Below are 140,662 nucleotides of genomic sequence, written 5' to 3'. Positions count from 1 at the left end.
CCCCAAAACATTAGGATGTTTGGCGCCGAATTTTTCGAGTCGGTAAGATCCACAAAGACGAGGAGGGTTTTAAATCTGTAGAAACGTGGGATAGTGGTAACGGCTGGATGGTTTAATGGACCGATTAGTTTTGGCGAGTAATTGTTTTGGCAGGTCAGCACTTCGTATAGGGCGAGGAAAATTTGAGATTGATTATTAGTTGTGACGAAGTGAAGATCACAATCAAGAAATATGTTGCCAAACTGCCCCAGAGCTTGGATCCATTGGTTGAAAAGGGTAAACATGAGAATAAAGTGATAATTCATTTTGCTGAGATTTTTGATAGTATGGTTACACTCCTGTTTCCTCAGATGTAGAATTGGAATAAATTTCGAAATGAATTCAAATGGAATTATTTATTTAGCTTGGTGTGTAAAAATTATTTTACGTAGGAGTACCAGGGGTTAGGAACACGATCAATAATTAAGTTTACATATATTTATATGTAATACCCACATAAACTTTCTGTGTTTCTACCTCCATACTTTAGCTTAAATACTTAGGCGTTATATTAACTAAATTGGACCACCCCCATCGAGGTCAGGGGATATGTTCACAAAATCTTGGGGGGGGATTTGTAGTGTCATCAAAATCGCGAATGTATACTGGAGATATGTATTGGTGCGTGTCACCTAATTTGAATAAATTTAAATATTCTACTAATGACTTCACTTTACACACAGAATATATTGTCTTTATTTGTTAAGCGTATGAATTGTATCGTAGAGTAAATATGTATTATTATGTTCAAATATTAGAATAAGTTCTTTTGAAATGTTTAAAGTTTTACTGCATATGTACGATACATGTGTACATACATACATATCTAATCCGCACATCTTACAAAACTCGTAGCAAAATATGTATTTATATTGACTTGATTGTGAGGCTAATCGCACTATCGTTCTTTACATCCTTAAAATTCGGAATAAACTAAACCAATTACAATAAAGTTTAAATTTGAACCTAGGCAATCCTACGACCGATATTCACTCTCAAATCTTTAACCACTTTACGAAAACCTTCCACTCCCCTGGTCATAAAATCGCCCACAATTTCCTTCACCCTGCCAGAAATCTTGGCAATTTTCCCGCTGCACTCGAGCATAAAACTGACCACACCCACCAACAAAACTGCCCCACACAAGGCAAACGCGTACTTCAAAGCCTCCAAGGAGACCAGGGCGAACTCATCAAATTCTGGCAGAAACTTAACACCACTATTAATTTGGGCATAGTACTTTTTAAACGTTTCAGTCCCACGATTCCCCATTTTTTTAAGTTGACTTGATGACCTGACTAAATGATGCCATGTCTCAACCAACCCCGACTCCACAAGTCTTATGTAGGTCGAATAAAACGGGGGAAATATGAAATTTCTATATCCATTCATTACAGTGGTCGTTCGAAACCCTAACCCACCACCACGACCATCGATGACAAACCGCTTACCCAAAAATCTTATCGGCTCCATAAAATATCCTAAATCATCCGCAGAATTCATTATTACAAAGGTTTCACTAGTTTTGAAATGTTTCCGGAGAGATTTCGAATCTGAAATATTTCGAATTATTTCTTCAGCCGAGTTTTTTATGTGGCTGACATAGGCAATTCTCTTATCCAAGGAGTCGAGTGACCTTCGATAAGCAGGACTTGCCTCAATCTTCAACTGTGGGATTATAATTCCCTTCAGGGTGGAGTCATATGTGGTTAGCACCGATCCGTTCTTGCCAGCGCTATAAAATCCGAACGGACTAGTCGTTGAAACAGGAAGTTTGGAGGACATGAGCTCTTCCATGGTTCGGGGGACCTTGGGAAATTCAGGAACCGCCAGAAATGAAAACATGGCCCCCTGATACAAATTTTCCATAAGAATATAACATGCAAACAACCAAATTGTCGATATAATCATAGCTACACGTCTATTCGCAAATATCTTTGCATCATCCCCATTCTCATTTTGCCCCAAGAGCATGGCGGAAACCTTGAAAAGGGCGTTTGTAACATATTCTTTCCAACTAATAACTGAATAACTGAATCCAGAAGGAGAAACCGAAATGGGAACTAAACTTGAAATTGTGGGACACGAAGCTACCAAAAGAATCCACGTCGTTGTGTCAAAGGGCGACAGAAATTTGCCAAAGTCGTTGGTCACAGAAGGAAATACGGTTACGACGGAAAATTCGAATTTCTCAAAATGCACTCCATACAGACCATAATTCTGTTTTAGAATGTGGTCCAGCGTTCCATTGGAAAGAAGCGAATTGAAGCTTATAGTCCCGATCATGTCTCTGGCCTCAACCTTGTTAGGTACTCTCCAATGGGAATAAGTGAAGTTAAATTTTTCTCGGAGAATGAACAGCGGACAAAACTCGTATGAGTAAATGGTAAGGAAATGTCTTAACACTGGGGTGCAGTCACCCTCCTGTTGGAGAAGTTTTGAACTCCGGTATTTCACTATGTTCCCCTGAAAATTTAAATTTTGCGCGTCCCATGCTACATCAACTTGATGAAGAGTGAACTCCTGGGTTAGTTTTTCTTGAATGAACGTACCTCCCTCTGAAGGACGGAGTAAGCATGGTATAAACACCGATTCGGGGTAGTTGGGGCTGAAAAGGACTAATTTTGAAGGGCTTCGTCCTACAAAGTATTGCTTGTAAATAATTTTGGGGTTGTGAGGATTGTCGACATGTGCGAATATGTAGTCAGGGGCGGGAGAACGTTGTAATACGGCCCATAGGAAATACATAGTTTTCACCATATTTGCCAATTCGGTAAGATCCACGAAGACGAGGAGGGTTCGAAATCTGTAGAAATGTGGGATAGTAGTATTAACAGGATGATTTATCGCACCGACTAGTTTTGGCGAGTAATTGGTATGGCGGGTGAGCACTTCTTGTAGCGATGGGGAGATTTGACATTTATTATTAGTTGTGACGAAGTGAAGATCACAACAATGAAATATGTTACCAATTTGTAGAATAGCTTGGATCGATTGGTTAAATAGGGCAAGTATGAGAATAAGTTGATATTTCATTTTTCAGAGGTATGGAAGAGGGGTTTTTGTTAATCTGTTTGCCCAGACTATAGATTTGTTATACATACATTTCGAAATGTAGCCAAATGAAAGTTAGCTGAGTGTAAAAATTATTTTACGTAGGAGTACCATGAATATGACCAATAATTAAGTCTACATAATTCCGACATATTTAAATTTCCTCTACGTTTCTAACTCCTACTTAGATAAATACTTAATCACGGGTTTCAAACTTGTCTATTGGAGAAGACTATTGTGTGCAGGAAATAAAAAACTTTACTTTGTTATTGACAAGACAAGCCTATCTAGAAATACTCAAGTGGCGTTTAAGAAAATTGGGGAATTAAAACCGCTATAATGTAACATTTTGGTCAATTTCTTATAGGGTGAAATCCGATTAAGCCAAGACTTTGTCCATCTGTCTACGTGATAAGGCGAGAACGTATCGAGATAATCGACATCAGTTTTCGTCACCATAACTCCAGGATGACGAAATGATTATTAAACAGTATTATTTGCATGTTAACTTTCCCCTACTTTGTACGTATGCCTACTTTCTCAATTGATTATTCAAGATTTTATGACTTATCCCGTTCACTGAATTCCGTCAATGAGTAGATAGTACATGCGTTCACATGTACTCACTCTGCATTCACTGATACATTCAATATTCAATATTCAATATTCAATTTATTAGCATTTGATATGGCCATGAGCCCTCATCAATAGAAATTACAGAGCTAGATATGTAAATGTAAATAAAGTAAAGTAGTCAGAGGAATAGTGGGAAAACCTGGCTATGGTGTAGAGCCAGGAAAACCACTATCACCTCTGGGAATGTGGCCCAGAGGTCCATTCGGCTCTGACTACATCACCCAGGCAGGACAAATGAGTGATAGGGATCATAGGCAGATTCCGCGAGGAACTGCTGATATCCAAATGAGGACGGCGTCGTGACGGCGGAAGCAAGGTGAGTGAAGGTTGTTGGGCGGGGCGTCCATGGACCACGAAATACCTTAGCGCCCTCACGGGCACGGGCTACGTGTCCCCTTCACGGTCACACAGTGTGACCAGGGCCGAGCGACACTACCCACTTGCCCCTTCACCCCTCACAGCACAACCGGGCCATGGGACCCCCGTAGGCCCGACTACACTGCCCACCGCCATGCACGACCCCGTCCCCACTCTTCTACCAACCGCCCCCACGGTCACCACCCCGATATACCAAACAATGACCTACCTGGCGTAGATCCTCCCATGCACTTGGTCCGGCGAATCCATCTTCGCCTGATGGCTCAGCTTGTCGTTGCTGGGACGGGTGTGGCAGGGGGTGTCACCAGGCACGCAGGTGGGGGGTGTGAGTGGACGAGGCTCACAGGGCGAAAAGCCTGGGACACACTTCACTTGCCCTGGCACACCCGCGACCCAGATGGAAGAGAGAGAATCCAGTTGCAGAGCGAGAGAGAGACACGTCGTGCACGGTTGAAAGCCAAAGAGGATCCCCGCATTCACTGATACATATGTGCCTGTTTAAATCTGCAGATACAGAGCGTCGCTTTTTTATCTGATAAAGAATTTGACCTTGAATAACCCCAGAATGATTGTCGTAGCGGGTCAAAATTTTGAACAGAGGATCATGTTATCCTCAGGTAGTTGTGTGCAAAATTTCAACTCTCTACTTTCAAAAATGCCTCCCCCACAGCCCCCAGAACTTGAAACACTCAAAAAACATCTTTCCAAGCTCCGTCTAAAAAATTCGGTCTCCGCAGAAAAATTTTTCTTTTCAAGTATCCGACCCCAAATAAGTCCATTTGACTTAATCGGGGGATTGTACAGGTATTTCACTATTCGAACTGATTTTTATCCCCAATATACCCTCAAGGTCCTTTGCATAATCTTGGGTCAACTTTGCCGTCTGGGAAGACGCTCCGTCATGATGAAAAATTACCTTAATTATTTTTTTACCGTGCAATTTAGTAAAATTTTATTCTAAAAGTGGTTTCAATACACGGTCCACATAATGCTTCGAAGATTCCTTCACTTTTTGGGGGACTTTGATAAGTGGGAGGACACCACGACCCGACATTGCACTCACGACCATGAACTTGTTACAAAAGTTCTCCTCACGGGAAAGCACCAACTTGCGTGAATTGTTTTCGGCATTTGTCGTGTAGTAAGCTCTTCGAACCCAATTAGTATTTTGTAGAGAAATTAGTGCTTCGTCAAATGTCACCACAACCTTCCTCTTATTCCTTGCCAGAAAATTTGAATAAATTTTTTTGCAAAGGCGGGCGCGATTTTTTTCTTGTTTTTCGGTCAGCTGATGCACACGAGGTTTCCGATGAAGTCGTGTTTTCAAAATCTTAATTTCTTTTTTCACTCAACGCTTAGACACCCCAACCTTAAGGGAAATTTCCTTTTGGATCGGTCGATTGTCTTTGGAGGTCAATAGGTAAATTTTTCTAAGCACGGTCGGAATTAACACTTTTTTTGCCTTCTTGGAGGGGGTGGTGGTTGCCCTTAGCTCAAAATTTCTCGCATTTCACCTAAATTTTTAAATACCTTATTAATTATAGATTTTTGAAAGTAGAGAGTTGAAATTTTGCACACAACTACCTGAGGATAACATGCTCCTCTGTTCAAAATTTTGACCCGCTACGACAAACCGTTCCGGGGTTATTCAAGGTCAAATTCTATATCAGATAAAAAAGCGACGCTCTTTATGTTAGTATGTATGTATCTGCCGATGATTAAATTAATTTAATTGTTGGTTAATGCCAATAATATGTATATACCATGTGGCTTCGTTCAATATGAATCTATTATTGTTTTTTCTTTCTATCAAATTTTTCGCTGTGCATGCAAAGTTTGATAGTTTTTTTGCAAATTCTGACCCACTGTCTACTCATGGTCCCTTAAATTTATATTTATGGACTGGTCACTGATTGAAAGGGTCAAGTTATTTTACCTGCAAAAAATGAATGCATGAACCAAATGTAATGAAACTTTTGTGCAAAACTAACGATGACCAGACGGAAGTATTTAAATCCTTCATTGGTACAAATACACCTTCCCTACCGGTGGAGAGAAGGCTTTGTCGAGCACCTCTCATGAGCGCTTTGCCACTCGTCTCGTCAACTTCTATGATGATTTTCTATGATGATTTTCTCCATAACCCGCCGAAATTTTTCAAAATTGTTGGGTCACATTTTTTTCCGAGCATAATGTTTCTAAATTAATGGTCAAAATCATCTTTCCATGGACGGCAACTGAGGTACGTTTGGACCGTTGTACTTTTTCTTGACGAAATCAGTTTTTCCCCTCGATGGTACCCTGTCGCTATTTTGGCAAGTACCCATGTTAAAACAAAATAAAACGCGTTTGTTTCTGATCGAGAGGGTCAACCTTTTGATGATAGATTTTTTCAAATAAAGTTCAAAGTTCATATTTTTCGTGGAAGCGAATGGATTTGAGACACTCCCATTTTTGTCGTTCGTCAGCCATTATATGTATTTCCTTGGAAATTTTCCTTGATTTTGAATTTGTATTTCGAACGAACGTCATTTTTACTTCTACATGAGCAGAACTTTATACGATCGACGCTTCGTGGTCAATAGGCAGTAGTTTTCATGGTCACGACGGGAAACTTTTGGGAGTCGATTTTAACATTTTCTCGTCAAGTTTTCCACAAATTGTTGTAGCCCCGGATTTTTTTATCTTCATTGCATTTTAGCGCGGCTATGTATAATGTTGCAAGTTTTGAAGCCAAACTTATTGGCTATGATCTTGCGAAGAAAGGTTTTTGAAATTTTTAGTTGTCTGGGTGCAACCCTCACGGATTTGTTGTGGTTTTCTGTAAACGTTTTTTCATGTTTCTCCTCAGTTTTTTGGTCTTGTGGCGGGCAGGTCGACAGGGCCAATTTTATGTTTTGCATTTTCACGATCCTTATATCTGTATAGTGCATGATTAATTTTGTCCGGTACATCCCTTGACGGATAAAGTGGTCACGAACCTTTTTCCGATTCGAGAAAATCACTTTTTCACATAAATGGCAAACTATTAACTAATTTTCCCACTTCCTCTAAATTTTGAGCTGTCATTTTTTTAACGAAAAGAGATAATCAAATTCTGTATCCAGTTTTAGAATGCTTATTAAATTTACCACCTTTTATGCTCGTTTACATTTCCAAAATTAGTTTTTAAGTGCTTGAAAAAGCAGGGGGAATCTTGACACTTTCAATCCGTGACCAGTCCATAAGAATGGATTCCAGCGAGTCAAAATTATGCATTTGACGTATAAATATGACGTATAAATAAACCCATCAAATGCATTCAACTCCAATCTCAAAGTCCTGTCAAATTGTTAGTCCTCGTTAGTCACGTCCACAAAATAACAAATAATACTGGAAGCAGGTACGATCTAGTACGAAAACAGAGAATCCATTTTCATTCTCATCTCTAGTCCCATCTCCTCCTCTCGCTGTTTTTTCCCAAAAATGAAGATGCTCATTGCAATATCTGTATTCATCATGGGTGTGAAATGTTGCACCCACCTCCAATGTGTAACATGTATCAAGAATACTGATTGCGCCTTTGTCATCACTCGAAACAACAGTTAAATTTGTATCCATAAGGACGAAATCCGGAAGATAAGGCTGCCTACAGCCACGTCCAGCTACACACCTATCGCCACGACTTCGCCCGGCGAGGAGGTCGTTTCCTCACCTCCTATTTTTAGACCACTTGCAAAAGGGCCACTTTCTGCTTTCTGACGTAGCTGTTTTTTACAGGTATGCCTCTGGAATTTGAGAAATTTGTCGGCAAGCATGATTAATTTAGGTTACATTTTAGAAAGTTTATTAACATGTGAACAACGACCCGTTAGTTATTTGATGAACTCAGCGCTCCCTCCAAGCCATTGTTCACACTTCTGGAGGATTTAACGCTGGTCAGCTAATAGCCAATAATACCGTTACGTAACCGCTTTGGTGTTCAATCAGAATTAAGTTAAGAATTTGTTAAACGCATATTATTAGAATCATACCCTGTATGATGTGTGTGAATAAATACACCCTTTTCGGGTCAATAAATAATCATTAATATTCTGCACTTTTGTCAGCTTACTACTGAAGTTTATTCTCAACTTGCACTAAGATTCGTTACATCTAACAAAATTTACATCCGTGTTCATGTCCATTCATTGGGTTTTCATTGATCCACGTTTGAAGCTCACATATATTATTATGTATTGCGTTAAAACAATCGTAATTGTCAGGGGGCAATTGAGTCTAGTCGATCGTTTCATTCTCAATTAAGCGGCCATTAATAAAGGTACAATTAAACTCACTTCAGGTATCAGTGGCTGGCATACTAATTGACAGTTTGATGGTAATCTGACAAATGAACTATGGCTCATCTATAAAAAATGAGCCATTTTACTTCCGAATTCCCTGTCAATAGTGCTGTTCCCTGTCAGAGGTATCAAGTTTCCAAGACATTAACTTTGAAAATCGGAGAAAAATTGCAAAAATAGTTCACTCTAAGTTCCACAGAATTGCAGCGTGCACCGCATAATCCACCTGCAAAAAACAATTACTCGTTTCTAATAGATGAAACATAGCAGGGGCCTCTGGTGCAACTAAACTCAACTCTCTCCAACGAGAAATGTTTGTAAATCCGTTCAAATCTGCGTGGTGTACAAAATTGTATACATGCACATTAGGCCAGCGGAACCAAAATAAAAGCCATCTAGATCATCAATTTTCATGAGCGAAAATTTTTTAATATTAAGATTGTTTCATTATTTGCCCTGCAGTATGCGTTTGATGTTGGAAATCTCCTGATGTTCTTGTTTACACACCAAATGCCATGAAGCGCAAATAGTATCAACCCTCCAATCCAGATGACATCTTTGAAATTTTAGGTTTATACTAAATAATACATACATGTTAAAAGTAGAATGCATGAAAGACTTACGGATCCATTGCGAATTGTCGGTCTCCAGTGGAGGAGTAGGAACGAAAGTAGTTTCATGACTCGGAGAAAGTGTTGTCAAATTCTCTGCTGGGAGTGTGCTTGGTCTGGTGGGAGGCGAAGTTGTGAAAATTTCTTATGTTGTAAAGAACAGACGTATACCAAATTGTGAATGAATGAAGCAAATTATCTGAAAAATTGCTTGTCGCTGAAAAGCAGCCTGTTTTTCACATAATTTAGATTACTATCTCATTCAAAACTAATACTAATGAATCCACACGTCCGCACTTTGTGAAGAGATACATTTGGATTTCAAAAAGCCCGTCAATGCTCAATTTCATACAGTATCAACACTATCAACAAAGATGATTGGGTTTAAAATTTTGCATGCTTTTTAAATGAGTGGAGAAAGTCACTGCATTTAACCCGCGGAAATCGGAAATTGGTAATATCAGGTAAATATTAACTAAGTTCGTAACCTTGAGATCATTTATATCATTATATATGAAATATGCCTGATGATTGTGTTATTTATTATAAAGAATGGATACCGCTGAAAATCAGGGCACCGGGGAAGGGACTATTTCGACACAGGTTGGGAAAATAGCAGCAAAATTGAACAGACATTCAAAATCAAAAAACAAAAATGGGATGGATCAAGGTGAAACGTCATCCAAGAAGGTGAAACGCCCCGGGTTCGAAAATGCAATAAATTATAAGGTGATGTTCGAAAAACTGTACCAATATGAAGGCCACATAGTTGGTTCCGAAAGTTTTTACGCAATATGTAAGGCTTGCGCTGAAGCTGGTCCACAGAATATAGATTCCAACAGAAGAATCGATCTTATGTATTCGAGTGCCGCTTATGGAGGAACAGGGAGAGCCAACCAAATAACTCGGTGTACATTCGGGGTGGGCCAAATGCATCATCATCGCCACATATCCTTGCATCAAAAAGATGATGCAATCACAGTGGTGGTGGTGGATCCGCCATTTGTGCGCCAGCACACATCAGCTTGATGGTGCATACTCTCTCCAATTTCTTGGTCACGAGTTCGAACCCTACTCGAGGCAGTGACTTTTTGCATCTTTGCATTTTGATCGTTTGATACTATTATTAATACTGAATTTAAATGTTGAGAGGACTTCAAAATTCACAAACCACCACACAAGTAGAATGTATCAGGAAGCTGTTAAAGTGAAATTGAAACACATTTCAGGCCACACCCCCAGTAAATCTCCATATATGAATACGTTATGTTGTACAACTTTCACCACTCATGCTACCAAATCCGTTAGCTAGTCTGGGAAATAGTTGGAAATGGATCCTTCTAAAGTGTTCCATATTGAAGCCTATAAACTAAAGGCTTCATTGGTGACAAACAAGAAAATCCCCAATCATCTCAATTATCAAGAAAAATCAACTAAAACTGGTTTCGTAAAATTGAACAGTAAATGCTTGGAGAAATTTACAGTCATTGATGACGAAAACTGCTCACATCTGAACCATCTCCATATAAAGGAACCAAGTTATCCCATACATTAGGTCATAGTAAAGTGCATCATGAAATCGAGAAAATAAAGAAAATAACAAAATCTCCCAAAACTATTGAATTTTTCCGGAAAAGGATGAGTTTGGGAAAATTTTGGAACCTTTCAAATTAACGACACAAATCCATCCATCCCGACCTCCTCCCACCAAGAGGTTGGTGGTGGTGTCGTTGGCATTTGTGCGACAGTAGTCGACATCTGCGCAACGACGCCAACCACTTCCTTTCCAACAGCATGTCGTTTCTTTTTGGATAAATGTTTATTAGTATGTGCCGATTTCCTCTTCTTAGCATTATCTACGAATCTTTGCACTATCTTCAACTCGTCGTGGGGGGTGCATCTAATTAAAATCTTTAGTAAATTTAGCCTGGAGTCACGGTCAGTTGAACACGTCCAGTTCACCACTTCCTAGTATTTGTATACAACAAAATTATAAGGAATTAATTTTCATTCATTTAATATTGAATTAATTACTTGAATATTAAATTCGTCCATTTCGAATGTCGCTTGTCGTTTTATCGCCAACTGTGGAATATTTTATTATACATATGTAAATATCAACTATTAATTAATTGTTAGTTATTAAACCTTACCCTCAAATAATCGAGTCCAAAACAATTAACTCCTCTTGGTCTAGACCAGCTTAACAATATGAATTGGAGAGGAAATAAAGATTCTCTTTTTAATTCAACTTTCGCTCTTATTTTGTTCAGCGGGGGCCTCATTTGAGACAGAGCGAATGTTTTTATATTAAATCTCATATTTCTCATATTTCTCACCTCAGGTCCAAGTGAGATGATTGATATAAATCACTAAATCTCACTAAATCTCATCTGGTGATATATATCACTTGTACCCTACGTACATACATAAGCATCAGAAAACAGAAGATATCTTATTTTAGTCGGGCTTATCAGCGTATCAGTATGCAATATATTGTAACCCGCTACTTGGAGGAAAAAAACTTTGAAAATGCTCTCAAAACTGAAGTCACCAAATGTACCGTAACCTCTTATGATTGGAAAGTTTTGGTTTGCCTGCAAATAACAATACTATAATCAAGGTCATGACACAAAAAATGTACAAAGTTTCAAAGTAATTCGAATGAAATTTTGAAAATTATTAGCAGAGAACAGATATGTATGTAAATTTCGCAAAATATGTATGTGACATGTGCTTAAAAAATCTGTTAATATGCACATAAACAATGTTTTTCAACTTCAATTTTGTACATATTTATGAAATATAATTTTGAGCCAAGTTCAATTTCAAAATGAAGAAAAATATTTTTACATAAAAATCTCGAGGGATTTACTAAAATTATTTATATTTAGAAAAATACTCGAAATACACAGGAAAATATGTATATGTACGAAAAATCCTCAACATATGTACTAAAATACGTATATGTACGAAAACTAAAATATGGAAAATATTGTAAACTATGTTTGAATTTTTGCGATCGTGCTTAGATGGGTTGTCAGTATACGAAGTTTTAGTACGATCCGATTTGGTATGACAAAAATACAGACATATCCGCCGTCTGATTATTACACAGAAAGTAGGAGAAAAGAGTTTGTCAAATTATTCCAAAATAATTCACTCAATCGGATGCAAACGGGTCTGACAAGCCATGAGTAGCATTTCGAACTGGTGGAAGCATTAAGGGTTCTGAATAAATTTTGGATTTTATGTAGTTTGTTCCAAGTAGTTTTAACACTAAATATACGAATTTCAAAACTTAATGAACTTCTGGCACATACTATTTATATATACATATTTACGGACAAATCCATGCATGCACCTGTCCTGATACATGTACATACATATATCCATGCGTATGTATGTACATATGTATGCATACATCCATATATTTTTGTATACATATGTACATAATTCAATTTTAAGTTTTTATTTTTTAAATAGCTGTCTTTTCAATACTCCTAGATGGATTTTCTACATTTTTGTTGAAAGATAATCTGAACGATTTTTGCTATTTGCGGGTCAATTTCTTCCATCAATTATCTCTCGTCAATATGAATGCATTTTGTCTGGTTCAGCCGCTATAAAAATCAGGAAAACTTCTATTTCCTTCTTTCTTCGTCCTCCTTATACAAGGTGCGAATTCAAAAGTTATGCAAATAATTAAATAAAATGTATATGCAAGGAATACTCGCAACGACATTAAAGACTGGCATTATTTGTATATTTATATTTTATTTAGATTATAGTATTATAGGTTAAGTGACTATAATTATTGATCACGAAGTTGACGCCGGGTTTGGCTAAAGCTTTTAGGCATAACATAAGTTAATTGATTTTTATGTTTTAATAATTGAAATATTTTTGCTCTAATAAATAAATTAATCATCTCAATTCTATGTAGCCGACATTCTAAAATTTCATTTGCCCATGTATCGATAGCTTAGTCCCTCATTAGCCAAATCATCACATTTTTTGATATATTTTCCCCTTGCGGATTCATATAGAACTTCATGGCACTCCTAAAATTTTCATTTATTTTAATGAAAACTTTTTTCACTTGCTCTTTAACTAGGTGGCCATAAAGTATTTGTGGAATTTGTCCACTTAAGGTTGAGAAATCTCCAAACCGAGCTTTATTTTTAGTTAGTTGTTCAGTCATGTCAAGTTCATTAGATTGTCTGTCCGATAATGTTTCTAAAAGTTCCCTACAACTGCTGCATGATTTACTATTTTTTAACTTCATTAATTTTTTAATAACCCTTTTAACACACCAATTAGCCATGTACACAGTAACGTTGTCATCCTTTAGGTCAATTTCATGAGAATCAGTTAAGTCGAAAAAATCAAAACCTTGGTAATTTTGAATTTGTAAATCATTTTCATACTCGTCATCGGAACACTCAAATTCACTACTGGACGATGCTGAAGTTTGCTGAGTGGTACGTACTGATGTACCTGGCTGTGTCACACTTTTTCGCCTAAACTGCAATATTTTCTTAAACCTGTGGCAATTTTGACTTACTAAATCTGTCTTTTCGCTTTTCTCGCAGTTTGTACCTGACGAGCTACCTAAGAGGTCACAAATTAACAAATACTTGAAACTTTCCGCAAATTGTTTAGCCGTAGGATTTTTACAAAAACCATTTCTTCCTCTATGATATGAAAAATAATGCTCCAAAATATCTTGTTGTATTCGTCTCGTAAAAACGTAACCGTATCCGTCATTGTGCAAATCACTTAATAAAAGTTCAAGCGAATGTAAAGTTAATTGTAAACCTTTGACACTATCAACAATTTTGGTACCATCCGACATCAACCATTCTGATACCCACTTACGATATGATCTTAATTTCTCTAGATTTTTGTAATAGTTATTTGCAGATTTTAACGGTTTTCCCGGTACATGTCTACTAGAAGTATTTAATAAATCAAAGATACTGTCCATTTCAAGTAAAAAGTCAGAGGTTGGTCTTGCGTCTTCCGTCATTTTTCTATCATTCCCTTCTGGCAAGTCAATTAAAGTTTTAATTCCAGACGCAACCAACTTGCTAAGTAGCTGGGTCGCTAATTTCACTTTCATTTTTGAAAGGTCGGGAATTTCTATATGAAATTTACTAAGTTTCGGTGCCAGTCTTTGTTCGCTACTAATGTCTTTGGAGTAAAAATCAACTATATGCTGCCACAAAACATGATTACCTTCTATAAAGTAACCATGTTTTTTAAGGTGGTTTCTAATATTTTTAATAACGTGTGGAGAATCAAAAGAAAAGTAAATTTTGCGACTGTTTCTATGTATGTAAGGTTCCTCAATCGTTACACCTAGCATGCGATATAGGCCCTGATTAGTAAACGATTGATCACAAATTACAATTCTTACTTTTAAGCCTATCTTACATAAACGGTCAATATTATCTAATAATATACTACGCAGGTCTTGAGATTTGGTTGAAGCTTGACTGAAGTAGAATGAGTAGGGTTGAATCCAATTTGTGTTCAGGCCTCGCACCATGAAAACTAGAGCTTCAGACGCTGGGACAAGAATTCTTTCACCTTCGCCGTGATCCTGAATCCCAAGTAAATTATCCATATTTTTATCGTAAACTATGTATTTCTTGATGGCCATCTCGTCAAACATCAAGACACAGTCGCGTTCGTAATCGTTCATATTCGTAACTCGATCAAGCAAAATCTACTCGATGCTATTGTTGATTCCGGGGGAGATCGTGAAGCTACGAAGCCAGCGATTGATTGTCGAAATCGAAGGAAGTCGTAGACCCAACTTTTGCAGCGTCCTAAGTTTTTAAACATTTCGTTAATGATAAGCATACTTCAATCGAATTTGAATTACAGATCCGATTAACGATTGGGATTAACGATTGGGATTATGGACTACTAATCCCTAATAAAAAATTTAACAAATAATGTAACCAGGATAATTTAATCAGGATAATTTAATCAGGATTAAGTAACCCTTAATCTTTAATCAAGAATTAATCAGGAATAATTGATACTTAAATTCCAAGAGTATTGTAAATTAAGCTTTAATCTTTAATCCCAGGAACTTGAGTTATTTAATTAAGCTTGGATTAGTCTAATCCCGGAATAACAGTAATCCCTAATCTCACAAAAAATTACTTATGTAATAACGGATCTTTGATTAGAATGGATAAAATTAATTAATTTGTTATTTGTTCACCTATAGCCACGTTTAGTTGATGAATAGTAAATCGTCAATGCTGTCACCTTCTCTTCCTGACTAAATCGTTTCTTCTTTTTCCTAGATGTCAATCGGTGTAGCTGAGATTTGATGATACTCTTTAATGAGTCTTCGTCGCCAGTCAATTCGTCTAATTTTTGCAAAATATTCCCACCTCCAGTTCGTGCTTTTGCTCGTCGAACTTTTTGTTGTAATTGGCGAATTCTTTTTTTATCGGCTGCTGTAGAGTTTGGAAAAGAATCAGAGGTTATTGGAGAAGGGGCAGGAGGAAGCTCTGACTGAGTAACGCCGAAAGATGGTTGTGACACAGGGCTGGATGAGGTTGATAATTTGGGTAATATTTGAACTAGAGGTCTTCGATTATTTGATGTCGGTGGAGTTGGGGACACAATCATTGGTGGTGGTGCATTTATTTCTAATGGAACCGCAGCATTGTTAAGTCGAATCCGCTTCCGGTTACAAAAATCTTTTTCGGAAAAATGTTCGCTGCAGATTAAGGCATCAGGCGGAACGTTTTGAGTGTCCAAGTCCATGGAACTGCACCACATCTGGAACCTTAATGATCCATATAAAAATATTGTAAATACTATGTAGCAAAAAAATTATCGCGACTTTTTACAAAAAAATCGTATTTAAATAAACCAATTAAGCAGTTTGGAACTGTGTATCACTCATAATTTTGAAGCATAGGTAAATTTTCTAAAACCTCGTCTTAATACGAGATGGAGGAAAAAAAGTTTAAAAAAATGAGACAAACGGAGCCAGTAAATAAACTAATAACCCAATTTGTCGTCCACCATTGGCGAAAATAGAATATAGGCAAGGTTGGCAAAAAATAAGGGCTCCTTGGCATCGGGAACAACGAATATACAGATTTTTGGAATAGCTATTTTGTTAGTTGATAAACTTTGTGATGAACGGAGGAATTTAATTTAGCATTTTTTTCTAGACTTGTATTTTTACAAAATAAATGTTTTTTTATTTGAAAAATTTCGCCCGATTAAAAAAATCAATAATTATACAAACAAATACTTCAATTATTTTAAAACTTATCCGCAGTGCTAAAATCCAGGTCAAACTTACAAATGCAATTTTTCATTTGATTTTTTTATCTTTTGGCTAAGTGCCCCCAAAATTTAGTTGAACCACTGATGATTTCTATACAGAAAGTCAGTGAACATTCATAATTTTTCCATAACCGAAAATCCATCCAATCCAATCCAGATTTCCGATTATCCAATCCAATCCATATCCATGGATTGGATTGGATTCCAAATGGATTGGATAAAATGGATATCCATTTCACCTCTATCGTCCATTAAAGATTTTGGGCCCTCACATTAAGCACTAGATTAAGAATATGCTTGAACACAATGTCTACAAAAAGAAAAGCTGTAAAGAAAACTAAAATTTCATGAGACTGTTTGCCCATAAAAGATGCATGAAAACCAGAACCAAGAAACTTACACATATGGAATAATGAAGCCCATTCAAAAAAATCGGATCAAAGAATGCCTGTCGAAGTATGTAAGAGTGACCATCGTGGATAATTAGTCATTCATAACCATAGCATAAGCTCCCTTTGACCCATCAAATATTTCAGCAACACATTTTTATTAGTGCATGTACCCTGGAGAAGCAAAAGAAAGCAGTGGGATGTTAAATGCGAAAGTTTAATAAAGGGACTAAGGAAGGTAAAGGTACTAAGAAATTGAATTTAAGTAATTTTATAGAAATTAATTAGAAATTACTGATAAAAAACAATTACTAATTAAAATTACTGCATAAGAAATCAAGCTTTTGACCTGAGCGTGCCCTAGAAACGGTGTCAATTAATCGTGGTCGTAACCTAGTAAAGTGATAATGATCTTGTGTCCCTAGCAATTATTGTTGCTAACTAAAAACCAATTTTCGAAAACTAAATCTTCCCCCGGGCCCTTAAGTGTTAATTAAATTATGAAGCTAAATAGTCGACAATTCATATATGCAAAAGTTTGATAAGGTATTGATGGTTTTACAGGTTTTTGTTCAAAATACAGATAATCCATATGATTTTTTGGTACTCTTTGTTTCCTACTCTTAATTTTTCGGACATCGAATGCCTCAAAATCCGGATATCATTCATTCATGTAAAGACCCATCTTCATTTACGACCAAAACATACAAATCGTTGAGAAAAGTGAATTTTTTAAAACTTTGCGATTGTTTTCGATGACATTCATCTAATATTCTTGCTTTACCATTTTACCATATCCGAACCCAAATTCAATTTTTCTAAAAGTTCACATTTTTACGTTGCACCAACTGAAAAATATGTAAGGAAATTACGTACATACTCAGAAAATTTTGGAAAATATTCAAAGCCTCAAAAAAGCTGGCATTTCATTTGAATATGATAATGCAACTATTTGACATCTACCTGAGTTGTTTAAATATCAAGGAAATTGATAATAGCAATAAATAATTCAAATCAAGATTTAAGTCAAGATGAAAACGCATAAAGCGAAATCCGGATTTGACAATTTGGGACGGATTTGGCAGCCCTGGGTGCAATTACTTAATTGTGAATACAAACTATCTTAATTATCACACCTGTTTGGCGGAGTAGGGAATTTGTAAAATCCAAGATCTGGGTTCTTTCTCCTTGTATTCCCACAATTTGGATAGTTGCACATGCTGGTCTTCATTTTGATTCAGTGTATGACCTTTAATTCCCCGTGCATCAAGGGCTGGGACCATTAAAATGAAGGCTCCGACGATGACACCTGCAATTAAATTACAATTGAAAATAAAATATTACGACATTGTATAAATTTACACAATTTCTAACTCAATTCCAACTGAAGCTAATGTCACTTACCAATAAAATATTCGCCTGTATTGTAAAATAATTAATTAATTAGTTAATTCACTTATAAATTAAAATTAAATGGAATTGAAATCTTGAAATGTATAGAAAATACGACGTTCTTTGTTTGGCTCCACCAAGCTGATGTGTGCTGGCGCACAAATGGCGGATCCACCACCACCACTGTGATTGCATCATCTTTTTGATGCAAGGATATGTGGCGATGATGATGCATTTGGCCCACCCCGAATGTACACCGAGTTATTTGGTTGGCTCTCCCGTTCCTCCATAAGCGGCACCATGGATGAAGAGATTCCCCTACTTTAGTAACGGATAGACCGATATAACGTATTCGAGTGCCGCTTATGGAGGAACGGGAGAGCCAACCAAATAACTCGGTGTACATTCGGGGTGGGCCAAATGCATCATCATCGCCACATATCCTTGCATCAAAAAGATGATGCAATCACAGTGGTGGTGGTGGATCCGCCATTTGTGCGCCAGCACACATCAGCTTGGTGGAGCCAAACAAAGAACGTCGTATTTTCTATACATTTCAAGATTTCAATTCCATTTAATTTTAATTTATAAGTGAATTAACTAATTAATTAATTATTTTACAATACAGGCGAATATTTTATTGGTAAGTGACATTAGCTTCAGTTGGAATTGAGTTAGAAATTGTGTAAATTTATACAATGTCGTAATATTTTATTTTCAATTGTAATTTAATTGCAGGTGTCATCGTCGGAGCCTTCATTTTAATGGTCCCAGCCCTTGATGCACGGGGAATTAAAGGTCATACACTGAATCAAAATGAAGACCAGCATGTGCAACTATCCAAATTGTGGGAATACAAGGAGAAAGAACCCAGATCTTGGATTTTACAAATTCCCTACTCCGCCAAACAGGTGTGATAATTAAGATAGTTTGTATTCACAATTAAGTAATTGCACCCAGGGCTGCCAAATCCGTCCCAAATTGTCAAATCCGGATTTCGCTTTATGCGTTTTCATCTTGACTTAAATCTTGATTTGAATTATTTATTGCTATTATCAATTTCCTTGATATTTAAACAACTCAGGTAGATGTCAAATAGTTGCATTATCATATTCAAATGAAATGCCAGCTTTTTTGAGGCTTTGAATATTTTCCAAAATTTTCTGAGTATGTACGTAATTTCCTTACATATTTTTCAGTTGGTGCAACGTAAAAATGTGAACTTTTAGAAAAATTGAATTTGGGTTCGGATATGGTAAAATGGTAAAGCAAGAATATTAGATGAATGTCATCGAAAACAATCGCAAAGTTTTAAAAAATTCACTTTTCTCAACGATTTGTATGTTTTGGTCGTAAATGAAGATGGGTCTTTACATGAATGAATGATATCCGGATTTTGAGGCATTCGATGTCCGAAAAATTAAGAGTAGGAAACAAAGAGTACCAAAAAATCATATGGATTATCTGTATTTTGAACAAAAACCTGTAAAACCATCAATACCTTATCAAACTTTTGCATATATGAATTGTCGACTATTTAGCTTCATAATTTAATTAACACTTAAGGGCCCGGGGGAAGATTTAGTTTTCGAAAATTGGTTTTTAGTTAGCAACAATAATTGCTAGGGACACAAGATCATTATCACTTTACTAGGTTACGACCACGATTAATTGACACCGTTTCTAGGGCACGCTCAGGTCAAAAGCTTGATTTCTTATGCAGTAATTTTAATTAGTAATTGTTTTTTATCAGTAATTTCTAATTAATTTCTATAAAATTACTTAAATTCAATTTCTTAGTACCTTTACCTTCCTTAGTCCCTTTATTAAACTTTCGCATTTAACATCCCACTGCTTTCTTTTGCTTCTCCAGGGTACATGCACTAATAAAAATGTGTTGCTGAAATATTTGATGGGTCAAAGGGAGCTTATGCTATGGTTATGAATGACTAATTATCCACGATGGTCACTCTTACATACTTCGACAGGCATTCTTTGATCCGATTTTTTTGAATGGGCTTCATTATTCCATATGTGTAAGTTTCTTGGTTCTGGTTTTCATGCATCTTTTATGGGCAAACAGTCTCATGAAATTTTAGTTTTCTTTACAGCTTTTCTTTTTGTAGACATTGTGTTCAAGCATATTCTTAATCTAGTGCTTAATGTGAGGGCCCAAAATCTTTAATGGACGATAGAGGTGAAATGGATATCCATTTTATCCAATCCATTTGGAATCCAATCCAATCCATGGATATGGATTGGATTGGATAATCGGAAATCTGGATTGGATTGGATGGATTTTCGGTTATGGAAAAATTATGAATGTTCACTGACTTTCTGTATAGAAATCATCAGTGGTTCAACTAAATTTTGGGGGCACTTAGCCAAAAGATAAAAAAATCAAATGAAAAATTGCATTTGTAAGTTTGACCTGGATTTTAGCACTGCGGATAAGTTTTAAAATAATTGAAGTATTTGTTTGTATAATTATTGATTTTTTTAATCGGGCGAAATTTTTCAAATAAAAAAACATTTATTTTGTAAAAATACAAGTCTAGAAAAAAATGCTAAATTAAATTCCTCCGTTCATCACAAAGTTTATCAACTAACAAAATAGCTATTCCAAAAATCTGTATATTCGTTGTTCCCGATGCCAAGGAGCCCTTATTTTTTGCCAACCTTGCCTATATTCTATTTTCGCCAATGGTGGACGACAAATTGGGTTATTAGTTTATTTACTGGCTCCGTTTGTCTCATTTTTTTAAACTTTTTTTCCTCCATCTCGTATTAAGACGAGGTTTTAGAAAATTTACCTATGCTTCAAAATTATGAGTGATACACAGTTCCAAACTGCTTAATTGGTTTATTTAAATACGATTTTTTTGTAAAAAGTCGCGATAATTTTTTTGCTACATAGTATTTACAATATTTTTATATGGATCATTAAGGTTCCAGATGTGGTGCAGTTCCATGGACTTGGACACTCAAAACGTTCCGCCTGATGCCTTAATCTGCAGCGAACATTTTTCCGAAAAAGATTTTTGTAACCGGAAGCGGATTCGACTTAACAATGCTGCGGTTCCATTAGAAATAAATGCACCACCACCAATGATTGTGTCCCCAACTCCACCGACATCAAATAATCGAAGACCTCTAGTTCAAATATTACCCAAATTATCAACCTCATCCAGCCCTGTGTCACAACCATCTTTCGGCGTTACTCAGTCAGAGCTTCCTCCTGCCCCTTCTCCAATAACCTCTGATTCTTTTCCAAACTCTACAGCAGCCGATAAAAAAAGAATTCGCCAATTACAACAAAAAGTTCGACGAGCAAAAGCACGAACTGGAGGTGGGAATATTTTGCAAAAATTAGACGAATTGACTGGCGACGAAGACTCATTAAAGAGTATCATCAAATCTCAGCTACACCGATTGACATCTAGGAAAAAGAAGAAACGATTTAGTCAGGAAGAGAAGGTGACAGCATTGACGATTTACTATTCATCAACTAAACGTGGCTATAGGTGAACAAATAACAAATTAATTAATTTTATCCATTCTAATCAAAGATCCGTTATTACATAAGTAATTTTTTGTGAGATTAGGGATTACTGTTATTCCGGGATTAGACTAATCCAAGCTTAATTAAATAACTCAAGTTCCTGGGATTAAAGATTAAAGCTTAATTTACAATACTCTTGGAATTTAAGTATCAATTATTCCTGATTAATTCTTGATTAAAGATTAAGGGTTACTTAATCCTGATTAAATTATCCTGATTAAATTATCCTGGTTACATTATTTGTTAAATTTTTTATTAGGGATTAGTAGTCCATAATCCCAATCGTTAATCCCAATCGTTAATCGGATCTGTAATTCAAATTCGATTGAAGTATGCTTATCATTAACGAAATGTTTAAAAACTTAGGACGCTGCAAAAGTTGGGTCTACGACTTCCTTCGATTTCGACAATCAATCGCTGGCTTCGTAGCTTCACGATCTCCCCCGGAATCAACAATAGCATCGAGTAGATTTTGCTTGATCGAGTTACGAATATGAACGATTACGAACGCGACTGTGTCTTGATGTTTGACGAGATGGCCATCAAGAAATACATAGTTTACGATAAAAATATGGATAATTTACTTGGGATTCAGGATCACGGCGAAGGTGAAAGAATTCTTGTCCCAGCGTCTGAAGCTCTAGTTTTCATGGTGCGAGGCCTGAACACAAATTGGATTCAACCCTACTCATTCTACTTCAGTCAAGCTTCAACCAAATCTCAAGACCTGCGTAGTATATTATTAGATAATATTGACCGTTTATGTAAGATAGGCTTAAAAGTAAGAATTGTAATTTGTGATCAATCGTTTACTAATCAGGGCCTATATCGCATGCTAGGTGTAACGATTGAGGAACCTTACATACATAGAAACAGTCGCAAAATTTACTTTTCTTTTGATTCTCCACACGTTATTAAAAATATTAGAAACCACCTTAAAAAACATGGTTACTTTATAGAAGGTAATCATGTTTTGTGGCAGCATATAGTTGATTTTTACTCCAAAGACATTAGTAGCGAACAAAGACTGGCACCGAAACTTAGTAAATTTCATATAGAAATTCCCGACCTTTCAAAAATGAAAGTGAAATTAGCGACCCAGCTACTTAGCAAGTTGGTTGCGTCTGGAATTAAAACTTTAATTGACTTGCCAGAAGGGAATGATAGAAAAATGACGGAAGACGCAAGACCAACCTCTGACTTTTTACTTGAAATGGACAGTATCTTTGATTTATTAAATACTTCTAGTAGACATGTACCGGGAAAACCGTTAAAATCTGCAAATAACTATTACAAAAATCTAGAGAAATTAAGATCATATCGTAAGTGGGTATCAGAATGGTTGATGTCGGATGGTACCAAAATTGTTGATAGTGTCAAAGGTTTACAATTAACTTTACATTCGCTTGAACTTTTATTAAGTGATTTGCACAATGACGGATACGGTTACGTTTTTACGAGACGAATACAACAAGATATTTTGGAGCATTATTTTTCATATCATAGAGGAAGAAATGGTTTTTGTAAAAATCCTACGGCTAAACAATTTGCGGAAAGTTTCAAGTATTTGTTAATTTGTGACCTCTTAGGTAGCTCGTCAGGTACAAACTGCGAGAAAAGCGAAAAGACAGATTTAGTAAGTCAAAATTGCCACAGGTTTAAGAAAATATTGCAGTTTAGGCGAAAAAGTGTGACACAGCCAGGTACATCAGTACGTACCACTCAGCAAACTTCAGCATCGTCCAGTAGTGAATTTGAGTGTTCCGATGACGAGTATGAAAATGATTTACAAATTCAAAATTACCAAGGTTTTGATTTTTTCGACTTAACTGATTCTCATGAAATTGACCTAAAGGATGACAACGTTACTGTGTACATGGCTAATTGGTGTGTTAAAAGGGTTATTAAAAAATTAATGAAGTTAAAAAATAGTAAATCATGCAGCAGTTGTAGGGAACTTTTAGAAACATTATCGGACAGACAATCTAATGAACTTGACATGACTGAACAACTAACTAAAAATAAAGCTCGGTTTGGAGATTTCTCAACCTTAAGTGGACAAATTCCACAAATACTTTATGGCCACCTAGTTAAAGAGCAAGTGAAAAAAGTTTTCATTAAAATAAATGAAAATTTTAGGAGTGCCATGAAGTTCTATATGAATCCGCAAGGGGAAAATATATCAAAAAATGTGATGATTTGGCTAATGAGGGACTAAGCTATCGATACATGGGCAAATGAAATTTTAGAATGTCGGCTACATAGAATTGAGATGATTAATTTATTTATTAGAGCAAAAATATTTCAATTATTAAAACATAAAAATCAATTAACTTATGTTATGCCTAAAAGCTTTAGCCAAACCCGGCGTCAACTTCGTGATCAATAATTATAGTCACTTAACCTATAATACTATAATCTAAATAAAATATAAATATACAAATAATGCCAGTCTTTAATGTCGTTGCGAGTATTCCTTGCATATACATTTTATTTAATTATTTGCATAACTTTTGAATTCGCACCTTGTATAAGGAGGACGAAGAAAGAAGGAAATAGAAGTTTTCCTGATTTTTATAGCGGCTGAACCAGACAAAATGCATTCATATTGACGAGAGATAATTGATGGAAGAAATTGACCCGCAAATAGCAAAAATCGTTCAGATTATCTTTCAACAAAAATGTAGAAAATCCATCTAGGAGTATTGAAAAGACAGCTATTTAAAAAATAAAAACTTAAAATTGAATTATGTACATATGTATACAAAAATATATGGATGTATGCATACATATGTACATACATACGCATGGATATATGTATGTACATGTATCAGGACAGGTGCATGCATGGATTTGTCCGTAAATATGTATATATAAATAGTATGTGCCAGAAGTTCATTAAGTTTTGAAATTCGTATATTTAGTGTTAAAACTACTTGGAACAAACTACATAAAATCCAAAATTTATTCAGAACCCTTAATGCTTCCACCAGTTCGAAATGCTACTCATGGCTTGTCAGACCCGTTTGCATCCGATTGAGTGAATTATTTTGGAATAATTTGACAAACTCTTTTCTCCTACTTTCTGTGTAATAATCAGACGGCGGATATGTCTGTATTTTTGTCATACCAAATCGGATCGTACTAAAACTTCGTATACTGACAACCCATCTAAGCACGATCGCAAAAATTCAAACATAGTTTACAATATTTTCCATATTTTAGTTTTCGTACATATACGTATTTTAGTACATATGTTGAGGATTTTTCGTACATATACATATTTTCCTGTGTATTTCGAGTATTTTTCTAAATATAAATAATTTTAGTAAATCCCTCGAGATTTTTATGTAAAAATATTTTTCTTCATTTTGAAATTGAACTTGGCTCAAAATTATATTTCATAAATATGTACAAAATTGAAGTTGAAAAACATTGTTTATGTGCATATTAACAGATTTTTTAAGCACATGTCACATACATATTTTGCGAAATTTACATACATATCTGTTCTCTGCTAATAATTTTCAAAATTTCATTCGAATTACTTTGAAACTTTGTACATTTTTTGTGTCATGACCTTGATTATAGTATTGTTATTTGCAGGCAAACCAAAACTTTCCAATCATAAGAGGTTACGGTACATTTGGTGACTTCAGTTTTGAGAGCATTTTCAAAGTTTTTTTCCTCCAAGTAGCGGGTTACAATATATTGCATACTGATACGCTGATAAGCCCGACTAAAATAAGATATCTTCTGTTTTCTGATGCTTATGTATGTACGTAGGGTACAAGTGATATATATCACCAGATGAGATTTAGTGAGATTTAGTGATTTATATCAATCATCTCACTTGGACCTGAGGTGAGAAATATGAGAAATATGAGATTTAATATAAAAACATTCGCTCTGTCTCAAATGAGGCCCCCGCTGAACAAAATAAGAGCGAAAGTTGAATTAAAAAGAGAATCTTTATTTCCTCTCCAATTCATATTGTTAAGCTGGTCTAGACCAAGAGGAGTTAATTGTTTTGGACTCGATTATTTGAGGGTAAGGTTTAATAACTAACAATTAATTAATAGTTGATATTTACATATGTATAATAAAATATTCCACAGTTGGCGATAAAACGACAAGCGACATTCGAAATGGACGAATTTAATATTCAAGTAATTAATTCAATATTAAATGAATGAAAATTAATTCCTTATAATTTTGTTGTATACAAATACTAGGAAGTGGTGAACTGGACGTGTTCAACTGACCGTGACTCCAGGCTAAATTTACTAAAGATTTTAATTAGATGCACCCCCCACGACGAGTTGAAGATAGTGCAAAGATTCGTAGATAATGCTAAGAAGAGGAAATCGGCACATACTAATAAACATTTATCCAAAAAGAAACGACATGCTGTTGGAAAGGAAGTGGTTGGCGTCGTTGCGCAGATGTCGACTACTGTCGCACAAATGCCAACGACACCACCACCAACCTCTTGGTGGGAGGAGGTCGGGATGGATGGATTTGTGTCACTGGACTGTGAAATGGTGACCCTAAATCAAAAAAATTCACATGGAAAATTCATCCAAAAAGCTGCCACCGTAGGAATTGTTGATTGGAAGAAAGATACAATTTTAAATGTGAGTAAATATTATAGAAATCGATATTGTTTAAAGATAATGAGAGAAAACCTAAGAATATTTATTTATAGGAGACGGTGTATCACAAGGCAGGAAGTTATAAAGTCAACTCATACGCAAAGAAGATTAATGGTTTCGAAGGCTCTGTTTTGGAAAAAGGGAGAGAACTCTCAGCAGTTAAAGAACAAACGGAATCGATTATAGAGGGAAAAGTTGTTGTAACAGCCGGGGGTGCATCAGATTTGTTAAGTCTTGGACTGGTACCGTCAGATTATGAACTATTTGATATTCAAACGGTGTTTCGAAAATGGTCAGGGCAATTTACAAAAGCAGGGGACAAAGTTTACCAGCCGATAAATCTAAGATCGTTGTATTTCCACTATTTCGGCGAAGATATTCAATCAGGGATTCACTCCGCTTTAACAGATGCTCGTGCCACTATGAGATTATTCCAAGAAATTTATCTACCATTAGCACTAGCAAAAAATCCATTTTCTCGGTCATATGAAATTGAGGACGGCGAGTTTGATAATATTAAAAAAATATGAATCGCCTTTCAGAAATAAAGAATACATGATAAATGAGTAATTCAACGTCTTGTAATTTATTTTTAAGTTTATTGTAACAAAAAATCTCGGAATAGCTTTTGTGCACAAGAGTGACATTTGCATATTCATTCTACTTGACTAAAATTTCGTTTTTTTGGTTGTCGTTTCCTGCTAATTCGTTTTGCATTTTATAATGGTTATTTATTGCACACAGTTTACTGGCCGTTTCAACAGAGATTTGGTTCCTTTGGTCAGACATAATCTGACCCAAGGTCGAAAAATTTCTTTCGATCGCACCTGTACTAGCTGGTAGAGCAAACAATTTCATCACCATGTCAAGCATCTCCTTTGGGACAGAGTCCTTTGATGCAGCCTTCCACCATGATATTGCCGTCATTTGTGCAGAAATTGATTCATTTTGGTATTGCTTGTAAAAGAATTCAGATGCTTCTTCGTTTAAGGCGGCGGTTGGGACTAAAAATTTGGATTTTTATCAGATATGCAATACAGTCCTGATTCTCTTTGCTCCGATGTCAAACGTGAGCCTAAAAATAAATTTGAAATAAGATATATATATATATATTATATACTGTGGTATAAATGAACAGATATCATTTAACAATTAACTTATTTTTACATTAAAAGACATACCTTTGTACTTAGGATGCAAGATATGCGCCGCGATTGCGGTCTGTGTAAGACCAAGTTTCTTTTGCTTCAAAAAATACTCGTTAGTTGTGATTCTTCGCGGAAGACTGCAGCAAAGCGTAATTCACATTTCAGCCGCATCTGCGAGCGTGGAATGTTCTTTCTGCATCTGAAAAGAAATAGGAAGAACTCTGAAATGGAAAGTGGTCTGCACAAACGTCATAAATTGCACATATGTCAGACCTCGTCAAGTGCTACACAAATAGGCTGCAACAGTTCTACCATATCTTCTACATTGTTATAAACCGAGTTATCTTCAACGACCTCTTTCAATTTTTGGAAGCTTTCTTTCCCACGATGATCTTTATCCTTGCATAACTCACGAACAATGCCTAAATATTTACTGTGGTTTTCCAGATAATTTAAAAAAGAGTCAATTTGGGAGTTCCAGCGGGTAGTTCCGGGAAGAACCGGTCGTTTACCTCCCATCTCGTCCAATCGGCCACTCGTAAAGTGATGGTTTCGAATGTAGGTCTGAACATGTCGTATTTTCTCAGCAAGATCTTTGTCCGTAAATTTCTCTCCGATAAGATTGAAAAGGTGCGCGTGGCATCCATAAACTTATTCATCCATATGTGGATAATCTTTACGAATTAACGTCTGCATTGCCGTCATTGTAGAACAATTATCAGTTACAATTCCAACGATTGAGCAATTAAGTGATTATGTGCAATAATCAATAGCCTTCTGGAGATACTTGAAACATGTTTCACTGTCTTTTTTCGGCTCCAGTACTTTCGGCGGATAGGAAGTACGATCCCGATGGCGTGGCAAGGCAGTGTGAGAGTACAGGCTTATTTTGATTCGTGGACCAGCCGCCTTGCAATAAAACACCAACCTTATGTTCAATTTCGGATTTCCGCAAATCCAGAACTCGTTGATAGTGAGTATCCAAAATCGTCGTTCGAACTGTTTCCCTGGACGGAATATTATACGCTGGGTTTAGCGACGCAACAAATTCTTTAAATTGTGGATGAGAGACCACGTTAAAGGGTAAATTTGAGACGAAAATAAAACTTCCGAGCTTGAAGTCGAGCTTATTCTTCTCAGTTGCATTAACGGATTTGAAATATTTGCGCAAGTTTGATTGTGCTCCCCCTTTGGACTCAGGCATTTGATCGCTTAAAAACGGCATTTGCGCTGAGGTCCCGGCTTTGTTTTGTCGTAATGCTTTACAGGAAGATAAATGTTTATTTAATCGGTCGGCTTGAGAGCTCACTTTCTGACCACACTTTTTGCATGTCGACATTGAACTTCGATCAGGCTTTCCATTAGCATCGAACACACTATCGAAGTTTTCCCAAACATTGCTTCGAGGCTTCCCTGGTAGTTTCTGCTGATTTGCTGATTTCGTCTGACCTTGAGTGCTAGCCACGACCGGAATTTGTCGCTCGGGCGCCCCGGTATCCAACTGCTCTAGTGTCCATTCGCCTAGAATCTCATCGTCTTCTGTGATCATTCTGCCTAGTTTTTAATTATTTAATAGAGACTTAGCAATAATTCAAAAATTCGATTTAATATTTGATAAATACCAGGGCTCATGCAGGGCAAGAATTGAGCTATTTGAGCAGGATTAACAGCGACAGTAACTTGATCAATAAGGTTTCCTTTAAGATCGCTTGGTGCTGGTCATAGAAAAAAATATATTATACCTCGAGCTGTACATATGTCACAAGGTGCACAAAAGTCAGCTTTGCTCATCACAAATAGTAATTAGCCAAAATAATCCTCACCATTTTGCAAACCTTCAATTTGATTACTGTTTTTCTCGATGTTTTCATGTGTGATCTGGCTTCCGCCTGCTGATTCTTCTTCCTCTGCTTTAATTAAAAAGGTCAGTATATTAACGAACGCATTAATTATAAATAATATATTACCATACCTAAAATATCCAAAATTTCTTGCTCCTGGGATGCAGTCATTTTCTCCACCGTCCCGAATTTAAAAACTACAGAATTGTTTCTTTTTCGTCTAGCCATGCTGTTTGGCTCGAATTAACTTGTTTTAATAGCTTGTTTCGATATTCTTTAGCTATTGTATTACCAAATAAATTTTTATTTTAAAAGTATTGATGACCTGTGCAGAGAGAATTTTGATTATATGCTCTTTTCCTTAGCCGTGGTTTTGTCCGTAAGATGGAGGTGGAATAAATCTCATAAATCTCATATTTCTAATAAATCTCACTATTTCTCATAAATCTCACTATTTCTCACTGAGATGAGATTTGTGGACGACTAGTGAGATTTCTGCAACCCTGGTAGGGTAATAACCGTTTTTTTCCACACTCCTGCAGGAACACGTTGTGTTCATAGACCTCCTTAATTTGAAAGGTTCCAAAATTTTCCCAAACTCATCCTTTTCCGGAAAAATTCAATAGTTTTGGGAGATTTTGTTATTTTCTTTATTTTCTCGATTTCATGATGCACTTTACTATGACCTAATGTATGGGATAACTTGGTTCCTTTATATGGAGATGGTTCAGATGTGAGCAGTTTTCGTCATCAATGACTGTAAATTTCTCCAAGCATTTACTGTTCAATTTTACGAAACCAGTTTTAGTTGATTTTTCTTGATAATTGAGATGATTGGGGATTTTCTTGTTTGTCACCAATGAAGCCTTTAGTTTATAGGCTTCAATATGGAACACTTTAGAAGGATCCATTTCCAACTATTTCCCAGACTAGCTAACGGATTTGGTAGCATGAGTGGTGAAAGTTGTACAACATAACGTATTCATATAGGGAGATTTACTGGGGGTGTGGCCTGAAATGTGTTTCAATTTCACTTTAACAGCTTCCTGATACATTCTACTTGTGTGGTGGTTTGTGAATTTTGAAGTCCTCTCAACATTTAAATTCAGTATTAATAATAGTATCAAACGATCAAAATGCAAAGATGCAAAAAGTCACTGCCTCGAGTAGGGTTCGAACTCGTGACCAAGAAATTGGAGAGAGTATGCACCATCAAGCTGATGTGTGCTGGCGCACAAATGGCGGATCCACCACCACCACTGTGATTGCATCATCTTTTTGATGCAAGGATATGTGGCGATGATGATGCATTTGGCCCACCCCGAATGTACACCGAGTTATTTGGTTGGCTCTCCCTGTTCCTCCATAAGCGGCACTCGAATACATAAGATCGATTCTTCTGTTGGAATCTATATTCTGTGAAGCGGCACTCGAATACATTATGTCGGTCTATCCGCTACTAAAGTAGGGGAATCTCTTCATCCATGAAGCTGGTCAAGAAAAACAATTCAGCTTCAACACCAACACTTTCAAAAATAACGGGAACCGTCATTATATAGTAATCTTACATAACATTTAAGAATAGCATTTATTGATTGTTGTGAGGATGTTGTTGAAATGGTTCATTTAAGTTATTAAATGTTTTTAGAATTGCCATCGCGACGTCAGTCTTGAACAGAAATCAAATGTCGAGAGCCACAGTTTATCGGAATTCTTTAATAATCCCAGTTACAGTGACACTGATCCATTGCAGAAGAAATTCGTCACAAATTTGCAAGATTTGGTTTCTGTAGATGGGTTTCCTTTATCCTTTGTGTCTGGGCTCGGATTCAGTAATTTAATTCATGAAATAAACCCGCGGCTAAATATACCATCACGATGGACAGTTTCTAGAAACCTGCAACAGACGGTGAAAAAAATTGTGCGTAAAAATCGCAGACTTAGAACTTTGTCAATTTTAAATCACTAAATATTGTTTCTTGTATGACAAGGTTATCCCTGCTCTAATCATGGAAATTAAGGCCGTCGAAAACTATAATCTACATCTATCGACGGACATTTGGACAAGCAAAAGAGGTGATGGAATCATGGGATTAAAGGCACACTATATAAAAGAAATTGATGGAAGGTGGGAAATTGTCACGTCAACTTTATCAGTTCGCCAATTCAACGATCGACATACTGCGGAGAATGTGAAACTCAAATTAATGGAGTGTTTGGCATACTTGGATATTAGTACAGAAAAGGTGACAATCACGGAAACTTTAAAAAATTTGTGAATGACTATATCAAGAAAAATTATTTCAGATTGGATATCTCGTCACTGATGGTGCTCACAACATGGTGTCTGCATTTCGGGACTGGTTGGATGACGATGAGCTTCTTACTTCTCATGAAGACGATGAGGGCAATTTAGCAACCCCGGATCTATCAACACTGGATGACGATTACGTTATGGAAACAGACGACAGATATGATATCGAGAATGATCCCGGTGATGAACAAATACTGGACGTTCCATTGGGGCTTGTATTCCGAATTTCTTGTTATGCACATAAGCTTCAATTGGTTGCTAAGGATGCGATAAATCAGAATCCCAAAAGTCAAAAAATACTCAAAGGCGTTCATGGAATTGTGAGTTTTTTAAGAAGTCTAATTATTGGAGGGCTCGACTACTTAATGTGATGGGGAAGGAGTTGATCAAGCCGGCTCCAACGCGCTGGAATTCTAATTTTTACGTGCTTAAAAGATTAACAGAGGTACCTTATTACGTGGTTCATATTATTGAATATTTGCATTAACAACCAATTACTTCAAAGTAAAATACTTTTGAATAGGAGACTGTCTATGAAACGGTGTCGAATTTGATTCTGGAAGCCTGGATATCTCCGAGGAGACCGAAAAATGTTCCTGAGATTCCAACAATGCAAGACATGGAAATTTTGGTAGAGCTACGAAATCTCTTGTCCCCCATTACAGAGGCTACCAACGCTTTACAAGCTGATGGAATAACTTCTTGCTTAATTTATTATCAAGTAGTATCAACATTTGATGGTATGTACAGGGTGGTTAAAATGTCACGCCACAATGGAAAATTTTTCAATGGGAAAAGTCCCTAAATCTCCATTAGTTACAAAATTTGGGATTTAGATTTTTATAAATTATTATCAAAACTGATCACAAAATTCTTAAAATGTTGCATTTTAGAGACAAAATTTCGGTAACTAATGGAAATTTATGGATTTTTCCCATCGAAAAATTTTCCATTGTAGCGTGACATTTTAACCACCCTGTATTTGATAAACTTGAATACGTATGTATTTGAAATGTTCCTACCTTTACTAAATGATTGGTCATTCGCCTTTTAAGAGATTGCAAAAATCAAAACGAAGCATTTTACCCCTTTAAAGTCCCAACTCCTTCAGCAACTAATTCGTCGATTTGGTGAGAAAATCAGGCTGGAGAATCATATAATAATTAGTGCCATACTTGATCCAAGACAGAAGTTGGACGTATGTCGAAGTAATGTTTTATATTTTTTAACAAGCTTGTTCATGGGTAACTTAGTATCATTTTTTGAAAATCTAGTGAATGTTGCTTGCAATGGAGTTACCAAATTGGAAACACCCACTGCAGACACAGCTACAAATTTCCTCCGGATGCTAATTTATCCAAATGGGCCACCTGAAAATACTTGTTCTATACCAGCCCCTAATGTGAATGATCCGTTCTCGAAGTTGGCATCCATTACATACGAACCAGGATTCTCCTCTGACGAAGTGGACCGTTATTTGGCTCTTCCACGAATTCCGTCATCTTCAAACCCGCTTGAATTCTGGGCCCAAAATAAAGTATCTTTCCCTAAGCTTAGCAAACTTGCACAACAATTTCTAGCCATTCCGGCATCGACAGGCGGCGCTGAACGGTTGTTTTCATCGACTGGGTCTTTAGGAAGAGCTCGACGATCAAGTTTACTTCCTATAACTTTAGAAAACATGGTTTTACATAAACAACACCGCCTATCAACTTTGGCCAAGAAAACTAACGATCGCCAAAAATCAAGGAAAAGAAAAATTGCCACAGGAAGCAGCCCAAGCAAAAACATGAGGAACGAGAAAGAGGACGAAATTGTTTTTAAATGATTTTTTGGCTGATTTATTCTATTAGCATTCTGTATTGTCTTAACTTTAATTACAAGGTCGATTGCACATGTACCTAAATTTTAAAAATTTGAAGCAATAGTACATCAATTTTGGTAATTGTTATTATTCAATATAGCTGCTAAATAAAATATTGTTCGAATTTTTACTCGTTCTCAAACATACAAAGTTGACGTATTGCAAAATGAATTATATATTGTAATTTTGTAGCAGTAAAACTTTGCGATTAGTTTTGACAACTTAGCGACTCGTTAAGAAAGATTAAATAATTTTCTGAGAAGAATGTGAGAGCACTATGTATGTATGTCATATACAATCGAGTCATGTGTGGCTCAGACAAGGAAGAAAAACAAGTGAATGAGTGAGGGTAATGAGGGAATGATTCATCAGAACGGAGGAATGAGTGAAGAGAAGAGAACGAAGGAGTGAGTGAGGAGTGAAGGGAGTGAAGGAGTTTTGCCATAAAATAACGATGAATGAGGCTTCACGCTGCCTCCCTTCCCCGAGTGAGGGGAATGAAGGATGGTTTCACACGGGGTAAAAAAGAATGAAGCTGAGTGAAGCGAGGCTAACTTGCACAGGTATGGTTGCCACAAGCCCATAGGTGGGGTAGGGAAATATGCTATCCTATCCATGGTCTTGCACACCTTACGTTAGGCGCTTAGCACCACACTCCATGAGGGTATGGTTTTTAAATTTTGAACCTTCTTGCATTACTAGCCGACGGGGGCCAATAAATTCAAATTTCCTTTGACAGGACAATTTTGAACAACTAATTACTCTTTATAATTTTGAAATTCCACTTACGTGTTTTTACATAAAATCAAGCTTCGAGCGTCCTAACGTCATTTTAAAACTTAGCATCGAGGGCACTAACGTCGTTTTAGAATTAGTGCGACGACATGCATGTGCATATTTAAACTAACGTATTATGTATGTATGCATATGTATGTATGTATGTATTTATAATGTGAATTTATGATTTATATAAAACTAAAATCATCTGCAGATAAATAAACAGATGAATAACTGAACACCTTCAACGGGTAATTGCTAAGTAATATATACGTTCACATGTATGTACATACATTATGCATTCACGGATATGCGCATATCTAAATATGTAGATATCTATGTAAGTATGTACTTAGCTCTCGTTAATTAAATTAATTTATTGGTTAATTAATGCCAACAAAATGTACGATGTGGCTTCGTTGAACATTTGCAAGTATTTCAGGATTACTGCCGGACTTTAAATATTGGCTAACTTTATATTTTTTTACGCTTTAGATTTTTAATCTTTGTAAACTCGTGAGTAACCAAGAGATGCATTTCTCTGTCTGGTTAGATACATATGTATGTGCAAATAAATACTCATAAAAGTCAAGCCCATATTTAACGATTAAATTTGAAAATGTGTACAAAATTTCTACACTTAAACGCATTCACAGTTATATTTCTCTGTATCGGAGTTGGATACTCAATGGCACAACGAATTTCAATTCGTGTCAAAAAGACGTCTAAACGTAAGTAAATAAATAAGGTTTACGTATCTGAAAGAAAAATATAAAATTTTGTTTTTGATTAAAAAATGAATGTAAACTAAATTATTGTGCATCCAAAACCAATTTTTCCCGTTTTGTAATACCGGTTTTAAATTTTACTAAAAACGGCTCTAAAAAAAATTTTATGTACCACACTCGAAACTCGTTTTTTGTAATAAAAATGGTTTTTGAGCAACAATCAATCACTTCTTGTTATTTTTCATATATTTTTCCCTTAAATTTTGACACAGTTTAAATTTTACTATATTGCACTCTTAAAAATATGATTACAAAATTAAACCCTTAAATCGGTTCTATACAAATTTCAAACTCTGGAAAAATCAAAATCGGGTTTTTTAACTTGTTCCGATTTTGAATGCCCTACATATACACATAAGTAATTTAATGAAGTTTTCTTTTCTGAATATTTATCTAGCCCAAATTTACACCTTGGCCGGTTGTATATTTGACCTACCCAAGTCAGAATCTGGCCACGTGTATAAAATTGGAACAAACAGGAACTGTGTTAATATATATTTGCAAGAAAACTGCACCGGAGAATTCATCCGATATCAAGAAGCTCCTCCGTCCATGGTCATTCGATTTGCATCTAAATGGGAAGACGACATTTCTCTTGACGATGAAATGGTTGCTGTTTCCTCTATCGGGCCCTGCTTTGACAAATGTGATCCCCGGAATTGGGTCGGAATGAGGAGAGACGTCCCAGCTAAGGGTACTTTATTTAACGGCGCCGCCTATACGACAGGTATAATAAATACGTTTCAAGTTTTTGCAATTTATTTCAAAAAAGTATTTGCAAAGTAGATATTCGCATAATGGCGAACAAGCCTTTGATGCATTTTTCAGCATAAGACTTTTTGGTAATCATGTAATACTCGAAATATTTAGAAATACTACTCAATCTGATTATTTGTACCAGAGTTAGGACTTTTTTATCAGTCACTCGCCCTCCTCTACGCTCGCTAGTTCGTCAAATATTTACTCCCTTTCTTTACCCCTCCCCCTCGCTCCAAAATGAGGAAGAGGGCCGACATCGACTTAATTATATTTTAGGGCTCAAGTTCTATTTTTGGGGATAAACCTTCTTTAAGCAATCTTTAAGCAAAAAACTCGGGAATTTCTTTTAAAAAAACTCGCAACGCAGAAACCTATAAAACGCGTCTTTGCAATTTCAGGTCCTAAAAGAAATTTCGAACTTTCGGGAAAGGAATGTAAAACCTTCACCCCTAACATACTTACGTGGGAATCAATCCGAATTTCGGGAACGTCTGCATCCACGTGCGTCGAATTACATGAGTCCCCCACATGCAGTGGTGGAAACTCGTTCCAATTGCGCCCAGGATACCCGTACTTGAGTGACTTGAATAAGTGGGGTTTCTCGGGTGGGCGAAAGACTGCAATTTTTCTCAAATCAGTCTCACTGTGCGGAAATGGTTGTCCCGAACTTGAATTAGCGACGGAGACTAGGGTTCCAAATACTAAACCCCCCACGACAACAGGCGCCACAAACTTGACCATGACAGCCACCAATACAAGTACGTATTAAAAACGTTAGGACATCCAAAACCGAAATATTTTGACCAACTTTTCTAAAACCCATTTTCGATTTTTCCACCTTTTAAATTTTTTAACACCAGTTTTACACCAAATTGAAATAAAATTGAAATATAGTGTGCTAAAAAATAAAATTTAGGTAATAAATTCAGAAAAAAATCTTTTTTTCGGAACAATTAATTCTTAAATGAGAGACTACAAATGGTAATTATTCAGTAGCCCGAAAACAAGTTTAAGATATTATACAAAATCCAAAACTGGTTTTGACCAGGGATAAAATTTTGTTTCACAAAATTTTTTTCGAAAATTTAAACCTGATCTTTGGTTACATGGAAAACCGGTTTTACATAATCGGGAAAACCGATTTTGGATACCTTACTAACTGTTTTGATGGAATTCCTGGTTTAGAAGAAGCTTCGAGCAACTTTGAGCACGCGGAAGGATCTCCGGTCTGGGTCGATATGTTAACCGTCTTCGTGGTCTTGTTTGCTTTCGGATTGGGTGGCGTTTATTTTATTCGACGTTATCGAAAAGTACATTTGATAGAGTCGTATAAACCTTGTAACATTACGTACAACGCGAGGACTCAAAATATTTAGGTGATGAACCAATTCATGTTGCAATAAATATGTACACTATGAATAAAATATTTTAACGTATTGATACCCAAACATAAACATGCGTGCACAATTAGAAAATTACATGTTTGCGTAAGAAAAGAACGCACTTACAACAATATCGCAACTCACAATGAAGAGCTCCGAACGTATGCTCACAGATTTGTATCAAAGTGGTGCCAATCTGTAGTGTCTGCAAAAAGTTTAAAGTAAATTATGTTTCTTGAGAGGTTGTCAACAAATTTCAGCATAAAGCTAGGTATTCACCTCTTGTTTATCGGGTGAATTTACATAACCTGCTTACATACATTCGAATACAAAAGCACGAGATGTATCTTGTATTTCAATTAATATGCCACTGCTGATGATTCAAGAGATGGATCGTGAGGTCTTTTTTAGAATTTGTAAATTCTACAGTTTATAATCGAAGTTCATAAATAAACTCTAAAGTACTAATTGCCTCAGTGTTTGTAACAAGGTTGAGAAAATTACGAGTCTCTGACTTTGAACAAAAGAACGCAAAACTATTCGACTTACGTAATTATTGTTACCATGCACATAAATACATGTAAATTTAAAGGTCATCCGTAGGAAGTACAAGTACACTAAAAATATTTTGTCACACATTTTGGCATATGTATGTATGTACGTATTAGCTGATATGAGTACATATTATGCATCTAAATGTCTCTGGACAAAATAAAACAAATAACTACAATAATTGCGTAACGGAGTATTATTAAGTTATTTTAAATTTGTAACCAACGTAAATTACTGAGCATGTCGACTTCAACCCTCCCATATAAATATATCTCGAAAATTGAGCGTATCAACATACCCTACCTTGTGAAGGATAGAGGAGTTTGCTAGATTTCGGAAAACTTTTCAACTTTCGTACTTCTAAATTTACTTCGCAGTTGGGTGTATTTCTATTTCGTAAACTTATCATTTGAATTAAATTCCTTAGAAATCGCAAGACGACAGAACTTTTTCACTGATATACGAAATTTGAAAACTAATATTCTTCCAATCCCTACCAAGACATATGTTTTTAACTTCGCAAGTTAGCTAAATGAATGTGAAATAATAGTCGTATCATATCCGAATAATATTTGCAGTATAAAATTACATAATACAACAAATCAGGATCATCTACAGGCAAACACACCAATCGCACTTTCCACCGAAACCATGCAGTTCTCCAACTTAAAAAAATTATAAATGTTCTCAGACTTTTGAAATACTCCAACCTCCAGAAACTTAATAGACCTGCATTTGGTATTTTGGAGGGAATGCAGAGGTTCACCATGCTAACGGAATATTTATACCCGCCATATATCACGTGGGACAGAGTCAAATGGAAGCCAAAACGTACTCCCGCCGTTAAGCTCGGTCCGTGGTGGGCGTTATCCATTTTGACAATTTTTACGACATCGCACTTCTTGCTTGTCGGCCTTCACGAGCTAACAACATATCAGAAGGAGATCTCATTTCGACAAGTCTTACTGCTGGTTATTTACCTGTGTTTAAGCGCGTTATCAATTACTTGTATTGTCACCTGTGTGCACGAAGTGGACGAAATTTGCTTCATGCTTGGTAACATTGGGACCATTATTCACGATGAGAAGGGTATGCATATATGCAGAACAAGAATATTTCATAATTGTGATTTTAATCAGTATTGTAGACAGTGTTTCGTTTCTTGCGGGTTTTTTCTCATTTTTTGCACTGCAAAGCAAGAAATGCAAGAAATGCAAGAAAGTGCAAGAAACACAGCGCCATCTAGCGACGCGCCTACAGAACTATGGCGGCGGGAAGGTGTTTCTTGCACTTTGCATTTCTTGCGGGTAAAAACAGCTGAAAGAAACCAATTGCTTGCGGTTATTTCTTGCAGGTGGTTACTTGCACCCGAAACACTGATTGTAGATAAACTACTTCAAAATCAAAATCATAATCAAAATGTTAATCCCAATATGGACAATTTTTCTATCATATATGTCACACATTTTTAAAAAGTCAGTCGTTCAAGCAATTTCTAATTTTCAGATACCACTCGCGGACTCGGATTAATTCTAAATTTCATGATTCCCGCTCCCCTAACTATAGCATTTCTTGCCGCCACAATACCCATCTTACTCGATGACATAGACCCAACGTACTTTTTCTTCAGAAACGTTACCTGGCTTCCATCTTTATGCAAAATCTTAATGAGAGTAATTATCACTTTATTTTTTGCATTACACGGGCTAATCTTAATTTTTGGATTTATGGTATTCCTACCTTACTACTCCTTACTACCAATTTATAACTGTTTGAAATTTATCACGAATCCCAGACTAGCTCAACAGCAAACTAGCGCATGGCACGACAAAACCTCAAATTTAACTCTGGACTTGGAAACTACCCATAGAAACATTGCCAAATTCCGTAAGTGTTTCAGGAAATACCAAGAACTACAAATTCTCAACGTTGTTTTAAACCAAGTGCTCTACCTCATTCTTCCAGTCGCTCTGCAGGTTGGGATCTGTGTTTATTCCGTGTTTGGCTATCTGCTCATTAAATGGATTTGGTCGGTCCCTTTGCCCTTGTCGTTTATAGCGGTGACCGTGATGCTGGTGACAACGGTCTCTACGCACGTTCTGTTTCCTGTCAGCACAAATTTGACGCTTGGGTCAGAAAAGTTTCTAAACTTTTGGAAATTACAACAAATGTCGGCTTATAGGCGAAAGTTGTTGAAAAGTTGTAGATCTCTGAAAATCAGGGTGGGCCCATTTTACAGTATTGAAAAAGAATCCAGAGCTAGGTACACTCACTCACAAAATATGTTGTCTGCTTTTAGAGCAATCTGAGTTGAAAATTTTTTGAAGGCAACGGCAGAATATTGCTGATGACGCCAAGCAAGAGTGTGACAGATGTTTTTGAAATTTTTTGTATTATTTGCTAACTGTGCAAAATAGTTGTGCTTTCCCTCAAATCTCATCGTCCAAAGAGAAATTAATGGACCACTTTGCCTGACAACGAAAGAATAATGACACATGAAATGATGTTTTGGGATTAAGCGACAATCAGGGAACAGTTCCTTAAATTTGCAATGATGCTGTACAATTAATGATTCTAATCTAATCAGAATAGCCTCAGAAAACTCACGACAAAAAACAATACTCATCACATCTAAAAGCAAAAGGATTAATTCCCACTGTTTTATCGCTTCGTCTGTGAAAATTAGATCCCCAATTATAATTGGCAAATGCCTAATAAGGCACCACGCTTGAGCTGCTTTTGACCGATCCTATTCCCAGTATTATCTAACCTTATCGGGCTTGGTTTATTTTTGGAGTCTAGATATCCAAAATCATACGAGATAAGCCTTTGATTAATAGTGTCCAAATCAAAACACTTTAAAGAAATTAACTTTTGAAGTACTAACTTGATCTCGTATTGCACGACGCCTTCCAATAGGTCATGCATGATATCCACAGAAGGTGAATCAAGAAATTTGAAATATTTCAAGTCGTTAAAAATACAAGGTCTCTGTACCCCATTTGTTTTTCTTTGTAGATCAAGAGAATAATTTTCTGCGTTTCTGATTTTCATTTTCTCGTGCTGGAAAATAGTTTGAGCCTCTTCTTTGCTTGTGCAACAAATTCAATTAATTTGCAGTAATTACTGGCATTGAATGACTCATGAAATCCCAAAATTGCATTGCCTCCTAAATTATCAAAAACGATGGTACTAACTGTTCCAAATAGTTTTTCCATCCCTAATGTTTTAATACCCTCATTTTCAAGAATTTTAATGTCTGAAATAATTAAGCTAAGAATTGAATTAAGGCCGTATTTTTTCGCATCCTCGGAGTAAAATAAAGCTAATAAGTGTTGTTCTTAGTTGAGAATTGACAAAGTCAGGAGAATCTCGTAGCACAAAATATAGAGCCCCAATTTTATGAACTCCCCGTTTAGACCCAAGCGGATTAACCGTTTCAAAATCGTCATAAAACAATTGTAATTGTAAAGAGTCTGGAAATTTCGAAAATAATTCGTTGGATTTAAATGACTTTGAATGAGAATAACACGCGTAAGTTTTTGAAGTATGTTCATGAAAGTTTAAATACCTGGAATATTCCGGAAGTTTTACAATTTTTTCTAATGTTTTTAGCAGAGGTACATACATAAATGTGTCCTCAACCAATACTTGCTGCCTTTTGTTATTATTAACCCTTAATTCCACCCTGCTTCCTAATGTTAGTTCCCTTGGCGAGACAAATTGATCTTCCTTCAGCAAAAGCTTTTGTCTACGATATCCTGATTTTATTTCATCAAACGATTTAAGTAGGCTAATTGTCTGTGAATAAAATTTCTCAAATTCATTTGGGCAGAAAGGTTTCCCTAATTTGAGAATAATATTGAAGATATCATTCATTGAATATCTAAGTTCTCTCACAACGTAATCTACTGTAGAATTTGTTACACCTGTAGCAAGTAAAGAGGAACAAAAGTTAGACAACAATTCAGTAATTAATTTAATTCCTAGATCCACTGACATATTTTCCAGAGCAGAAGGGCATTGCTCTGCTTTATCGGCGTCAAAAGTTTTAGATATCCCCTCAATATTTTCTACGCTTACAGTATAATCAGATTTTGACTGCGAAATATTTTGCAAACTATTGCACTGATAAATTAAATTAACTACTGAATTATCATGAGATTTGATATGACGCAAGAATCCACTCCATGAGCTTAGCCCGGCACAACATGTTTGAAAAGGACAATTAATCTTTTTAAAATGTACATGACTATAAGAATGAATATACTTCACGTGACTTATTAGCTCATCGCTACCTATGACCAACCTCAAACATTCCGGACAGTTAAACATTTATTTGCGATTGATTGATTCCCCGGTTGAGCTGGTTGAAGACTTGCTTAACTTTCATGGGGAGATTTGGTTCTTCAGGGTCCAACTTAAAGATGTACACTTGAATAAACTTCCACAATCCCCGCAAGCTCACGTCATATTCAGTTCCAAATACATAGTGCGATTTGAACAAGGAATCGATGGCTTCGGTGGAGTTCCTTGCGGCAAGTGGAAGGAGTAGGCGGTCACAGATAATAAAAAAATTGTCCAAGCTGTTTTTGTCACTTCCGAGACATAGGAGATTTGGCTGTTTTACATCCCCTTTCCACGTGTCCAAAATAGATTGCAGCGGCGTGCCTTCCTGCAAGAGAAAATGTGCAATATGAAAATACAGATTTATGAAAATAACAAAATGTATGACATAACTGATTATTGCCTTGTAATAAGTTACGAGTCTTATTTTGGCATCCTCCATATTGCACCGGTTCCCCTTTGCCTTTCCCTGTGCGGTAGGGGGAATTAAATGAAGCAGCGTAAACAGAGCCCCGATTGCTTCATCCCATTCGCCTGAATAAAATTAATTTAATCAACTTACACAATTTTAATTAATATTATGTAATCATGAATTTATTTTGTACCGCAATTTTCAGTAAGAAATTTTAAGAGAGCCGGAGATTTGTTAATATACTTTGCCTCCTGGAGGATTTGTTTCGTCCAAATTTGCCACGAATTCAGAAAATTATTCTCCTCTTCCGGGTACAACTGTGAGAATTCGAAGTTAATCTAAGAAAAAAATGTCAGTATATTTGATTAGTTGAGTTGGTTTAAAAATTAGTTTTATGTATTATAAATATCACCATTAAATTCTATTCCTGAAATTTCCTATATAACCTTAAAATGGATGGGTCACTCGTCCGTCTCAAATAGTTGCGATGAGAAAATGTTTCGAGGGTCAGGCGTTTCAATTCGCCTTCGTCCTTCAGAGTGGTGGAATTTAATTGGGCAATCAAATCCACATTTTCATCGCTGGATTCCTCGAGGCTTGGCTTAGGAAATTTCGGCTTTGGTCCAGTATTCGACGTTGGCTGAACGCGTTTGGGTGGCTTGGTCCCTTTTAAATTTCGATGAATTGACCGTAGGCGTGATTGGATCAGTCCGGACCGGTTTATCTCGTCATAAAGTATGTCCTATGAAAAAAGTTAACATTAAGTTTGTAAATTAAAAAAAATGTATAATTTTCCCATACAATTCCATTCTCTGAGGCCGAATATTTCCAACAAGGGATTATGGAAATTATTCCGAGTTCAAGTAATTTTTGATCAGCAGTAGACGGCGACTCACTGAAATTTAATGAAGAAACTACATGTAATATGTGTAATAAGAGCAGCCTGATGAGCCTTATGCATACATATATAAACGACTATCTAATGTTAAAGAACATATTGTAATTAACCTAGTAATGCCTTAAAATTTGCCTAACCCTTTCAGTTAAATTAACTTTGCGACAAAGGACTTAATCAGAACGGAAGAAGTTGCGCTGTCGACAAATCCTTTATCGTTGCAATCGCGGACCAATCGGTTTAGCTCGAGGTCGTTTTGCACCATAGACTCCAAGATCTAAGAAAAACTTATATAAAATAGTACTTAATTTATTGAAACTTATAATCGCATTCTTTACCTGGGTAAATTGGGGACTTTGTGGCACTGCTTTAATAGGTGACAGCACTGGCAATGAATTCCCGTGTTTAGTTGAGTTTTCAGCTGGAAATGTAGAAAGTTTTTAATGCCAAGGATCTAATTAAGGCTATAGGTAAATATGTAGCTGCAGAAAAATTAAAGATGACAATTACAATATACTAATGATGAGCTCGGCGCAAATGAATAATCCAAGGACAATTCAGCTTGCTCCTCCCCTTTGATGATGAACTCTATATTAGGGGTGGCCGGCTGTTCCAATAAAATTGGGAAGACTTGTTCATCAATCTCGGCTCCCTCGTGATCTTGAAGACAGATCTCGGCGTCAGGTCCAATATCGAATTTTATTTTCACTGAAACGAATAAATTTAGTATAAAAATGCACGGAGTAAAATAATTTTAACCTTATACATAAATTAATATAATATTAACCTGTTATATACCTGATTCAATAAATTGATAATAGTCCCCACTACAAACAATTAATTTTTTTCCCCGCAGTGAATTAGAGACACGGGTCAATTTATCCATTTTTGTTAATCTTTTTTGTCAAGAAAGAAAATAATAACGGCCAAACCGAACCGTGCGTTGCGAAGAAAGACTGACACAATCCAGTGTTGATTTAGAATTTTAGCTCCCGCGTTAACATTGGGCTGTGTCCATTCTTTACCGGATTTTTACTCGGTCTCACCATTGAAGAAACAGCGCTGTTACTTGTACGGTGTCAGCACATATTTTTTTTCAGTGTCATTTTTCAACAACATTCTGACACCATTTAATGGATTTGACGTTGACACCGACGGTTGGTGTCAACGAAATCTGGAGTTTTGTTACCAAGTTGCTAAGAGTATACATATCGTTATTGTTGTATTATAAGGTTACCTTGGTCATATCTGTATAAATAAGTGAACAACTTTATTTACAGTATTTCATTTTACTGTAGATACAATGCATGCATGCATGTCAAAAAAAATATTTATTCATTCAAAGCCTTGAAAACAATATTTAATCCTTATTCACTCATTTATAATTTGTAAAAAAAATATTCAATAATTTGGTATTCAACATTTATTCATTATTCACTTTTCCTTCATTATGCATTTTATTCAAAATTCACAGTATTAGATGAATTCCTAAACTTTCCCTATGTATTAAGCATTGAGTTAAAAATGAATGATGAAAAAAGTATTCATTCATTATTCATTCACACTAATTGAATAGATATTCACTCAATATTCATTTATTCAAAATCAGAATATAATATTCGTTCAATATTAATTCAAATTTTGAATATTGAATAATTTATTCATTCATCACCAAATACTTAACGGCTAAAGGTTATTTAATAAGTGCGCTCAAATTATATTTATCTAGTTACATAGTTGTTTAATTTACTGCAACGAATATAAATATATGTCATTTACATATTTAAATATTTGTATTAATTTTTTCTCAATTTAAACAATAGTTTGTGTGGTTTGGGCGGATTTATAATGTTTGCGGAGACTTGTTCAGTCGTTAAGGGTTCCGGGCTGGAGGGGTCTTCGTGGACGCCGAATTCCTGGAGAAGCGTGGTCACGAAGAGGAAAAGTTCGTCCTTGGCCAACTGCTCGCCGAGGCAGAGGCGTTTTCCCCACGAAAACGGCATCAAAGCGTCGTTCTTCACGACCTGAGTGGCGTCAGGGGAGAGGAACCGTTCCGGGCGGAAATTGGCGGGGTCACCCCAGATTTCGGGGGAGTGATGGACATTGTACAGGTTCGCGGTGAGAAAGGTGTTCTAGAAAATGAAAGTATTAAAATCAGATGTCATAAGATTTCCAAAAAGAATTTTACCCACTTTCGGAATTAAGAAACCCGCCAGTTCGGTGTCTTCCATGGCGCGATGAATCAGTCCTAACGGAACCATAGATGAAAACCGCAAGGTTTCCATAATTGTCGCCTCCGTGTATGGCATTCTACAGAAAGAAACGGATACATTTTTGTAATCGTTTTGTAGTTTTTAAGAGGAAATGTGTCATGTGATTGTGGTACACTATTTAAAAATATATTAACCTTTTATAAAACTGACACTTTGAATTCTATATTTAGTAAGCTATCCAGATTAAACTTTAATCTTTATCAGGTTAATGGTACTCTATATCTAGTATAGTTTAGTTAATTTAAAATTCAGAGTGTATTTAGCTTTCAAATGGGTAAAAATATTTTTAAGAGTGTCGATTGATTTGATATTGACTCATAAATACATTATTAGCAAGTGACTCATACCTAGTCCGATCTTCTAAAGTGGGATGTCTAGTTCCCACCACTGCATCAATCTCTTTCTGAAGCTTTTCTTGTTTTTCCGGAAATAACGCCATGTAGAGGAAGAAATAAGTCAGCGTGGTACTCGTCGTTTCGGCCCCAGCGACAAATAAGTCTAGCAACGTGGCCATCAAGGTCTCCTCTGACACAATTATTCAAAAAAGTAAAAAATAAATTGTTAATTGAAATAATTAATTTATGAAAAACTAATACCTCCACGATTTTGATAAAAACTCGACTCCTTATCAGTCGTTTCTTTAATTTCTTTAATGTACACATCCGTAAAGTCTTCGGCTTCTTGGGAATCAGTAACGGTCGGGTTTTTGAGCCGCTTTGTGACAAATTTTCGAATGAAATTGGTCGCCTCGAGCATTTCTTTTAAGTATTCGTTCCATCCGGAGAGATTTGGTGCTATGGTTTTTATTATCGGAAAGAGGAATACGAAGCTGAGACCGGCCTGGAAATTGTGGAAAAAATGAATATATGTATAAAAATGAGTTACTGATGAGTTACTTATTTGTTTATCTTGAAATAAAAAAAAATTGAAATTTCGAATTTTACAAGTATTGGATATGCAGAACACGTTTGAAGAAAAATAGTTAAAAAAATTCTCAAAGACTTATACACATATATATATGCAAAATTCCAGGAATTTTTAAATCATGCTTATCCACAAATTATTGCCACGCGACTTTTAATATAATTACCCAATACCCGCGATATCATAAATTTTAGAACGCATCCAGAATTTTTAAACACAATTCGTGACAATTTGCATATCTGCACTTTTTTAAAACACGCACATGAAACGATCTCTGGACAATTATTCTTGTGAATACTAAACGCCGTTCGGGAAGGGTGTGCTCTGAATTTATAAAATTTAAAAAAACATTGTATGTCCCCCGTCTTACCGGAGCTGTCAAAGATTTCTGAATTGAATCCAAAATTCTGTCCAGTTCCTTATCGTCGTGCGAAAATCTTTGCCCGGTCATTATCCTCCAGAGAGAATTTAGCACGGCGGCGTTGAACATTTTCTGCGTGGAAACCGCAACCCCGGCGGTGGCGTCCTTTCTCAACGTGTCAGCCAATTCGGTGACCTCATCCATGACGAGGTGCTCCATGGAACGCTTCCCAAAACCGAAGGATCGTAACTGACGGATCGTGAAGCGACGCTGTTCCATCCACTCGGAACCGTCTTGGAATAAAATTCCTGGCAGAATTCACACTCTTAAAAATAATGTTACTCTTTTGAAAAGGAAATGCATTCATAATTCTCTATTTAATAAACTGTAATAAATCTAGAGCAAATTTTACTCTTTATCAAGTTCACGTTAGTCTGGATTTAGGAAGGTTTATATAATTAGAGGATTTGAATTTAGATTTTGTTTTAGGAGAACATTATTGTTAAGAGTGTACAAATTACTTAAAATTTTTATAAACCTATCAAATTTTTTGTTTTACTTTCTATCAAATTTAGAATGCAAATTCGTAAAAATGAGAAATGGGTCGCCATGCATGCAGAATTTGGCCGTTTTTCTACAAATCCTGACACATTATTTATGCATAGACCCGTTGATGCATTGCATACAATCGTAATTTTTTTTTTGGTTTTGCGTGACCAATTTTTTATGTAGGTATATTGTTTTTTATGAAATTTTGCATACCTCGAATCGTTCCACCGGTACGAGCCGCAGTTCCGTGCAGTTTTGGTCGACCACATAACTCGAATTTATTCCAAGCTTCCTTTATAACTTTTGGGTCGTTTAATATCACAGAGCTGTAACACGACATGTATATTTTATTTGTGTAATAATATGCAAAATTATTGCAAAATATTTGCAGTAACAAAAATTAAATCTATGCAAAAAAATCTCGTATTTTTATGAAATTGTAAAATTGACGTACTTTATAGTTGGACCAAACTTTGTGGAAAAGACGGGTCCATAGATTTTTGAATATTCCTGATATATTTCCTGCCTCTGTTTCTTGTCCACTACGCGACCCCACAATAATTGAGGAATGTTTCCGAGGAGAGGAAATCTAAGGGGACCTAGGAATTTTAATGTGTTTCATCAATTAATTAAGTCGTGTATGTACATTTTGGAAGTATATATAATTAAGAGGAGTAATTAGATCTTCATGCTGTTGACAAATTAAAAAAACAAAATTTGGCTTAAAATCCATACTATTTTTACGTTTTTTCGTAGATATTAAGAAAAAATTGTGTATACAGTACAAATAAGCTAATTTTACATAGATATGCATTACCTTTTGGGTACCGACTGTTTCTCGGTTTGTTTGCCAGGTAGAATAAAATCAGGATAACTCCCACAAATAGCGTTACCGTCACTAGGAAGGGGTCCATTTTTGTGTAACGACGTAAATTATGTGCCCTAAATAAGTTATATTTCACTCCACATTTGTAAACTTGACAAGATGACTGAGCGTTTAATATTTGTTACACACAGTTTTATACGGATCATGACGAGTGACTGAATGATTCTGCAGTTTTAACATTATAAATAAATACATGGTAGATAAATATTATGTAATACGTGGCTGGAGCTGAAAAGTGGACGTGTATGTGCATCACAAGGAATACAACATTACCAAGCATCATATGATTTATAAGTATGTACGTAGCATCGCGATTGTGAATACATACATATTTACATACATCCTTATGTACATTATTTACTCGGAATGACTGGACAAAAAACGACTGGAAAGTGATCCAGTGGGTTTACTTCGAATGTACAATAATTACATAGTTAACTGGGTAGTGATGATGCTAAATAATCAGTGCAATTATGTGCATATGTGGTCGCATACATACATACGTATGTAAGTATACCACGGATTTATGTATGTATGCACAAGTTAACTTGTCCTGTAAATAAACCTCTTTTGTACACTTGAATACAAGTATATACAGCGTATTATTTATCGCCAAATAAATATAAAATGATGCAACTTTGTTGTAGAATTTATGCATGTAAAAAAAGGATACATTTAATATTTTAAATTTTACACCATCGCACGTTACCTGAACAGTTATGCATGTGTGAAACACTGCAAGTTTTCTGGTTAAAAATTGTCTCAGATTTGAAAAAATAGGACATATGAAAAGATACATGCATGGAAATCAGAATGTTTCGGGAGGAAATTTTCTGGAGTCATAATCCTCCATATTTTAGTCTGTACATACATATGTATTGATTTACAAATTTATAAACTTTTTGAAGTTCTAATACAAAGATCTGCACGTCTCTTTGGCAAACAAGGTGACAAGAAAACCTCTTATAATAATAATAAAAAATACCATATCAAAAAATATATAAAACCTTAATCAACCCTAAATACATAAGTAGGAAGACACATTTTACATACATGGCCACCACATGCAAATTATAAACTAATGGGTGATTGATTTAATTCTTTCCGATTTTTTTAGAACCCGATACAATTTTTTGAAAATTAGCACAAAGTCAAAAGAACAGAGTTAAAGACAAGATTAAAATAAATTGTCGAATGACTAATTATTTAGCAAAGCATACATATGTATCTGATAAAAAAATTGACATCGAAACTTTCACGGTTTTTGAGGTGCAAGTTTTCAAATATTGAGAGGAGAGATCGGGGCGAATTAAATCTATACCCTTTACAATATATCAAACATAAAGTACTAAACAGAATGCACCACATTTATGTATATATGTAAATATTTACTATTTTACTTCTCGAGACAATGAACTCGGCTACAATGTTTAACCAAGCCTGGGAAGGTGACATACTTCTTCTTGCAAAAATAGCACTCTCTCCAATTCGCGACATCGTGACTTTTCACGTGGTTAGCTAAATTGACTTTCGAGTAACTCCTGTACTCGCACTTGTCGCAGGAATGGGGTAGCTCTCTATTCGCCGCATGTTTCGCCTCGATGTGACGCTTTAAGCTTGATGAGGTGGATAATATTGTGCCGCATAAGTGGCACGGAAACTTCCTCTGATTTCCATGTTGGACTTGGATGTGATTTTGTAGACCGTGTCTACTTAAGAAGGTCCGACAACAGACGTGGCACTGTAACACGTCTCGCGTGGATTTTTCCAAATGGGTCTCCTGCAATGTGGATACATGTTCATGTTGGTTAGAGTGTAGTTAATGATTATGACTATTATGATTATGTAAGTGATTATTATGTAGTGATAATGAATGCCTTTAATTGTCACTACAAAGTTGAATATTTAAGCATTTTTGGACTCCAAGGTACATAAATTTGGGATGACTAGGTACATACATCCACTTTTCAAATAAATACACCAATAAATGCGGTGTTGCAAAATTAATATTTTAATTTTTAATTTTGGTATCAAACTGCAAATTAGCCAGAAATCAGGCATAACAAGCTGACCCCCAAAATTACTTACAATTTGTAAGTGAAAATTCTAATGTCTCCCAAAGTATGCTCACCGATTTGGAGCAAACAGAGGTCAATAGATCACAAATTTAATTAGTATAAGATTTCAAAATCGCATTATCTGGCAATGCTCAGGTTTAGCGGAGATATTTGCATAAATTCAATTCAGCAAAAGTTGGTGACTACTACATTTAATGCCAACTCCCCCATCTTACGATTTCATAGATTCATCGGCCACACTAAAGGTTGGTATTTTTCACCTACATAGATTTCCCCACAATATGCTTACATAAGTATTTACATACCGCGTGTACTTTCATGTCTCCCATTCGGGCGAACCCCTTCCCACAAGTGGCACAATTGTGTGGCTTCTCCGTCGTGTGGGTGGAAATTTGTGGCACAAGTTCAGTCCTCGTTTTAAATTCTTTTCCACAGAGTGTGCACGGAAATCGAACCGGATTTTCGGCATGCTTAGTTTGCACGTGCTTCACCACGTGGCCTTTGTACAAATAAGATTTCTCACAGCCGGGAAACGTGCATGGAAAGCGGGGTCGCTCCTTCTTCCTGTGGGCGATCTCAGTATGGGCACGCATGGCTCTAACGCTGGAAAATACCTGATCACATGTGGCACACCTAGGACGTTCCCGGTCGGAGTGAACGCTCCACATGTGAGCGGCTAAGCTGGCTGGAGTTTTTGAAATTTTCCCGCAAATCTGAGCAACACAGGGTCAAATTGACATATGTACATATGTACATGGTCCAAATTGTTAAACAAGGTTTAATTTTATAAATAGTATTTCGGGTTAAACGCTTGGACGAGGTCCATAAGTTATTGCAGTGCAGAAATATTTAGAAAACCGTTTAGAAATTTGGAGGCTTACCTGACATTTCACTTTCGCATCGGGATCGTGCGTGGCGAGATGAGTGGTAAGGATCGCCTTTGTTGCCAGCGTTTTCGAGCACTTGGGACATTCCCACTTATTCACTGGCTTCATATCCACCTATCAAGATCCAGTTTTTAAATTGAAAGGTTTTCTAAGCGTTGACAATTTAATTAATAGGTACTTGGAATCTGCAAATACAAATTACCAGTTTAGCTAACTGTCCAAACTTATTTATGCATGTATAATACACCTTTAGCAAGGGGACGGTCACAAATTACGTAACGGGTGAGGGGGGTCTACCTAAAGCTCCAATGATATTTAGCCCCTTTTAAAAGGAGTAGGAAGGGTATAGAAAATTGTGTTTTTTTGCATCACGTAATTTGTGAACGTCCGCCAATACTTTTTTTGGCTTACCTATGTGTCGAAACGTGTCGAAATTATCCTCACATGTGCACCGTGGTGTTTAGGGTCGTGGAAGTATTAAAGTTTTAAGATAAATGCATTGCCAAGTGACTTAAGTAAGTATGTTGTCAGAAAAAGGTTGCATATTTTCAACCAGACGCAAGGGAACGTCCATAAATTATTTCACGATAAAGGGGGTTGCGAGGTAAATGTTTTGCGTGAAATCTCGATATGTTAAAGGAGGTTGCAACGTAATACAAGGAAGAGGGAAGGTATGGACAATTCGGAATTTTTATGTTACGTAATTTATGGACCTTCCACAGGAGACAAACTACTCGCGCAGAAATTTTCATTTAACTTTAATGCATAAAAATATCCTGGGCTGATTGTCAGTTTATAAACACTCATGAAGCTTGTGATCGATTTTCTGGACCCCTAACAGTACAAAAATGATATGTGAAAAGCGATTGTAACTCGTAACAAGGAAGGAATGAGGGTATGCATTATCGACGTTTCCCCCGCCACACCAACTCATGGCACCCCAAACACGAAAATACTTAGAAAGCCCGTTTTTGTTCGTTGAAATTCTCGCAAGAAATTAAATTTCACCCGAATTTTCAAAATTTTGCACCGTTGTTGTACTCCCAGATGGTATTTTTGTCAATGTATGTGTGAATATATTTTTGGCCCTGGGGTGATCAATATCTCCAGAAATTCAATTTCTGGTTGTCAGGGGCATTTTTTGATCTTTTTATAACAGCATAAGGTTGATATACTTTTTTGGACAATTTTCACTTATACGTAAATATCTTCTCGCATTCTCATCTACATACATACATACACTGTAAAGCATCCGGTAGAGTCACATATGTACCCCGTACTGGTATTGATTTTGTAATAATTCCTTACCGAATAGGTTATAGTTTGATTCTGGGTGGTAACGATTTCATTACCACCACATTACTGCGCCGTAACGATCGATATTACCGATGCCGGTAGAGTCATATATGTACTCCGTCCGGTAATGATTCGCAAAAATTCAATACCATTTGCCTAAGAGTGTACATACATTAGATTCAAAGCAAAACTAAATATGTCACCTTGTTAAACCTTGTAATACAGATTTTTTATTTGTGGGAAAGGTGATAAATTTATTCACAGGTTATGAAATTTACTAACAGTACATACTCCTGTAAGAAATTGTTATTAGCTCCGATTTCAATTAGGCCTGTGTCAACCACCCTGACATTGGTTAACTGCATCCGTCTCACCATACTTTTTACCGCACCCACCTTCAGTTTTGCATGTCCAGACACACATTCCAAAAAGAAAACAACAGTTGCCACCGCTACCACAACTGAACATAAAGCTAACACGTACCACAAGACCCAACAGTCTCGTCGTCATTTAAAAAAAATCTTTCATGAAACATCGTGACCCGCTTAAAGTTAGAATTCAATTTCGCAACAAACCTCGAGTACACCTCTGACCCTAATTGTTTGATAAATCTCAATTTGTTTTTAGCTTTGTCAAGGGCTTCGAACCGCCCCAAAATACATGTGTCGGCCAAACGCAACAGAAACGCTCCAATTTTAGGAGATATGAAGTTCCGACGATCAAATGTGACCATACTGAAGCTAAAAGAGACATCCGGCCTTGTCTGAATGACCAACCTTTTATCGAGGGTATTTAACGATTCGATGTATAATTCCAAGTCCTGGAGCATATCAATAATTGCAAAGGTCTTTTTTGGCGGTATCCATTTCGAAGTTTTGTTCGACCAAATTTTCAATGAGTTTTAAATATTTTTAACGACTGATATATCATCGGCGCTATCATGGATATAGTCGATTTGTGAGTTCATCTTCTTCATAAATTTGTTGACTTTTTTACTGAAATTCTTTTTCAAAATTTCTGGGATTATGGACTGCTTCAAGATGGAGGTTCGTTCAAGGGCATTCGATGTTTTGGAGGTTATGTACATTTGTGAAGTTGTGATAATTGTCATATTGGAGGCGACAAGTTCTCGAACTGTTTTGGGAACGTTTGGTGGATGTACGACGGTCAAATCGGAATAGATACTTCCCTGATAGAGATTCTCCATGAGAAGGTAGCACACGAAGAACCAAATTGCCAAAAGAGGGCGTGCTACTTGCTTGTTCTTAACGCTTTTGATAATCTCGTCCGCAATGGCTTGTCCGAAGAGGAGTGACTGGACCATAATAAAGTCCCGTATGGATCTCAACCCACTAAAGTTATTAGGCAATCCTTTGCCTTGAAATTGCAGAATTAAACTTATTCCTATACAAGAAAACAAAATCGACCACCAGATAGCACCCTCAAACGGGGTAAAGACGCCCAAAATGCTGTTCTCCGCGTGAGGGAATTGGGTAACGATGGCGAAATCAATTGTGGCCAGTTCTCCGTCGTAAATTAATAATTGTTCTGTTTCGATTTGAGCGAGGAATTGTTCATCTAAAACACTTCTAAAATCCATTTTTCCAATGATGCCCTTTACACGATTAATTTCCTCAACAGCCACTCCCATTGTTTTAGCAAACGTGAAATTATAGCGTTCACTTAAAAGGTTTAAGGTACACCGGATCGAGTTATCGTTTACGTCATACCGGCTTAGACTGACCAAGTGCGGTGGGATTCTTGTCTCTTATCATCGTTAGCATGATACCTCCATGTAGATCTTTAGTATTTATTGTTTCCCACGGATAGGAAATATCACCCAGTGATGAAATATGGATTACTCGTATCAAGGAAAGCGTAATACAGACAATGCATGGCATCACAACCTCTATAGGATTTAAGAGGTTAAAAAATACCAGGATTGCGGCTGACGACGACTCTGCTGCATAATTGAAGTAATATTCCCTCTGAATAGGAAAGATTACGGAGGTGAAAAGATAATCGGGATTAGTTTGTCGTGTTGTGGTCAATAATTGGTTGTGAGCACCTTGTTTGGAATTGTTAATCGATATCACCAAATTCAAGAATTTTATCTTAATCCTAGCAGATTTTCGAGCCGAGCCAAAAAGTTGTCTCAGATTATGGGAATTATTATGCTTCCCATTTTCAATGTACCTGACTTGTATGGTCAATGGCGTACACTGTTAGAAATCCATACTTTATATGACGTAAAATATAACCCGATATAACTTCCAAAGTGCCACTACCCCACTTATAGCGAATCGCTCTCTCTCGGCCACAAAGTAAGCCATTTTACCCTGTAACAATATTCACAGGGTAACTGAGCGCCCAATAGGGTAACGACCGTAACCCTAAATCGCGTTGATTATGACTTTACTTTCTTGCTTTGATGACCCCAGGAAAAGTTACTTAAGCGTAGTCGCAGTATTTAGTACTTTAATAATATATTTTATTTCACATTCAACATTGCATTACAAATTACCCTTATTATGAACCACTAGTGAGGATATTTGTAAACGCTGGACCCTGTTAACTTAAGATAATTTTTTTCATGTTATACTAAAGGTTTAAAATTAGTTTTGCACTTAAAACAAAGATATACCAAGTTCTCACAAATTGTACAATGCATTCCAAAGCCGACCTAAAATGACCTAGAAAACCTGACAATTTTCTCCTGAAATTATTAACAGAGTCTCGTCCGTAATATCATCATCTGTTTAAAGACAATTAAAATAAAAATTAAACGCAATGTAAATTAAATTTGTGTATAAATTATGCAAATTTCTTACCCTTCAGCGTCCCCGTCCAAATTGTTGCAATAACCTCCTCGTTTCCTCCATTATTTGCTTATAAGTTAATAACTAACTAATTAATTAATTATCAATTTAACTAACCAGCACTGACTGGATGAGCTGCGAGTTGTAATGAGAGCGAGGGAAAAGTCAGCGTCTGGTTTGACCAAGAATATCCTAAATGGGGTTTGCTTACTCTAAGGAGGGGAGCTTGCGAGGTTGATAATAACAGATATTGGTGCCCTTTGGATATGTGGTAGGGACCCATGAGTGTACTAAAACCCTGAAGTAGTTTGACTCCATGGCCACATTTGCGCCCGCCACACCCACTCAAAAATGTCCAAAAAACGCTTTCACCCCACTTTTCACTCACTCAAATCCACGCCAAAAATCCAATTTTACTCGGATTTTGAAATTTCTTTCACCATTATACTCCCAGATAGTTGCTTTCTTCAATCCAATATCAAACTCAATTTTTTCGAAATTTTTAGTATTTTTAAAATTTAAAATTCTGAATGAGCATTGTTGTAGTCATCAACAAAACAAATTATGTTTGCGAAATAATCATCAATAAAATTGAGTTTGATATTGGATTGAAGAAAGCAACTATCTGGGAGTATAATGGTGAAAGAAATTTCAAAATCCGAGTAAAATAGGATTTTTGACGTGGATTTGAGTGAGTGAAAACTCGAGTGAAAGCGTTTTTTGGGCATTTTTGAGTGGGTGTGGCGGGCGCAAATGTGGCCATGGAGTCAAACTACTTCAGGGTTTTAGTACACTCATGGGTCCCTACCACATATCCAAAGGGCACCAAGATCTGTTATTATCAACCTCGCAAGCTCCCCTCCTAAATGGTATAATAGCTTACTTTATGGTTTAGAAAATAGTGGTTTTACTTCACATTTGGTGACTTTTGTCATTACTTCGAATGAAGTTAACCATTTTACTTCGAATCAAGTGAGGTTTACTTTAAAGCGCATAACGTTCCATTTTACTTCATGAAAAGATATTGAATTTTCTAAGAGTGTATGGATATTGTTCTTTCGTGTTGTATCAAAGTATTTATTCACAGGAGAAAAATTATATCCAATAAACCTTTGGTGAATAAAGGAAATTTCGCAGTTTTCAAAAAAGTTTGAAATCTGCAGGACGGGCGTGTCAGGTGGCGAGCTAAGAACGGTAAATACTGGAGGATGAAAACTGAACAAATAAAGACAAGATAAAAAGAAACTGAAAAGAGTAATCATTATATTTTCAGATTTTAAAAACCTGTCCGAAGTTATTGTCACAATCACAACTGAACCAACTTCCCCGTGCGCGACCCTTGCCTTTGTCGCAATTTAGTTGCCAGTTCAATTCTTAACAGGAAGTCTGTTCATTATTTCGATCAAACTTATTCATAAGTACGTATGTAAGTATGTATGCTGTTTATACGTATTAATGTTGTACTTTATTTTGTATGTGTACATATTGCGTCCAGCACTTAATTACAAAAAGGTTGCATAAGAAAATTGATGACAAGAGGTTGCGTGCAGCATGTTGAAAGCTAATTAATGAAGGGATTAGATGTTCCAAGGCAATTATGGGGGTAGGAAATGTTTAGATTTTAGTATGGGTATTTTCCAAAGCTTGAAAAAATAGAAAATGTAAAGTTTCTATTTGAAAAGTATTCTACATCTTTTTAATTTCATACATATATATTTATTCGAGTTAATTCGGGTGTACAGTATTGACCAAATTTTAAATTTTGAAATAAATTTTGAAATAAATTTAACATCTAAATTGTCGTATATTTATACTGTTTGATTTGTTTGGACTGCACAAAACGAGGATAGAGTTTTACAAGGGAATTGGCCAAGGTGTACAGCTGCTCCTCCCCAACTGGACAAAGCCGCGACTACATGTTAGCCGATTCAGCCGAATTATTATATTGCTTAACACATTTTTATTTTGGCGTAAAAATCATACTACATAAATAGAATAACTTCTACGCCAAACCAAAAATAACTGGTGTTAAATAATAAAGTAATTCGGCTGATTCGGCTAATGTAATCACGGATTTATCCATTAGGGGAGCTGTACACCTTGGCTATTCCCCTTGTAAAACTCTATCCTCGTTTTAAGGAGTCCGAACAAATCAAACAGTATATATCACTTCAAAATTTTAACTACTAATCTGAAAACATAATTCTACTTTTCCAAGGTATGCGTGCGCCTGCAATGTTGCACCAAATCTTGAAACAAGACATATTTCTTCCCACAAAAGTAACATTCCTTACTTGCAGCCTTGTGGCGTCTCTTGTGCGAGGCCAAATTTTCTTTCGAGTGGCTCTTGTACTCGCACTTGTCGCAGGAATGGATCTTGAGCTCTTTATTCGTGGCATGCTTCGTCTCCACGTGGCGCTGCAAATTCCCCAGCCAGAAGAATTTCGCGTCACAAAATGCGCACGAAAAGTTCCTCTGATTTTCATGCCCAACTCGGATGTGACGTTGTAGGCAGCGTTTACCCAGGAAGGCATGAGGACAAATGTGACAATGCAACACGTGTCGGGCAGATTTGTCCAAATGCGTCACCTGTAAAATGAATATTCATCTTGGTAGTGTTGCCGCTGATGGAGTTAGTCTTGAATACTTGTGAAAATTGAATTTCTGAGCATTCCGGGACTACTAGATAAATTTGGGATAAAATTAAGTAAATAAAATTGTCATTGTCTTATTCCGGCTGATTTATGGCTAATTAATATGTATATAACATAGTTTGAACTATTAATAAGAATAGGTTAATTTTTTTTAACCTACTTGCTTACAAGCAGCTAATTTTCCCGAAATATGCTAATCTATTTACCTCGTGATCTTTTATGTCTCCCTTCGAGCGAATCGCATGCCACAAGTGGCACACTTGTATGGCTTCTCGGTCGTGTGGGTAGAAATGTGTCGCTCAAGAACAGGCCTCATTTTGAACTCCTTTCCGCAAAATGTGCACCGATATCGGACCGGATTTTCGGCATGTTCAGTTTTCACGTGTTGCAAAAGACTACGCTTGTTTTGATAGGTCTTTCCACAGCCGGGAAACGTACACGAAATACGGGGCCGTTTCCTCATCGTACCATGCATGGCTTTAACATGTTCCTTTAAGTTGTGGGAATTGGCACCTGGGTCGTTCCCGGTTGGTGTGAGCACTCCACATGTGAACGGTTAAGGTGGGTGGATTTTTTAAAATTTTCCGACAAATCTGAACAAAGGGTTAAATTCTGACATATAGATATGCAAGGTGGTTTAAATGTCTCGGTGTAAGGGACAATTTTACAAAATTTTGGAGAAGGAAAAATAAATTGAAATTTTGGAAAGTGAAAATCACATGTAACGGCGAATAGGGCTTAGATTGCAATCAATTATTTAACTCTAATTTGCTTCAAATCTGTGGAACACACATTCTCAAAATTCTTAAGGTGTTGAATTTCGTAGGAAAAATTTCGGTACCAGCTTACGAATTTTTACAATGGAAAAATTTTTCATTGTACCAGGACATTTTTACCACCCTTTATATTTAACGTTGGAGATGGTTTTGATATTGAAAGTCTAAACGCTCACCTGGCATTTCACTTTCGCATCGGGATCGTGCGTGGCAAGATGATTAGCCAGGTTCGACTTTCTTGTTATCGTTTTCGGGCACTTGGGACATTGCCACTTTTTCAATCCTTTCTTATCCATCTATCGGGATCCAATTGCGCGGAAGTTTTTAAGTATACGTACAGGTTTTCTAATCGTTGAAAATTAAAATAGAAATCTGCAAACACAAATTACCAGTTCAGCTAACTGTAATAAGCAATTTATTTTTAATACAACTTTAGCAAGGAGACGGTCACAAATTGCGTAACTGGAGGGGGACCGGTGGTCTAAGGCTCAAATTATATTTTGCCTATTTGGCATATGTAACAAATCACGTTTTTTTGCAGTGCGTAATTTATGAACGTCCCCACTACTTCTTTTTAGTTTATTTTATTTATTACAACGTTACCACGTTATGGTCGCAGATGCATCGTGGAGCTTAGTAAGTGTTAAAGTATGAAGAGAAGTGCATGGCCAAGTGACTCGTGGTTCTAAAATGAGTAAGAAAAAGGTTGCATTTGTTCAACCAGGCCTTAGGGAACGTCCATAAATTATGTCAACGTAGAGGGCTTGGGAAGGTAAAAGTTTTACGTGACACGCCGATATTTAAAAAGGAGGTGCAACGTGTAACAAGGGAGGAGAGAGGGTATGCAAAATGAGCACTTTGATGTGACATAATTTATGAATCTTCCCCAAGAGGCATGCAACTCAAGCAGGGATGGTTGAGACAAACTCATTTCACCATGTGTAAAAATAACCAGGATTTATTCTCGGAATTTTTATTTATGTATACACACTGAGGGTCGATTTTCTGAAATCCTAACTGTTGTATATGAATCATATACATGCAATAGTTAGGATTATGAATTATGCAAAGTATCCATACTTAAATGCGTGTAGAATTGTCTAAATAATATGTGTTCATATTGCGCGACAAGATTTCTACGACCGAATGATCTATTTTTCTTGTGTATTTTTTTGTGTTGGATTTATTTTCACGAATTCATGTTTTTTGGAATGCATTTTACTTGGAAGAACATCAAACTATGCTGAATACTGTTTGTGCAGTAAGTAAGTCAATATGATTAATGCAAAAAAGTGATAATTAGTTTTCATGATCATGAGATTTTTATTTATGAATTTGTTAATTAGCAACGACAATTTATTTCTGGGCATTTTTGATTTATTCGTATCAATAAGTACGACATATTTTTATAATATACATACGACGTGAATAAATATCTGCATATACCAACTACGCAAAATTATTAATCACCAGTATTTTACGATAAAAATTATCATATTTAATGTCATCTAAATAATCTAAATAAAAATGTTACAATATTACAATCATTGTAATCATTTTGGAAATAAATTAATGCTTATTTAACTTAATTTATTGAGTACAATGAGAAAGAGGTTTGTTGAAAGACGAAGAGGAAAATTTATGCAAGGCATGACTACCTTCATGCGTCACAGGATGAAGAAAGAAGTAATTTAAAAATTGTATTACCAATACAAGAACAAATTTAGTCCTTCAACAAAGCATAAAAGTTGAAGGATATGAAATACACAATTCGATTATGTATCGAACACGATAATTAAACTGTGAATAGAATATGATAATATGAAATTATTAGTTCAATTTAAGGTGGATAAATTACAAAAGCTAGGAACATAGTGGAACCGGAGTCCTCCTCTTGTACTAGCCGAATTATTTCAAATTTTCCCCGTTGTACTTTATGCATTTGTCGCTGAGCGAATTACTAGGCAAAGCATTAATTAACAGTTTAGACGGACAAAAGCGACTAGAAGAATTTTATGAATTTTGTGAGCGCAGAGCTAGGATGAAATACTGGTTGGAATACCTACATGCGTCACGAAACCCACGCTGCTACTGTGTGGGATTTGCATAAAGAGGAACCTAATCTTCAAGTCGCCAATTACCATCTTGATGACCCTAATATAATATTAATTATCCGCCGAGTAACGGCATTCTCCGAGGACAACGGGCAACATTATGAAACCAGAACGTTTCGTAACGTTGAACTTATGAAAATGTGTATAAATAAATACTCTTTCTGTGTACGTTTTGTACGTACTTATTGGAAAATGATTATGCGTGATGGAATTTAAAATCAAATCCATTACGATTAATCATTTCCCAATCAATGGGTACATACACATAACTATAAGTACATATGTATATCTGAATCTTAAAAGTGTCTCTGTTAATAAGTAATTATGTATGTATCTGCACTATAAAAATTTAAATTTAGGTAAAAGGGTAAAGTTAACTTTACTCTTTTGCCAGGTTAAAGATACTCTTGATTTAATTCATTCTAAGAAACCCGGTAACTAGTTATTACCAGGCGGCGTATCTATCTGACAATGCCGCATGGAATGAATTTATTATTGCGTGGCAGACATTTTGCTACCATACCGGGAATATCCCCAGTCGAGAAATTTGAAAATATTACCAGTTGGTAACTATGTAATTTTCTACCACTCAATGATAAATTAATTACCATGCGGTAGAGTCACATAGATACTCCGCCTGGTAACAACTTAGTTACCGTGTTTCTTAGGGTGTATAGTTTGCTTAATTTAGAAATGAGACAGCATTAACTATTCAAAGCGTAAAGTTACATATCTATTTCTTGGAGTTTAGATTTGTTTAAAAAAAGTACCTATTCCTTGAAAAAAGTTAGGTAACGGTAGCCTTTGTTACTTGTGTGATGGGAGAGTTTTATGTGGAAAACATATTTCCTGTTGGTATACATAAAGTGAACGAGTTATGTACTGTGCGGGTGGAGCTTAAACCTACGGCCTCCTGAAGTACCTTGTGCTGAGACTAGGGTTTCTCGTGAGTTTAGCTCCATTCGCACAGCACATAACTAACTCACTTCAAGTATAGTATATACATAAGTGTGGTCAATTTCGTGTATGAACAGTGAGGATGATTCTGTCCAAGATATTCAAAATTAGGTGTGACTCAAGTCCTGGAGATGGGTTAGAGGCTGATAAATTTTGTGACCTTGAATTAAGAAAATTACGAATTAAATAGACCGTCCGAGTGGTAAATAGCATGCCCAGATTTGTGAAACATTAATAATCATTCGATTCGATTTAATTGGTCCATTGATCATTCAGTGAAATGATGAATGATTATTAAAAATTGATTCGTACATATGTAAATATGTAGCTACAGATGCAATTTAGAAAACAACTTGGTTCAAGATAATGATAAATTGACTCACCACTTTTAAATTATATGGTTCACATTTTTGCAGTGCATGGGTTTATGTGTTGCTGGGATTTTGAATTCTGAAAAAATATATTGCTTCACTTATTTCTCATTCCATTGAATAATAATGTGAAATACGTAGACAAGCAGCAAATACAAAATTATTTAGGTACGTATGTACATACTGTATTAAAAATATTTGCTTACATATTTAGACGAGAATTTCAGATCCGCTGCTACATACTCGTAATTTAAATGACACTAATTTATTTACCCTACTAAGAAGTAGTTGAGATGCTTAGAACTTTATGTAAATTTATGAAACACTGAAATGAAATGTAAAATGTCCGGGGAAATAAAAAATCAAACCCTTCCTCCCTTCCGAGGGAGAAGGTGAAATAACAGTGCGGGATAAAACGGACAAAGGGGGGAACTCGTTGAGTCTGGAAAATGATATCGTTGCCATGGTGACGAACAAAGGGTGACAGATGCCCATTCACGACTTGCTGATTTGAACCAAGTATCCTTGCCTGGCAGGAGCAAGCATGTACACAAGTATGTACATACATAAGGGACTGTTCATAAAATAAGTGCCACAAATTTTCCAATTTTTGCATCCCTCCACCCTTCCTCCCTACACCTCCTTGTTGCACAAGGTATCCTGTAACCCAACGATGCGTTACGTATTTTATGATCGTGCCAGTAAGCATAAACTTTTTTGCTATCCGTGGTTTCTTCTAAGGGGAAACCAAGCGCCATAAAAAAATTGTGCTTCCTGGATCGGACCCTAATTACATAATAAATACATACATACGTAAAAGGGGAAATCTGACCGAATTATAGATATGTACATACATCGTACATATGTGTCTTTGTGTGTGTGTGTGTGTGTGTGATTAGGATGAGTTGGGTTAATTTTATACGTGCGATTGTTATCATCTCAAGAACTTCCTGGTCCAGGTTTGAGGATACCAATGTTATGTTCCCATATATTTATTCTTGGGTGAAAACCCCCTTATGGAAGTGTTTTGTCCGTCTGTCCGTCTCCACGATAACTTTAGAAAGGATTCGAATTTCGACATGTGGTTTTAGCCAACGTGTTTTTAATTTTTCAGGTACGGAGGATGAGTTTGAAGATGGGCGTCGCAAGTCACGGCGCCACGGTGATGAGGATAACAGGCAGAGATGTCGAATTTTTTGTTTTGACCGTTTTAGATTGATTAGATTAGACGTAGTTTTGGATGAGGATTTAAAAAATCGACATAGTTTTGACATGCCGTGACCATGTCACTTCACCAGTTTGCTAAATACATTTCGTTTGCTACGGGTTATTACATATGTCTAATAATAAAATACATTGAGCAACAAAGGAGCTCGAGGGATGCAAATAATTTCTTTCGCTAAAAATACCAAGGTGCATTAGATACGCTGCCACACTTATGTACTTGTGATGCTTAAATTGCATAAATATATTTCATAATTAATCATTAAAATTAATTAATGCATGCATGAATGCTTGAAATTGAAAATAAGGAGATAATTATTCAACTATGACAATTTTATTCGATATCTCAATCGTCCTACTAAATTCGCATAATTTGGCTCCATTATCTACAATAAGCTAACGAAGCATCAAGTTACATAAGTTAGATATTATTTAGAACATGAAAATAAAACTAAAAAACTTCCTACAAAATCCTAAAAAATTAAACCTCGTGAGATTTACTTATTCGACCATAAATACACCCATGCTAACTTTCATAAATGTTATAAACGACCTTACAAGTATTAAAAACCTTAATAACGCATTTATAACATTTAAAAAAAAATTTACAAGGTATGATTGCGACTCGAATGTTGCACTAAATCTTGAAAAGTGATGGATTTCTCTCCGCAAAAATAACATGCATGCCTCGCAGGCTTGTGCCGTCTTGCGTGAGCGGCCAAATAGTATCTCGAGTGGCTCCTATACTTGCATTTGTCGCAGGAATGGATCTGTTCTCTATTCGGGGCATGCTTCGCCTCCACGTGACGTTTCAAGTCTATTAAGTAGGAAAATCTCGTGTCACATGATTCGCACGGATAATTTCTCTGATTTTCATGCACAACTCGGATGTGGGGATGTAGATCACGTTTATTTAAGAACGCCTGGGTACACAAGTGACACTCGAACACGGTTCGGGCAGATCTTTCCAAATGCGTATTCTGTAAAATTATGTATTTAATACACACGTTTTGAAATTTTTCGCTTGGCTTTTCCCACAAACATGGCTAGCAATAAAACCGTTTTTTTTTTCAAGCTACATCGAGATTCTGTAACGATGAAAAAAACTAGCAAAAAATTGCGAATAAGATGGCGCATATCTTTCCGTTGAATGGCCCCTTTCAAGAAAAATATTGGGGTGCAAAGTTCACTCGATCGCCTTGGTTTTCTCTCTGTGGAGAAAAAGCGAGAGAAAATTTACTAAGAAATAGAACTTTGCCGTAAATATTTATCTGTAAAGAGGCCATTCAATGGAAAGATAAGTGTGATGTTATTCCTAATTTTTAGCTTGATTTTCTTAAATATAAGTAACTCTCTAAACAATACAGGTATAGATTGACAAAAGGTTCCATTGTAATTATTTACCTCGTGACTTTTCATGTCCCTTCTGCGGGCGAAACTCCTCCCACAAGTGGCGCAATTGTGTGTCTTCTCTGTCGTGTGGGTGGCAATGTGATTGTCAAGATCATGCCTCCTTTTGAAATCTTTGCCACAAAGTGTGCACGGAAATTGGATCGGATTCTCGGCATGATCCGTTTGCACGTGCCTCACCACGTGGCCTTTATTCAGGAAGGTTTTCCCACAGCTGGGAAACGTACATGGGAAACGGGGTCGTTCCCTCGTGCTGTGGACCATGTTAATATGGAGTCGTAAAGTGTTCGAATCGAAAAACACCCGGTGACACGTGTCACAACTTGGTCGATTCCGTTGGGTATGAAGCCTCCACTTGTGTAAATTTAAGGCACGTCTATTTTTGGAAACTTTACCGCAAACCTGGGAAAGATAGATGCGGATTTAAAGAATTTGTAAATATTTTTAAAATTATGTATGTACACGCTCACCTCACACTTCACCTTGGCATCGGGATCGTGTGTGATCATGTGTCGCGTCAACCCATTTTTAGTTTTAAACGTTTCGGAACACTTTGAGCAATCCCATTTCTTTCCTGGTTTCAGATCCATGTGGATTGGAGGAGTTTGAGGGCTTAAATATTTTCCCAAAAAAATAATGTGCTTAATCAAATGTAATATGGTACCTGTAAAGGAAAAAAATACTCTAATAAATATTTAATCTTTCCATAATTTTTGCTAACTATACACATTTCAAAAAGATTCATGAACATGACGCACATTCGAAGCAATTGTTACCGAAAATATTAACGGTCAGAACAGCAAGCAAATTTTGTTTTGTTAATACTTTTAGTAACACACAGCGATAACTGCAACATGTTAAATCTGTGTAGTGTGCAGGATTGCTTACGTTACGTGCATATGTATGCAGATCTTGGTTAAGAGTGAGTGAGCACGTAAATTTGATTGTGGCTCGCGTGATGAAAAAAGGGTTGCATCTTTGTAACCTTAGCAATTATAAATAGAAAACTGGACAAATTCCTGGATAGCAATAACTAACCCTTCACCCTATGGGACCAAGGACCAAGCATATTTACATAGGTGTGTACACATACAAATATGTAAATAGATGAAGCCACATACTAATGGTACACTTAAAAGTCTGTAAGAGCCAACTATCGTCTCGATAAATCCATAATGTTAAAAGGTAGTTTTGGACTGGGATTTCAACAATCGACATGGTGCTGATGACAGTATGACCGTGTCTTTTCACCCCTTTGCTATATTTCGTTCGCAATGCAACAATTTATTGCATATTTATGTATGTCTAATAAAACGCATTTGAGAAACAAGAGAGTCCGAGGGACACAAAAAATTGCGTTCGCTAAGATTTGTATATTGCATTACATAGATACGCGGCTGTCATACACACATACTTGTGATGCTTAAATCTCTTATAAGTAGTTCATAAATAATGACCAAACTAATATTAATTAATGCATACAGAAATTGAAAATAATGTGATAGTTATTCAAAGATGACAAGTTTTATTTAATACCTAAATCGTCCTACCTTAAATCGGCATAATGTGGCACCATTATTCGTAGTAAATAAGCTAATGAAGAATCATGTTACATAGGTCGATTTTATTTAAAACATGACAATAAAACTCCAGAACTTGGTAATCCTAAAAAATTAAAGCTCGATATTGTACTACTTTCGACTATAAATACATAATACGTATTTAAGTGAATATGTATGACATACAGATTCACTTACAGAAATGTTATCTTACTTATAATTACTAATAACGAATTTAATTTTAACATTTTTAATTATGCGCACTAAATAGAACCCGATGGACCTCAAAGTTCTACTCACCTTGCACATTGTTAAATTCAGATGGACACTACTTTTCGGTCTCAAATTCGGTCTCACTATGAGCGATTTCACGTTAAAACTTAACTTCAGCCAGGTTTCAATGCTAAGTAAATGGGAATGAGATTTTAACGCCAGAAATTCACACCTCAGCTCTAGTGAAATGCAATTGACTGAAAAACTCTTTCTAATTTTGTCAACAACAAATACAAATAGAAAACTACCCAGGACTGAAAAATAAAGGAGGAAGAATTTAGAAAGATTATTAAACGTAATAAAATTTCGCTCTGGCCCCGTAGTGTTTTGCCCTAACAGTATCTTGTGTTTCCCCGTCTGCTCAAACCACTTTATCCAGACATTGTGCAACCCAAACTCAACCATATTTTTACGCTCAAAGACTTTTCGCGCAGAATGGTCTGAATTTGAAAATATACGGGTCTAACTTGGTTAACGTTCTTTGCAATGTAGCATTTATACAAGTTGTTATAATTTGTTTCCATACCGATTCGAAACATTTCTTGATAATTTACGCTGCCATAGTATACATTTTTCCTGTGCTCCAAATCTGGGGATATAAATTTTAACAAATCATTAATAGTTCCTACTTGTCTTACTGGTTGAAAAGAGTTATTGAAGATTTCTGAGGGAATCCCTTGAATCTTTAAATCTTCTAGGATAAGATACTCTTCCCGAACCACGCCATAATCGACGTCCTCTTCATAAAGCAAGACAAATCCTTCGTCAATAAATTCTTTTAAAGTTGACAATTCCTTGAAATGCGGGGGAATTATTAGCCTAGCAGTAAAAAAATATTCGTAATGAGAAGCCAAAATTTGTAGGGAAACTATGAACATGACATTTAGCGAAAGTGGACTTCTTTTCACGGGCTCCTTAAATACGAGGAAGAAGCACCCCAGAAACCTTAAAGGATCTCTATAAATTGGATTCTGTCTTTGCCTAAAAGCAGCAAAAATAGTGAAAGATAAGACTGCAGGGAAAATTAGTACAAGCCAAATTAATCCTTGGAAAGGCTTAAGCCATGTTGCAAGATCCGTATTCTCCCCAATTTTATCAAAGTTACAATAGAATATTGCAAAACCTATAAACTGGGATAACTCCATCCAATTTACTATATCATACTGTCCATCGACTTGGCCAGCAATGAATATATAACCGAAACTACTATTTCGACCGGTAGCCATACTTGTTTCAAAAGAAACAGTAAAGTTTCTTGCGTCCCTGATGCATTGCAGTGTTAAATTCCTCATTGCAATAGTACAATTTCCAGAGCCAATCATGTTGATCGCACGTTTTGTATTCGGCGAGGCTCATATATGGCAGAACAGCAGCGATCCTGAGCTTTACGAAGAGCGACTGAAAACTTGAAGGAGTAATTGAGGGTGGGTCATACTTCTTGGGTAACTGCAAAACCCTATCACTACGACAGTAAGCACAGAAAAAGTGAAAATCTAATGTCACTGCAACCTCACCAAAATGCTGGACAAGAGCGAGAAATAGTTTCGCAGGAAATCTGGTATCTTTACTAACATAAATGCTGTTCATACTTGTCTAATGGTTCCGCAGTTGATCCGACTACGTAAAATAAATTAGTACAACTGAAATTCGTCAAGTTTTATTTAAAACACGTTTTAAATCCTGTAAAACAAAATATTTAATTACTTATTACCGATCGCAGCAATAAAGGTGAAAAGAATTATGGACTGTCCGGTGAAGTTAAGTGTCAAGCTATTTTAACGTACACAAAATGAATGCATGAATCAAATCTAACGAAACTTTGGTGGAATGCGAACGATGAATATACCAAAGGTTTTCAACCCTTCAGTGGTTCAGATACCCCTTCCGTACCGGTGGAGAGACAACTTTGTCGAGGACCCCTCACGAGCGCTTTGCCACTCGTTTTACTTACGCATATGACGAATTTCTCCATAACCCGCCGAAATTTTTTGAAATTTTTTGGTGGTCTTTTTTATGAGAGTATTATTTCTCCATTTATGCCCAAAATCTTTCACTGGATCGACACTGCGGTACTTTTGGGGTATTGTCTTTGTTATCGTCGAAATCAACTTTTTTTCCTCGAAAATATTCTGTCACTATTTTGGTGCTATGGCACGTAGCCATGTCCAGCAAAAACAAAACACGTTTGTTTTTGATACAGGGGGTCAATCTCTTGATGACACACTGTTTTAAATAAAGTTCAAAGTTCATAATCTTGGTGGAAGCGAATGGATTTGAGACGTTCCTATTTTTGTCGATCTCCGGCGATCTTATGTACTTCATTGGAAATTTTGCTTGGTTTTGAATTTATATTTCGAACAAACGACATTTTTACTTCTACATGAGTAGAACTTTACAGGATTGACGATTCGAGGTCAACGGAGCAGTAGTTTTCATCATCCACGAGGAGAAACTTCTGGGAGTCTATTTTAACATTTTCTCAACAAGTTTTCCAAAAATTGTTTTGGCTGCGTCTTTTTTATCTTCGTTGTATTTTGGCGCGGTTTTAGTGTTGCAAGTTTTGAAGCCCATCTTATTGGCCTTGATTTTGGGGCGTTAGGTTTTTGAAATTTTTAGATGTCTGGGCGCCACCCTCATGGATCTGTTGGAATTTTTTGAGAAAAACTTTTTCACGTTTCTCGTCAGTATTTTGGTCCTCTGGCGGACAGGTCGACAAGGCCAAATTTTATATTTTGCATTTTCACGATCCTTAGATACGTATAGTGTGTGGTGAATTTTGCCGGGTGCATCCCTTGACGGATAAGGTGGTCACGAGCCTTTTTCCGATCCGTAAAAATCGCTTTTTCGCACGAGTGGCAGACTAATTTTTCCACTTCCTCCAAATTTTGTGCTGTCATTTTTTAACCACAAGAGATAATCAAATTCTGTTTTCAGTTTTAGAAAGCTTATCAAATTTTCTAATTTTGGTGCTCTGTTACTTATCCAAAATTAGTTTTTAAGTGATTGAAAAAATAAGGGGAACCTTGACACTATCTTTCACCGGACAATCCATACGACTGTCATTTCAGCTCAAGCGTCAGACATATTTCTGATCTAAATTCGACCTTCGTTACAACCTTTTCTTATTCACAGAGGAGGTAATGGAGATCAAATTGAATTGCAAAATTTCAACACGCTTAATATATAATTTCCAGGAAAAACTGAATGCATATGTAAAATAGACATCTTGCTTCTGTGGACTTTTGTAAAGGTCACATAAATAAATATTTAATTTCTTTATTATTGCTGCAAATACAAAGTGGTCATTAAATAACTTGATTTTAAATATCTACAACAATACAAAAAAACTGAAAAGATCGTCCAAACATCTTATAAAATTCTATTTGGCAATTCTAACTTATTTTGACTACACCCCATTACATATCATGCCTAAATTGGAATAACTATACTATAAGTATTGAAAACATTAAGGGCGTTGATTATATTCGATTGCCTTTTTCACTGCAAAGGCAACTCTTGTTTTTCAGATTTCATGTCAAATTGACCCAGTCACATTGACCCACGACAAATTCACCCGCTCATATTGACCCAGCGACAGATTGACCCAACACCATGTTGACCTAAGTCATATTGACTCCATGCTATATCTATATTATAAGCTGGAAATGTCTCTTGGCAACGGAGGTGAAAGTAATTCTAAAAAAAAATAAATTCCAGATGGGCACCTTCTGACAACCACCCCAGATAGCTACTGTCCGACAGATACACCCCAGATAACCACTGCATGACAACCACCCCCAGATCACCACTTTTGTGTAACTGGTGACGCGAGACAAAAGTGTGAAGTGAACAGTTTTCACTTCACACTTTTTGGAAGTATTGACAAGACACAAATTGCAGTGCTCCCAGTGCACACTTTACCAATGAATTATTTGGGGGTGGTTATCATGGGTGGTTATCTAGGGGTGATTATCATGGGTGGTGATCTGATGGTGGTTATCATGGCCACTTTAGTTTAAAGTTAAATAGAAGTGGAAGTCAGTCATGGGTATGCAGGATTCGCCACTTTAGTTTAAAGTAAAGTTCAATTGAAATTGAAGTCAAGGCTACAACCAGCCCCAGATAACTACCATTAGACATTTAATACGCGCCAGTCTAAACTTGACTTTCTTTGCTTTCATTTCGGTTTCCGACAGACGTTTGCAGTTTATAATTCTCGCTCGCCCGGCGGGAGACGGGCTTATACGCTAGTTTACATATAACCAAGGAGGGTTAAACTCCATGAGATAGTTGCTCTATCATATCCAATAGTAATCTCAACTTTTTTGAAATTTCAAATTTTTTCAATACATTGGTCAGAAAATCTTCAAAATATTGAGATTACTATTGGATATGATAGAGCAACTATCTGGGATCACAAAAATGTAAATAATCCAAATCTGATGATTTTAGTGGAACAACTCTGGGGGTTTTGGCGTCTTTGGGAGGTGTGGCAGGCGTAAATAGGCTCATTTAGTTTAACCCTCCTTGTTTGTATAGCATGGGGTCAATATGACTTGGGTCAATTTGTCGGAGGTCAATGTGACTGGCTCATTTTGACGTCTCACCGTTTTTCAAAACTACAACTTGTAGCCTACAAGTGATGGATTATACAGAGGATGGGCCATCCTTCTAGAGAAATTTTCAAACGCTCGCGCGAAAAAACTGGCACAACTTATGCAAACCCGGTATAAACTGTTTGGTAGACAAACCAATTAGGTAAGGCACTGATTTTTTTCTACTCGAAATTCTGAAAAATGGATCGCCCCTGACCATTTCAAGTGGAGGTACTAGTAAAATAGTTTTCCAGCCAGAATTTGACCGAAAGTGTGATAAAAAAGGGCTAATGCACGTGGACATGAAATTTCTTTGGCCTCAATTTATAGAATAGTAAATGTACAAGGTGTTAGAAGACAAGCCATTAATCAGGGACTGCCTCCTCCCTCTAAAAACTGCCCCCTTGCAGAACGGACCAAAGGCTACAAACAAAACTCAACCGTTTGATCAACCAGGAAATCCCAAAGAGCTTTTTCAATATGGTGAAACGACTAAAATCGAATCACACTAGTATTCAATAAGTCACTAGATGAGATTTGGACAAAATCAAACAGAAGAAAACAAAACTGCATGCGTTGAACCAGCGTCACATCGCTAATTGTCACTTTTTTCCAGAAAAAGCTGTATGAGAAACACCTTGTTGGAATTAAGGACGAATCTGCGATCACAATCGACGAAGCTTTGTTCAAGGTATATGACTGTAACGGGAGAAGGTCAATTTGCTGTGCGTCGTGGAGAAAAGAAAGAAATTAGCTACGATGCTAGATGGACTTTGGAAAAGTTTCAAGGACAAGACGTTAAAATAAGCCTTCAAAAGTGTCATGAAGTGTTTTCATGAAGGAACAAGCGTTGCAGGCTTGTAGTTCAGAACAAGGGGCATCACTTGGAGCAAGTTAATTATGCAAGAAAAATTCATATGTAGGTTAGAAAAATTGTTGAAAATTTCTCTAGAAGGATGGCCCATGCTCTGTATTTCTTAACGATGCGGCAGCATATCCAATTTCATGGCTTGAATAATTTGACGAATCTTCGAAGCGTCAAAATGCTTCAGATTTTTCGTAAATCTGTGGCAAATGTGTCCCGACCTAACTCTTCTGACCTCATCTGGTTCGCTAAGAGGGGGCTCTTCTACTTCAGAAATGCCACACGTTTGATTTTGTGTCTCTACAAAACGGTCTTGAAGACAACTTAGCTCGTCCCAACTCGGGGTGTCATCAAAGTTGAAATATTTTGCAACACATATCCCTAATTGATCACAGCAATGTCGTATCCTTTCAGAAATTTTTGTCACATCTTCGTTAAGTGCATCCTCCCTTACCTTGGTCCAAACGTAGGCCGTCAAGTAGTAGTCAATTGCAATATCGTATTTCTGCATAAGTTCGTATGCATTGCCAAGGTTCAGCAATTTAGTTATTTTATTGCAATCGATGAAATGAGGCCAGGATATTGAATCTTCTGCTAATAATGACTCTTCTGCGATCTGTATATATTGTGAAAGCCGTGAGCTGGATCTCGCTGCTTCTTCAAGCAACGATCGACCTCTTACGACTTCAGAATGCATTCCCCCCAAGAAGACGGCCGCATGTGCTACTAAGGATTGCAAAAGTGAGAAATCTTGCACTGTGTCAGACTCATCATTACTGCTGAAAACTCTGGAAAAGTAATTAATTTTTGCTCTCAGAAGGAGTAGATTAGTTTCTGGGAATATTAATGTCATTTCTTCAATGGTTGTGGAAAAAAGCTGAATGGAACAACTGGTCTGTGCTGTGCAATGGACACCGATGAGCGCATATTTCTCCACAAGATCAGGGAAGTGGAGGGCCTGTTTCCAAACGTCAGCTAAAATGAGGCCTACCTCATCATCCCAAGCATAGTTGTTATTTTCATCATTCTTCAAGTGATTGAACATAACGTGCTCCAAAACTTCGGATAAAATGTTTCTTAAAACTTGGTATAACTTCTCGGATGGTTTGAGACTAATTTGGATCCGCGTCACTTCCCTCACCATCCGATGTACGGATAGAATTTGTTTGGTGACATCAATACGTATTAAGTGATGATCCCTTAGAAGTTTGAGGGCCTTATCGAGCCGATCGTCCGCATTTGGAGTCAACTTGACTTTTTTGGGTTCTTTAACATGAATAAAATTCTTATTTATTGCCAAAGTTCCACAAATAAATAAACCAGTTTGGTTACCTTGTATCAAAAAAAATGTTGCACAGTTGATAATTTTCTTTAAAGCTGGCATTGAAGTTCGTTCTGAATCTAGGTGTGACAAAAGTTTGTGCAATTTAACAGCCCATTGCCCCTCCATCCCTAGACTATAAAGGAGTCTAATGCTTTGCCTCCAAGACTTAAATGTCGTCGTTCGATCGCTCTCACTCCGTTCAATCGGGGATAGCGGATGGTCCAGTAATTTCTGTCTTTTTTTTGCGGACCCACCTTCCAAGTCACGAATGTAATCCTTTATTCCATATGATTTGATTCCACTCAAATTTTTTTGCTTAATGTAGTCAACGGCTTGTTGTAATTTCCGTGGAAGGTATTGCACTAAAGCGGCCAAATCTTGGAGGTCCAAAGGATCTTCCATTAATTCCATGGGTAAATTGCTTTTGAGAAACTGGGTCGCTTCCTGTTCATCGAGCAGATCAAGGGCAACGGATGTCCCAGCATATTTCGTCATTGGTAGCAGTGTTGACGTCACGATTGACAGGATAGGGACAGCCTTCACATCTGACGGTGAAGTTGACGAAATGGAATGTAAGAATTGCAAAATCCGAATCAAATTCGAATGGATATGATCGACATTGTCAAAGACAAAAAGTGTTTTGGCAGTACTCCCGTATTGGATGGATTTAATACATTTTTGCAAAAGTTTGTCATGTGATGGAAATTTTGGGATTCTGATATTTTCTGCAAGTTTTTGAATGGCTTTCTTTAGGGTTGATTTGTCATCACATTGGAACCAAATGACCCTGACTTGCGCGTCATCAGTCTCAGTGGCGGTTAATAAATCGTTGACAAACTTCAAGACAAGTGTTGATTTTCCGACGCCACTCATGCCTGTTACCGTTAGAAGAAAGTCATCGCTTTCTACGAATCCTGTTAAGGTCTTAAGTTCGGATTTTCTTCCAACAAAATTACTAATGCATTTTTTAACTCCAAAATGACGCATGTGGAATTTTCTAGTGGTTTCTTGTCTTGTCAAAGTATCTTCATTCACAAGTCTGTCAAGTTGTTCTACAAAAGGGTACAAGTCATTATCATAAAGTGTAGAAAAAATTAGATAATCCTTAAGGGGACGTTCATAAATTATGCGACGCAAAAATGGCGATTTTCTAGACCCCTTTCCCCATATCACATAGCATGGTATCATTTGAGCCATAAACCACACCCCCCCCCTCCTTACCCCCTGTGCGTTACATAATTTCAGAACAGTCCCTAACTTCTTACCAGAAACAGACACAAAGTTTCCAATTTTCAATATTTCTATCAGCATTTGCACAGTCGCCTTTTCTCCTTTTCTTGACGCCCAGAGATGCAAAATTTTGCTGAAGAGGTCATAATACGTCATCGCAGTGGACTTGAAGCTGTTGGTCAATTCTAGAACATCGGTCGGTTGGATTTCTAGTAGATCACAAAATTCCTTCCAGCTCTGAACAAGACAGATGTCGTTGGTCAAAATAAGTATAATTTTTCGAACGTTCCGAATCTCCGTGATATGACTCATTTTCTAGGATTTATTGATTTAGCGGTTTTGCTCAAGCTCAAGCCCCAGTTTGTCTGCTACTGGGCAACTGTTTTGTAAATATGTCAATGTCAACGGTATTAATATGATTGATGATCGTGTTATTTCTGGCATTCATTTGTCGATGACGGTGGATGTTATTGATTAAATTGATTCGTTCGTTAATGCTCATATCGCGTGGTCAGTGGCGGCGGATGAAGGGGGACATTAGCGTTGCGAGATTGGAGGAGGAGGTGACTATGTTTATTAACATGCGGAAGTAATACATAAGTTTGCAGAATGGGGGCAATGTCCCCCCCTTCCGGCGCCACTGCAGTGCTTAGTTATACATATTTTCCAGTGAAAGGATTTCATTTTGCTTTGTTCATGCACAGGAAATATGTACCTCAACATGGTCCAGATTACACAATTAATACTCGTGATTACATAAATATTTGCGTCACCTGCTAATTAAACGTTTATTACATGAACATTCTACATATGTAAGTGCCGTCACTATGTACTAACTTACTTCATGATACGTTGTGTCTTCGGTGCAAACACAGTTATGATATAGAATTAGCATGAAAAGAGAAAACGATCGACTTTACACGACACGCATATGTAAATGACTTACAATGCAGGTCTTTTACGTGTAAAACTCATATTTCCATGGGACCAATTTTATTTTGTTCACCACAAAAAATATGTATGTAAGCATACCCATATTTGCGTAAACATGCTTCACCAGAATGACTTCTAAAAAATCCAATTGTCTCGAAACTTAGATTTCAGAATTTCTTTCCGGTTTTTTTAAATTCATTAAAATTACTAACTCTTTCAAAGTTTTAAATTTTCGAAAACAATTACGTATATATTTTTAATAAATCAACTCAGTCATTCTGAAGATATATGCTTTCGAATTTTTGGACCTTCGAGAATTTACAAAAATTTTAAATCCGAGAACCGAGGTTTTGGCTAGAAAATAGTTTAAAATTCACGCCTCGCGCTCATATTGGTGCATTATTAAAAATGCAAAAATTACGGGGATGCTTATTTTTTGTGGTGAAAAAAATGGTCCCACGGAGATCTGAGTTTTACACTTAAAAGACCTACGTTGTTAGTCACACCTGAGAGATTTAAATACTTATTTAATTAAAAATGATCTCAACTCTCTTCTGATTAAATTTGGTAGAATGAAATTACAACGCATTAGTTTTCAGGTGTCACGTGGTTGCATATATGTACCCAATCGATTAGAATGATATCATCTCTCACCGTAACATACAAAGCTACGCTATAATATACGCTTTAATATACCTAATGCGAAAAACACATTCATGAACGCTGGACAAAACACTCACAAAAATATTACTGAAATCTCGAGATATATGTACGGTTTAAAATAGGTCTTTAAAAAATTATACAACTATCAAAAACCCGCATGTTTCATGAACGTTACCCAAAAATCGAAATGAATCGGTACACCTAATTAAATACACTTTCAATTCTAAACTATCTAGGGCCTGTCCATAAATTATCCAAAAATCTCGATTTTCTAGACCCCCCTCCCCCCTTCCCCATTAATATGTGTCAATTATTTAGGAGTTAAATAATTGGAGCCTTGGACCTCCCTCCCACCTGTCGTCTCGCAGACATATGTAATCTATTGGCCTTCCCTAAACTATACCACAAAAATCCAGAGCACCGTACATACACTTGAGACATAGATAAAGAATAAATTTACTCTGGATGTTGTATGTAAAATTTACATATCTAATTACCATTCATAGCGCATTTAATTTTCTAAAGGATAACATTATTTTTAAGAGTGTAGAAAATCTGGAGAAATATTCATCAACTGCACTTGATTCCACTGGAACTTGGTAAAATATTATTCCTAAATATGTATTCATCCAAGAGTGAGAAGCCCAAGGTAGTTAAACACAAAGCACGACCATCATAAATTATCTAATCTCGTTAAACATTAGATAATGTGACAAGCAAATACATAAGCGGTGTCAGTGCTAAGAAATATGAATAATGTATGCATGTAGAAACGGTTACTCATACGTAGGTGTTTTACTATTGATTTTCAAAACGTATGTTCCGCATTGTTTCTGACCAAAATTTTAATGAAATAACAAACTTCAGATACATTTAGGATGCTGTGATTTTTTTCAGCTCTTTAGGTTAACATCACCACTAGCAATAAATCAGCAAACTTTACCTCGACGGAAAAAATGTCAGATTTGCAAATTAAATATCGTAGTGTGATTTAACTTTTAACGCTGGAAGGGCAATCGGTGTCGCAGATTTATGATCGCATGCTTAAAGTTTACGATGAAAACTGCCCAACACAAAGCACAATATAATTTGGATCAGTAACTTCAAATGATGGCGAAAAGTGGTCTCGGACAAAAAGTCGCCAGGACGCCCAAAATCAGTTTCTTCCACAAAAAGGCTCCAGAAACTAGAGGAACCAATAATTAGAGATCCACGATTGAAACTGTCCTATTTAGCAGATAAGATGGGTGTTCCAAAACCAACAATTTGTTCCACGTTAACTGAAGACTTAGGTATGAAAATGGCTTCCGCCCGTTGGGTACCAAAATTGCTTTCGGCATCTCAACAACAAGATCGAGTTGACCTTTGCAATGCCAATTTTAACCTATTAAATGAAAACTGGAACCTGCTTCATATTTTAGTAGTTGCATATGATACTTGGGTTTACTATTATGACCTGCAGACTAAACAATACTTCATGCAATGGGAGCACGGGGGGTTGCCACCGCCCATGAAAGCAAAAGCGTAAAAATCTGCCAAAAAATTGATTATGACTATTTACAATGATACAAAAGGTCCCCTTCTTACATAATTTCTTGCTGGAATGCAGGAACCCCGACCGAGCTGCGTGCTGCGGTTGAAGAGAAACGTGAGGTCAAAATAAATAGTTGGCCTTTTTTTAGACGACAACGCGCCAACAAATACCTCGCTGGTTTCGAGGGCTGCTGCAGACGAAAAACGCTTCACCGTCATAAACCACCCCCCGTACAGTCCAGCCTTGACCCTTAGTGATTATTATCCGTTTCAAACGTTGAATAAAAGCATGAAGGGGAAACGATTTTGGGATGATAATGGAATCAAGTCGTAAATTTTTGCATATTTTCGAGGTAAATTTGGATGATTTATTGCGGGTGTTCCTTTTAACCGATTGAGCTGAAAAAAATCACGACTTCCTGAATGTATTTCAAGTTTGTTATTTCATCAAAATTTTGGTCAGAAACAGTGCGGAACATACCTTTTGAAAATCAATAATAAAACACCCACGTACATACACGAATACGTTCGTCGTATGTACATATTTACTTACGCACTTAAAAATTATGTTACCCTTATGAAAAGTAAATGCACTCTTAATTCTAAATTAAATTAACGATACTATGTAAATCCACAGTATCGTTAAACTGACAACGGACATATGTCAAAGAACAATGTCCGTCTCAAGGTCATCTAAATATGTAGATTGCCGTAAAAATACTATATTCAAACATAGCTGGGTCTGAAGCATATGAAGCTTGTTTCTAATTATGGTATTCATATAATGTCGCTTCTTACATACTTCAAGCTATGAATAACCCAAAAAAAATTACCTGGGTCTCCAATTATACCAGGTTTGTAATTGTACCCGGATCTGTGCTGTCTTTAGACCCGGCTATAAAATAGAGTGTCTACGGTACTCTGGATTTGTATAGAATCTTTTACCTAATTTAGAATTCAGAGTGCATTTACTTTTCAAAAAGGTAACTTTATTTTTAAGAGTGAATCAATTATACTGCGTATTATGCAAGTGCGCAAAGTGCAAAAATACGTTTGTGCATATACGTAGGCTGGGTAGAGCACTATATTTATTAAATTTTTACAGTATTATTTAACTAAATAAAATATTTCATAATCCAATTCACTTTAACGTAAAAAAGCTGAATTTTGTATTGCGGGATAAATTTGTACCTACATAAAATCTACTTGCAGACTACGGAATTCAAATAAAGAATTAATATTAATCTTGCAAAACCAGGAATGTATCCGAATAACGTAAGTAATCTTTTAATCTAAAAAAACTAACTCGCATTGAGGCAATTAACGCAGTTCGTGGTAACAATGAGGGTATTCATTATTTCTTCGTATCCTTAGTATTCTTCGTATCGTAAAATACTTACGACGCTTACGAGATTTTGTAAGCGTCGTAAGATTTTCTCATCGAAAATCACGTTACTACGCTTACGATTTTTACTAAACCTGACCCCTTGTTTTTTCTTCGTAAACTATTTTACGATACTACAGATACGAAGAAATAATGAATACCCTCAATGTATATAAAATTAGTAAAATTTCATAAACTTATAAACTTTTACAAAAAATTTCAAATATTTCTACTGAGAACTGGCTTATTTTTTTAAACTTTGCCAGCCGATGACGACGGAACTTCGTCTTTTTATTTTGGAAAAGCTTGTAAAATTATTTTTTAGATTTACGCATTTCAGCACTCATCGATTATTGCGGAAATTGCATAATTCAAACAAAGAATTATTTATTTGTAATTTATTCGGCATACTTACATACATGTGTAAATGTGTATGTATGACGAATTAAGCCTTATTGACAGAGATTTGCTCACATGTTTAGGAGAAAAATTTTTAATTCGCAAACGTATTATAGAAATGAATTACTATGCGAAATATTTACCTATGTACGTATGTACGATTTAACTCATGTATACACGTATTAAACTCATATACATATGTATGTAAATATGTAGGTGTCATTCTAATAAAGATGCTTCTTACGATAAGAACTTATATTTATGTATGTAAAAACTGCAAATTGTACTCGAAATTTAGAACGCGTATAACGGGATCCCCCAACAGGGACAAATGACCTACAACAATGGTGTACCTCCGCCACAAGGGTCCATCGGGTTTGAAAATGTTGGATATCCTCAACAACCCCCGCCACCTTATACGCCATACCCGACAAGTCCGTCATATTACCCGGCAACGAACCCATATCCCTTTCCGACTGACAATTATACAATGTACGGCGCTAACCCGCCGCACCAACAGTATGGACCAACTCCATACCAAGGACAACAACAATTCGGGGCATCGACGCCAACAGTAAGATATATATTTCAAAATTAGTCATCAAAATTTCCAAAATCTGCCACGGATTTCTGAGATTTGTGAGATCAAAATGTGTGAGATTTTTGGAGGAGTATCGTGAATTATGAACAATAGAATACGGTCCGCATTGCAAATTTGCTACTCGAAAAACCATTTCACTTGTTTAATTTAATGTTTAATAGGTTTGAATTGCTTAAATGTACAAGCTTTTTCTGTTCAAAAAACTAATATTTTTATGAAGACGAATAATAATAGAAATTAAATTAACCACCACTTAAAATGATATTTTTTGTCCTCCAAATTGTGGCAATAAACCCCATTGATATTTGCCCTCAGATAATTCAATTGTTACCCCATAAATACCAAATGAATCCCTCTAATGAAAAATTATTTTTATAATTTAGTGAGCAGAATCCATAATTTTAATTAATCAAATCCCCTTAAAATTTTAGACTTGCTGTAATCAAATTTTTAATGGAATCTTCATAAATATTTACAGAATCCATGCTACTGCAAAAAAGGAAAATATGAGGCTTGCCAAAAAATGAAGTATGGTGTTTGCCAATCGAAACCGAAATATAACCAGTCCACCAGTTATAGCGGGTACAATCAAGCACCCGGGTATCAGGGGGGAGCTACTCCCGCCGTTTCAGGTTACTATGCTCCAGTAGACAATGCGTACTTGGATGTAAGTAAATTATCCATTTTTACGTTTAAGGGTACAAATTCATTGCAATTCTTTACACTTTGCCCAGAAAAAGGCGAGAAAGAAGAAGAAAATGATGAAGTACGCCGCCCCCGTGGCCGCTGGCGTGGCAGGAGTTATGATTGGAAAAATCCTATTTTAATCGGCTTTTTTCAAATTTTTTTGAATACAAATTTATTTACGTGAAATGAAATATTTGAGAAACAAACTAAACAATATGTAAAACATGTCAACATAAATAATATTGGGAGCAAGGAGGTCAAAAAATTTGTGACTTAATTTGAAATATTAGTTACTAATTTTGATTAAATTTTTGCAACGAGAATGGCAAATTTACGTTGATGTATGCAAACTAAATTTAATAAATTTATTTATTTTAAGTGATACTAGAGATATTCTTACTCCGTCAATTGCCATCTGTAATGTGTGAACAAATATGTAAATGAATATATGTAAATAAATATGCACAAATGCATTTGTTTAAATTATCTTAAAATATTTCACTTATGAAAATAAGTTAATATAAGTATATATAGATTAAACATGTAATTAAGTATGTACATGCATGTGTTTAAATTTTCTTAAAATATATCACTTGTATTCCACACATAATTATCTACATACATGTGTGCATGCATTTAGAGATTTGCTTCTTGTCGCACTCGGATTCACGAGAGAGACACCTAAAAATAGAGTGGACACTAAATACAACTTTTTGTATGGACGGTGCAAGATGGGTGTGATAATTTCCTCTTATTGATTTTTACACGTGATCCTCCAAAGCGACATGTTGAACAGGTAAGTACAATATGGTCCATATTTACCTATCTGACGTACTTTATGTACATGCCCCCCCTACATACAATCTTTTTCATTTTGCTGTAAATGTGCATATCCTCAACTGATGCGAAGTTTGCGTTGAGTGATAAAATTTTGACCAAAATGTTGCTAAACGTATTGCTGGCGTGGTCCGTTTCTTGTATTGTGTCCAGTATAGCGTGCCTCCTTCTGGGGGTTTGTTGTGCCAGGTTGTGCTATCTTCTGTGGTGGACGAGGCGAATTCAAATGCAGGTGAATCAAAATTTCAAAATTTTGTATTAAAGAAATGTTATAAAATACAATTTTGAACCTAATATTTTTAAATTGTGACAAAAACCAATGCAAGTTTTCAACGACAATATTAAATTCTGCTCTGTAATCTGGTAATTCTTTGTGAAATAAACTTTGATTTTCAGTTCGGAGTGTTATAAATGCATACGTTTTTTTGAATTCTATTCAACTTTTTTTTCCTTGACTTTCAATTCTATCAGGATTCTGACTATGAATCTGGCCTTTTGGGAAAAAGCCGAAGACAATATTTTACGAAAAACGTAGCCTTTCTGCTTATCGCTGCCGTGTCGAACGGGGTCACCTTAGTGAGAGCGTATTCTTGGCGTGACATGGATTTCATGCGTCTCATCTGGTTCGGATTGATGGATCTGGCTGTATCTTTGATGATATTTGGGATGCAATCTGACAACCCAGAGAAGGTGGACGTGTAGGCGAAGGGGGTACAATGAGACAAATAAACATCATAAATTAGACAGAAATTCTAAAAATCGAGACATATGCGAGAACTGTAATTGTGCAGGAATGAGATTTTTATTTTTACGGGAAAAAAGTGTGTGTATGGGGACCGTGCAGGAAGGATGTGGCAGATCATTGATAGATTTGTTCATATATTTATTTTATTCAGCTACCATCCTTTGTTCAAAAATTTGAAAAAAATCTGCAAGTTATGTTTTTTACACAGTGTGCTCAAATGTTGTCATTCTGTGTGCACAGCATCATTAAAAAGTGAGCCGTGTGTTCGTCTTCCTCCAAACGTGGAGGTAATAAAGGAAGATGTCAGTGTGCCAAAAATAGCTAAAAACCGGCTCCAGATGCTGATCTTGTCCGAGTCAAACTGAACTTCAGTCGTTTAACGGAGTGTCAACTAAGAAGTAAAAGTAAAAATCGGATTTTGGTTAAAAATTGAAAAGTTGAAGAGTTTTGAAAGTTCTGTAAGAAATTTCACACCATAAAATTGTTTGTGCCATGATGTGGAATATTTTGACCTACGCGTACAACACGTTGCTCGTCATCTTCATCGCGACACATCTCCTCGTAGGTGCACTCGTAAGGGAGCGAGGACAGTGGGGACGTTCAGAGGCAAAATTATGTATTCTTGTCTTATTTTTTTTATAGATTTCTTTCCTGGTCGGACTTTACTTGGGAATTTATTTGGCGCAGAATTATGCCGTGAGTTAATTCGTTCAGTTAACACGTTTACATTCATAAAGCGTGTCATAAATTAAATATATAGCTTGTTTTACGCAACATTAAATTCATTAAATTAAATGGATGACCCACGCATGCGTTAGGATCAGTTGTTAATTAGCTAATTTTTTATATATGCTTTACATGGACGAATTTTTCTGTGATTTCCATCAGTTACAGAATAGGTATTAAGAGAAATTTAACATTTTCTAAAAACACTGCGAAACTATTGCAAAAATTTGTGCAAATGCTACTTAAATCCTGTCAAAGTGTTATTAAAATCCATCACGATTAAGTTATTATTACACAATATCGTAATTGTGATTTATTTGTCCAGTTATTTCTTTAAGGTAAAATATTGTTAGAAATACCCCCTATATGAAAATTTGGAATTTCCAGGTGCCAAGAATCACTGAGCCGTCCTTGCTGTATGAAAAAGTGGTCCGATTTCTGGAGCAGCATCGACTCCGAAGTATTCGACCGGCCAGAATTATGACGTTGATTCGAGAAGATTCTCCCACCGGAAAGAGCGACGATGTGGTCCAAGGATTACTTCAAGTTAATGCGAGATCTGATTCTTTAGAAAATGAGGACAACCAGGGAACAAATGCAGCAATCTTATTTTCTACGCATGCTCACCTCGAGTAAAAAAATTGGAAAGACTAAATAACTTGCACAAAGTATTAATAATGGGAGGTTATAATTAAAGAAACAATTTAATGATTATCCATGAATTATTAGTATAATACTTATTTAAAAACATTTATGAAATTAATTATATGTAATAGTTTCACATTGATATGTACGATTTCCAAAATTTTCTTGCACTTTTTTCCTCATTTTTTTGATTTTTAATATTGCAACGAAGGTCGTTTTATTTTGTACTTGAATGATGAAAATTAATGGTCAGATTTTTTGCGATGTTTTGTATTTTGTACATATATATTTATTTGCTAATTATTGAGGATCTGCGATACACTAAATAACCCACCTACTAATTTGTACATAACCAAATATAAGATAATGAATATTTACTCATTCTTTTAATGCATTTGCAGATGCAAGCGTGTAAAGTTGAATTATGTAATTATAACAAATACATGCTTTTACAAAAGTAATGAAGTAACACTGTAGATACATTAATTACTTGTCATTTATGAGATTCTTAGATTAGTTTGCTAAATTTGATTGGTAATTAAGTACCCACTCCTGCCAAGCCTGAAAAGTTTTTTGAAGGGGATGCATCTATGTATTAATCAATTTCGTATTAAGGTAAGGGTAATTATGGTTTAATGGCGAAAAATACATGCATGGCTTGTGCATCGGATATGCAAAGTATGTCCATTTACATATCAAAGTATCCAATTCCCTCCTTTCGTCATACTTAAATTATACGATTTTTAAAGTTATAAATACATACATGAGGACAATATACCCAATCCAAAGTGCGGTTTACATAATTATTTACATACATTTGTCTGGGCTTCATTAATCCATCAAACCTTATCAATTCTTCGATTACAAATTAATAATCAATTGTATTTGCCACCGGTTAAAGTTTCCATACGAATAAGACCATGCATGACGGATGTGACGTATTTTGCGTACACACTTACAATGCACATGTCAGACATGTTTCTCACAGATCTTCCTCAAACTAGCACTAAAATATCCAGAAACTAAGCACAAACAACAATTGATATGATGCTTGAGCACTTCTGCAGAATTCGCGAAGTTGCGAAGGTTTTAAGTTGGCAAAAACGCACATTTTCACCATGCGAAACTATATGGGGTTCACCACTCCGCTTCCCGATTTTCTCTTGCGCTTCTCTCCACCAGGTCATCAGTTTTCACCTCTCGATGCATAATTTAAGCAGCGGCTAACTTCTCAACCAAATTACCATTCGAATTATCATTTTTTTATTTTTAATCATTTTTAACCATTTTTGATTTTTGAAATGGATTCCATTAACTTCTTATCAGTGGCAAAATCATTTCAAACACTGGTTGAAAATAGTTTTGAGTGGGCAGATCAGGTTCCAACCGAGGAGGAAAAACAAATTGCAGAAGTTCTTCTAAAAAAGCTTGATGAGCTGCTCATCGAATACATTTTTGTTGAAGAGGAAGAACATTTCGAAGGTAGTAAAGCTTGGGTTAACAAATTTCAAGAGTTGAAGTTAATCTGAAATCGTATTTAAAGGGTGCATAGTATATCTGCGCTAAATGACTACGAGGATGAAGAAGGAGAGCCAATTAAACGAGACAAAGTGGATATGGAATACAAGAAAAGAGCCATAAATGCATTTGAAAGCAATCCGGCGTGGAAATTCTTAACATTCCAGAACAAATTTAAGAAGGTCAAACATCGTAATTATTTGCAAAGATGGAAAAGTCAAATACGCATGGGTAAACTTTGAGATGAGTTTTTTTATTTCGTAACTTTTTTCAATTGATTTACCTAGGATATTTTGTTTAAGGCGGAACAAACTTCGATATTTATATGGAAATTGAGCATCATGTCCTACAACTCTTTCGCGAGGCTCGCCAAGAATTCCGATCGGTCCACAGTATGGATCTGCGGCGCTGGGCAGTATCGAAGGCTAATGAATATCCAGGTTTCAAATTCAAGGCGTCAGATAGTTGGATTGCTCGATTTAAAAGTAGAAACCGGATTTCTTCAAGAAGAATCCAAAAACTAGTGAACAGGTCTTCCATTCGTGATATGGAACAAATAGGTCTCATGGCTGAAGAGTTCAGGAATGAAATGCAACCACTAATTTCTGTTCATGACCCGACGTTAGTTTGGAACACGGACCAAACTGGTTTCAAATACGAGATTGTGTCGAATAGGACGTTGTCTTGGAAAGGCGAGAGGTAAACGTTCGCTTCGGCGATATCCCCAAAGAATAAGGTGACCCACTCGTATACAGTACAGTATACTATTACCTACGCAGGAACAATTCTACCAAAAGTATTTGTATGCTTACAGGTAAATTTAACTAATTAAATTTTCACACCGAATGTTTCAAAATCCCTAACTTGTCTCTAGGAGGCAAGTGGCACCATTGGACCAGTAGTCAAGAAGACACTGTTTTCTGCTCCAAACCTGTTTGTCACCGCTAGCAAGTCCGGCAAATTAAGCAGGCCTTTAGTTGCTACATTTCTGGACGAAATTATACAACCCAATATCATTGGTGATGTACTATACATTTTGGACCACTGGACTGGACAGACAAACCTTCAAATGTATGAGTCGAAATTTAATCCCGATGATGGATGGCCGGCACTCACAGTGAAATTCGTTCCAGAGAATTGTACTGATATTGCTCAGCCATTGGACACCTATTTTCACCGAGAATTAAAATACTTATCGAAACAATTTTATCACTACAATGCGCTATGCCACAAGAATGAAGTTCAAGCTAAACTATTTAGCCGAAACGGAATTTTAAAGTTGATCGCACTTGCTCACTTTCTTTTAAGTGCACCATCATTTATACCGATGATAAAGTATTGTTGGTATTCAAGTGGGCTATGGATCGGGGATGATAAGCCAACATTCGCTAATGTAAAATCAGTCTGCTTTACATATTCTGGTATACAGTGCGTGTTACCTTCTTGTGAAGGCTTGTGAAGAATTTTTTATAAAATGTAGCTGGTGTCAAAACTCATATTGTTTCAAAGACTTTTATGACAAAAATCACATGAATTTGTGTGATGTTGGCCCTTATCACACATAGGAATCTTAATATACAAATAAAAACACGAAATGTTAAAGAACTACAAATAATAATTTGGTTAAGAATTAGTTGCTTAAGTTTTCATCTGCCCACTCAAAACTGTTTTCAACCAGTGTTTGAAATGATTTTGCCACTGATAAGAAGTTAATGGAATCCATTTCAAAAATCAAAAATGGTTAAAAATGATTAAAAATAAAAAAATGATAATTCGAATGGTAATTTGGTTGAGAAGTTAGCCGCTGCTTAAATTATGCATCGAGAGGTGAAAACTGATGACCTGGTGGAGAGAAGCGCAAGAGAAAATCGGGAAGCAGAGTGGTGAACCCCATATAGTTTCGCATGGTGAAAATGTGCGTTTTTGCCAACTTAAAACCTTCGCAACTTCGCGAATTCTGCAGAAGTGCTCAAGTATCATATCAATTGTTGTTTGTGCTTAGTTTCTGCATATTTTAGTGCTAGTTTGAGGAAGATCTGTGAGAAACATGTCTGACATGTGCATTGTTAGAAATCTACACTCTAATAAATTCTGCATTAAAATAATACCAACCTGTATTCATATATTTATGACTTTACCAAAGTGATATTGATAAGTAATACCGTGCAAGTAGTAATAACTCGGTCTTTACAATTTACCATTTCGGTATAAAATTTTGAAGGACGAGAATAAATTTAATACCCCGCGGTATACAGCAACTTTAATACCGAGGAATGAATACCTACCGAAATAGACCAGATTTCTAATAGTGTAATTGGGTAATTTTCGATTGTTTGTGCCTCATGTCATGTCAAAATATTGAATTGATATGATCCTCGATTTTTTTACGATCAATTAACCTAAAAAAATCGGCTACACATTGCATGCACAGTCACAAAATGTGCTTATGTAAAAATAAACACAAATAGAGTATCGAATTTCACGCAGATTCTTCTCATCTGCCCATTGTGTTTGAGCAGCGTGTTCAGATAATGTAGCGACACAATGGTTTTGTAACTGTGCACATAAAGTGGAAGCCGTGGAATAAATAAAATTCGAGTGAAGGATGAGCTTTCTAATCATGCTTTATTATCGCCTTCATGATAAAATAGCCAGGCAGGGGTCTGTACAAAAAGTGTGGTATAAATATTGTCCGAATTTCTGTCGCCAATTTCCATCGTAATTCCCAAAGTTGGTCTTATCGTCATAATTATGAGTTAATGGATTTGGACAACATTCTACGCGAACCACCCCCGGTAATAAATAAAAAGTGAACTGCACTGGTCTGCGGCTGGTTAGTAGTGGAAGTGGATGAAGCAACTGTTCAATTAAAACGCTGTAAGTTTAATACGCACAATACGCGAATCAACAGTGTTGTTTTTATTGTTTTGCATGTACATATCGTCACGATCAAGTGAGCAGTGGTTTGGTTTAAGGGGACCGTGCATAAAGGATGGTCAGAATTTTGACCAGCATCTTTTTAGTTAATTGTGACTATTTTATTTTCAATCCCATAATTAACAGGTTGTCTTGGCGCCTTAAACTAGTGATATTCTTAATGTATTGCCTCCCCACTGAGCGAGAGGAAATCATTGCCGTGAGAATTTCTATTTCTCAATAACGTGGCCCACTTTTCATGCAGTTTAGTTTATGTGCATACACGCGGTGTGTGTGTCTCTCTCTCTCTCATTCTGCAAATTTACTCTAAACGGATCGATACTTTCCCGGAAGGGTGTTGAGTTTAGTGGTTGTGTAGGATATCCGGGTATCCACGGGAATACATACATATTCAGTTCGGGAGAGAAACAGACAGACAGAGACTGGTCTGGTCGAGTTGGGAGAATTGTTTATTTATTTAACAAAACGGCTTACTTTTTTTAAGGAATTTTAATAAAATTTGGGAATAAATTCTTTGGGATGGATTGATAGTGGAGTGTTTTAGTTTGAAGTTAAGGGGGAATTAGTGGGGGTGGTGTTTTAGCGTGTGTGTGGAGGAGGGGGGATTGAGGATGAGTGGGTGTGGCGCTGTTTTGGGGGAGGAGGAATTTATCGCGGCGCTCGATGTGGGAACGACTACGGTGAAGTGTTTAATATTCGATAAGGCTGCAAGAGTCAGGGGACAGGAGGCGACGCCGGTAAGTAGTGATTATTCAGGGAATTGTACTTATGTACATACATATCTGAAAGGTGTAATTGGTAGTAAAATTGTCAATTTTATGCTCTTATGCATATGTACGGGGTGATTCAAAAATAACTTCACATGGATAAATTTATACATTAGTTTTTCAACGATTACATATCAATAGCTTCGACAAGGACTAACATAAACCATGAAAATATTTTCCAATTGAAGTGCTATGAAATTGCGTTACATAAGTTTACAATAACATGTATCCATGTATATATTTATGTAGTTATTTATTTTTAAATATTATGCTTTGTGAGTTTATTTTGTAACTATTGCAAATCATTAGAACATTGGTGGAAAAATTTCTCCACGTGAATCCTTTTTTTTATATTTACATCACCCATTGATTACTCGCACATTTTACCAATTTCATGCACTGCACAGCAAGAAACTATGCATGCAAAATAATCATTAATTACGACCCAATTTATTCGTACATTAGCTGACGAGTGTAATATGTACCGCGTGATTTTTGCCTCCCTCAAAGATGATTTTCACAGTACCTTTTGATCATGGTTTAGATCCGAATTGAATATCCGAAACCGAGATGGGTGGAAATGGACCCCGACGCCTTGTGGGATAATGTCGTCTACGTGTTACGTGGTGCTATACAGGGTAAAGATTTACATATGTATTTGTACCGAACTATATACAAAAAATTCCCATAAATTTTGTAAAGATTTTTAGAACTAAAATTTGCTTATCACTGAATTAAACTCAAGATCTGTAGTGTATTTGGTAGTACTAAAATTCGCGTTTTTGCAACGATTCTAACACGAGTTGGAGAGCATGCGTTTTATTTCAAATTAACGAATTGTACAAATACATTGACTAAATTTATGAAAAATTCATGCACACAAATACAAGGTTTATTATTGAATTGAATTGAATTTATTAATTATTTTTTGGCCACTCGGGCCCATAAAGGAGCGTATAATGAATATAGGTACAAGGTTTATTATGTAAAGTTATTCATCGAATTGTTTGTTCCACAGACGCTGGAATTTCGCCGGGAAAGTTGAGATGCATGTCGATCACGACGCAGAGATCCTCATTCCTTTTCTGGGACGCCAATAATAACACGCCCATCACCAAAATTATCAGTTGGAAGGACCTCCGCGCCACAGAGTTGGTGCGACGGTGGAACACGTGCCTTTACATCAGGTCAGCCCTTTGATAAATATGCACTCTTAAAAATGATGTTACCCTTTTGACAAATAAATGCACACTGAATTTCATATTAAGCAAACTACATACGTATATTAAATCCAGAGCAACATTAAGTTGATAAAGAGCAAAATTTACTTAATTACGTACAATTTTTGTATTTTTTTAAGATCATTCCGACTTCTGTGTAAATTCCTCTATTCGATTACAAAAAACAAGCGTTACTTGTCGGGTTCCGTGTTGCGCGTGATGAATGAACTCGTCGTTATCAGACTGCTTTGGGTGCTCGAAAACGTGCCCGGCATCCGCGAAAAAATCGCCCTTAATCAAGTCAAGTTCGGAACCCTGGACACTTTTATAATTCACAAGTTAACGAGTAAGTTGCAACAAAAATTACGAATTTTGATACAAAATATGGTGTTAATTGGAATTTTTGAAAATTCAACAGATGGAGAGAAACACGTGACTGATTTTAGCAACGCGTGCGTATCCGGGTTTTTCGATCCTTTCGTTCTAAGCTATGCCGAGTGGGCACTGAAAATGTATCGCATTCCGTCCTCCATCCTGCCAAAGTTGGTCCCAAGTTGTGGTTAGTTTGCTCGTTTTTAAGACTTTTTATAATTTATTCCACAAATTCCCAGAATTTTTTTAAGAATATTAAAAAGACTTGCAAAATTCTACAAGCTTTTCTTCAAATTCAAAAGTAAATTAAATTAACTATTTACGAGAATTGTTTTAAGATCTATTTTTACATTGATGGTTTATTTTAATTTATTTTCAAAATTGTCAAATCTTTTTGCAGAATGTTAGCACAAAATACGTAAAATTAGTAAAGCTTTCTTGATAAATTCAAAACTGACTTAATTTAAGAGAATTGTTTTAGTATATTTTTTAACTTAAGATAAATTCAATTGCGATTAATGCAATTTATGCATTTGCAGGACCGCATTTTGGAAATTGTCGAATATTCCCTGGTTTCGAAGTTCCAATCTTGGCCTCAGTTGCGGACCAATCTGCCTCCATGTTCGGGTCGGGGGATGGGGAAAGGGGGCCGTGAAAGTGACCTTGGGAACGGGCGCGTTTCTCGACGTGAACACGGGTACTCGGCCGCACTCTGGCGTGGGGGGAATTTATCCGCTCGTTGGGTGGAAATATGGCGCGGAAATCGCTTACATTGCAGAAGGACAGAGTAAAGATAACGGAAATCTGGTCGAGTGGGGGAGAACAATTGGTGAGTGGGAAATTAAAAATATTGCTATTCACGTCGATGTTCGTAAACCTGCAAAAAGTTTATATACGAATGAAAACCATGCTTATAAAGTTTGTCTTTTATTTATTTTCACTGAATGAAGACTACACTTTGTAAAACAATTTACATAATTACTATTTTGCAAAATTTTCGGAATTACAAAAATTTACGTGAATTGGGTTTAAAATTAAATTGGTACAACTCATTCTAGATTTTTAAATGACTACAAATTACAAAAAATGTTAGAAACAATTTTAAAATACGGAACAGAAAATACAGAGAAAAACAGCTTAAAAATCGTAACAATTACATGTTTTATACAAATTTGCTCAGTAATTTTATCAAATTTTGGGGTTTAAAAGATGATGGAGTGAATTGCTTGGGTGATTCCTTCGAATTATGAAATTTGCCTAGATCGGTTTTTTAGAATTAAAACAAGAAATTTATTAAAATTTATACAGTTTATTTTCAAATCATAAATCTCGTGCTTAGCCAAGGCAAAATTCCCATAAATTAATTTATTTTTCGTTTTGTTTCTAGGCTTGTACAATTCCGTCGCGGAGTCGAGCACAGTTGCCGAATCGGTGGAGGATACGAACGATGCTTATTTTATCCCGGCGTTTAGCGGACTTCAGGTTTTTTTAAAAATTGCAAGTTTTCACCAATACGTGCGAAATTTTTAAAACTACGTCCATTTAATTTTTAGGCGCCTTATAACGACATGACGGCTACATCAGGGTTCTTCGGAATGAGTCCCACAACGACGAAGGCCCATTTGGCCAGGGCCCTACTCGAAAGTTTGGCCTTCAGGGTGGCCCAGTTGCTCAATATTTTGCAAAGAGAAGCGTCCGACATTGAATTTGACCACATTAAGTAAGACAAAAAACTTGGCAAGAATAATTTTAATGTGCCATTTGCAAAAAAATATTTTTGTCTCACTAGGGTAGACGGTGGCGTTGCGAATAATGATTTTGTCCTCCAAACTATCGCGGATTTGACGGGAAAACCAGTAATTCGTCCGGTTTGCAGGGATATGACCGCGTTGGGGTGTGCCTTCATGGCCGGCGTGAATTGTGGTAGGAATCATAACAATTTCTAACTTGTTGTAATTTAAATAAAAAATCAATTGCTGAAATTTGCAACATAATGTTTAGCTTACTTACGAAAAATATAATCCGTGTTACATAAATGTGATCAAAATTTTACCTAGAGGTCGATAATAATTCAATTCAGTTACAAAATTTTAAAACAATTTCAAGAAATTTTAATGACGAAACGACTCGTTTTTTTGCAACTTGAATATTTTCGAAATATGTCTTTCTTGCAATATGCTAGTGAATAAAAACAGAAAAACAGAGTTTTCACTATTTTTGTGAAAAATTTCCAAAAACGAGAATGTCACAAACATTTTTATTATAACTTCAAAAACTGAGTATGATTTTATGCATTTCAGGATTCTGGAGTTCACGAGAAGACCTCCTCCAGTTTTACCGAGTGGAGCGTATCTTTCACGGTGTGGAGGACGGGGTGCGAATTCAGGTCCGTTTCGCCGAGTGGGAGCGTGCATTGGAACGATTCCTTAAGTGGAGAGAGATCAAGGAGCCGTCCTGATGGAAGGCCGCCCTCGCGGCCACCTTACTCATGGCCGTGCTAATCATGATAGGCTTCTTCATGGGGGAAATGTTTTCGCAGCTGGGGGGAAATTTGGAGTTTTGGGAATAAATTGTGTTTTTTTGCACGTGATTTGCACGATCGAATATCTAATATTTTTTTTGTAATTCATTGGAGTGTATAAGTAAATTTATTTATTACCCTTTGCATATTAAAATAGATATGGTGAAATTCGTTAAATTTCTTTACATGTGAAAATTTTCAATAGATTTTGCAGAACAAATTTTTTTGCAAAAAATGGTTTGCTACATAAGTATTGTGCAGGTACATAGATTTTAGCACAATTGTGCAGCAGAGCATTGGCAATCCGCACTTGCAATGTGATTCATCAAAACGCTTTTTGAAATGCCGAAATTTGACTAACCTAAATGAGTTATGATTAATAAGGTGAAATTCTGAGATATCCGAATTTTGTCGTGAGTACGGCCATTACAATATAAATATATAGATTTTTTCTTTTTTACTTATTTATGGGTTTAAGTTTTGAATTTCTATTATGTAAATCTGAAATGAGCTTGTACATAAATATGTTAAAGCTATAAATTATTGATAACGCTTTCTTAAAAATAATGTAACACTTTTAAAAAAAATTACTCGTAATTCTAAGTTAAGCAAACTTAACCAAATACAAAGTAACATTATGTAACTTGATCAATAAAGAACAAAGTTTACTCTGCATTTAGTATAGTTAAATTTCCAAGAGGGTAATATTATTCTTAAGAGTGTACACTGCTGAAATTTTTCAGCTACCGTGCTACAAATGTATATACATAAATATGTACATACAGGGTGGTTTAAATGTCTCGGTGCAATGGACAATTTTGTATGTGCATACATAAATCGCCATTGGTCAAGAGGAATTGGAATTTTTGTTGATTGCTCAACTCGTACATATATCAAAACTGATGGAACCTATAAAATATCAAATTTCTTAAAATCGCGAGTTTCAGATGCAAAATTTCGGTAAATATCGAAAATTTACGAACTTTTCCCTTTGAAAAATTCTCCATTGTAGCGAGACAAGGTTTAAACCAACTTGTATGTGTTGGACGCGATTCTAACGTGTCCACGTGACAACTAACAAGTGATTTACCCCTTTAAATTTATCACATTTTTATCTATGGTCCCAACATTTTGACTAAATTTTTGGTAAATTTGTAGCAAGCTGATTAATGTTGCACGAATATACAATAGGGAAATTTAGGAAAATTAAAATATCGCCAATTTTTTAAGTACGAACTTTTGTAAATTATTAATTTTGTGAATAATTGAAACTTATGAATAAATATCTATGAGCTTTTCAAATTAATAAAACAGCTTACCATAAAGACTTGCAAATTTTGGTTCAAATTGGACAAAAAATAAGAAAGTAATGGAAGCCAGTGTCACTTATGTATCTTTGGCGTCAAGAATCAAATCAGCTATGCATAATTACGTTCGGCATGTATTCGATGTCAATATGGTTTTGCATATTTCAATTGTTTGAATTTCGCCACGGTCACGATTTTAGACCTCCAAACTGTCCTGGGCGAAAAATTCCCGTGGGCGTCAAAAAAATCGTACACGGTCATACGATAGCTCATTTTTTTCGTGAGGCCTTGCCGCGTCCAATAAAAAATATTAGAAAGTCGAAAAAAAATTATCCATGGAGTTTTATTTTTGGCCTCGCATTTTGAATCTTTAAAAAAATGCTGACCTTTGACCTGTGTGTGACTTTAAAAATCGACGACGCGGAAATTTTCCGTAGATACTTTTGACATTTGATCCCGAAGTTCGGAATTTTAGAAATTGTAGGATCATATCGAAATAAAAAATATGTCGTTGCATCTACAATTTCGTGACATACTGTAGGAGCAAAGTGGGTTGTGACTCAACTCCCGAATCATGGCATGCGTGACACAACGGTTTGAAATCGTGTTTAGAATTTACCACGAAACCTATGTATATATGCTTTTAAAAAATTAGTTAACGCCTACTTTGTGTAAAATTGAGCGTTTTTTAGAGCCGATAAGAACATTTATAATTTATGTTTTTCTCTCATACGAGAGAGTGTCTGTTCTCAATCCAACGGGATGCGCACAATCTAAGAAATAGCAGGCATATTCGGAGTATTGACATATTTATACCTTTGTGGTAATGAAAACTCACCCGTCAGAAACCAGCTATTACCAATCGGGGAGGAGGTGATTCCCAAGTCTATACACTGAGGGGATAAATTGTCCGTCACGGTTTAACATAGCTATATCTCGTACAATTTCATAGATATCAATTTGAAATTTTGCATAGTTGTAGACAATCGCATTTGTGATGAAATTGGACTCATAGGTTGAAAAAATAATGCAAAGGTCAAAGGTTACGATTTTTTGACCTAAAACCTCAAAAGTCAGCTACATCAAGAAAATTTTTTTCTTGGTATTTTTATTTTTATAAAGTTAGGGCAAGTCATCCTGAGCATTTTGATATGTTGGTCACCTCTGTGCGATTTTTTTTGTGCCCACAGCGATTTTTTGAAAAGTGATGTTTTGAGATTTTCTCCCGTAAGCCCAATGTTATAACTTTTCAAAACATCACTTTTCAAAAAATCGCTGTGGGCACAAAAAAAATCGCACAGAGGTGACCAACATATCAAAATGCTCAGGATGACTTGCCCTAACTTTATAAAAATAAAAATACCAAGAAAAAAATTTTCTTGATGTAGCTGACTTTTGAGGTTTTAGGTCAAAAAATCGTAACCTTTGACCTTTGCATTATTTTTTCAACCTATGAGTCCAATTTCATCACAAATGCGATTGTCTACAACTATGCAAAATTTCAAATTGATATCTATGAAATTGTACGAGATATAGCTATGTTAAACCGTGACGGACAATTTATCCCCTCAGTGTACATACCAGTACGCAGTGTATTTGTGATTTCACCACATTTTTCACATTGTACCCCATTGAGTTTGACATGTAGATGGACGACGTCCTCTGAGAAAATACGACCAAATTTTAAACGATAGTTAAAGATAACCAATAAGGCGTTAACAAATTTTCATAGAGGGAAGTATAATGAACATTATAGTTCTCAAAGTTTAAAATTAGAATAAATAACTCACAATGGAACCTTTTTTCAAGCTACACGAGATAAGCTTAGTGACTTATGCTAAAAAATCAAGATAAAAATTAGAAATGACGTGGTACTTATCTTTCCGTTGAATGGGCACTTGGAGATCAAATATTTGAGGGCAAAGTTCACAGTAGCGGCCTGTTTTTTTCTCAAGCGGGCGAGCGGAGGAGTGAAAATTTTCTCCTTCGAGGTCACTCGCTCTCCCTTCACTCTCGCACTTCATTCAATGCATATTATTTTTGACAAAATTTCACAATCTCGTAAATTGGTGCATGCATTCATATAATTTTATATTTGCTTTTTAAATTCCTACTTTCCACCGATCCGTAATAAAAAAAGTGACGATGGGTTCAATCATACCTGTGCAAGCGAATTTCGCTTCACTCAACTTCACTCATTTTCAGCTCGGGCCAAGTAGCCCTTCACTCCCCTCATTCGCGTGAAGTAAGGCTGAGTGAGGCTTCACTCACTCATCAATCCCAATCTCACTCCTTCATTCCCTTCACTCCCTCATTCTTCTCACATCACTCATTCCCCTCACTCACCTATTTGCCTCACTCTTTCTGTCATTCAATCAAGTCCCTCGTGTCATCATAATTTAAATATTTTGGCGCCATGTAGTGGGGGAATGTGAGACTGGGCTGGGGCAATGTGAGACTAGGCTGGGGCAATGTGAGACTGGGCTGGAGCATTGTTAGACTAGGCTGGGACCACATGAGACTGGACTGGGGTAATATAAAACTTTCCTGGGGTGATATGAGACGCACTGTTTTAATATTGCGACGGCGAGTTTAGTGTGTAAGCTAATTATATTTCTTCATTTTTCTACTTTTTTCCCCATTTACTTTCATGCACCATGGAAGTATATGTGGAAGAGGTAGTATGTTATCACGGCAGCCAATGTTAATTTGAGAGGGCTCGTGTGGGTCCGTCTTAAGAGATAGAGCAATTCGGTTAAAGGCATTATAATCATCTCTAAAATCGAGGGATAGGGTACGCATGCCGTTTTTCAAAATTTCTAAAACTTTTTGAAATATCCACGTTTACATGCAATAATTTCTGTGCCGTGATCTCAACGCAAAATATTTTTTCAAATGATCTGAGTGACAGATAGACAAAAACCATTGACGGAGTCAAATGCAGAGATAGTTGGGCTACAACAAACGTTTGAAACTTTTTTTGAAATAAAGCATCCCCAAGGCGGGAAAATTCAAAATGTCATATTTGAGGGCGCTCCATTCTCGCTGGAGAAAATTTTTCACAGAATCGATTTCTTGAGTCATTCTCACTGGAATCATATTCCTGAGGATAATGTGCAGTGCCCTCAAGATAACCATGTTTTCGAAATTCGCCTTCTTTGAAAAGTTATCGCTGGTTTTCTGAAAATTTAGATTCCTTTAAATAAAACACATTCTGAATATCTCAGTATACCCCAGTTGGTGGGAACCATTGCAAATATTAACTTATCATATTCGCAGATCATTTGGCTATAGCCAAATATTGTATACATTATTTTCTTGAAACAATGCTTCTCAAGAGCATGAAAATTCAAAATTTTGTGTCATTTCATTCTCACTGAGACAACATACCACGAATTTGATTTTTTTGACAGGATCTCATCTGAATCGTATTCCTGAGATGTAGGGGGTGTGCCCTCATTAGGACCTGTTTTTCGAAATAAGGCTTCTTTGAGGCGCTACATTGAAATTTTCAAAAAGTTGTATTCATTTTCTCCACAAGCTTAAAGTTAATATTGTTGAATTTTCCCAACTACATTTGAATAGAATCAGATATGACAAGCTTCAAGTTAGATTAACACATTTTTCGACATCAACCTTGGACTACGAACATCTTGCGATTTTTAAAATTCGCGCTCATAGATTGTGAATTAATACGTTAGGTATTGGAAAAAGTAGATCCTTTTCCGCGGTTTTACCGCATAACTTGTTCTTCCCCGGAGACAAAGGAGTGAAGGAGATCTTCACTCCTTCACTCTTCATTCCACTCATTTCTCGTTTGAGCCTCCCTCACTCAGCTTCACTCACTCGATGAAAGTTTTCAACTCCCTCACTCAGCTTCACTCTCCTTCACTCCCTCATCGTGAATGAAGCCTCAATTTTCGTAAATTGAGTGAAGCTGCACAGGTATGGGTTCAATAAATTATAAGTGCGTCTAATTAATTAATGTATTAATTAATTATAAATCACAATCCTTAAAGTTGACTTATTTTTATTGCCACATTTCGTTGTATATTTTTGGAATACATATTGATTAATCGATATGCACTTATAATTTATTGAACCCATCGTCCATTTTTTAAATACGGATCGGTGGATAGTAGGATTTTAAAAGCAAATATGAAATTAAATGAATGTATGCACCAATTACGAGATTGTGAAATTTTGTCAAAAATAATATGCATTGACTGAAGTGCGAGAGTGAAGGGAGCGGAGTGACCTCGAAGGAGAAATTTTCACTCCTCTGCTCGCCCGCTTGAGAAAAAACAGGCCGCTACTGTGAACTTTGCCCTCAAATATTTGACCTCCAAGTGCCCATTCAACGGAAGTATAAGTACCACGTCATTTCTAATTTTTATCTTGATTTTTTAGCATAAGTCACTAAGCTTATCTCGTGTAGCTTGAAAAAAGGTTCCATTGTCAGTTGTTTTTAAAATTTAGAGAGTTAAAAAGTTACAAGTAAAAAATAATAATAGAAGAATCTACCAGGGGGTTTGAACGCTCCTGACTTTCCAATTATTCTTTTAAAAGTTGGGATTGACACGGTTCAATTCTATCTCAATGTACCTCAAACTGTGTCCGTATTTAGTCTAACCTACTCTGCACAAATAAGTCCCACTACCAATATATGTATGTATCAATGTACGTATGTCTAACTCTATGGTATCCCCCAATTTTTACAAGTATAAATATGTTATTTCTTCATTGCATTCAATTGAACTTGATCTATTAATGTCCTGTCGTTATTTTGCACATGTTTTCTTTGTAGAAAACAAACTTCAATATTTTCCTCAAATTCGATTCATGCACTCTTAGGCAACTGGTATTGAATCGTTACGAATCATTAACGGACGGTGTGCATATATGACTCTACCGGAATCGGTAATATCGATCGTGGCGGCGTAGTAATGTGTTGGCAATGAAATCGTCACCACTCTGAATCAAGCTCGTACCAACCCGGTAGAGAATTATGACCAAATTAATACCAGTACGGAGTATTTATGTGACTCTACCGGATGATTTACTGTATGTCTTAAAACATAACCACCCACAAAGAATCGAAAATTGAAAGAATTCTACATATGTAACTGCCTCACAAAAAATGTGTCCCTTTTCGATATTACTCGCCTTATCCTTAGAAATTAGGAACATCGTAACCCTCTCTAAGTTTGACCTCCATTTCATCCTCGACAAGGGGGAGGGGGACGGTTGGGAAAGCAGAATCCAAAATTTCCACTCACTTTCGTATCATCACAGTGTCAAAATCATACGAAATATGAATCTTCCGGCCACCGTACGAAACGAGACCCACCTAAAGAGATGTACCCTTCAAGAAATTGTATTCGTTTCAAACCTATTCCTTTTACACTTAAACAGAATCTCAAACGCGGAATACATCTTCGCCTACCTGTCTGGCCGTTTGCGCCTTTCCCACGTGTCATTTTTCATTGAGTCGTCCAAGATAATATTTTTCAGAAAATGGAACACCTTCATTCCATGCTTTCCCTGTCTCAATCCTCCCCAAGGAAGGTTACTCAACCAGCGCAATTTCTCCTTTGGCACGGCCAACTCAATTTGGACTCAGCAAAACGAACGTGACATGCAGGGAAGTGCTTTAATTACGAACTACGCTACAAGAATTGGTATGGTATATGATAAGCCACCTTTTTGCGGTGTGAGCCTAAGTAAATTTCCCGCCTCGGAGACTGTCCCACACTGCCAGAGTTATGTGATCGGAGCGCGGCTTAATTTCACCCCAGTGCATTACCTCCTTCCTAGGAGATCTGCCGGTAAAACCATAGTCGGCTTCAGTTACGTAGTAAAAGACAACGATTGGAGTGACATTAACAGCAACAGAATGCCGATGATTTACACGCTAACTTTTAAGAAATTCAAATTTTCAGTAGTCACACAATTTCCCAAGGCGGAAAGTTATTTTGGAAACGTGTTTACCCCCTTTGACGGATGGACGTGGACATTAGTGGTCACATTTTGTATTGCAGTTACTCTTCTAATTCAATTTACCCGGGTGTTGCGCAATCTCCCTAAAAACAGGGTAGAATATAGTGCCATATTCCTCCATGATTTGATCACATTTGCTTCGATTTTTCTCAGTCAGAATGGCAGTGATTTAGTGAATTGGTTGCAAAAGTACAGGAAAGCTGTTCCCTTGCTGACCGTGTGGTTCTTTGGGTGTAACGTTCTCATGCAAAATTTGTACCAGGGATCAATCACTTCCGATTTGACGGTTACCCCGTTTCCCGTCGTTCCAAGAAGTTTGCGGGACTTGGATGAATCTAATCTCATCATAATTACTACTAGCACAACGTGGCCGGTGAACAAATTGGGGGCTGAATCCCTGCAAGGGGCGAAATTCGGGTAAATCTATTTTTTAATGATCACTATGAACTTTTTCCATTTAACAGGAGATAAAATTTAGAAGATTAAGAGTTTGCTTTCCACTTACAGTATAGGCGGAAAGTCTTTCCACCCTCATACTTTTTTCTTAGTGAGGAAAATACCTAACAACGAAAAAAATTTACTAAGTATGCATTTACCCCACCCCAAAAAAGTGACCATCTGCGATATCTCAGTCATTTCTCAACCGATTTTGATGAAATTTTGCACCGATTATTGTTACATAATTTAGAACCGGGATCTGGTCCGACTTAGCGAATGCTTGATTTTTACGCGAGTTATGGGCAAAAATATACCCCTGGAAACGTATTTATGTTTATAGCTAATTAATGGCGTATCGTAATGAAAAACGAATTGCACAAATTTTAGAGTAAATTTTTATGCAAATTTTAAGGGTAGTATGATTAAAATCGGTTCATAAATGACAAAGTTTTTCCTATAAGAGGTGCACAAAATTGGATGAAGCTTAAGGGGTGGTAAAAAAAACGTCATTGACAACAACTAATGAAATGAATATATGAGTTCTACATACTCGAGTTATGTGGCAAAATATTTGCAAACTACATACATGCAAAATTTAATTTCGGGCATGCGTGGTGTTCAGAATCTAAATAACTCAATTACAAGTATTAAATAAACAAGCCCCCAAAAAAGGGAAATCTCAGTGAGGCTGGGTGCAGCTATCAATATTAAATAAATTTTTCGGAACAGCATTTGCTTCACCACTCTTAAAACTATCTATTCGCACATTAGTTTGTATTGATCAGAATATGCATTATTCCTGTTGTCTTCATTCGAAATCTTTAGTTCAATACACTCTAAGAAACCTCGTGATAACTATCACCGCGCGGTGGTCATATGTGACTCTACCGGAATGGTGACAGCTGCAACCACCGAACGGTGACAACTGCACCACCGCACGGTGATTGATCATCACTAAGCTGGTGATGGGCATCCACCCTCCGGTGGTCTTTTGCCACCTGCCGGTAGAGTCACATATGACCACCGCGCTGGTGATAAAATTTCTTAGAGTGTATATTTAATTGCAGTAGTTTGTTAATAATTATGTAATTAAGTCCGTTATGATGACGATCGCAACCGAGATCGAAAACTTGACACCATTAAAAAAGAATAAAGTTTTTCATTGTTATTCAATTTGTAAATCTACAATGTACGTAATCAATAATTCTACCAGTAATTAAATCATCTAGGCTAAAATAGTTTGGGGAGTCGTGATTCAAATGCTGTTCCGAAAAATTTATTTAATATTGATAGCTGCAGCCAGCCTCACTAAGATTTCCCTTTTTTGGGGGCTTGTTTATTCACTTAAAGCGTTATACTGCTCGAGAAGCTTGATGGGATGAACTGCAATTTTGCACAATTTCTTATCATGATGCAAGGTTTTCGGAACCATACTTTGGAATATGCTGTGGCACAATCAACGACACGGTGTAATTACATATATGCAAAATTTCAACAGGAAAATTCGAGTCTTTCCACACCGATGAAAGTTTAATGAAAAATGTGTTTAAAGTTTTTCTTTGTTATATAAATACAGTCAAATTGGTATTTGGTACATATGCCCCCCCGGATCCTTTTAGAAGGCAAGTATACTTCTTGGTGTTGACTTCGCAAATGAGCTTGTGAAAGGGGTATTCAAATTCTTCAATTCAAGGTTAATTGGGTCATGTCTTTCGGGTCTGATGGTTTATGCTAAGAAATTTAGTGCTTGATTACTGAGCATAAATATTTTCTAACAATGTAATGGCGCGCGGCGGTCACGCTCCGATTTTGACGAAACCACGAGAATTATGCAGCTTTAGATAAATAATTAAACACGTATTTCAATATTTTTCATAATGCTTAGTTTAAACGTTTTTTCTCCCATGCAAGAAAAATTGCAGTGAAAATGGAAATTTTCGCACAGGTTTTCTATCATAATTTCGCTAAAACTGAGCATTATGAAAAATCCTGAAACACGTGTTTAATTATCTATCTAAAGCTTCGGGGTTTCGTCAAAATCGGGGCGAGACCGCTGGTATCATCTCATTGTAAGTAAATGTCCGGTGATTTCGACGAAATCTAAGGATACAATCTTCCGTATTGTCAAACTCCTGAATATTTGTGCAAAATTGCAGTTGATCCAGTCAAGCTTCTGGAACAATACCTTTACGTGCAAAAAGTATGAGGGTGGATAGACTTACATATACTGTACGCCTATACTTTAGGTGACTTGTTAAGTATTTGGAGGGTAATTCTCATTGGTTTGGAGAGACATGACATTACCCCCATGATAAATATTCTAATTAAACCAGAAAAATTTCTTTGAGAAAATCGATCTTATTTTGATCTGATTCAAATTAATCTTCCTGAGACATATTAAGTCTTCATCTAATCTTAATTAAATTTCCTTAATTCTATGGTAAATCCAGGTCATCCAAACGGAGACCTTATTGCCTCATTAAAGCCCTACTGCCATCACTTATTTGGATTCGCGATCAAAATAAATTTGCCTCATTTTTGGCAAACTTTATACAACGGATAGTCTACGTTTCGCCCGAAATCTACAGTTCCTCTGACGTAACGAAGATAATTTCAAAAGCGGGAATTATCTTGGTGAACAAGACTGAAATTAGGACAAGAGACACGTTTGCAGTTATGGATGACGACATGGATATTGCCAGGCTCACCGAGGAACTAAAAACGATTGGGCAGCGGTTAGTTATCAATAGTTTGGAAGATACTCCGTTCCAGTTTAACTTGATAACTTTCGGCAACCGGAATCATATATCGAGCGGAATCTCGACGGTAATTTTAAAACTGACGGAATCTGGGATTACTGAGAGATGGCAGTTACTCGACAATATGCAGATACAATTATTTTTCATCAGAAGGATTGGAGAAGGATTGAGAAAAAAATTATTTTTAAAGTTCACTTCTAATCTTAGAGAGGAAAATGTCCAAATCAATAATTCTCACGAGGAAGCGTTTCCCGCGCTGTTTTATGTTCTCGCTTTATGTGCAACCATAATCGCGGGTGCAGGCGTAATTTTACTGGTGGAGTGTAGGAACGCGATCAAAAGGGCTGTAATAGTTTTTATGCGGAACCTTCGCAGTTGCCTACGCAAATTACGGACAGGGTTTCAATTGGTAAAAAACAAATTTACCAAGGCAGCGGGAAAATGCACTTTTACCACCTACCCAAAATAAGTGGGAAATATGAAAAACTGTGGTTTAGACGATTCCGAAACAATTTTTCTAGAACTTAAGATTTTCAAAATTTAAATTTATATTAGTATTATCCATAAAATTCTGGGAAAGTTATATAATAGTATCCTCCACCTACGGTCGAATTGATAATGCCACACACAGATCTCAATTATCTCTCGCGTTATCCTACTGACGGGCAAAGTTCAATAATCATATGGAAATTTATACATATTCAAAATCAAGGCAGCGCAATTTTGTGCAGCATTGGATACATGAATATGTACATACTCGACAAGTTTAGTAATTTCAAGTTAATTTACATACATACATAATTCAATGTTGAACTCGAGGGGTTCATTTTAGCCGGATATGTATCTTGTTTATCGTAGACACACTATTTTTTGTGGCATCCATGTGTGAGTGAAGATGGTTCACATCCCTTTCCGCTTAACCAGTTTATGTATGTACAAGTGTCTTACGTCTTCAGCAGTATATGTAATGATGCATCGATACATACATGTTTGTAAGAAATACTTGATGAAACTCAGGCCCATATGTTTGTTTACGCATACCCATTGTTGTATATGAACGCTTTCTTCCTTTTAACAATCACGGTAACATAGCCAGGTGCAAAAACAGGTGAACGAAGCAGTTTAAGACGTGTGTATGTATGTATGCGTCAGTGAAAAGAGGAAAAACGGCCAGTTCGTGTTCTTTTTTGCTTGTCTGATAAAGTCAAAAGTTTTAATTATTGATTCACTCTAAAAAATCAAGTATTAAAACAGTACCAAACCGTAGGTACATATGACTACCAACGTGCCATTTAGCAGGGGTGGGCAAGATACTTGGTCAAGATACAAGATAAAAGATACAAGATACAAGATAGTATCTTTATCTTGTATCTTCGTCGCCTGATCAGAGAAGTATCTTGTATCTTGTATCTTGTATCTTTTAGAAAGTCGAAAGTATCTTGTGTAAGTATCTTATCTAGATATGCCTGGCAGAAAAGTATCTTAAGATAGTTGACAAGATACTTTTTCTCAAAATTCCGTCAAATTAAGTCAATTTCTTACTACAGAAAGTCAATTTGACCATGAATTTGGCGTAACCAGAGTTTGGTGAATTTTTACTTTATGTTTTGCCAATTTCTAACAAACTTGTACATACATATGTACATATATGCATATGTATATATGTTCATGTGTACTCGTACATTTGTACACATACATACATAAATACGTTGCACATTACATGATATGTTCCTACGCTGAACTAGTGTATAGATCTTATAGGGTTTAGTTTGAACAAGCAGAGAATGTTGTAAAAATAATACCAACTTCTTAAAAATATACGTATGTTAGGTAGCTTTGTAGTTTTTCGAAATTTCGAAATTTTTCTAAGTATAAGCACTGGAAACAAAATTTGTTAGATGATTATAGAATGATTTTAAATTTTGTACTTACTAGATTTTTTCGTTTAAATGATTAAACATGACTAATTAGATATGAATACCAAGCTAAAAAAAGAAAGTATCTTATCTAGTATAAAAGTATCTTAAGATACATATCTTGTATCTTGTATCTTGACTACTCAATTTTTAGCAAACTATCTTGTATCTTGTATCTTGTGTACTTGAACAAGATGTATCTTTTATCTTGTATCTTATATCTTGTCGTAGAAAGTATCTTATCTTGTATCTTGTATCTTCCGACCAAAGTATCTTGCCCACCCCTGCCATTTAGTAAAGTAATACTGTTTATGTAGTAATATCCTCTACTATAGTTTTCCCGTATCGTAGCAAATTTTTACGGCTAGGTATAATTTTAATACCAAGCGGTAGCAAATTTAATACAGAGAAAACATTACCAGATACCTATGTAACAGTTTTCCCAAGTATCACCATAGAAATCTGAAATTCTTTAAAATGAGCAAATTCAAGGAATTATTGTCCCAGAGGGTCGTCCAGATTAGGATTTTATCCATCGTGAGTTAATTATCAATGCATAAATTTCCTGTAAATTTTGAAATTTACTTATTTAAAAAAACTGCTCCCATTTTCAGGTTTTTGGCATTTTAGCGCTGTCCTTGTCCCACAACCATTTACCCATTTCAGAGGAAGAAGCCTTCTTTTTCTGTAGCGCGTTGTGCTTATCCATCTCCGTTATCTTGCTCGTTCTAACGTGCTCGATGGGATTGAAAGATTCAGAAACAATACAGAAAGTGGTAATTAAATAATCACCTAACTCACGCCGGCAATGGTAACATTGTAAAATCCAAAAAACTATGTAACAAACTTGTACAAATATTTTTAAGCAAAAGTAGCTCCCAAATTTGTATAAATTTATTCAGATCAAGGGCGACGATATTTTGTAAAAGTTTCTAAAATTCTTTTGCAAACCGAACGAATTTTATAAAGTTACCAATGACTGCGTGAACGGGTTCAGAATTCATAAGAGCTGAATAATTTGTTAGCATTTATTTACATAAATCTATTAGATAATTCACGTGTATGTTTGTGCAACCTTTGCAAAATTATTTCATAACCTGTTACACAGGTCAAACTCACCACAATCTTCAAATGCATAGTTCGCAAACTGAATATCGTTATCCACTCGAATCTTGTAAATACTTCCAAATCATTGCAAAACTTTCCAGGTTTTGCAAACCTTTTGGAGGAAAGACATGTTTTTTTATTCGCAAATTCACACAGGAAAAGGTTTATTTCCTTTACACAAGATTATTTCGCTAACTCTTTACATGCGAAATGCAATACGTTGACGTGAATATGCCCAAAACACTAAAATGCCTGCATCTATTCTGCTAAGTACAAAAGTTTTGCAACTGTTTGCGAACGCTCATCGAATTTTGCAAGTTATTCAACTAACTTTTCAAAATTCCACATTTTTTTTTATTTCCGAACAGGACAAACTTTACCACATCGCTGCCGGGATTTGTTTAATCACCACGGCGTCCTTCTTCCTCGTGTCCACTGCGAGGTTTAAGCAAGCATGGAAAATCTCTTACACGAACGACGGCTTCGTTTACGAGTTGAATTATGAACGCAGAGTTTCTGCTGGGGTATGTTTGTAAAAATTATTTGGAACTTTATGAATTTTTAGATTGCAGCGCATTTTTATTTTTCAGGCTTTTGGAATTTTGTATGCCATCACTTGTGGAATAATTGAGTTCTTTTTGTGGAGACAGGAATGAAAATGTCTAAGAAAAAGGTATATAATTGCTGAGTGAAATTTCGAGTACAAAATAATTCCAGATGTTCATAAAAGTTTGAAATTTTGAAATCATACTTATGTACAAAAGTTTGCCATGAATTTTCTCATTATTTTAATCCACCTTTTCTAACTCTTATTTAATAATTTTTATGAGATAAGCTTTTGATTGTACGTAGCTCTTCCTTAAATATTTGGTTATCTGAACTTTTGTCAAACTAATTTTACGAACAATTCAAGTACATACGTTTTCAAGTAAATTAGCATTTAAGAAATGGAATCATGTATTTATTTACGTTCACTTGTTTTTTTTGTACTCAAATATCTTAACTAATTAGACACCACCACGGCGAGGCTGGATCTTTTTTACATGCACGCATATATTTTTTTTGCATATGTGTACATAATATTAACCTCTTTCAACTTTATTTATCTCGATTAAAATTTCCGTTAAGTACCATATTGAATTCATAACTACATTTATTTGGTAGCAACCAATTGAATTTCCCTGATTTTCTGTAAAAACCCAATATTTATTTCAACCAGTTTACAAGTTTCGAGTTTTTTGCCGAAAATCACGAAAACTCCACTTTTTAACATTGGTCGGTATAGAGAAAATTCTAGAATTTGTGAAGCAAACTATCCCAAAATGTCAACTTTTTACCATCGAGTTTTCCACAAATTACTAAAGAAACACTCACATTTTTAGAAATTTTGAGAAATCAGATTTTTTTTTAAATACGTGATATGACGTATTTGGTCCTCAAGGGACAGTCGTCATGGTACGTCATATGACGAATTTGGTATGCAAAGGATTTTTTTAAATACGCGATATGACATATTTGGTCTCTTAGGGACATGTTTTGAAATACATCATATCGCGGATTTACGTGAAAAAAGGTTAATAATAATACCACGAGATAAATTGGGCAATAATTAAAGTAACTTTTTAACATTTAGGTTTACATATTAACTTTATTCCAAAATTCTAAATGATAACAAGGTTGGTAAAATTACTAGGAAACCTTCTAATCGAAACACTGGCAGGTGTATAAGACCCCCACCACCACCGGCAACTTTACAAGTTAACCTAAACGTGTCCGGGTCCGTCTCGTAGCCCGGGTTGCACATGCACTCGGTCGGTTCACCGGGTTGATACGCCGCACAGGTGGTGTTAGTAAGGCAGGGGAAGGGTTCAACCTCCGTCGCATCACATTTCTCACCAACCCTTAAGAAACACCCGGTTCGGTTTGACCCCGTCTCGGAGTCCTCTCGTATGTAGGTATAGCCGCAGACGCACCTCCCTCCCGCACCTGAGCTTATTCCAGCGATCGCATGTCAAACTAATGGGGGAGTTAGACTTGCAAGGCATCCCGTACTGAGGAGGGGAGCTTGCGAGGTTGATAATAACAGATATTGGTGCCCTTTGGATATGTGGTAGGGACCCATGAGTGTACTAAAACCCTGAAGTAGTTTGACTCCATGGCCACATTTGCGCCCGCCACACCCACTCAAAAATGTCCAAAAAACGCTTTCACCCCAGTTTTCACTCACTCAAATCCACGCCAAAAATCCAATTTTACTCGGATTTTGAAATTTCTTTCACCATTATACTCCCAGATAGTTGCTTTCTTCAATCCAATATCAAACTCAATTTTTTCGAAATTTTTAGTATTTTTAAAATTTAAAATTCTGAATGAGCATTGTTGTAGTCATCAACAAAACAAATTATGTTTGCGAAATAATCATCAATAAAATTGAGTTTGATATTGGATTGAAGAAAGCAACTATCTGGGAGTATAATGGTGAAAGAAATTTCAAAATCCGAGTAAAATTGGATTTTTGACGTGGATTTGAGTGAGTGAAAACTCGAGTGAAAGCGTTTTTTGGGCATTTTTGAGTGGGTGTGGCGGGCGCAAATGTGGCCATGGAGTCAAACTACTTCAGGGTTTTAGTACACTCATGGGTCCCTACCACATATCCAAAGGGCACCAAGATCTGTTATTATCAACCTCGCAAGCTCCCCTCCTGAGGGTAGCAACCTTCCCAAGGGTGCTCACCGCTCCAGAGAAACCCACCTGTGACAAGGGTACATAAATAAACTGTTAGAAGTACAGGATTAAAATGGTACCACACGGACCTGTTTACACGCAGGGTATGTTAAGCCCAGTACTCAAGACGGATTTTTCAAGTGACAAAGTTTAGCAAAAACTTGAATAAGAAAGTTTTAATTTATTTGAAGAAGTACTCCCATTTAGTAAAAAGTTTATAGTGAAAGTCAATTAATTCCAGGAAATGATTAATTTAATACGAAGCGAAAAACCAGTACGGAGTAAATATTTGACTCTAACATATTTTTTACGGTAGTTAACTACCTTCCGGACATTGGCAAGTTCCATTAAGACAGATTAGATTCCAAACGTGGGGGCAGAATTCACCATAATTCCAATCTTCGCATTCCTGCCCGGGCAACAACAATGTTTGGTTTTCATAATTATAGTTACAGCTCGCCTGGTCCAGGGAGGGTTCATAGTTCTGCTGGCACCAACAATACGTCGATTCGCCCCCTGTCGTACGACAAATGGAGGTTGAATGACACGATATTTTGTCCGGGTTAAGGGTGACGTCACACTCCTGGCCCACCAGTAAGTGACACATCTTCGACAATGGATTATACGCTTGTGTGAGGGGCGAATCACACCTGGAATTTAGTTGAAGCTTAAAGCTAGTACTCAGAACGGGTTTTTTACAAGAAAAAATTTAAACGAAACGAACAAAAACTTTTATTTTCGGTCAGGTTTATAGGTATTGATTTCTTGATATTTTTAGGTTGTGCTACCGAAGTTATACCGGTCTGTAGAAATTTGCCACCGATATGGTAAAACTTTAATAGTTATTAGAGTTAGTTATTAATTACTACAACGTATTACTAATCAATGCCACTTTGGTAGAGTCATACCGCTTGGTATAATATTAATACTGCATATCTAAAAGCGCATGTATTGGCTGGGCTTTGCTTCAAAACTTAATTTATGTAAACATTTGCCCTTACCCGCACGTAAAGTTTCCTTCATTTTCACGACATTTCATAAAGGCTTCAGAATTGCAGGTCAGATTAGTACCCGGATTTGGCAAACTGCTGCAAGGTGCTTTGTAACCGGCTTCGCAGTCACCCCTAGAGTTCACCAGTAGGCCCGCGTCGCATTCACAAAAGCAGGTAAAACTTTGGTAGGGACAGGTGCACAGTTGATCTTTGGCGTAATTGCAGATTTCGACTAAATTATCTGGATCACACTGTTCCCCATGGGAGAGGATTTTTTCTGCGGGGTCTAGCAGACATTCCATCCCATCCGGGGAGGCATGGTAGTACTGATTACAAGTGCAAATTTTAGCTCCATCTATCACAAAAATAAATTAAATTAATAAGCCATCTAAAATGATGAAGTTTACTACTTAAATTGTGAAAATGAGCTCCAATAATTAATAATTACCCCCCAACTAAATATTTTTTTTACCCAATAAATATCAAATAAATCCCCACCATAAAATTAACTTTAACTACAAAAGTTCGCAAGCATTTAGGATTTAACCCCTAATGAAATCCCTCGACGCTAAAATAATGTAAAACCTAACCATTTTGCACTGTTCGACAGTGCGAGTTCTCAACGCACGAGTGATGATCAACATCCCCAAATTCGCAAGTTGCCCCAATCTTGGTTAGACACATGGCTGACTCCTCATTCCAAACGTGCTCAATTCCCCGCGTGCATTCACACTTTTCCGTTTCCTCATTGCATGTGAGCAACGTGTTCCTCCTGCAGGTTTCGGTTGGCAGCTCGCTCCCAACTTTGCACCTGGCATTAAATCCCGCCATGCACACGGTCCCGTTGACCAGCCAGCCTGCTTGACACCCACACCGGGTGCCGGAGCAAGCTAATTTCTCCTTTACACTGCACGTGACACCATCTTGGGTGCAATACTCGCCCACCTCGCGGGCCAGATGGAGACAATATCCGCCAATTGGGGATGGCACATCGGGTGCGAGACACGTGCAAATTCCGTCGTACGGATTACCCCACAATTCTGTAGTAAACAAAAACTCTTATTAAAAATTAAATTCGAATATTTTCTAATTAAGCTTTGAAAAAATAAAAAAAAAATATATAAAATAATAATTAGTCCTGACTTCTCCTTCTGTCAATATTTGAAAACTTGTACTCAAAAATAGTGGAAACTTCGAAGTTTATTTTTTAATCAGAGATTACAAAATTAACACGAGCCATAAAGTTTGTTCAACGTGGAAAGCCCGTATCGCCGAAAATGGGCATAGTGAGATTTATGCAAATTCTGTGACACGCATAAGTATACATACCATCGCATACTGCCGTTCCATAGCAAAAGGGTCCCCTATGCGCCGGATATCGCGGACATGTCGTCATCACTTTGAAACTACATTGCGACACATTTTTAACATCCCAGGCCATTGTTTCATTGCAGAGACACGTGTCCTCCACGCAGGTCAGGAATATTGCGGGGTCGCAGATATTCTCCGTGTCATTGGGACTGCACGGTACCCCGTAGTCTAGAAATTTGCTGGTCACGGCTGAAATCGAGAATAAGACTAAATACTGCGCCTTGGTGTTGCCCACCATTTTTTTAACGTTTAATTATTTCAATGCGCACCCTACACCCGTGGAGGAATGAATAATCGTTATTAACTACGCGTCAAAGTACTTTGTCGATTACTCAATTAATTGATTTGGTGTTATCAAACCATTCAGGGGATAACTGAATTGCGACGTAATTCATTCTTCCAGGCTCTCTTTGATTGACAGCGTTATCAAGTGTTCACGTGGGGACCAAATTGCGACGCTTCTACGTAATTGATTATTCCCTGGTGGTCGTCAGGTACATAATAATTATGTAATCAGTACCTTGTCAACTTTGCATAATCAGGAAAACCTTGCTTGCGTCAAACACCGACACATACATACATATGTATGCCTAACTCAAGTACGTCTGGCCGTCTTCCGGGATGTCAAATGTCAAAATTCCAACGTTTTTAATTGAAACATTACATCAGAACCAAGAATTGTGCAGTGGTGTGTGTTACCAGTTGAACTTGGCGCTTGATTACACACGTGTCTCACATTGTCCAAGCTAATGTCACCTAGCGGCAGTTGGGTCACTATGTTACATTTTTCGTTTCTAGAGGGCGTTTTTCGCTAAAGTGTCAAACGTTTCCAAATCGTTGACTAACGCTACACGCATTTAGATCCGACTTGATCACATGAACGGGCACGCCCTCCAGAGTTGACATTTGACCTGTGACCTCGATACCCCCACGTAACTTGACATTTGACCTATGACCTTGGCACACCTACTAGACTTTGGATTTGACCTGTTACCTGGGCACACCCACTAGACTTTGAATTTGACCTGTTACCTGGGCACACCCACTAGACTTTGGATTTGGCCTGTGACCTGGGCTCACCCACTAGACTTGATATTTAATCTGTGACCTAGGCACACCCACTAGACTTGACATATGACCTGTGACCTCGGCACACTCCCCCGAGTTTACACTTAACCTGTGACCTGCGCACACCCCCCTGAGTTTACATATGACCTGTGACCACTGGGAACCCACGCAATGGTTGACACTTACAACTTTAATTTACCTCCCGGCGCCACCTACAGGATGTGGGTTGTTTTTCAGCGCTAGAGGGCGGGCTATCGCTTCAAGTTCTTAAACGTTTTTAAAACGTTAGAACAATTGAACGCTCCTTGGAATTGACTACGCCTCTTGATCTAGACACGCCCTGTAAAGTTGTGACTGAACATTTTTCCGTGGTCACACCCTTTAGAGTCGTGACTGAACGTTTTTCTGTGGTCACACCCTTTAGAGTCGTGACTGAACGTTTTTCCGTGGTCACACCCTTTAGAGTCGTGACTGAACGTTTTTTCGTGGTCACACCCAATTATAGTCGTGACTTAACGTTTTTCGTGGTCACACCCTTTAGAGTCGCGACAGAACGTTTTTTGTGGTCACACCCTTTAGAGTCGTGACTGAACGTTTTTTGTTGTCACACACTTCGGAGTAGTAACTGAACAAATTTGGTGGTCACACCCGTAGAGTTGTGACCTAACGTTTTTCGTGGTCACACCCTTTAGAGTTGTGACTGAACGTTTTTCGTGGTCACACCCTTTTAGAGTTGTTGCTGAACGTTTTTCGTGGTCACACCCTTTAGAGTCATGACTGAACATTTTTCGTGGTCAGACCGTTTAGAGTTGTGACTGAACGTTTTTCGTGGTCACACCCTTTAGAGTCGTGACTGAACGTTTTTTGTTGTCACACACTTCGGAGTAGTAACTGAACAAATTTGGTGGTCACACCCGTAGAGTTGTGACCTAACGTTTTTCGTGGTCACACCCTTTAGAGTTGTGACTGAACGTTTTTCGTGGTCACACCCTTTAGAGTCATGACTGAACATTTTTCGTGGTCAGACCGTTTAGAGTTGTGACTGAACGTTTTTCGTGGTCACACCGTTTAGAGTCCTGACAGCACGTTTTTCGTTGTCACACCAATAGAGTTGTGAACTCTATTATTAAAGATCGTGCTATAAAACGTGACAATCAAGTCAACGCTTCTTTGCTCTGTGTGAAGATAAATGTGTAACAATTATTCAGCAGGAATTTGTATCGCTAAACTAAATAAAATTGTTTTGCTTAGAACCCGCATTGCGGGCTTAAGAGACTAGTACGTACATAAATCGATAGTTAAATTAAATACTTGACAAGTGTGCACATAGTAATATACATAATTTCTTGGTAATCTTGTGCAAATGGTGACTCCACATTTCGCAATTTGGATTTTGTACATGTACAAGTTTACATATTTAAGTCGCATTATGTAGCGTTATAAATGTGTGTACGTCGTACGGCATGATCTGATTGATCGACTCGACTTTCAGATAATTTAATTGACAGGAAATTGAGCCCAGTAAATCAACAAGTTAAGTAAAACATATCACAACTTATCTTGCAGATGCGTTGTTCACGAGGAATTTTATTAGTCATTAACCGAAATTACATATTGCGCATTTACAAATTACGATACAGATACTTCACATTTTTTGGGCAGGACTTTCAGATAATTTTAATTGACAGGAAATTGCATCCATCTTATCTTGCAAATTGGTTACTCAATAGGAATTTTATTACGCATTTACATACAAATCATGATATCCTTAACAATTTTTTTTATTGGGAGAATAACCAAATTAATAGTATTAAACTAAGGAAAATACCCGGACCGAAATTATTCATCTTATGTCCTCCCGATGTCGTACAAATTGTCCCATTTGACCCGACCCCCTCCTCGTAACCCTCCTTACATTGGCAATAGGTATTAATGGGATAATCTGGATTTGGAGCGGTACAGATGGCATTTGTGATGCAGCGTCCCTCGCCCACGTCACCTTTGCAAATTTCGTTCACCCGAACGAAACACGCTTCCCGTCCCACTTCCGGTTCGTACACGGTTAATTCGGTGCAAACGCAGGTATTGTCGTGACAGTTGAGAAATTCGTCGCGATGGCAGGTATTTCGGGGTAATGAGGATGAACTGCTGCACGCTGTTCCGTACTTCGCGAAACATTGGGAGTACCACGACTCACCAAATTTGTAACCGTCTGAGTTGATAAAATTGGTACACTGTTAAAAAGCTGGTAATAAATTCTGCGAGTACATAAATAACAATGGGGGTTTATTTCCATGATTTAAGAGGCAAAATCCATAATTTTAGGAGGGTGGTTAATTTATTCCTATTAAATTATTACTGGCCAAAGTACATAGGTATATATATTACTCTACCGGTATGGTAATAGCGAACCTAATGATAATGAAAAATTTATCACTCAACATCAAACTACTACCACCCCGGTAAGAAATTACATACTTCCAAATTGATAAAAGTACCGACGGTCCATATATGTGACTCTACCGGATTTTTTAGTGTACTTTTTTTATATCAGGGGTTAATTGACTTCATAAATTTTTCATTTTTTACGACAATTTTCCTTACCTGGACATTGACACGTGGCATTAATGCAGTACAAATTAGTGTATGACTCGTCACAATATCTCTTATAATCCCATGCAGTACAGGCGTCTCCGTTCGTCAGTTTGGTCCCCATACTGCTCGAAATACACGTTACGAGATCCTCCCTGGGAATAAATCCCTGCCTGCACCAGCACAAGTCTCGATCCTCCACTCGCATACACGTGGCCGAGGGATGACATTGTATGACACGCGGGTCGTCAACGCCGGTAGGGTCGCATTCCCCTCCAATTTTTGCACTGCATTTTGTCCCGTCCAAAATTGGGTCGAACTGGACTGGCAACTAGTTAAGTATTTATTCACACTCTTAAAAATAACGTTACAATTTTGAAGATTAAATGCACACTGAATTCCAAGTTAAGTAAACTGTATTTACTGAATCCAGGTTAAAGCTCTACTTCATTTTCATAGAGTGTTTAGTCTCACTCAACCCGTGCTCCATGTCTTTAAATGTAATTTCTAAAATGGCATCAACTTTATGAGTATTGAGATAAATGGGACTTTTGATATTTTAATGTAAAGCTAATTTTTGGTACTACAACACCTTGGTATTTTGAAAAATTAGAAAATTCATTTACTATTTTTGCACACTAAATTTCTTCAAAAATGAATTTTCTAATTTTTCAAAATACCAAGGTTTTGTAGTACCAAAAATTAGCTTTAGATTAAAATATCAAAGTCCCATTTATCTCAACACTCAAGAAGTTGATGCCATTTTAGAAATTACATTTAAAGACATTAACACGGGTTAAGTGAGATTGCGCGCGAACGCATCATCCACAACAGTCTTAGCTGGATAATGAGTAAAATATACTCGGAAATTTAATTTTCGAAATGCTAAAATTATTTTAACGAGTGTACGTACGAAAGAAAGGTTTTCGAAAGCGTTTTTTTTATAAATCTGTACAGAATTGAAAATTTACCCGCATTTTCCCTCTCGCACGTCACACTTTAGGAAGGCTTCCTCACTACATTTTAAATGGTTTGGGGTTTCCTCCCCGCTTTCGCAGGACGTATTAAATCCCGCGCTACACACGCCGGCACTGTTGGAAATTGTGCCATAACCGCAGCCACACGTGCAATTTACCAAATTAGGTTTGCATTGGCAATTTAATTTTTTGTCTGGGTTGCAATCATGATACAAATAGTCGTTGGTTACGGTACATTTTTCCCCGAATTCGCGTACAACCGGAGGAATGCAGGTTAATCGGTCGGGCGATGCAATCCAACCCGGCGGGAGGCAGGAACAAACATCTGATAATTATAATTTCATAAAAATTTGGGTATAAATATTTATGTCCAAAAATATTCATTCACTTTTTAGAAAAAATTACTTACTCAACTATTAATCTATTCAAAATTTTAAAGTAAATTTTATTCGGTTTTCATTTTATCTCAAATTAGCCTTATTAGATTGATTTTTCAAGATTCCCCATATATTGAGTATACCGTGGAAAATTAATAATGAATAAAATTATTCATTCATTATTGATGAATTTGAAATGATTAAATATATTTATTGAACATGTACATACTCATTAACAAATTTTCAATAAATTATTTACCCATTATTCCCAAATTTAGTAGATAATGAATGAATAATTTATTAATTCTCTATTGAATGAATGAATGTGAACAGGGTTGGATAGAGGGAATTAAGAGACACACTCGCGCCTATTTTTCATGAATTTTGACATAAAAATATGACCTTACCGCCGTCCGTTCTGTTGCAAATGGCCATATTTACACAGCTGTTTACCACATTAGTGTCGCACCTTGCCCCAACCTTGTCTTGACACCGGAATCGTTTCGTGTACCCGATTTCCCCCCAATTTTGGTCGTCGGGACGTTCACATTCGCATTGATTCCTTTCCCCGTGACATTGCAGACCTTGGGACGCCAAACAGCTCTCATGCGGAAGTTCACTACCCGGAACGCACGTGGTATTAATGTCGGGATAACATTTGGTTCGAGTATCATCCTGCCATCCCGCCATGCAATGACATTTTGTCCCGCCACATTCTAAGCGTTGTTCCGCGTCGCAAGTTACCCCCAAATTTCTACAGTCTGCGTCCATACTGGTGGCCAGATGGATGCAGTAGTCGCCATTTTGAGACGGATAGTCTGGTGCTGGGCACGTGCAGACGTGGGTGTTGGCACCATCTGACCATGAGAAAATATTCTTGGAAAATTAATACTTATCTAAAGACACACTTAAAAATATTGTTGCCATTTTGAAAAGTAAAATTCTAAATTATACTAAATCCAGAGTAAACTTTGCATACTCTTTACCGTCACACTAAAAAAAATGAGTAAAATTTACTCAAGGTTGAGTAAAAAAGAAAAAAGAGGATGACAGGAACCAAAAGGTAAAAATTATCCAACCGGTGTGCAACATTTGTTGAACGAATGGATAGATTTTGCAAATTGTTAGATAAGTTATACCGTTGGGTTGCACCATCCTCTTTCTTACTCAACTTGGAGTAAATTTTACTCATTTTTGTTTACATAGAGGGAATTTAACGTTATTTAGGATTTAATAAAATTTTGAATTCAGAGCAAAGAAGCACCATTATTTTTTAGAGTGGATTTTTCCTAATAATTCATAATCCTACCCAGTTGGCAGGCCGCAGTTCCATAGCAGGACGGACCTGATTGAAGGTCACAGCTTTGTCCCAACTTAAGGGCACACTTTGAGGCTTTGAGGTCCCATAACATGCTCGAATTACAGCTACAAGAGTAGTCGATACATTCTAGAAAATAGTCTTGGTTGCAAACATGAAGCGGATCGTTTGGCATGCACCGGTCTCCGTAGTCGAATCCTGAAGCAGGCAAGAGAACGGAGATTGTAAAATAGAGAAAAGTTAAAATTTTGGTAGACATGGGACTGACAAAGCGTAAATTGACGTCTGGTTGGGGTCGATGGCAAACTTGGACTAAAATATTGACTGGCAGTGGATGCACTTATGTGTCCTGTGGTCCGGACCGTACATATGTATGGATAACAGAGTTTGATGATAAGGCTAATATAAAAGTGTCGATATCATATATGGAAAGATACTTATCTCGACTTATGGTTAATTCCCAGAGAATCACTTACAATTGGAATTAAATATGTAGAAACTAAGGATTTTCATACATATGCAAATGGTGTTTCCATCTTTTTGAGCTACAAGTTTTCAAATATTCGCAGAACAATAGGGACAAATTAAATCAGCACCTTTAAATAGATATATGTAAATAACCACTTATACGCATATATATTGCCACAATTTCATTCATCACTTATAATTTATTGTGAGGAAATGGCAATTGAATTAGGAATTTTTGAAAGTGGATTATTTTCGCCGTGCCAAAAAATTACGTTACATTAAAACATGCATGTAAGGTTGCATGTACATATCTCAAACGGATACCACTTTATAAAAATGTGCATTTAAAGACATCGAACGAGTGTGGAGTGAGAATTAAGATCTATGATAGTGCTATTTCGCCATAAAAAACAGTAAAGTTTACTCATATAGCATATTCATCGTGAGCCACAAATATAAAAATACATGTAAATACGTTAACTACTAAGTAACTGTATTACATATGTACATTTAAGGGAATAATTTTCTACTTTTTTCGTTCTCCTATTCATTTCCTTCCAATTGTCAGCAATGCTCTGAACGTTCCTTTAACAATGGCTCGAAAGAATTTGAGGGATGACGTCCTCTTGATGATGAACAGCCCATCGACGCCAATCCCAATTTTGCGACAGGATTTCGCAACCTTCTGCAAATATTTTTTCTCTTCGGGTGTGTCAAATTCGAGATATTTCCACGATTTGGGGACACGATTTACGTTTGCGTGAATCCTTCCAGACACTTTGAGAACGGTTCCCCATAAAATCTGGAGAACGATGGAGAGCAAGATGAGGTATGTCTACATAAAATTTACGAAAAATCGTATAATTGATTACATTAACAAAATAAATTTCTTTATTCGTCACAATTAATTATTCAACTTTGTTAAGGGGTGTAAGCCCCTTATAAGGTCGTTATGTCCGTTATGATCCGATAATTTTTAAACGATGTGATAGAAACTTGAAACTTTCAGGTAAACTCTTAACCTCAAGGAGTACTGCAAGTTCGAAGATGTGCGATGAGGTAACTTCCTTCAAGGTCAAAAGGTCACACTAGGGTCAAATACGAAATTTAACCCCGAACTAAATGGTAACCTCTATTTTGGCCTCAAAGGTCACGAAACTTTCAATTAACCGGACAGTACGACACGTCTTTAAATATATGCAAAACTTATTTCGAGGTTTCGCACCTTTGTTGTATACGCTGTTCATTACGGTATTCATTCATTCCGAGTTCGAATATTCATCACATTCAAATAATATTTATAACTACCTTTGCATATGGCTCCATCTCATTCCATTGTTTAATCACGACGAAATTGCTGAATAGACAATACTGTCCGAACAGTCCGTTGGACAGGACAAGTGCATGCCCTAGATTTTGCATCATCCCCGTATTCAAAATTCGGATAGAGTTGAATTCAATGACAATATTTTTTGCAGCCCGTCTCAACTCGGGAATTGCGAATCGTTCCGTTTTCTTAATTCGGGAAGAAGCCTTCAACTCATTCGCGATGAGGAAGAAGACTGGAACTAAAAAGAAAAGCCTCATAAATACGTACATCCCTACCTCTTCAAATTTTTTTCCTTCATCCAAAATTCATTCACTTCGAGTATCAATTTGAATTATTCATTCATTATCTATTCGTTCAATGAATAATTCATTCATTCATTCGTCCCATGCATTTAACATAGGGCAAAAATGAAAGAATAAAAAACCCACTCATTCATTTTGAAATGTTGGATTATTCATTCATTATTCATTCACTCAGTTAATTATTCATTCATTCATTCTTTATTTCGTAGTAATTAAATGAACGTGAACAGGTATGCATACATTCATATGCGAATTTACTGTTCCACATTTAAAATGTCTGCCTGATTAATAACTTTTTAAACTCATCTATTTTTCCTAAAAAACAGCACATTGGATTTTTTTGTTGAAATTTGTTGAAAACAGGCTAACAAATGTATGTCGTGGATCCAAAAAGCAGAACGAGCAGAAGGAACCAAATTGTGAACCCGGTCCATGAAAAGAGGAACAAATCCAGCAAGTATATGAGCCACTCGAGAAATTTGAAAATACCGCCCAAATTAGCGACCTCTTCCGGGTACAGGTTGTGAAAGTAGATGGGTAGCTTCGAATTGAAAATGAAGAACACGACCGTGCTAAATGGGTGACAACAATTGTTCAGTAGACCCAAAAATAGGATGGAGTCCATTAACCGGGACAATTTGGCTTTTCCTGGAATGTAGGTGGGCATCCAGTTTTCTAAAATTTATATGAATAGTTAGCTCAAATTTACATAGATTTACTCAGGAATTTTTGGGGGGTATTCATAACCATGTTCGAGCCGTTAAAGAATTTTGAAAAACAAAATTTGCTACGTACATATGTACATAAATATGTATTAGCCTTGGATATACTCAAATTCGCAAATAAATTTTCAGGTCAATTTTTTTGCCAACTTGTGTTTATTTTTTAACTAAATATGCGAACTCCCCATACATATTCATTAACAAAAATCGTACTAATTTTTTCTAGCTATAACTGACATACGTTCTTATTAACTTCTTACAGTGTTTCAAATTCGACAAAAATTAAAACAAAACTTGTCGGCCCTGAAAAGATTGCTGTTATTTATTACGAGTTTGCATCGTTACAAAAAAATGAGTTAATCCTAAGTTGGCAAGTTGACAAGCAAGAAAAATTTTGGTTGAAACTTTATGGTCAACTATGTATATACGAGGGCGAGGCCAGTATTAAGTTTGCATTTTTGTTTTCAAAATTATGTTACAATTCAAATATGAAAACTTAACAGCCCCGAACAAAACTTGCAATTAGCAATAATTAATCGAAATAATTCATAATCGCAATTAGACATACCTCTAAATCTTTCCGCATAAATTAAACACTGATTAAGTGTCGTAACTATGTCGCCCTGTTTCCAATAAGTGTTGCACAACGGTCCAATAATCACGGCCCCAATAAAGACGAAAGAGTAGCACAGATTGAATTCTTGGGTGGTATTTTTACCATCGTAGATTCTGTAAGTGCCAAAAATGAAGAAGACGAAATACGAGGCGACCCCTATGCAAGACCTTAATTGCTTTTTTCGGGCTTTTTCGTCCATCTGGTACAAGTTTGTTTTTCGATTAAATATCATGCCCGTAGTGCCAAAAAATGCGCAAACTTTACAAGTCATGTATATCAGCTGGTAATATCTTTTAGAGTGCATTTTAAGTCCAGGTACGTAAGTAAATAAATAAATAAGTTCTAGAATTTTTGAAAGTGAAGTGGAGATATTTTTAAAAACAAAACAGAATTTCGTATTTGAGTAGGGTTTTTGGCGTTGTTTAACGAACAGGAGGTTGTAGAGTTGAGTTGGTGTGTGAAGTTAAAGGTATATCCGGCAGGCAACCCATTGTAGCTGTTATTCCAAAATTGATACACTCTTAGAAATCCAGGATTAAAATAATAGCAGGCAGTGTTTTCTATATCACTCTACAAACGTGGTATTTATGTATGTATAACTAATCTTGTATAGAAGGAGCTCGATATTAAAGTGTTACCATATTTATCACAAACTTTTACAGCCCGGTATACATAATTTTAATATTGGGCGATAGCAAGTTTAATACCTAAATATATAGAAATCAATACCTGCCTGACTATATAAAAACATACCATATTTTTAAGAGTCTAGAATTTATGGGCCTATTAACTTTTGGTCATTTAATTTTATTGTGGACTTAAAATCGTTTTTGATACCTGAAACCTGAACATATAAATTAATAAAAGTGGGTATTTAAATATGTATGAAGCATCATAAAAATTGTTGACTAAATACATACATATGAACCTCAGCCATTAGTTTCCCCGAAAATTATAAGGCAAACTACATATGTATCTACGTATATGGTTCATGAGGTATGTTATTACCAAGAAACTCAATTTTCAAATGTGGATACTATCCAAAAATCTAGAAATGGGAGCGCAATGGAATTGCATACATTCGAGTTCATTCAACGTTCCCATTTTAGTTATGTTCCCATTTTAATAATTGACTTTGCCAATTGCCAAGAGTTAAATTTATCAGTATAATTAAGCCATTTTTCAACGATTATTTTTGGTTAAAATTTTAATCTAAATAATAAATATATAAAGGGTGATATAAATGATATAAATCTCCGTTAGTTACAAGATTATTGATTGAGATTTTCATTAATTATAATCAAAGCTGGTGACAAAATTCTTAAATTTCAGCGACAAAATCTTAGTAACTATGTAATAGAAATTTACTAATTTTTGCCATCAAAATATATTGCCATTGAAACCACCGTCCGTTTTATGTGGGCTAACATGACTACTCTATATCTTGATACAAAGGGCTAAACATCCTGTGCCGCAACGTAAAGCCCGAGTCAAGAGACACATTTCCTTTAACAGGTTAAGCCTAATAGTACTCAAGCAGATTTTTCACGTGAAAAAGTTTGGCAAAAACATGAAAAAAGAAACTTTCATACATACCTATTTGAAAAGATAATTAGAACAATTGAATTGTATTGAATCATCACCAACCGGTGACCGGAGTGTATATATGACTTAACCGGGGAGGTGATAACGGGCATTACCGAAGAGTGAAAAAATACACCGTTATTGTGGTTATGAAGTCTCACCACTCAGAATCAAACTATTACCCGCCCGAGGGGAAGTTATTACCAAATCAAACCATCAAGGTGTGTACATATATGGGACCTCAAACCTCACCGCATTTTTAACAGTATGGTTAAGGGCTAATGGTTAAAGGACCCTTTCTATTTAAATATCTAGGAATAATCGACCTCTTAATATTGGCTACCCTCCAGCATTTTAGCTTAAAGGTAAATATCACAACCTGAAGGGCACAAAATCATAAAAAAATAAATCAATAAAACTTGGCGGAGGGAGGATTAAGGAGCATTAGTTGTAACTACACTTACAATGGAGGTCTCCCAACGTATGCTCACAGATTTTGACCAAACTAGCGTCAATCGATCACAAATACAATTCGTATGAAATTTGCAAATGGAACTATCTGCCAATGTGCAGGTTTGGCGGAGATATTTGCATCTAAATAGGGAAAAATGTACAGCAAATTTGGAAAATGAGAAATCTGGCGGCCTTCGGGTTATTTTTTCTCCTCTTTTTATGCAAATATCTCCGCTAAACTTGAGCATTGGCAGATGAAAATTTTTGAAAATTTTGAAAATTTGAAAATTTGATACCTATTATATTTGTGATCGATTGACGCTAGTTTGGTCAAAATCTGTGAGCATACGTTGGGAGACCTCCATTGTTAGAATGTACACCCTTCCTGCATGTTTATCTATTCACATCGTTTTTACAGGGTCGTTCCAAATTTAGAACATTATAAAGTGCTTTTTCCTTATCTAAATATGTGTCCCCTTTTTCCTGACTTTTTGTGGCATTCTTGGAACAAATTTTGAGCGAAATGCATCCTTTGATTTTAAAAATGAATGCGTTCTACGTTCTGATATCATTGGGAATTTTATTTCAACCAGGGGACACTGGGTCACCTCGTATTAACGGGTAACTAAACTACACAGTTTTTTAATTTTTAAGTAAATATACAGTTTGATTAAGAACCCCACACTCTAAATAATTTGGGGACAAATCAGTTCACCATTTTGGATAATTATTAATTTTGTCCCATCAATGCGAATTAAGTCAAAACTAGTTTACCAAAAAAAAATACAATATTAATTTCGCGGATTTCAATTCTTTTCGAACTTTACGAAAGTTTGAAAATTTGATGTAAATCCAATTTCCAAAACGTGCTAAAACCAGGTTTTATCTTCAAATCGGTTTAATGAAAATTTCAACAACCGGAAAAATCATTGACCGGTTTTTCAAAATTCTCCGGCATTGGATTTTTGGATGCGTAATAAAAATATTTATTTTAATTTACATATGTAAATATCATGTCAAACAGAACGGACCAAGTCTTCACTGTTCAAACATCAACCACCGAGGAAACCAAGCTCATTTACCAGCTCTACCTTAATGGCGAGTATGACTTTTGGACTGCTCCGTTGCGTGGGGGATCACATGTCGATATCATGGCGAGAGCTGGACAAGTTTATGATTTAACGGACTTTCTACAAAGTCACGGACTCAATTATTCCGTCAAGTTTAGCGACGTTAGAAGGTATTTTCATAAATTTTATCTTGAAGTAAAAAATTTGTAAGCTCTCCTTTCAGAAGTAATTTTCTGAACCATTTTGAAATTTATTTTCCCATGTGAATTAGCCTAATTCGAGAGGAGCAACGCCAAAATGAGGTGACACGTTCAACTCGGCTCGGACGCATTTCCTGGGACAGATATGCAACATTTCACGAGGTCAGTAATTTGTCCTGGTAAATTATGCGGATGGGAATTAAATTTGCTAGCAATTTTGTATTAGTGGAGTTATAATTTCGCTAAAAAAATAACGAGTAAATGGCCTGCCCTCGTATGTACATACATATTAATATGCCCTGTCACAAATCTGGTGTAGTCAAGCAGGTATTAAAGTTGCTACCGCTTGGTATTAAAATTATTCCGGTCCGTAAAGATTTGCTCCAGATGTGGTAATACGGACCGACCAATTACTCCACCGTTTTGCTAATCGACAGACTCATAAATACATGAATACCGCTCGGTATTATTATTTTACTCCTGGATTTCTAAGAATGTTGAAAATTTCTGAAAATTTCTAACCAAGTAATTTTCAAAAATCATAATCCTCCCTCAGATTTCAGCCTGGCTCAAATCTCTCAACACGTCGTACAGCACGGTATCAATCATTGGTTACTCCTCACAACATCGTCCCATCTACGCCGTGACCTTCTCGACGGGCGGACCTCCCAAGAAATCCGTCCTAATCGACGCTAACATTCATGCCCGAGAATGGATCGCGGGCGCCACGGCGACCTGGATCATAAACGAACTAGCCGTGAATACAACAGTATATTTGGACATACTTAAAGAAATCGATATCCACATTGTCCCAATCATGAATCCGGACGGATATGTGCACACGCACAGTGGCGGAATTCAAGCGAGGTTGTGGAGAAAGACGCGCAGTGTGCAGTCAGGGTCTAAATGTGTGGGGTGTGATCCTAACAGGAATTTTGGGTTTCACTGGGGTAAGATAAGAAATTTACATTATTTTAAAAGTCTTACAGCTGCTGCTTAAATTAGTATTTTTTTGTCGCAAAACAAATTTTAATTTGCATAACAGTGAAGTAAAGTACGGAATTGTAAGAGCTGAGTCGGGTTAACGGGCCAACCCAATTAAACCCAGCCTGCCCGGGTTTTCAAAATGTTTGACCCGACTTACCAATAAGACCTGAACCGGGTTGCGGGTCTAAATCCGAACCGCTCGGGTTCAGAAATTACTCGGGTCGGGTTTTAGAAATCACTGACCTGACTCATCTCTAGTAATTATGAAATTATTATGAAATATTGTTTGTTCTTGTATTTATGTACAGATGGAGAATCCACTTCATCCGACCCATGCAGCGACATCTACCGTGGAGTTGCGCCCTTCTCGGAGCCTGAAGTGGCAGCCTTGGTAGAATTCGTTACGACCCTTGAAAAGGAAGGGGCCAGTTTTTTGGCTTATTTAACCCTCCACGCTTACGGGAAGGTAAGTGAGAATTCGCAAATATTTGTAACCTCAATATTTTCGCCGGAAGCGGAGGACCATGGGGACATTGCCACCCCCTGAAATTCAGCCTGAGATCCAGCCACCACCTGAAATTCAGAGAATTACTATTTTGCATATTTTCCCGAAAGGATATTGTCCCCAACCTCTCCCGCCACTTGCTTTAAAATCTTAACACAGCACATGCAACTATTTTATTGCTAAATGTAGGTCTGGCTGTTACCTTGGGGCTACACGCAAGGCGTCTACCCGGACGACTATGCCGATCAGGTATATAGACCGCTGGATTGATAACTTTGTTGTACACCGATTGGCAAATTTTTAGCATTTACCGTAGAAATTTTTCACCCAAGGATACACTTGGACCTGTACCTATTTGCATATTGTGTTATTTTTAATTTCTTTAGCTGAGCTTAGGCCAAGCCGCCATTGCAGCGGTACAATCCATTCACGGGACACGTTACCATACTGGTCAAGGAGCTGATCTTTTATGTAAAACATAATTCTTGTCAGAATTTATGCATTGATAACTTTTATGCAAATTTAATTGTGTGCAAATATGTAGATGGCGTAGGAGGGGCTAGTGACGATTTCATGAAGAATCACGGGATCAAGTACACCGCTACGGTGGAAATGCGAGGCGACTCTTTTATCCTCCCACCCGCCCAAATCGTCCCAAATGCTCAAGGTGGGTGGATATTTTAAATGTTTACCATAACACGCTAAAAGTTTTGCCGCACGTATTTTAAATTTTGCAGAGGTCTGGGCCGGAATTCAGGAGTATTTCAAGCGTGTCATCGTAACCTCATAACTATTATTATAAAATTATAAAATAAATTATAATATATTTTAATTAATATTTTAATTTTAATTAGATAATTTTGCTTTTTGTGACAAATTCAAGTTTATGGATATAAATATATGTATAACGTTTTATTAATTGATTCTTGCTATAAAAAAGTTACATATATTTTTCGCGTGACAAGAAAACAAGCAAATAAATATTCCAAGAGTTTCTAATGATTAATGAATTTTCACTAATTTTTAGACATAAATTAGTAAAGTAACAAATTAAATTTCAATAGGGAGACAAAACAAATTAATTAATTAGCAGATTCTCTTCGTCCCTTCGTTTAACCCACAAAACAAAACTAAATTCTGAAGTAATTTTGCACATTATAATTAGTCAAAAATTTTGGCAAACAGTTTTTCCACGTCTGGGAAAAAAATCCATCATTTGCTCCACCATTTCATCATCCAGCTCCTCCTCCCTTTCATCGAAATAAATGTGCGTCAATGCCGTAACTTTGTCTATGACGTGAATTTGTCTGTGGTTATCCAGAAACGTTTCCCTCATCACGGACACGCTTATCTCGAGGCGCCACAATTTCGCGAAAACTCCGGAAGAAGGTGTGACAAACACGCCGACGGCTTTCTCACTAATCCCCATCTTTTTGCGTAGGACTACACAAATAAAAATGGGATTAGCATATACGTAAATTAACAATCGCACCATTAACATATTCCATTTCTCGGTTTTGGAAATTTATTTTACAATTCTGGAATAGATCGTTACGAATTTTAGAAAATTATACACTAAGATTTTGAAGGACGAGAAGTCAAGCCCCCAGAAAAATTGGAACTCATCGAAACTGGTTTAAAAAAGATTTGCTGACCACAAATTTGTCGTCCAGAATTTTAAAATAAATTCCCAGACCGGAGATTAAAATGAAATGATTAAAAATGTGCCGATTTTGGCGACGAATCATCAACTCGTACAAAATGTGAATATATTTTTTTTAAATATGTAAACGCACCCAACTCCTCCAAATTTTCCATGACTGGGATTTTCACCTTGTAGTCATCCTCCTCATCTAAGACTTCTTCCAAATGGATTACCAGCTTGGTCAAGCGTTTCCGAAATTTGTGCAGGATTTCTTCCGCTTCTTCTATATTCCAGCTCGTCACGCTCAACGTGAGCACGTGTAGCGCCACAAAATCCTTGTGTTTCAGGCTGAGAAATTGGTAGCGGCGGTTGAGGAAAGATGCAGGTCTTAAATTCAGCTCAGTTATCTTCTCCATCCGTCCAGGAATTTTTGCAATCTCTTCGAAAAATAATGTGGCGACGAGAACCTGCATTCCGTTGTTTGAACCAGTTGCATGGAAACTTTCGAAATTTTGAGAAATTGAAAAGAACCGTCTTAAAAATGTTCGGATTCTTTCTGGTCCCTCAGTGTCTATCTCATCCACGAGGAGGCCAAGCTTCTTCAAGTGGGGGAGTTGGAATGTGTCTTCGAACGGCAGGGCGGTGACGAAGTCCGAACCGTACCGGTTTTTGAAGTAGAGCTCCAATTCTTCCAAATTGACGGTGAGGGATAAAAGTTTCCGCAATTTTGTGAGGAAAGTGCTGAGGAATATTTTTAAACAATTTAAATAAGTCTAATTAAACTTGTACATAAATTCTGATTTACACTCTCAAAAATAATGATACCCTTTTTGAACAGAAAATGAACTCTAAATTATGTTCAAAATATAAAATCAAAATATAAATACAACATCCAGAGGACGTTACTTGATAAAGAACATAGTTTACTCTGGATTTCCTTAATTTAGAAAGAGCGAATTTGCTTTTCAAAATGACATCATTTTTAAGAGTGTCCATTTACATAAATATATGAAAATGTAAATTCTTATTTTGTAATTTCTACGTGGATCTTCAGAAATCGAACCTTGTCCGCACCAATTCTCCGGATTATTTCGAAAGGGATGTTACGAAAGGGTTTTGGGGAGGAACGAACGGCACCTTTCTCTCTACGAGTCCCGATCGTCATTTTCACCATGTTCGGGATTCGTCCTCCCTTTTTCAACGAGTCGAAGTAGGACTGGTAGCTCGTACTAGATTCCAAGCTGACTATCGACTTCCGGTCAAGTAGTTTCATTACTTCCGAGGAAAAAGTAAAGTTTGTGCTGGCACACTTCTTCAAATCGGAGACCGTGAGATTATTCAGAATTTGCTGGACAAGCTTGAAAACATATAAATATAATGTTTAAAGTGTTTTTTTTACTTATTTAATGATGAATGCTAATTTAATTAATATTTTTTACCAGAGAATTAGAGAGCACGATCTGTTCCGCTGTGGCGTTAACGACTTGGACCTCACCACTAATTTCGTCCCCAACTCCGTTTACTCGAACGGTTGTCATATTTCGAATTATGTATTTGATTCACTAGGAGATTTTTTAAAATGTGAAATATGGATGCTGAACGCCGACCCAGGTTTGTTATGGATTTTAAATTTCGCGCGACGAAAGTCTCATTTAACACGGAAACAGACAAAAATAAGTAAATATTATGCGTAGAGTTCTCAATGGTCCGGATTGGTCCGGATCAGCCCTGATCCGAACCCGGACCGTGGCCCGAAACCACCAATCCGAATCCGGACCGAAAAATTTCCGCCCGGCCCAGGACCGGACCGGTCAATCCCGGCGGACCGAAAAATATATCATTATAGTATAAAGACCCATAGTACAGTATAATAATTACCACATATAGTGCATATCGTCGTACTATTTCTACAAAGGCCTATGTGCAAGCAATCCTCAATTTTACAAAGGCCTTTGTGCAGTCAATATTTAATTTTACACAGGTCTATGTGCACAATAAAAACTATAAAAAGGCCTAACTGTAATTCCAAAATTATGAATAGTTAGTTAATCATGTTAAATCATGCTGGACACTGAAGTACGAATATTTTGGTCAGATAAGGCTATTCCTGATATAATTTCAAAACCAAACCCTGCAGGGGTGTGGTACTTGGGGCCTAAATTATGTTAACAAAATTCTGGCATGTAATATTTCATTTTCTTCAGCCCAATAAGGCAATCTCAAAGGATTATTATAAATTTAAAAACCACATCCTCAGGGGGTGTGGTTATCGGCGTCGGTTTCTAAATTTATAATAATCCTTTGAGATTGCCGTATTGGGCTGAAGAAAATGAAATATTACATGCCAGAATTTTGTTAACATAATTTAGGCCCCAAGTACCACACCCCTGCAGGGTGTGGTTTTGAAATTATATCAGGAATAGCCTTATCTGACCAAAATATTCGTACTTCAGTGTCCAGTATGATTTAACATGATTAACTAACTATTCATAATTTTGGAATTGCAGTTAGGCCTTTTTTATATATAGTTTTTATTGTGCACATAGGCCTTTGTAAAATTGAGGATTGCTTGCACATAGGCCTTCGTAAAATAAAGTATTAACTGCACTTAGGCCTTTGTAGAAATAGTACGACGATATGTATAAATAGTGCATAGAGATTTATACACGTATTGTATTATACATAAATGTCTTATCTAACTATGCATTAGACATGTATGGGACATGCATATATAACCAGAATGCCAAATGTGTCAGATTTAAATAGATACATGTAGCGGATGAGGTCTCGTAAGTTCTATAGGTCAGTGTGTTTATACACATAATCTCAGGACCAATTTGCAATTTCCTTTTTTTAATTTTAAAAATCCATTAGCAAGAGTAGGAGTTTAAAAAATCCTCCTAAAATCAAGGAGCGTAAAAACTTTAAAACCTAAAAAACGTAATTTTTATGGATCATGTGGAGAACTTTTGAAATCTATGTAACATCGAATTTGAATACACTGAAAATTCATGAGTTTGGCTGAAGAAATTCAAAAATTCAAGGTCAAAGTATTCAAATTTTCTTGCGCGCCAAAATATTCGGGCGGACCGAAAACCGGCGGTCCGGTCCGGTCCTTGAAAAGCTGATCCGAAACCGGACCGAGGACCGGACCGAAACTTTCGGTCCGGATTGGCGGATGGCCCAATCCGGGAACCGTCGGATTTCGGTCCGGTCCGGGCCAACCCGAAGCCCATTGAGAACCCTAATTATGCGTATTTATTAGCATTGTTAGCAACATGCAATGAGGAAATTCCTTCACTTTCCTGTAAATAATACATAAAAGTATCTATAAAATAAGATTGGCTCAAACTGATCATGAGGTTTTGCACTGCTCCTAAATTGGACTCGTTACTGATGTACAGACGTCGGATATGAATGACCGATAAAACCTCAAAATATGAATGAAAAATGACCGTAAAATTCCCCAAAATATGACCATAAAAATGACTTTATTTTTTTTTAATTTTTGGCTTAATTGTTCGACATATTTTCTTGTGATACTCAAGTTTTATCAATAAAACAAGTTCTGATTTAATTTAATTCATTCCCAATGAATTGAATCACCTTAAGCGAAAGTGAAAGCAAATTTCTGAAAGCTTCACAATGAATAATTGTGAGAAAACTGAATATTTTGCAATTTTCTGTCGATTTGGTTGCCAAATATTAGAATTTGACCAAAAATCATAAAATGAACGAAAAAAGCCCGAAATATGATCGGGAATATGATATATGAATATGTCCCAAAACCCGAAAATATGACAAATATGAGAAAATATGCTTTGAACTACGTGACCTACTAGTGACCATAAATATTCTCAGCAAGTTTGGAGTCTGTAGGTTAACAGATGGAAAAAGTCATTTTTCATTCATATCCGTCGTATGCATGTATTTTATATATTTAAATAGGTTTCCCAATTAAGAAAACTTTGAACTTTCAAGTTTTTTTCTGCAAAGGTTATAATTACTAAAAAGTGTAAAAATACGTACATTTGAAATTATTGAAATTAATTATTATTTATTGTAAAATCAGTCTACATACGATTGCATACATATTCACATACATATTTAAACCAAAAATTTGCATGAACTTTAAATATAAATAATATTCAAAAATTGGCCGATTAACAAACAATTATTTACTAATAGTAGTAACTCACTAATCGGATTTGGACATTATCCACACCGTACAAAAATAGTTTTCATCTTCAATAGTAAGAAGAAGTAGGATTAGAAGAAAACTGTGCTAATAAATGTGGTGGAGGAAAAATACTTGCATTCGGATTCAAAGGATCATTTGAATTAATTCCTCGCGAATTTGCATGAATTTGTGTCGGTAAAATGTACTCATCTTGCTCATAATCTATCGAACTAGACGACTCTGAAGGCTCTCTCCTTCGCCTTTTCCTTGTCTTATTAATTTTAAATCTGGGTCTTGTCGTCGTCGCCGAGTTGTCGCCATGCCCTTGTCGCGGTGGGCGTGGTGGTGGGGGTCTCTTCTTTCTGACCTGTTTCCCCTCGTGCACCCCGGCCACGTGCGCGCGCATGTTGTCGACCCGGTTGAAAGACTTGCCACAATTTGGGTACGTGCAGTGGAACCCTTTTTCCGGGGTGTGGACGATGTTGTGAGACTTGAGGGTTTTCTCGGACCTAAATCCTTTCCCACATCCGGGCACTTGGCAAACGTAGGGTCGTTCCTCGCCCAAGTCGTGCAGGGCGTAGTGGGCCCTCATGTCTTTGGGACGTTTGCACAGGACGCCGCAAATGGTGCATTGGAGCGGCTCCTTTTCCTGGTGGGTGTACTTGATGTGGGTGTTTAGGCCGGATTGACAACTGAAACTGCGCCCGCAGATGTAGCAGAGTTTGGTTTTCTGGGGGGTAAAAAAAATATTCAGGTTATTAGAGGACTTCAAAATGTAGAAAAGATTTATGACTATGACAAAAAAATTGTAGAAAGGTTTTGAAAGAGTTAAAAATATGGTATGGCTCGTGGGGAATTTACAAATGAGAAACATTTGTACGGTTTTCTTAGATAAAAATATGCAAAGACGCAATTCACTCAGTCCTTTGTAACGTTGCAAAATTTGTAAATTTTGTAAAATAGTCTGTTACAAAATAAAAAGACGCTCTTAATCTGAGTAAAATTTCAAAAAGATGTAAGCTGCTAATTTTCCTTACAAATATATATTTGTAAAAGTTTGTAACTTTATGAATTCTATAAAGTTATCGAGAACAGCCAACAGCGTGAATTGCCACAAAGATTTATGGGGAATAGATATTTCAGAAATGTCTCAAAACACTTGTCTTCTGGAAATAAATTACGACTTAAAAAAAAATATTAAGAAAAATTTTCTTGTCACAAAAATTTTTTAAACAAAATTTTTTTTCAGTCATTTTCAAAATTCAGTCATTTTTTTTAAAAAGATAATTCAAAAAATTGTCCTCACCTCGCCCGTATGCGTAACCATATGCAATTTCATATTATACTTCCTCACCATCTTCCCACATTCCGCGCATGCAATCTCCTCCCCATTCTTGTGCTTCTTAACCTTCTCCTTCTTCACAACTACCCTTTTCACCCCCTCACCCTCTCCCCTCACCCCCTCTCTTCCCTCTCCCCCCACTCCCACCCCTTCCCCCTTATTATGCACCCTCCTCCAATGATTCCTCCTCTTATCATTCCGCATAAAGCTCTTATCACACCCTTCCTCCCCACAAGGAAAATCAAACCTCCCCTCATGAATCCGCTCGTGCCGCTCGAGACTCTTTTTATGCTTGAAAATCCCCCCGCAAACGGCACACTTGTGCGGGGCTCCGATCCCGTGGGAGATTTTGTGCTCGATTAGAGCGTACTCTTTCTGGTAGCGTTTCCCACACTGGTCACACCCCCATTTTTTGGACGCCTCGAAATCCTTGCCAAGCACCCGCACGTGATGGATTCTAACTTGATGTTTCTTCAGCTTGTATTTGTCCCTGACCTGGATCCCACAAACGGAACAGGTCGCCCGTTCCAGGGCGCGATGGGATGACCTCGTGTGCGCGGAGAGTTCTGGTCGTGTCGAAAAGGTGAGGGTACAATTTTCCCTGGAACATTTCCACGGGGTTGGATCGTCCCCATGGGAGGAGGACAGGTGGGCGTCGAGAAGCGGGGCAGAGTGGAATTTTGAGGGGCAGGCGGGGCACGGGTAGCGCGGTTTGGAACGTTTTTCGCGTCGTCGTGCAGCACTGATGGAGGCGACTGTTTCGCCGTGCACGCCGCGGCGATGCGTGAGCACGTGGTCTTCGCGGGTGAAGCGCTTATCGCACTTGGGGCAGGAGTAGGAAACCTTGGCGTGGGTGGAGAGGTAATGGCGACGGTAGGATTTCAGGTGGGCGAAGGTGGCCGAGCAGGTGGGGCAGGTGAAGGTGCCCCCGGAGATGATTGGAGGGGCGGCTCTAGGGTTGGTGGTTTGGGAGGGGGTGTAGTCTGAAAAAGGGGGAAAATTAGGGGTTAAAAGTTTAAAATTATTTGGGAATATTAAGGATATTCTAGACGAGTTCGCATCGAGAAGTACGGAACAAAGGAAAATTTGCAGCATAAGATTGACATAAAAAAAATTTGCAAACTTTTAGCAAATATTTACAATTTACATATGCATGCGAATAACTGTCAAAAACCGTGTTACATATTTACTTACGTTGCGAACTCGTAATGCAAAACGCAATGACGCAATTCACGCAGTCCCTTGTAACTTTGTAAAACCCTTTAATTTTGTAAGATTGTTGTACATATTTCTTTTTTTTAAAGACCCATTTCCCTTCATCTCCGAGTAAAATAAACTTAGAGTAAATTTTTGCAAATTTACTAAATTTGACAAAATTGATAAGCTAATTGCCCTTAAAAATATTTGCAAGTCTATAGATTTTACAAAACTACACCAAGGACTACGTGAATTGTCTTAATTATAATTTTGTAAACCTTGATCCTCGTCGTCAGAATCCGATGAATCATCTGAGGGTGAATTCTCATCCTTCTTTAAGTCGACTATTTTATTGGCTGGCAGTGTAAAATCTTCATCGGACGAGTCCTCCGATGATGAGGACGATTCTTCATCTTCAAAAATGTTGTCGTTGGAATTTTCCAGTTTTTCGAAATCTGGTTCAAATTTGTGATTGTCTTCCTTCACGTAGGATTTCGTATTCCGAGTAGAAGATCGTCGCGTAGTGGGTAGTGGAACAAGGGGGGTGACCTCTAAGGAAGAAATTTGACAAAATTAATTTTTCAATTTCTGAGGTTAATTAAAAAATAAATTATAAAATACACTCTTAAAAATCATTTTTGAAAAGTAAATTCACTCCGAAATTGAAATCAAGTTAACTATTTATACTAAATCCAGGGTAAGCTTTACTCTTCATCTTAATTCAAAATTCAGAGTGAATTTACTTTTCAATTTTGAAAAGTAAATTTTGAAAAGTAAAAAATAATGTTCCCGTTTTAAGGGGACCGTTATTTTTAAGTGACTTGCTTTTGCAATCCATTTCGTCGTCCTCGTCATCGTCGTGGCCGTGTTCAGAAATGGACACGTTTTCAAAGCACCCTTCCATTACGTCGCTTCCGTCCATGAAGTCCAAGTCCAAGTCCGACATTGGCTCGTCTTTCACACAAACGGATTGGGGGTCGAAGATAAGCTCATCGATTAGGTCGGGCTCTTCAAGCCGTGGTTTCTTCTTTCTAGCAGAGAGCGAGGACGGGACTAAAAGTTGTAAATAAGTAACAATTAATTATTAATCGTATTGCAGAGACAAGTCATGTATTTTCATTTCCTGATGCAATTCACGCCCAATAATTGGCAACTTTGTAAAATTTGTAAAATATTTATACGAACTTTTACAAAATAAAAAGAAGCCCTTGATCTTAAGTCGTACGTAAATTTCTACAAAAAATTGTAAGCTAATTTTCTTTAGAAGATTTTTGTAAAGGTTTCTAAGTTTGCAGAATTTATGGATTTTACAATGTTACAAAAGCCTCCATGAATTGCATATAATCAGATCATAATAATCTTACGTGGCGATTCCTTAATCTGACTTTTTAAACTTTGTGGAAATTTCGGTGGGCGACCACGTCCCCTCTTTTGAGTTGCTGGGACCTCCACCGAAGGCAGGTTATCACTGGGGAGTTTAATATCTGAAAACAGTAAGAATTATTTTATTAAATTTCACTATTTTAATTCTAATTACTCTAATTTCAGTAATTAAACAACTTGTTGGAGCCTTACCAGGTCCAACCTCCCCCGAAACTTGACTTTTTCGCGGACGACCACGTCCCCTCTTGGCGTCCGAGCTTATCAGCGGCCCTGACTTTTCTCCTAATTCAGACTTCTTATCTAATACTGGCGAAGACGTCACCTTTTGACCTTCAAGACGTCCCAATTTCTTCCCGACCTCCGACTCTGGGTGGATTAGGGCGATAAATTCTTTATAATTGTTGTAAACCAGGGTTAAACTTTCCGCACAAGAGGAACACATGATAATTCCCTTTCTATTTCGAAAAAGTGGGGATGACGAGGGCGAAATTGGGTCGAAAAGGGTCGATAAGGCGGCGCAGATTGAAATTTGGCGAGAAGAAGACGAGTCCCGTTGATTGTTATCGTCATAATCGGGCAGGATGCAGAAGGGAAAGTTATCATCGTCAATGGTGGACCGTATTTCTTTGACGGGTGGGGGGACCGTGCCGTCGAAAGGCGCGAGACACGTGGAGCACGTGGGAATCATGTTAATCTTCTGTAATTAAATGAAAGAAAAACAGTATTTTCAATTTTAGCTGGTGCAAATATTTTTAACTTGTATTTAAAATTCTGAAATATTAAATTTGAGGAATAAAATCCAAAAATCTTACGCAGCGGGTCGGTACACCCACAACCTTGTCAAAGACAATGCAAGGTAGTGTTCTGTAATTAATATACAAAAATGAAAAAAACATTCCTGTCAATTTTTCCATCCGGAAATTTATAATTAATATTTAAAATTCTGAAATACTAAATTTGTACGATTAAAATACAAAAAAATCTTACTTGGAGGGTGAGTAGGCGCACCCACACCCTCTCGTCACACGAAAGACCAGATTATAAATTAAATTTGCTTGATATTTAGCGATAGGAAGTTAATTTTATGTTTTTACTTCCTTTTACAATTTTGTAGTGTGGTGTCAGATGTTTAAAAGAAGAAAGTGAGTATGTGTACCCGGGCTTGGAGAAATACAGAGGGTGCGCAACCAATATTGGGGCACAATGGGGTTTCGCGCTTGTCGGTGTATAAAATTATTAACAAAATGTTAAAATAGCCCAGAATGTGCAATATCCAGTAAAATACTACAGAATATATATTAAATCTATTATAAATAAGTAAATTGTTAATCATCAATGTATGCATAAAATAAATTTTAATATATTTACTTCAAGTAATTTACTTAAACTTAATTACTTATTAAATTTTCTGGACAGCAAGAATTTTTTGCAGGATAGGGGCTGTTCTTAAATTACGTAACGCTTGAAGGGGGGATGGGATTTAGGCCCCAATGATATCGTGCCTGTGTACGCCTATGTAAGGGGGGAGGGGGGGGGTCGAGGAAATCAATTTTTAGCGTTACGTAATTTAAGAACGGCCCCATATCCTAAACAACAAGCAATAAATTTAGATTTCATGGTCAAAATCCAGCTACCTAATTTTGTTCAGAAATTAAATTCCAAAATTATTGCAATTTTCTGACACGCGGCAACCCATTTTATCAAACCTGCAATTAATTATTTACCAATTTAAAATTTGCTGTATACCAATCTGCACTGGATATCTTACAGATATTGTAATATTTAAGATGTACATTCATCAATTTTTTACAAATGTCCAAAATTACTGTGTTCACCCTTTGTATTTTACAAATACATACGACTTGGGCAATGAGAGATCGCAAAACCTACTATCGCATGCGAAATATGTATTGCCTGTAAACGATTTATGCATGGTTATCATATTGTTTTCATAATTTGATGAATGAAATTACCAAGTGCTATCTTTCTAATTACATATTATGTTTCCCCTGTTTTACTCATATTAAACTAGTTTGTTGCACGTGTCTATAATTGACGTGAAAATTGATTTGATTGGATGAAAAATAACTATTTTAAAATTTTTACAATTTTAAAACTTGTGTTTTTATTGTCAGGGCAAAGTTTTTATAATTCTCATTAATACAGATTTATTAGTCAAAAAATATTATTATTTCAATTACACATTTTGGAAAAATATTACCTACAACTATGCAACTACGAATTACCACTTTAGTAACGCTATAAGCTCGCGATTACAATTCCATGCAAGTATGTAAATGATCTACTTATTTCAATGGAATAAATAAGTTAAGTAATTTACAAAATAAGGATTATTCTGGGCTGATTTACATATGTTGTCATGATTACCTTGATACATACATATTTATTGACATGTGAGAAGAAGAAGATTTATTTATCAAACAAGTATTAAGCCTACAACTTTTATTTAATTTTACTTTGACAAATGTTTAAGTATCTACATTCACATTAAATATGTAAATTAAGCTTACAATATTTAGATACAGGAATTCTTATACGTAGTTGGAAAAAGTCTTGTACAATAGTCTTTTACCATATTCAATCCAAAGCGATTTACCAAAATTCTTAAAGGCTATTTACATATCAAGCCTAAAAACGTATTCATATTCGATACATATTTCTAGAATTTTTGCATGTCAAAATTAAGATGCTAAATTGATAAACATGTTTCAAATCTTGAACTAGTACTTACATTACATAAATTTATTTAGTGGCTGGTAAAAGTCTTACATAATAGTCTTATCCTACGTTTTGAATCAAAGTTGATTTACCAAATTTTCTATCACTATTTATTTCCCATGAGCTTAAAGATCGTAGTGCATATGTATTTCATCCCTTTTTTCGCGTCATTAACAAGAAAGATTTATGAGCGTATATTTAAAAGTATGCAGCCGTGCAATAATTTTACTACATATTGCATCAACCCCAAAGATTAAGAAGTGTATTGAGAAGAGATGAATATTTTCATAAATGTGAATAATTGCTAAAAGAGATTAAAATAGAGAAATTCAAGTAAAATTAATGTCCTCAAATTCTGTACATACATACATTTGTATTATTTTGTATGCTCATGTAGTAGAAATATGTACATGAAAGACCTTAACTTAATAAACTCATAATGTTTCGTTTCTCACATTAAGGACTACCTAATTCAACAACTCGTTCATTTTCGCATTCAAAAATGACACAAGCACTTTTCCACCCCGACAGTGTGGATTATATCATAAGTTTGAAATTAATATTTTATCCGACCTAATATTCAATATAGATCGGGCAAAGTTTTCCATTTATTTCTCTCTGGTTATGTAAAACAATCGTCAAATATTTACCATTTTAACGAATTGTCATCTATTCAACTTCTATATGCGTATCCTACATTGAAAGCGCTTAACATGTCAGAGACAATGCAATGCTGCGACGCTTCGATTACATCGATCACATCTAAAACCGTGGAGTTAAAATATATTTACCTCCGTCTGGTTATCCAATATGTATGGAAAATCGTGAAATATTTACCATTTTCACAAATTCTTTAACTTCATTAACATCAGGCTTGTGGAACTTTTCTGAAATAGAAAGTATTGACCACGTGGCCTGGCGCAACTATGTTTTGGGGGCCCACAAGCAAATAGCAAAATGTTTAAAAAGTACATTAAATATTATGTTATATATAAGACTTTTTGGTTGGATTTTTCAAATGTGTGTATAACCCTTTCATTTTAAACTAGTTCAAAAATATATTAACTTGGCAAAGTACAAGAAAATATGCAAAAATGAAAAAGCTTAAGGCTGCTGTTAAATTAGCTGCAATTTTTTTTAACTAATAAAATAACTATTTCCAAAATTTCGATATTCGTCGGAGATACACCGACGAAAATTAACAAATAAAGTCAAGCAATTTGGCTGCCAACTGGTTGAAAACCTATGCTGGGCTAGGTGCAAGGGACTCCTATGGGATTTTCGTTAGAACCTTCCGGTCTAATGATGTTAATGTATTTGAATTTTTTAAACTAAATAAATCCATCTTTTCAATTTATCAGGAAAATATTGATGGTTGCGTTTTGCTATCTTTTTGCAGTATTTATACATTACCCAGTATAATTTTCTGTAATTTCAATATTACCTTTCTATGGTTTGATATTGATGTAAGATTTGCAAATTTTAAATGCAAGAATATGAAAGGTTTGTTGATTAATGACTTTAAGGCATTTAAGGCATAATATTCATACCAATATAGGTGAACACATGAAAGACTAGTACAGAGGGTTGGGCAAGAAGAAGGAGCCACTTTGCCTGAACCTGTAGCGGTCTTG

At 36.5% G+C, this 140,662-nt stretch overlaps 16 protein-coding genes and 5 long non-coding RNA genes across 30 annotated transcripts; 8 read left to right on the top strand and 13 right to left on the bottom strand.

Moving 5' to 3' along the window:
* Positions 1-10,950: 10,950 nt before the first annotated feature.
* LOC118437055 lies at positions 10,951-11,282 on the bottom strand. Its single transcript, XR_004835854.1, has 3 exons — positions 11,194-11,282; positions 11,075-11,125; positions 10,951-11,008 (listed from the first exon to the last, which is right to left on the bottom strand). It is a non-coding gene; the product is annotated as an uncharacterized LOC118437055 (long non-coding RNA).
* A 14,391-nt stretch (positions 11,283-25,673) lies between these two features.
* On the top strand, positions 25,674-26,062 carry LOC118436951. Its single transcript, XR_004835804.1, has 3 exons — positions 25,674-25,762; positions 25,831-25,881; positions 25,948-26,062. It is a non-coding gene; the product is annotated as an uncharacterized LOC118436951 (long non-coding RNA).
* A 17-nt stretch (positions 26,063-26,079) lies between these two features.
* On the top strand, positions 26,080-26,942 carry LOC110854915. Its single transcript, XM_035855671.1, has 2 exons — positions 26,080-26,349; positions 26,421-26,942. The coding sequence occupies exons 1-2, from the start codon at positions 26,158-26,160 to the stop codon at positions 26,895-26,897; spliced, it is 669 nt and encodes a 222-aa protein (XP_035711564.1). The 5' UTR covers positions 26,080-26,157; the 3' UTR covers positions 26,898-26,942.
* A 4,423-nt stretch (positions 26,943-31,365) lies between these two features.
* Positions 31,366-33,498, top strand: LOC110854914. The gene is made up of 4 exons (XM_022103344.1): positions 31,366-31,602; positions 31,664-31,990; positions 32,194-32,410; positions 32,945-33,498. Exons 1-4 carry the CDS (start codon positions 31,366-31,368, stop codon positions 33,496-33,498), a joined length of 1,335 nt encoding a protein of 444 aa, XP_021959036.1.
* Positions 33,499-43,594: 10,096 nt separating this feature from the next.
* LOC118436919 lies at positions 43,595-44,498 on the bottom strand. Its single transcript, XM_035855583.1, has 4 exons — positions 44,245-44,498; positions 43,957-44,154; positions 43,785-43,867; positions 43,595-43,723 (listed from the first exon to the last, which is right to left on the bottom strand). The coding sequence occupies exons 1-4, from the start codon at positions 44,330-44,332 to the stop codon at positions 43,595-43,597; spliced, it is 498 nt and encodes a 165-aa protein (XP_035711476.1). The 5' UTR covers positions 44,333-44,498.
* Positions 44,499-44,879: 381 nt separating this feature from the next.
* On the bottom strand, positions 44,880-48,684 carry LOC110854956 (methyl farnesoate epoxidase). Its single transcript, XM_022103382.2, has 8 exons — positions 48,371-48,684; positions 48,008-48,152; positions 47,767-47,879; positions 47,014-47,312; positions 46,316-46,559; positions 46,067-46,244; positions 45,639-45,756; positions 44,880-45,578 (listed from the first exon to the last, which is right to left on the bottom strand). The coding sequence occupies exons 1-8, from the start codon at positions 48,465-48,467 to the stop codon at positions 45,243-45,245; spliced, it is 1,530 nt and encodes a 509-aa protein (XP_021959074.1). The 5' UTR covers positions 48,468-48,684; the 3' UTR covers positions 44,880-45,242.
* A 471-nt stretch (positions 48,685-49,155) lies between these two features.
* LOC118436952 (gastrula zinc finger protein XlCGF8.2DB-like) lies at positions 49,156-51,863 on the bottom strand. Its single transcript, XM_035855672.1, has 4 exons — positions 51,816-51,863; positions 51,399-51,589; positions 50,823-51,230; positions 49,156-50,219 (listed from the first exon to the last, which is right to left on the bottom strand). Exons 2-4 carry the CDS (start codon positions 51,510-51,512, stop codon positions 49,836-49,838), a joined length of 906 nt encoding a protein of 301 aa, XP_035711565.1. The 5' UTR covers positions 51,513-51,589; positions 51,816-51,863; the 3' UTR covers positions 49,156-49,835.
* A 3,311-nt stretch (positions 51,864-55,174) lies between these two features.
* Positions 55,175-55,729, bottom strand: LOC110854913. Its single transcript, XR_004835805.1, has 2 exons — positions 55,532-55,729; positions 55,175-55,455 (listed from the first exon to the last, which is right to left on the bottom strand). It is a non-coding gene; the product is annotated as an uncharacterized LOC110854913 (long non-coding RNA).
* Positions 55,730-57,274: 1,545 nt separating this feature from the next.
* Positions 57,275-59,629, bottom strand: LOC118436988. Of its 2 annotated transcripts, none has more exons than XR_004835828.1 (4): positions 59,553-59,629; positions 59,126-59,321; positions 58,380-58,766; positions 57,275-58,201 (listed from the first exon to the last, which is right to left on the bottom strand). It is a non-coding gene; the product is annotated as an uncharacterized LOC118436988 (long non-coding RNA). The 2 variants fall into 2 exon arrangements; XR_004835829.1 differs by having other exon boundaries at positions 57,275-58,108.
* Positions 59,630-60,370: 741 nt separating this feature from the next.
* On the bottom strand, positions 60,371-62,787 carry LOC118436948. The gene is made up of 3 exons (XR_004835803.1): positions 62,598-62,787; positions 62,404-62,470; positions 60,371-62,180 (listed from the first exon to the last, which is right to left on the bottom strand). It is a non-coding gene; the product is annotated as an uncharacterized LOC118436948 (long non-coding RNA).
* A 7,348-nt stretch (positions 62,788-70,135) lies between these two features.
* Positions 70,136-75,224, bottom strand: LOC118437092. Of its 2 annotated transcripts, XR_004835873.1 has the most exons (4): positions 74,907-75,224; positions 73,650-74,693; positions 71,465-73,583; positions 70,136-70,358 (listed from the first exon to the last, which is right to left on the bottom strand). XR_004835873.1 is itself a non-coding variant. In XM_035855881.1 (3 exons), exons 1-3 carry the CDS (start codon positions 75,181-75,183, stop codon positions 72,430-72,432), a joined length of 2,475 nt encoding a protein of 824 aa, XP_035711774.1. In that variant the 5' UTR covers positions 75,184-75,224; the 3' UTR covers positions 71,265-72,429. The 2 variants fall into 2 exon arrangements, 1 of the variants encoding a protein (XP_035711774.1); XM_035855881.1 differs by lacking the exon at positions 70,136-70,358 and having other exon boundaries at positions 71,265-73,583.
* Positions 75,225-79,039: 3,815 nt separating this feature from the next.
* LOC110855003 (RNA-binding protein FUS) lies at positions 79,040-81,557 on the top strand. The gene is made up of 4 exons (XM_022103435.2): positions 79,040-79,275; positions 80,082-80,357; positions 80,863-81,051; positions 81,119-81,557. Exons 1-4 carry the CDS (start codon positions 79,261-79,263, stop codon positions 81,209-81,211), a joined length of 573 nt encoding a protein of 190 aa, XP_021959127.1. The 5' UTR covers positions 79,040-79,260; the 3' UTR covers positions 81,212-81,557.
* Positions 81,558-81,888: 331 nt separating this feature from the next.
* LOC110855048 lies at positions 81,889-84,799 on the top strand. 3 transcript variants are annotated; one of them, XM_022103481.2, is made up of 4 exons: positions 81,889-82,140; positions 82,380-83,214; positions 83,296-83,349; positions 83,767-84,799. In XM_022103481.2, exons 2-4 carry the CDS (start codon positions 83,146-83,148, stop codon positions 84,013-84,015), a joined length of 372 nt encoding a protein of 123 aa, XP_021959173.1. In that variant the 5' UTR covers positions 81,889-82,140; positions 82,380-83,145; the 3' UTR covers positions 84,016-84,799. The 3 variants fall into 3 exon arrangements, with proteins under 3 accessions (XP_021959173.1, XP_035711735.1, XP_021959172.1); XM_035855842.1 differs by having other exon boundaries at positions 82,380-83,226; XM_022103480.2 differs by having other exon boundaries at positions 81,889-83,226.
* A 3,576-nt stretch (positions 84,800-88,375) lies between these two features.
* LOC110854912 (putative glycerol kinase 5) lies at positions 88,376-94,032 on the top strand. The gene is given in 11 exon segments (XM_022103342.2): positions 88,376-89,216; positions 89,791-89,884; positions 90,265-90,433; positions 90,607-90,812; positions 90,885-91,025; positions 91,378-91,464; positions 91,467-91,667; positions 92,226-92,320; positions 92,392-92,558; positions 92,628-92,761; positions 93,139-94,032. Coding segments are annotated over 11 exon segments (1,578 nt in total). The 5' UTR covers positions 88,376-89,090; the 3' UTR covers positions 93,297-94,032.
* Positions 94,033-105,016: 10,984 nt separating this feature from the next.
* LOC118436945 lies at positions 105,017-108,020 on the top strand. 2 transcript variants are annotated; one of them, XM_035855660.1, is made up of 5 exons: positions 105,017-105,126; positions 106,097-106,316; positions 106,394-106,555; positions 107,255-107,410; positions 107,477-108,020. In XM_035855660.1, the coding sequence occupies exons 2-5, from the start codon at positions 106,257-106,259 to the stop codon at positions 107,540-107,542; spliced, it is 444 nt and encodes a 147-aa protein (XP_035711553.1). In that variant the 5' UTR covers positions 105,017-105,126; positions 106,097-106,256; the 3' UTR covers positions 107,543-108,020. The 2 variants fall into 2 exon arrangements, with proteins under 2 accessions (XP_035711553.1, XP_035711554.1); XM_035855661.1 differs by having other exon boundaries at positions 105,017-105,130.
* A 299-nt stretch (positions 108,021-108,319) lies between these two features.
* Positions 108,320-112,371, bottom strand: LOC110854988 (fibrillin-2). 3 transcript variants are annotated; one of them, XM_022103415.2, is made up of 6 exons: positions 111,932-112,371; positions 111,193-111,642; positions 110,612-110,957; positions 109,935-110,260; positions 109,572-109,637; positions 108,320-108,937 (listed from the first exon to the last, which is right to left on the bottom strand). In XM_022103415.2, the coding sequence occupies exons 1-6, from the start codon at positions 112,209-112,211 to the stop codon at positions 108,915-108,917; spliced, it is 1,491 nt and encodes a 496-aa protein (XP_021959107.1). In that variant the 5' UTR covers positions 112,212-112,371; the 3' UTR covers positions 108,320-108,914. The 3 variants fall into 3 exon arrangements, with proteins under 3 accessions (XP_021959107.1, XP_021959106.1, XP_021959109.1); XM_022103414.2 differs by having other exon boundaries at positions 108,320-108,950; positions 111,932-112,370; XM_022103417.2 differs by lacking the exon at positions 109,572-109,637 and having other exon boundaries at positions 108,320-108,902; positions 111,932-112,369.
* Positions 112,372-114,614: 2,243 nt separating this feature from the next.
* Positions 114,615-118,597, bottom strand: LOC110855014 (protein draper). Its single transcript, XM_022103445.2, has 5 exons — positions 118,297-118,597; positions 117,395-117,844; positions 116,605-116,935; positions 115,646-115,964; positions 114,615-115,253 (listed from the first exon to the last, which is right to left on the bottom strand). Exons 1-4 carry the CDS (start codon positions 118,562-118,564, stop codon positions 115,775-115,777), a joined length of 1,239 nt encoding a protein of 412 aa, XP_021959137.1. The 5' UTR covers positions 118,565-118,597; the 3' UTR covers positions 114,615-115,253; positions 115,646-115,774.
* A 414-nt stretch (positions 118,598-119,011) lies between these two features.
* On the bottom strand, positions 119,012-123,540 carry LOC118436976. 2 transcript variants are annotated; one of them, XR_004835820.1, is made up of 3 exons: positions 123,340-123,540; positions 120,082-120,341; positions 119,012-119,608 (listed from the first exon to the last, which is right to left on the bottom strand). XR_004835820.1 is itself a non-coding variant. In XM_035855697.1 (2 exons), exons 1-2 carry the CDS (start codon positions 120,370-120,372, stop codon positions 119,321-119,323), a joined length of 579 nt encoding a protein of 192 aa, XP_035711590.1. In that variant the 5' UTR covers positions 120,373-121,072; the 3' UTR covers positions 119,012-119,320. The 2 variants fall into 2 exon arrangements, 1 of the variants encoding a protein (XP_035711590.1); XM_035855697.1 differs by lacking the exon at positions 123,340-123,540 and having other exon boundaries at positions 120,082-121,072.
* A 739-nt stretch (positions 123,541-124,279) lies between these two features.
* Positions 124,280-127,504, top strand: LOC110854910 (carboxypeptidase B). The gene is made up of 9 exons (XM_022103341.2): positions 124,280-124,401; positions 124,805-125,020; positions 125,122-125,212; positions 125,607-126,000; positions 126,346-126,503; positions 126,732-126,791; positions 126,929-127,013; positions 127,087-127,209; positions 127,280-127,504. Exons 1-9 carry the CDS (start codon positions 124,304-124,306, stop codon positions 127,330-127,332), a joined length of 1,278 nt encoding a protein of 425 aa, XP_021959033.2. The 5' UTR covers positions 124,280-124,303; the 3' UTR covers positions 127,333-127,504.
* Positions 127,505-127,674: 170 nt separating this feature from the next.
* LOC118437057 lies at positions 127,675-129,846 on the bottom strand. Of its 2 annotated transcripts, XM_035855830.1 has the most exons (4): positions 129,627-129,846; positions 129,251-129,544; positions 128,339-128,928; positions 127,675-127,985 (listed from the first exon to the last, which is right to left on the bottom strand). In XM_035855830.1, the coding sequence occupies exons 3-4, from the start codon at positions 128,658-128,660 to the stop codon at positions 127,708-127,710; spliced, it is 600 nt and encodes a 199-aa protein (XP_035711723.1). In that variant the 5' UTR covers positions 128,661-128,928; positions 129,251-129,544; positions 129,627-129,846; the 3' UTR covers positions 127,675-127,707. The 2 variants fall into 2 exon arrangements, with proteins under 2 accessions (XP_035711723.1, XP_035711724.1); XM_035855831.1 differs by lacking the exon at positions 127,675-127,985 and having other exon boundaries at positions 128,758-128,928; positions 129,627-129,845.
* A 2,410-nt stretch (positions 129,847-132,256) lies between these two features.
* On the bottom strand, positions 132,257-137,425 carry LOC110854933 (zinc finger protein 471). Its single transcript, XM_022103364.2, has 8 exons — positions 137,277-137,425; positions 137,102-137,153; positions 136,482-136,986; positions 136,271-136,390; positions 135,732-135,959; positions 135,185-135,457; positions 133,674-134,692; positions 132,257-133,097 (listed from the first exon to the last, which is right to left on the bottom strand). The coding sequence occupies exons 3-8, from the start codon at positions 136,975-136,977 to the stop codon at positions 132,435-132,437; spliced, it is 2,799 nt and encodes a 932-aa protein (XP_021959056.1). The 5' UTR covers positions 136,978-136,986; positions 137,102-137,153; positions 137,277-137,425; the 3' UTR covers positions 132,257-132,434.
* Between the last annotated feature and the right edge of the window lie 3,237 nt (positions 137,426-140,662).

The sequence above is a fragment of the Folsomia candida genome, unplaced genomic scaffold, assembly GCF_002217175.1.
Source record: "Folsomia candida strain VU population unplaced genomic scaffold, ASM221717v1 Fcan01_Sc011, whole genome shotgun sequence".
NCBI classification, from domain to species: domain Eukaryota; kingdom Metazoa; phylum Arthropoda; class Collembola; order Entomobryomorpha; family Isotomidae; genus Folsomia; species Folsomia candida.
Note: the sequence above shows the minus strand (reverse complement) of the source record. Positions and strands in the feature narration are given on the sequence as shown.

Excerpts from the sequence above, each read along its gene's own strand:
- LOC118436919 (XM_035855583.1), bottom strand. The coding sequence starts at position 44,332 with ATGGATAAATTGACCCGTGTCTCTAATTCACTGCGGGGAAAAAAATTA. Across the intron at positions 44,155-44,244 it reads TTATCAATTTATTGAATCAG|TGAAAATAAAATTCGATATT; the intron begins GTATATAACAGG and ends TATTCGTTTCAG. Across the intron at positions 43,724-43,784 it reads AAAGTCCCCAATTTACCCAG|ATCTTGGAGTCTATGGTGCA; the intron begins GTAAAGAATGCG and ends AGTTTTTCTTAG.
- LOC118436945 (XM_035855660.1), top strand. The coding sequence starts at position 106,257 with ATGAGCAAATTCAAGGAATTATTGTCCCAGAGGGTCGTCCAGATTAGG. Across the intron at positions 106,317-106,393 it reads AGATTAGGATTTTATCCATC|GTTTTTGGCATTTTAGCGCT; the intron begins GTGAGTTAATTA and ends TCCCATTTTCAG. Across the intron at positions 106,556-107,254 it reads CAGAAACAATACAGAAAGTG|GACAAACTTTACCACATCGC; the intron begins GTAATTAAATAA and ends ATTTCCGAACAG.
- LOC118436976 (XM_035855697.1), bottom strand. The coding sequence starts at position 120,372 with ATGTACGTATTTATGAGGCTTTTCTTTTTAGTTCCAGTCTTCTTCCTC. Across the intron at positions 119,609-120,081 it reads AGATGGAGCCATATGCAAAG|ACATACCTCATCTTGCTCTC; the intron begins GTAGTTATAAAT and ends AATTTTATGTAG.
- LOC110855003 (XM_022103435.2), top strand. Across the intron at positions 80,358-80,862 it reads TCGGGGCATCGACGCCAACA|AATCCATGCTACTGCAAAAA; the intron begins GTAAGATATATA and ends AAATATTTACAG. Across the intron at positions 81,052-81,118 it reads TAGACAATGCGTACTTGGAT|AAAAAGGCGAGAAAGAAGAA; the intron begins GTAAGTAAATTA and ends CACTTTGCCCAG.
- LOC110855048 (XM_035855842.1), top strand. The coding sequence starts at position 83,146 with ATGATGTGGAATATTTTGACCTACGCGTACAACACGTTGCTCGTCATC. Across the intron at positions 83,227-83,295 it reads ATCTCCTCGTAGGTGCACTC|ATTTCTTTCCTGGTCGGACT; the intron begins GTAAGGGAGCGA and ends TTTTTTTTATAG. Across the intron at positions 83,350-83,766 it reads ATTTGGCGCAGAATTATGCC|GTGCCAAGAATCACTGAGCC; the intron begins GTGAGTTAATTC and ends TGGAATTTCCAG.
- LOC110854933 (XM_022103364.2), bottom strand. The coding sequence starts at position 136,977 with ATGATTCCCACGTGCTCCACGTGTCTCGCGCCTTTCGACGGCACGGTC. Across the intron at positions 134,693-135,184 it reads TTCTGACGACGAGGATCAAG|ACTACACCCCCTCCCAAACC; the intron begins GTTTACAAAATT and ends CCCCTTTTTCAG. Across the intron at positions 133,098-133,673 it reads TGGTTACGCATACGGGCGAG|AAAACCAAACTCTGCTACAT; the intron begins GTGAGGACAATT and ends TTTACCCCCCAG.
- LOC110854910 (XM_022103341.2), top strand. The coding sequence starts at position 124,304 with ATGCATCCTTTGATTTTAAAAATGAATGCGTTCTACGTTCTGATATCA. Across the intron at positions 124,402-124,804 it reads GGGTCACCTCGTATTAACGG|AACGGACCAAGTCTTCACTG; the intron begins GTAACTAAACTA and ends CATGTCAAACAG. Across the intron at positions 125,021-125,121 it reads AAGTTTAGCGACGTTAGAAG|CCTAATTCGAGAGGAGCAAC; the intron begins GTATTTTCATAA and ends CATGTGAATTAG.
- LOC110855014 (XM_022103445.2), bottom strand. The coding sequence starts at position 118,564 with ATGTCTACCAAAATTTTAACTTTTCTCTATTTTACAATCTCCGTTCTC. Across the intron at positions 116,936-117,394 it reads TTGCAACAGAACGGACGGCG|ATGTTTGTTCCTGCCTCCCG; the intron begins GTAAGGTCATAT and ends TATAATTATCAG. Across the intron at positions 115,965-116,604 it reads GTGCGAGAGGGAAAATGCGG|TTGCCAGTCCAGTTCGACCC; the intron begins GTAAATTTTCAA and ends ATACTTAACTAG.
- LOC110854915 (XM_035855671.1), top strand. The coding sequence starts at position 26,158 with ATGTCGACTACTGTCGCACAAATGCCAACGACACCACCACCAACCTCT. Across the intron at positions 26,350-26,420 it reads AGAAAGATACAATTTTAAAT|GAGACGGTGTATCACAAGGC; the intron begins GTGAGTAAATAT and ends ATTTATTTATAG.
- LOC118437092 (XM_035855881.1), bottom strand. The coding sequence starts at position 75,183 with ATGAGTCATATCACGGAGATTCGGAACGTTCGAAAAATTATACTTATT. Across the intron at positions 74,694-74,906 it reads AAACTTTGTGTCTGTTTCTG|AACAACTTGACAGACTTGTG; the intron begins GTAAGAAGTTAG and ends ACCCTTTTGTAG. Across the intron at positions 73,584-73,649 it reads AACATTTTTTTTGATACAAG|AACCCAAAAAAGTCAAGTTG; the intron begins GTAACCAAACTG and ends TTCATGTTAAAG.
- LOC118437057 (XM_035855830.1), bottom strand. The coding sequence starts at position 128,660 with ATGCAGGTTCTCGTCGCCACATTATTTTTCGAAGAGATTGCAAAAATT. Across the intron at positions 127,986-128,338 it reads GGAAAATTTGGAGGAGTTGG|TCCTACGCAAAAAGATGGGG; the intron begins GTGCGTTTACAT and ends TTATTTGTGTAG.
- LOC110854914 (XM_022103344.1), top strand. The coding sequence starts at position 31,366 with ATGGAAATTAAGGCCGTCGAAAACTATAATCTACATCTATCGACGGAC. Across the intron at positions 31,603-31,663 it reads TGGATATTAGTACAGAAAAG|ATTGGATATCTCGTCACTGA; the intron begins GTGACAATCACG and ends AAATTATTTCAG. Across the intron at positions 32,411-32,944 it reads AGTAGTATCAACATTTGATG|TGAATGTTGCTTGCAATGGA; the intron begins GTATGTACAGGG and ends TTGAAAATCTAG.
- LOC110854988 (XM_022103414.2), bottom strand. The coding sequence starts at position 112,211 with ATGGTGGGCAACACCAAGGCGCAGTATTTAGTCTTATTCTCGATTTCA. Across the intron at positions 110,261-110,611 it reads GAAGGAAACTTTACGTGCGG|GTGTGATTCGCCCCTCACAC; the intron begins GTAAGGGCAAAT and ends ACTAAATTCCAG. Across the intron at positions 109,638-109,934 it reads AACTTGCCAATGTCCGGAAG|GTGGGTTTCTCTGGAGCGGT; the intron begins GTAGTTAACTAC and ends CCCTTGTCACAG.
- LOC110854956 (XM_022103382.2), bottom strand. The coding sequence starts at position 48,467 with ATGGACCCCTTCCTAGTGACGGTAACGCTATTTGTGGGAGTTATCCTG. Across the intron at positions 48,153-48,370 it reads AAACAGTCGGTACCCAAAAG|GTCCCCTTAGATTTCCTCTC; the intron begins GTAATGCATATC and ends TAAAATTCCTAG. Across the intron at positions 47,880-48,007 it reads AAGTTTGGTCCAACTATAAA|CTCTGTGATATTAAACGACC; the intron begins GTACGTCAATTT and ends GTCGTGTTACAG.
- LOC118436952 (XM_035855672.1), bottom strand. The coding sequence starts at position 51,512 with ATGAAGCCAGTGAATAAGTGGGAATGTCCCAAGTGCTCGAAAACGCTG. Across the intron at positions 51,231-51,398 it reads ATGCGAAAGTGAAATGTCAG|ATTTGCGGGAAAATTTCAAA; the intron begins GTAAGCCTCCAA and ends TGTGTTGCTCAG. Across the intron at positions 50,220-50,822 it reads GAGACATGAAAGTACACGCG|GAGACCCATTTGGAAAAATC; the intron begins GTATGTAAATAC and ends TCCACATTGCAG.